General features: G+C 46.9%; 6 protein-coding genes and 1 non-coding gene across 25 annotated transcripts; 5 read left to right on the plus strand and 2 right to left on the minus strand.

Annotated features, from left to right (window-relative positions):
- Positions 1–844: 844 nt before the first annotated feature.
- Positions 845–18,763, plus strand: DDR1 (discoidin domain receptor tyrosine kinase 1). Of its 16 annotated transcripts, none has more exons than XM_063096297.1 (20): positions 853–935; positions 1,064–1,202; positions 1,846–1,901; positions 4,881–5,013; positions 5,106–5,208; positions 5,435–5,663; positions 9,879–10,026; positions 10,283–10,382; positions 10,902–11,088; positions 11,198–11,444; positions 11,981–12,076; positions 12,192–12,343; positions 13,120–13,285; positions 13,983–14,093; positions 15,190–15,434; positions 15,591–15,718; positions 15,918–16,136; positions 16,637–16,871; positions 17,463–17,612; positions 17,754–18,763. In XM_063096297.1, exons 4-20 carry the CDS (start codon positions 4,923–4,925, stop codon positions 17,892–17,894), a joined length of 2,748 nt encoding a protein of 915 aa, XP_062952367.1. In that variant the 5' UTR covers positions 853–935; positions 1,064–1,202; positions 1,846–1,901; positions 4,881–4,922; the 3' UTR covers positions 17,895–18,763. The 16 variants fall into 16 exon arrangements, with proteins under 16 accessions (XP_062952368.1, XP_062952366.1, XP_062952376.1 ...); XM_063096295.1 differs by having other exon boundaries at positions 910–935; positions 1,097–1,202; XM_063096296.1 differs by lacking the exon at positions 1,064–1,202 and having other exon boundaries at positions 849–935.
- LOC134379328 (U6 spliceosomal RNA) lies at positions 8,443–8,549 on the minus strand. Its single transcript, XR_010023732.1, has one exon. It is a non-coding gene; the product is annotated as a U6 spliceosomal RNA (small nuclear RNA).
- Positions 18,764–23,284: 4,521 nt separating the features above from the next.
- On the plus strand, positions 23,285–28,992 carry GTF2H4 (general transcription factor IIH subunit 4). Of its 2 annotated transcripts, none has more exons than XM_063096814.1 (14): positions 23,285–23,481; positions 24,112–24,254; positions 24,526–24,630; positions 24,982–25,113; positions 25,373–25,469; positions 25,562–25,650; positions 25,867–25,978; positions 26,141–26,209; positions 26,393–26,476; positions 26,721–26,853; positions 27,058–27,188; positions 27,888–27,935; positions 28,096–28,174; positions 28,673–28,992. In XM_063096814.1, the coding sequence occupies exons 2-14, from the start codon at positions 24,115–24,117 to the stop codon at positions 28,843–28,845; spliced, it is 1,392 nt and encodes a 463-aa protein (XP_062952884.1). In that variant the 5' UTR covers positions 23,285–23,481; positions 24,112–24,114; the 3' UTR covers positions 28,846–28,992. The 2 variants fall into 2 exon arrangements, with proteins under 2 accessions (XP_062952884.1, XP_062952885.1); XM_063096815.1 differs by having other exon boundaries at positions 23,285–23,457.
- A 175-nt stretch (positions 28,993–29,167) lies between these two features.
- On the plus strand, positions 29,168–41,019 carry VARS2 (valyl-tRNA synthetase 2, mitochondrial). Of its 3 annotated transcripts, none has more exons than XM_063096812.1 (30): positions 29,168–29,248; positions 29,736–29,963; positions 30,093–30,174; positions 30,290–30,390; positions 30,664–30,785; positions 30,899–30,965; positions 31,058–31,155; positions 31,770–31,851; positions 32,016–32,135; positions 32,590–32,701; positions 33,386–33,474; positions 33,972–34,062; positions 34,290–34,417; positions 34,535–34,638; positions 34,869–34,950; positions 35,266–35,342; positions 35,416–35,491; positions 36,174–36,279; positions 36,503–36,573; positions 36,699–36,824; positions 37,048–37,152; positions 37,290–37,358; positions 37,481–37,559; positions 37,667–37,794; positions 37,926–38,078; positions 38,687–38,893; positions 39,891–40,002; positions 40,147–40,322; positions 40,461–40,589; positions 40,691–40,888. In XM_063096812.1, exons 2-30 carry the CDS (start codon positions 29,763–29,765, stop codon positions 40,790–40,792), a joined length of 3,195 nt encoding a protein of 1,064 aa, XP_062952882.1. In that variant the 5' UTR covers positions 29,168–29,248; positions 29,736–29,762; the 3' UTR covers positions 40,793–40,888. The 3 variants fall into 3 exon arrangements, with proteins under 3 accessions (XP_062952882.1, XP_062952881.1, XP_062952883.1); XM_063096811.1 differs by lacking the exon at positions 29,168–29,248 and adding an exon at positions 29,269–29,461; XM_063096813.1 differs by lacking the exons at positions 29,168–29,248; positions 40,147–40,322 and adding an exon at positions 29,269–29,461 and having other exon boundaries at positions 40,691–41,019.
- A 3,605-nt stretch (positions 41,020–44,624) lies between these two features.
- On the minus strand, positions 44,625–45,265 carry SFTA2 (surfactant associated 2). The gene is made up of 3 exons (XM_063098264.1): positions 45,205–45,265; positions 44,850–44,938; positions 44,625–44,711 (listed from the first exon to the last, which is right to left on the minus strand). Exons 1-3 carry the CDS (start codon positions 45,263–45,265, stop codon positions 44,625–44,627), a joined length of 237 nt encoding a protein of 78 aa, XP_062954334.1.
- Positions 45,266–53,335: 8,070 nt separating this feature from the next.
- On the plus strand, positions 53,336–61,644 carry MUCL3 (mucin like 3). The gene is made up of 4 exons (XM_063098265.1): positions 53,336–53,474; positions 59,294–59,374; positions 59,909–60,987; positions 61,498–61,644. The coding sequence occupies exons 1-4, from the start codon at positions 53,336–53,338 to the stop codon at positions 61,642–61,644; spliced, it is 1,446 nt and encodes a 481-aa protein (XP_062954335.1).
- Positions 61,645–68,028: 6,384 nt separating this feature from the next.
- On the plus strand, positions 68,029–80,631 carry MUC21 (mucin 21, cell surface associated). The gene is made up of 3 exons (XM_063098267.1): positions 68,029–68,512; positions 79,388–80,121; positions 80,452–80,631. The coding sequence occupies exons 1-3, from the start codon at positions 68,029–68,031 to the stop codon at positions 80,629–80,631; spliced, it is 1,398 nt and encodes a 465-aa protein (XP_062954337.1).
- Positions 80,632–141,005: the final 60,374 nt, after the last annotated feature.

Raw genomic sequence — 141,005 nt, forward strand, 5'->3', positions numbered from 1 at the left:
GAAGGAGTGGTAGAGAGATGAAGGGGCTAGGAGAGAGGCGGCCGGCCATCAGGCTCTGGGGCCATCTAGGTTGGGCTGCTGGGGACAGGAGCCCAGAGGGTGCCAGAGAGAAGCTAAGGTTGGTGGGGTGAAAAGAGCGAGTCTGGCTGGACAGGTGAGCCCTGCTCCCTTCCCCCATCCGAGCTCCCGCTGCAGGGCTCGGCGCCGGGCCTGTGGGAACCTGCTCCTTCCTCTGTGTCCTGGGGCTGCTCCTAGTTGCCTCTCTCTCCAGGAACCGAGCCCAGAAGTAGGGAGGGGGCCATCCCCTCGTGGGGCCTGCTGGTGGGGGAGGTCCTGAGCGGCGCTGCAGCCGGACCCGGGGCCTGGGTTTTGGTGGTTCTCATTTGTGGGGAACACAGGAGTGGGCTGTGAGTGGGGGGTTGGGCCCGGAGCGGGCAGGGCGCGGCGAGCTGGGCTTCCCGGGAGAGTGCGCGGCGCGCGGAGGGGACCGCGGCTGGTTACCTGGGGGAGGCCGGGCGCGCGGGGGAATGCGGTGGGCGTGGCGGGGCGGAGGGGAGCGCGGCCGGAGGGCGGCGCTGGGCGTGGGAGCCGCGGGGACCGCTCGGCCCGGGAGGGGGAAGGGAGGGCAGCGAGCCCGAACGCGCGACGCGCGGCTGGAAGGCAGAAGGAGGGAGCGAGGGGCGGGAGGAGGCCGGAGGGGAGCCGAGGCGCGGGGGAGGCGGCGCCTGGGCCCGAGCCGCCCCAGCCCTGCTCCTCTCCCCGGAACAGGCCCCCGACAGCTGCTCGCGGGAGCCGCCTCCCGACACCCGAGCCCCGCCGGCGCCTCCCGCTCCCGGCTCCTGGCTCCCTGCGCCTCGCCCCTCCCCTCGCCCAGCCGCCGCGGAGGCCCCACTCCGGGGTCGGACGCCTGGGTCTGCCGGGAAGAGCCAGGAGAGGTAGGGCGAGCGGCGGGAGCTCCCCTCGGGGCGGGGGGCGAGGGCGGAGGCCCGGGGCTGCAGGGGAGCGGGAGGGTCGGCGGAGGAGGCAGGACGGCCCTGTGCCGGGGCTGTACTTGTTTGTCCAGCTCGTCTAGGTCGGTCCCGTCCCACCTCCCCAGTGTTCTGGCTTACTGTCTGAAAACGGAGGGAGCCCCTGACATGCTCCAGCACTGAGGAAGGACCCTCCTTTACTCAGCGTGGAGGAACGGAGCCCCAGGAGGACAGGTGCTCTTAGGTCGCGCGCTGAATCATCTTATCCGCCCCCTGGAGAACCGGGCCTGCCCTCCACCTGGCCAGTCCCTGAGGGCGTCTACTAACTGTTAAGCCTCCACCCAGCCGACCCCCAGTTGGTCAGCCTGGCCGCAGCCGGGCAGAGAGAGGGACAGACACTCTACCCTACCAGTGAGGGCCGCTCATCCACGCTGGAGGGTCAGTCAGTTGGTTCTGTCATGAGATAACGTCGCTGCCCGGGGAGCATCACCGATCCGGTCCCACCCCCAACGCCCCCAGGCCTTCACTGCACAGGTCCCCTGCCGGCTGCACATTCCTCTCCAGCATCTCTGCCCTCAGCCAGAGCCCGGCGCTGGGACTCACTGTTGTTGAGGGGATGTAGGTGTGCCCAGAATTGAGGGTACAGTGGAGACAGGTGAAAGTAGAGTGTGGGAAAATGGAGAAATGGCTCTTGTTCTTATTGCCAGTCTTTCCACCAGACGTCTACCCGTTCCTCAGTCCCTTGACCTCGCTCTGGCTTGGTATTAGGGGGTGGGCCCCAGTTCTCTTGGGATCCTGTGCCTGAGGGCTCGAGTGTGTGTCTCATACTGTCTTCTGATGACAGGAGCATGTAGTGTGTGTCGTTTCGTGTCCACAGGTGTCTGAAGATGGCTATTCCCTTCGCGATGGGACTGGACTTTTAAGAATGCCAAGGTGTGGATGGAGTTGATGTGTACATGAGCATCTGTGCCTGCCTTGTCCCTGAAAGTCTGTGAGGGCTTGTCTGTGAGACACTGAGAGGTGTGTGTGCATACTACATTTAGCCCAAGTGTTTACAGCCAGCTCAGTAAGTTCCCATGTCTGACCACGTGTGTGTGTGTGTGTGTGTGTGTGTGTGTGTGTGTGTGTGTGTGTGTGTGTGTGTGTGTGTGTGTGTGTGTGTGTGCGTCTGTGTGTATATACAGAGCTGTGTGGGTGTTGTTGTCTAGGGTGGGAGGTGGTGATTGGGGTGGGAGGAGAGTGAACCTGAGTCAGGGTGTCCTGGCCCTTGGCTTGTAATTGGTTGTAATGGGGTGGGGTGGGGCAGAGTGGGATTGGAGTAGGTCTTCTGGGCCTGTCACTGTGTATCTGGCTGTGTGTGGGGTCAAGATCCAGTGGAGAGAGATGGGGTGACTGGAGACGTTAGAGAATGGATTGCCTAGAAGTCTCTGTGCTCCTCTGTTTTTCAGCTTGGATCTATGCCTGTGTTTCTGAGCCTGCTCTATTTACCTCTTGCTTTGTGTTTCTCGCTCTGTCTCCCCCTGCCTCCTATCCTCTGCCTGTCTTTGTATCTCTGCCCCAGGCTCCTCTCAACTCTGTCTGGCTCTGATGATGACTCATCTGGGATAGGCATGAAGGTTACCCAGGGGAACAAGGGCCACGCTGTTCCCGAGAGAGGTGGGGGTGGAGAGTGGCACCCAGGAATTCCTGGCCAGTCTCCTGGGACTCTGGTGCTGTACCCCAAGGGAGCAGGCATGATGTCTTCTGGTTCAGTTTCTCCTTTGATAACTGAGTGCCCCCCGGAACTCAGTCATCTCCCTCAGCTGCTGCTTCAGAGCTGTGGGGTCTCAGCTGCCTCTTACATTCCTGCCCTAGAGCATTGTGGGAGCAGCTGGAGGAGGACAAAGGGATGGGGGAGTCTCCCCCCACTCCTCCTACCTCCTGGGGTGACCTGGCTTCCCTGTCTTTAGACCCGCCCTCATCTCCAAGGCAACTTAGCCTTTTCCTCAGCCGTGGCCTCTGCCTGCAGATGCAGCCACCTTCAGAAAGTGGGAAGGGATGTCTGGGCCTCAGAAAGGGAAGGCAGAGCAGGGAGAGCTGGGGACAGGATGCTTTGGACCTGATGTCAGGGTAAGGTAGGGTGTGAGAGATGGCAGTAGGATCCCTCAGTGCCGGAAGAATTCAGTGCAGGGTCTGGGATCGGCACAGGATAGCTTTTCCTGCAGCTGGGCAGGGGAGAATAGATACCTGGATTTGTAAGGAGATGCAGTTGGAATAGTTTTAGGTGGAGTAAGTTGCCTGGGTCCCATGAGGAACAGAATAGGGATTCTCACACTTTAAAGGGCATTGTGCATGGTATTAAAATGCAGATTCTGATTCAGCAGGTCTAGGATGGGGTCTGAGATTCTGCATTTCTCCCAAGCTCCCAAGTGTTGCCGAGGTTGTTGGTCTTCCAGGGACCACTCTGGGCCTAGAAGGCTATAGCGGACAGTAAGGTTGGAGGTGCTGGGGTCCCCCACTTCTGTTAGAATTCTGTGATCCTAGGTGGGAAGGACCAGGGTCAGCTGATCTAGGCTTCTCTGATGTTTAATCTATCAAATCCTCAGCAAGGAGTTGTCCAACCTTTTCTGGAACACCTTTCTTTTTTAAAAATCAAAATGATTTTTATATTCTTTTATACATCACATGATTTTACATAAATGTATAAATGTTACCATATGTTACAGGTTTTGGAAACATGATAGAACCAGCCAGTCTTTTCCCTTTTTGTTTGCTTTTCCCTCTGTTGCCTCATTCATGTTAACTTGTGTTTTATTCTATTACATATCCCCTCTCTTTAGACATATGTACAAGTACTTTATATATACAAATGCAGCAGTTGGTTTATTCTTTGTTTGCAAAAGGTGGATAATTCTTTATACTTCTGTATCTTGCTTTTCATATTCAACAGCTGCACAAGGAAATCATACCAAGTCAGAGGTTTATTGGTACTTGTTAGTTTTTCATAACCACATAGTAGTCCATGAGCCTTAATTTTTTTTTTTCCAGCCAGTCCCCTAAGGGCATTCGCATGGCTTACAGATTTGGGTGCTTACAAAGGTGCCATCATAAACATCTTGGCACATTGTTCTTTGTTCCTGGTGCTTTTCCACCTCTCTTTGGTTAGATCATCAGGAGGGGAAATGCTGGGTTGAAGGAGATGTGCATTTGCAAGTACAATAGATATTGCTAGATTGCTTTCCAAATAGGTGATAGCACTACACTTCTGCTGTTGAGCACAGTGGCTCCCTTTTTGTCACTCTCCACCACCTACAGATGTTATAGCCTTAAAAGCATTTTGTCAGTCTGATTTGTATTTCCCTGACTCTGGTGATTTTGACTATTTTAAAAAAAAGCTTGTTTGCAACTTGGCTTTGTTCTTCTGTGAAACAACTATCGAAATTCTTTGGCTATTTCTCTGTTGGGTTGTTTATATATATATTTTTCTTATCAATTTGTAAGAGTTCTTAGTTTATTATAATTATTAACCATTTTTCTGTTAAGTTCGTTATAAACATTTTTTGCAGATTTGGTTTTTGTTCAAAGCCATTGTTTATAAGGTATTTTGCCCTTTACACATTAGGGTATTGGGACTTTAGACAAGTTACTTAACTGATCTCTGCCCCAGTTTCTTCATGTGTTAAATGTGGATAGTAACAGTATCCACCTTATAAAGTGACTGTGAGATAAAATTATGGATTCTGCTTAAGGGTTTAGCTCAGTGGCACATGGGAAGCATTCTAAAAATATACCTGATGCTGTTAAACAATTACTGTTGTCATTTTATTGCTTTTATCCCCAAAGCAGCACATTCTCTCTCTCTTGTCTGTTGCTGTTGGCTGTGACTCAATCCCCCTGATTAACTTACCCCACTACCCACCTTGTCCCCTGCAGAGATGCTGCCCCCACCCCCTTAAACCTGAGTGATCAGGAGCTATGGGGCCAGGGGCCCTCTCATCTCTACTGCTGCTGCTGCTGCTCTTGGTGGCAAATGGAGATACTGACATGAAGGGCCATTTTGACCCTGGTGAGGAGAATGAATCTTGAGTCCCTAAGGGATGGGGCTTGGTGGGCAGAGAGCTAGGGGCCTTGACCCGTCACATGCCTGTGTTCATCCAGCCAAGTGCCGCTATGCCCTGGGCATGCAGGACCGGACCATCCCAGACAGTGACATCTCTGCCTCCAGCTCCTGGTCGGACTCTACTGCTGCCCACCACAGCAGGTACCTGACACACCTTGCACACCTAAGGCTGCCCCAGGGGGCTCCTGAGACCTCTACTTGCCCTTCCAACACCTCTGCCAAACCAAGAGTCTTTTGAGAGGGCCCATGCCGGTGAAACTCCTGCAGTCCAGGATGGGGGTGGTTAAATATCAGAGACAGAGGCAAACCTAGGGCTCTGTGACCTAGTGCTGTGTGATGTTCCCTGTGACCTCCTTCCCCCACCCAGGTTGGAGAGCAGTGATGGGGATGGGGCCTGGTGCCCTGCAGGGTCCGTGTTTCCCAAGGAGGAGGAGTACCTGCAGGTGGATCTACAGCGGCTGCACCTGGTGGCTCTGGTGGGCACCCAAGGGCGGCATGCCGGGGGCCTGGGCAAGGAGTTCTCCCGCAGCTACCGGCTGCGTTACTCCCGGGATGGCCAGCACTGGATGGACTGGAAGGACCGCTGGGGTCAGGAGGTGAGGCTGGCAGAGGAAGTGCCCAGGGGAGGTTGGCTCTCCACTCTCTTCCAGCTACACTTTTTTTAAAAAAAAGAATTTATTTTTTAATTGACACATATTGATTGTACATATAGATGGGGTACAGAGTAATATTTCAATACACGTATACATTTTGTGACAGGATAATTAGCATATTCATCGCTGCAAAACTTTGTAATTTCTTTGTGATAAAAAATTTGAGCTCCTCTCTCATAGCCATTTGAGAACACACAATAAATAATTGTTGATTATAGATGCCTAGGCGTACTGTAGACCACTAGAACTTTTTCCTATCTAGTCATAATTCTGTGTGCATTCACCAACCTCTCCTTATCCCCCCTCCCCTTCCCAGCTTCTAGTAACCACAATTCTACTCTTTACTTGTAAAAGTTAAACTTAATATTATTATTATTATTTTTTAGTTCCCACATATGAGTGAGAACATTTGGTATTCATCTCTCTGCACCTGACATTTCGCTTAACATAATGTCTTCTAGGCTCATCCATGTTGCCATAAATGACAGGATTTCATTCCTTCTCATGGCTGAGTAGCATTCCATAGTGTATGTATACCACAATGTGTTTATCCATTTATCTCTCCATGGACACGTAGGTTGATTCTGTATCCTGGGTATTATGAATAATGCTGCAATAAACATGGGGTGCAGATATCACTTCAGTATGTAAATTTTCTTTCCTTTGGATAAATATCCAGCAGTGGGATTGCTGGATCATATGGTAGTCCTATTTTTAGTTTTTTTTTTTTTTTTTTTTAATTAAAAAGATGACTGGTAAGGGGATCCCGACCCTTGACCTGGTGTTTTCAGCACCACACTCTCCCAAGTGAGCCACGGTCCATCCCCCTATTTTTAGTTTTTTAAGGAACCTCCATATTGTTTTCCATAATGGCTGTACTAATTTACATTCCAATTAACAGTGTATAAGAGTTCCCTTTTCTCTACATCCTCGCCAGCATTGTGATTTTTTGTCTTTTTGATAATAGCCATTCTTACTGGGGTAAGATGATATCTCATTGTGGTTTTGATTTGCATTTCCCTAATGATTAGTGATGTTGAGCATTTTTTCATATACCTGTTGGCCATTTGTATGTCTTCCTTTGAGAAATGTTTATTCAGGTCATTTGCCCATTTCTTAATCAGATTATTTGGGGTTTTTTGCTGTTGCACTGTTTAAGTTCTTTGTATATTTAGGATATTAATCCCTTGTTGGATGAATAGTTTGCAAATATTTTTTTCCCATTCTGATGGTTGTTTCTTTTGCTGTGCAGAAGCTTTTTAGTTTGTTGTACTTCCATATGTCTATTTTTGCCTTGGTTGCCTATGTTAGAAGTCTTCGCTATAATGTCTTGGAGTGTTTCCCCTATGTTTTCTTCTAGTAGTATCATAGTTTCGGGTCTTACACTTAAGTCTTTAATGCATTTTTAGTTGATTTTTGTATACGGTGAGAGATAGGGGTCTAGTTTCTTTCTTCTACATATGGATACCCAGTTTTCACATCACCATTTATTGAAAAGGCTGTCCTTTCCCCAATGTATGTTCTTGGTACCTTTGTCAAAAATCAGTTGGCTGTAGATGCATAGATTTATTTCTTGGTTCTCTATTATCTTCCATTGGTCCATGTGCCAGTACCATGTTCTTTTGATTACTATAGCTTTGTAGTATATTTTGAAGTCAGGTAATATAATGCCTCCAGCTTTGTTCTTTTTGCTCAGGACACACCTTTGACTGTTTGGAACCTTTTGTGGTTCCTTATAAATTTTAGGATTTTTTTTCTATTTCTATGGAGAATATCATTGGTATTTTGATTGGGATTGCATTGAATCTGTAGATTGCTTTGGACAGTATAGTCATTTTGACAATATTAATTCTTCCAATCCATGAACATGGAATGTCTGTCCACTTTTTTGTGTCCTCTTTAATTTCTTTCATCAATATTTTGTGGTTTTCATTGTAGAGATCTTTCACCTCCTTGGTTAAATTAATTCCTAGGGGCTGACTGGTTAGGTTATTTCAGTTGGTTAGAGTAGGTGTTATAATACCAAGGTCAAAGGTTTGGATCCCCTCACCAGCCAGCCACTGGAAAACAAACAAACAAAACCAAAAAACTTTAATCCTAGGCATTTTATTTTTTTGGTAGCTATTGTAAATGGGATTGCTTTCTTGATTTCTTTTCTGCTAGTTTGTTGGTATATAGAAATGCTACTGATTTTTATATGTTGATTTTTTACCCTGCAATTTTGCTGAATTTGTCTAGGAGTCCTCTGGTGGAGTCTTTAGGTTTTTCTATATATAAGATCATGTTGTGTATAAATAGGGACAGTTTAACTTCGTCTTTTCCAATTTGGATGCATTTTGTTTTTTTCTTTTGCCTGATTGCTCTGGTTAGAACTTCCAGTACTATGTTAAATAAAAGTGGTGAGCATATGGGCATCCTTGTCTTGTTCCTATTTGTAGAGGAAAAACTTTCAACTTTTCTCCGTACAGTGTGTTATTAGCTGTGGGTTTGTCATTTATGGCCTTTATTGTGTTGATATTGTTTTCTTCTGTACCTAATTTGTTGAGAGTTTTTATCATGAAGGGATGTTGAATTTTATTAAATGCTTTTTCTGCATCTATTGAGATGATCATATGGTTTTTGTCCTTCATTCTGTTGATGTGATGTATCACATTAATTGATTTGTATATGTTGAGCCATCCTTGCATCCCTGGGATAAATCCCACTTAATCATGGTGTATTAAAAAATATGGGACACTTCACAAATTTGCATGTCATTCTTACATAGGGGCCATGCTAATCTTCTCTGTATCATTCAAATTTTAGTATATGTGCTGCCAAAGTGAGTGCTTCCTCCTACACTTTAAACACCTCCTATACACTGATGACTCTCCAGTGAATATCTCCAGACCAAGCCTCCCTGCTGAGTTCCATCCAATATTGCAAACCTGACCACCTTCTGGACCTCTCCACCTAGATGTCTAATGGGCATCTCAAGCTTGCCATTAACCTCCCAAGCTGAACTCGATTTCCACGCCCACTCCAAACATGCTCCTCCCTCAGCATTCTCCAGCTCAGGAAATTGTACCACATTTTCCAGTTGCCCAGGCCATAAACTAAGATGATATCCCTGATTCCTCTTTTTCCCTCACCTTCTTCCAAAGCATCAGCAGGGCCAGTCTGTTCTACTTCACTGGCATTTCCTGAATCCGATCACTTCTCACCACTCCACCTCCACTGCTTAGGTCAAGTACATACCATCTCCAGCTTAGATGAATGCAGTGGTCTCCAAACTGTTCTCCCTGCTTCTGCCTGAAGTCAAATCTCCACCCAGGGGCTACATACAGTATATCTTAGAAAATGTAAATCATATATGTCACACCTAGCTCCCACCCCTCCAGTGGCTTTCCACTCTGCCAGAACAAAAGCTTGGCTCCTTAGCTGGGTGCAGATTGCTTAGCCTGTCCTGGCTGTTGCCTACATCTCTTGCTTCTTGCCCCACCTTGACTACACTGCTTTTCTTGCGGTTCCTGGAACAAGTCAGGGCTTATTTCCACAGCTTCAGACATTTTCACTTTCTGTTCTCTGTGTCTAGAAAGCTCCTCCCCCAGATGTCCACAGGCTCTCCATTCAGTTCTCCCCAAGATGTCACCTCTTCAGAGAGTCTTTTCTGATCTCCCCCACCCCCTGCCCCACTGCTCTGTCACCCTGCCTCTTGTTCTTCACAGCTGCTTCTCCTGCTGGAATCTCAGTCCTGTAAGGGGAGGGACTGATGTTTACCACTGAGAACACACCTGGCGCAGAGTGGGCACTGAGTCAACTTCTGCTGAATGAACAGAAGGGATGGGGTGAAACAAGAGGGGAAACTGAGACAGGGATGCAGGACTGTGAGGGACTGGGTAGAAACTGGGTGCAATGCAATGAGTGGCTTGGAGACAAATGTGTGGAGCCAGGCAAGGGGAGAGGAATTTGAGCATGGACCATCGGGTCCGAGAGAGGTGTCAGACCCTCTTTTCATAAATGCCTGGCTGTGCCCCACAGAGCTGTGTGGTGGGCACCACCCTTCAGAGGTCCCTGAGTGGCCACTGTGGGCTGAGCCAGGAAGCAGCTGGTAGTTGGGAAGTTAGGTGTGATCTGGAGCCCTTTCCAGCCATCCACCCTCAGTTTCCTGGCCCACAGGTGATCTCAGGTAATGAGGACCCTGAGGGAGTGGTGCTGAAGGACCTTGGTCCGCCTATGGTGGCCCGGCTGGTTCGCTTCTACCCCCGGGCTGACCGGGTCATGAGCGTCTGTCTGCGGGTGGAGCTCTATGGCTGCCTCTGGAGGGGTGAGTAGGTCAGCCCGTGAGAGTCTATTTCCTGTCCTGGGGACTGGGGGGTAGGGGATGTGGAGCAGGGCATCCAGGATCCTCTTTCTCCTCTTGGGAAGCTCCCACTCTGAGTGAGGAGAATACTGGCCAACATCACCTCCTCCATACTAGTGGAGGGATATGAGAAAGGGGCCTGAGACCCGTCCATGTCTGATGCAGGGCTGGGCGATGGAGGTGGCATGCCTCTAACACCCCTCCTCCCACCCTGCCCCAGATGGCCTCCTGTCTTACACAGCCCCTGTGGGGCAGACCATGTACTTATCTGAGGCCGTACACCTCAACGACTCCACCTACGATGGACATACTGTTGGCGGGTGAGAGGCGCGGGCCCTGCAGGGCGTAGAGTCTGGGATGGGAGGGAGGACAGTGTGTGTGAGGGCAATAAGTAGTCTGAGCAGTGAGATGGAAGGACTGGGGAAAGGGTTTGGTTAGGTGGGGCCTCAAGGGACAGGACCAGGAATGAAGGGTAGCAGGGCAATCACTAGCCCATATGACACTTAGCGTTTTAGAAAAAGCCACCCTTTGCTAAGACACATCTTTTGGAAATTGCCATGATAAATACACAGACAAATCCACACATCATAGATTGAATGGCACGCCTTAGAGGTGGTGCCTTTGTGCAGTATGTGTGTGACCTGCAAAGTACCTGTGATAGCTGGGGGATGTGGGGAGAAGAGAACAGAGAGCTGTGTGAGGTTGAGGTGGGATGGGGTGGGAATGGGACCTGTGGATGGGAGCCAGGCAGGCCAGGCCACTGCAGGGAGGGGCATAGAGTACCTGAATGGTCAATACCGTCTTCCTTTCCAACCTCCTCTTGGTCCCCTCCTCTCCAGGCTGCAGTATGGTGGTCTGGGCCAGCTGGCAGATGGCGTGGTAGGGCTGGATGATTTTAGGAAGAGCCAGGAGCTGCGGGTCTGGCCAGGCTATGACTATGTGGGATGGAGCAACCACAGCTTTCCCGGTGGCTATGTGGAGATGGAGTTTGAGTTTGACCGGCTGAGGGCTTTCCAGGCCATGCAGGTGAGTGAGCCTGGTTCTCAGGGAGGGCTCTGAAGCCAGGTGGTTGCTGCTGGGGTGCCCCTGGGGCTCTCCTAGCCTTAACCCTGTGACCCTCCTCCCTTCCCCCTAGATCCACTGTAACAACATGCACACTCTGGGAGCCCGCCTGCCTGGTGGGGTGGAATGTCGCTTCAAACGTGGCCCTGCCATGGCCTGGGAGGGGGAGCCTGTGCGCCATGCCCTGGGGGGCAGCCTGGGTGACCCCAGAGCCCGGGCTGTCTCAATGCCCCTGGGCGGCCGCGTGGGGCGCTTTCTGCAGTGCCGCTTCCTCTTTGCGGGGCCTTGGTTACTCTTCAGCGAAATCTCCTTCATCTCTGGTAAGCTCCTGGAGTACACCCAATCCCCAACTCCTAGGATTGCCAACTAATTTCATTCATAATCCTGCAGTGCCCCCAAAATATCCATTCCTGGCATCATACCTACCCACTACCCAGGACACTTCTTAAGCAGGGGTGCCCAAAATAATTGGAGTCCCTTTCCCCCTCCTATTCCCTGCATAGCTGTCTTTCTTTCATGAGCCCCTCACCATGACTGACAGTGAGCCTGCATGACAGTACTGATTGTTAAAACACTGACTACTTCTGTATGAGTTGAGAATAACCTGTTTTCTAAGTCTCCTGATACCCAGAACCCTCACCCTGGGCTGCCCCAGGAGCCCTCCACTTCCCGACAATCCAGCAGCTAAAGGTTTAATGTCCACCATAGCCAGGGACTTCCAGACCTCATCCTACCACCCCTCTGCCTGTTCTGCTCCTTTACCCAACAGCTCCATTCCCCAGGTCTCATGCACGCTGCCTCCCTTGGGTCTCCTCCTCCTCCTCATCTGACTCTCTCTTCTCTTCCATCTCCCCAGATGTGATCAATGACTCCTCTCCAGCTCTGGGGGGCACCTTCCCGCCAGCCCCCTGGTGGCCACCTGGCCCACCTCCCACCAACTTTAGCAGCTTGGGTGAGCAGCCCTGGGCCTCCTCCGGGCATGGGACCCTGTGCACCGTTCCTCCCCAGGCCTCCCCTCAGGTTGGGTGGGAAGCCTCCTGTGGTGCTGATCCTTCTGCCTCTGCCAGAGTTGGAGCCCAGGGGCCAGCAGCCCGTGGCCAAGGCTGAGGGGAGCCCAACCGCCATCCTCATTGGCTGCCTGGTAGCCATCATACTGCTGCTGCTGCTCATCATTGCCCTCATGCTCTGGCGCCTGCACTGGCGCAGGCTCCTAAGCAAGGTGGGCAGAGCTGGTGGGCTGTGCATGTGGAGAGGGAGGCCGGGCCAAGACCAGTGTGTGTCCAGATCCCTGAATAAGTCAGGTTGACAGACTCAGTCTAATGAGCATAATCAGAGGAGAGCTTTGTAAAAAGACCCTTTACACAAATGTGGGCAGGGTGTATGGGACTCACGGGGAGCAGGCAGTTCCCCATCCCTGGGCCTGCCAGGCAAGGGGAGGTGGCAGTTACCAGAACCCAGGAGGGGTGAGTCTGTGGACAGGGCACCTTGAGAGCAGCAGCTGGCCAGGGCCAACCCCTCAGGGAGGGGCTGGGAGAATAAACACCTGATCTCTCTTCCTGCCCTCCCCAATAACTCCTGCTGGGGCTCCTCTCTGGCTACCCCAAGCCATGCCTGTTGATGCAGTCCCCACTGCCAGCCTCTTGGGGTAGAAGCAGGGTGGAAAGGGTGGAGAGTGCAGCCTCAGGGACAAATGGAAGATGCCTGGCACAGCCCAGCCCATGTCTTCCAGCAAGGGTCCAGTGGTGGTGACACGCATCAAGCTTGCTAATTATGGGCTGGCCAGATGTGAGTTGGAATCCCACTGGGGGACATACAGGAAGTTGCATTAATGCTCTTGAGCTTCAGTTTTTTCACCTGTGAATGGAGCTTTAGTAGCTACAACTACAGGACTGTTGTGAGGACGAAAAGACAGAACATAAGTATGGTCCTCAACAAAGTGCCAGCAAGCGTGTTAAGCAGTGGCCACGGTTAACGTTTCCCATTCCCCACAACAAGGCTGAGCGGCGGGTATTAGAAGAGGAACTTACGGTTCACCTCTCTGTCCCTGGGGACACCATCCTCATCAACAACCGCCCGGGTCCTCGAGAGCCACCCCCTTACCAGGAGCCCCGGCCTCGTGGGAATCCGCCCCACTCTGCTCCCTGTGTCCCCAATGGCTCTGGTAAGACCTGCCTTGTTCCAGTCCCATTTCTGTCCTCTCTGCCTGTTTTCTTAATTTTATCCCTTTCCTTCTCCTTTCTCATTCTCTTCTTTTCCTGTCTTTCCCAGTTTCAACTCATTTTCTTATTTCTGTGTCCCTGGTCACCCTCTATATCACTCCATGTCCCTACCAATAATCTCCCTCAAGAATTTCCCATGTATTAGCCATAATGTCCAGTGGTCTCATCCTGTCTCTGTGTCACACATGTATCTCTCTCTCTTTGTTGTATCTTTTCATTGTGACTCCCTGGCCCCTCTTCTTTCTTCTAGACTTACCATGTTTGTTTCTTCCTTCCTTCCTTCCATCCATCCATCTTTATTCATATATACATTCATCCATCCATCACCCATTCATTTATCAAGATCCACCCACCCACCCATCCATCCATCCACGCATCCTCCCACCCATCATCCATCGATCCATCCAACCATCTGTTTCTCATCCATCCATCATCTATTCACCCATCCATCATTCACCTATCTGTGCATTCATTACCCATCCAGCTATTCATCACTCTCTAGGTCCTTGTTTTATCCCATCTCTGTCTCAGTACATTAATTCCCATCAAGCCCTGGTCTTGCCCTATTCCAGGTCTCCCTGTCTGTCTAGCCTGAGTCTCATCCCTTCCCCGTGTCTCCCCCTCTCCTTCTCCCGACAGCGTTGCTGCTCTCCAATCCAGCCTACCGCCTCCTTCTGGCCACTTACGCCCGTCCCCCTCGAGGCCCGGGCCCCCTCACACCCGCCTGGGCCAAACCCACCAACACCCAGGGTAAGCCCCTCTGCCCTGGGCTCTGCCAGGCTCCCCATACCTCTACTGGGGCAGGGAAAAGCCCTCACACCTTGCACTCCCTCCTCCTCACTGTGGCCTCTTTTGCTCTCCTGAGCTCCCAAGGAAGAAGCTCTTGTGCCCCTAGCTCACCTCTGCAGCTTCTTACTCCATAAGCCTCCCCCTTGAACTGAGGAGTAGCTTACTGGTTCTCAGCTCTCTCCCCCTCCTCCTCTTCCATCCCATCTCTTCAGCTCTCCCGAGCTAGAGAGGAGGTTGCTGTGGTGGCCCCAGGCTCTCCTGTAACTCCTCCTTTGTTCTCCCCTCTCTCTAGAGCTTCGAGGAGGAGGGCCTCCCCCCTGGGCGCTTGCCCTCTCCCCATGTGTCCTCTCTCTGCAGTCCCAGAGGTGAAGGCTCACGCCCCCACCCTTTCTGTCTGCTCCTCCTCTCCTTCGTGTGCCTTCTCATTGTGGCCCCCTCCCCAGGGCTAAGAGGAGACAGCTCTGCTTCCTCTCCTGTCTGTAGACAACCTGTTGTGGGGGCCATGAGAACCTGTTACCCTCTCCCCCTCTGTGTGCCCCTGTCTCTGCTTGTCTTTCAGCTTGGTATGTTGGATTGGGAAGGTTTGGGTAACAGTGGCACGGAGGAGCCAGGCTGACAGCAGGGGGAGAACAGCTAAGTGAAGGAGAGGGAGCTGGCAGTGAGCAGGACAAGGGTTTGGAAAGTGGAGGGTGACTGGATGGCTGGGACCATCCTTCTTCCATTGATAGTGGGTAGAGGAATTTCTCTTGCAGCCAAGATGTATCTCCTGGTCTGGGCTATGCTGGGAGACCCCTAGAGAGTAAGACTTTATGACAGGTTTTGCTCAGCCATTTCCACTGCCTTGAAAACTTTCTCTGAAACAGCTAAGTCTCACTCCAGGCCAGTGTCTTCTCTGGTTTGAGCTTGGTGGGTGGAGTATCAGGGAAGATACAGATAGCCCCAGTCTCTCATCCAACTGGGAGACATGGAGGCCTCTGGGAGGCTGGGGTGGAGACCCACGACTCTAGGGGGCTGTTCCTGATGACTCGTCTCGTCTTCTTTCCCCTCACCCTTCCAGCCTGCAGTGGGGACTACATGGAGCCTGAGAAGCCAGGTGCCCCACTGTTACCCCCACCTCCCCAGAACAGCGTCCCCCATTATGCCGAGGCTGACATTGTCACCCTGCAGGGTGTCACCGGGGGCAACACCTATGCTGTGCCTGCGCTGCCCCCAGGGGTGGCTGGGGATGGACCCCCCAGAGTGGATTTCCCTCGGTCACAGCTCCGCTTCAAGGAGAAGCTTGGCGAGGGCCAGTTTGGGGAGGTAAGGAGGTTGCCTGCCCAGCCATCAAATGTCTGACCTGAGCAGAGCTCTAATGTCATGCCTGCACATCCCCCTTGGCCAGGAACCTTAGTTGTCTGGGACTGTGTTGTCCCAATTGACCCTCTGACCTCCTAGAAAATGACCTTCTTTCCTCAGGTGCACCTGTGTGAGGTGGAGAGCCCTCAAGATCTAGTCAGTCTTGATTTTCCCCTTAATGTTCGCAAGGGACACCCCTTGCTGGTAGCTGTCAAGATCCTACGGCCAGATGCCACCAAGAATGCCAGGTGAGCACCAGGGTCAGCATAGGAGGAAGAGAGGGAGGCCATGGAGGGTGGGGAGCAGCCCAGAGAGAACCGTGGCAAGCAGAGACTGACAGAGGGCTGGTGTCTGTGCACTGGGGGTGGGGGTGCCTGGCCCACGTGAGCAGGAGGGAAGGTGCAGGCTGCCCCTCGGCATTCCGCCAGCTTTTCCCTGCTTGTCCAGGAATGATTTCCTGAAGGAAGTGAAAATCATGTCGAGGCTCAAGGACCCAAACATCATTCGGCTCCTGGGCGTGTGTGTGCAGGACGACCCCCTCTGCATGATTACTGATTACATGGAGAACGGCGACCTCAACCAGTTCCTCAGCGCCCACCAGCTGGAGGACAAGGCGGCTGAAGGGGCCCCTAGAGATGGGGAGGCTGTCCAGGGACCCACCATCAGGTACTCACTTACCCAGGTTGGGCCTTCCCTGAGAGCTCCCCAGGAGGGTCTCCTCTCCCCTTACTCCAGCCTAGAAGGAAAGAGGGGAGCCTGGGGTGGGGAGGCAAGTAGAGGTTCCAGGAGGGGGCCTGGGATGAGGCACATGTGACCACACTAATCCAGGAATTTGGACAGAAAGGCTGGAGACTACCCTAGTGAGGGTGATGAAGGGACTTGGACCCTGCCATGAATTCCCTTCTGCACTCTCTCATCCTCACTCTGCCTGAGGCCAGACTGGGGGTCATAATAAAAGAAGAGGTCCCTGGGGTTGGATGACCAGAGAAGTTGAGTGGGAACCTACCCCTGGCCTCCACATGGGCATTCTACCTCTGCACTGGGAGCAGCAGTGACCTGGTCCGGGGGAGTGGGCTCCCCTTCTTCTCCTGAATGGGAATCTGTGAAGCAGAGAGGCAGCTGGGGCTGCCCCCTAATGACTCTCTGCTCTTGGCTCCCTTACTCAGCTACCAGATGTTGTTACATGTGGCAGCCCAGATCGCTTCGGGCATGCGCTATCTGGCCACACTTAACTTTGTGCATCGGGACCTGGCCACACGGAACTGCCTGGTTGGGGAAAATTTCACCATCAAAATCGCCGACTTTGGCATGAGCCGGAACCTCTACGCTGGGGACTATTACCGCGTGCAGGGCCGGGCGGTGCTGCCCATCCGGTGGATGGCGTGGGAGTGCATCCTCATGGTGAGCAGCCCCAAGAGAGGCGGTAGAGGCTGGGCAGGTGGAGGAGAACGCTGGCTGCCACTCACAGCTCTGTGGTCTCAGTCACTCACTCTCTCTGGGTGTAGTTTTCCCATCTACAAAATGTGATTCCATTTGGCTCAAGGGACTGGAGAGAACAGGGAGCTGTGGTGTGATGGGAAAGGGATCTAGGAGCCAAGAGTGGGTATGGGGGATGGAGTCAGGTGGTGGAGAGAAGGAGAGGTAAGGGGAGGGAGGAAGCTGGAGATAAAAGGGGTTGGGTGGGAGACAGAAGGTCAGGTCCAGAAAATGGGGGGTGGGCAGAGAAGGATGAGTAAGTAGAAGGAACAGATAGGCCAGGGTCCAGGAGAGAGGACCAAAGCATGGAGAACGAAGGCAGAGCCCCTGGGAGGGAGAAGCAGCCTTGTTAGGAAAGGTAGGCTGGCTGGCTAAGGAGGCTGGAGAGCCTGAGCTGGGAGGGAGTCTGGCTGGGGTGTGGGCTGAGTGGCCGTGAGGGCAGCCGCCCCACAGGAGTGGGGAGGGTCTACATTGCCTGATGCCTTTTTCTACCTTTGTTCCTCTTCCATGTGCCAGGGGAAGTTCACAACAGCAAGTGATGTGTGGGCCTTCGGGGTTACCCTGTGGGAAGTGCTGATGCTCTGCAGGGCCCAGCCCTTTGGGCAGCTCACTGATGAGCAGGTCATCGAGAACGCAGGGGAGTTCTTCAGGGACCAGGGCCGGCAGGTCAGAGTGGAGGGGAGGGAAGATGGGTCCGAAGTTGGGGTGAGGGTGGGGGTGGGGGAGGAGCAGGAGGTGCAGAGCTCATCATCTTGCAGACTAAAGACTGTCTGCTCCCTGCCTCTCATCCATACTGCCATAACGCAGGTGTACCTGTCCCGGCCGCCTGCCTGCCCGCAGGGCCTGTATGAGCTGATGCTTCGGTGCTGGAGCCGGGAGCCTGAGCAGCGACCTCCCTTTTCCCAGCTGCATCGGTTCCTGGCAGAGGATGCGCTCAACACAGTGTGAATCACAACATCCAGATGCCCCCTCCCTCAGGGAGCGATGCAGGAGAAGCCAGAGACACTAAAACAAGAGGAGCCAACAATACCCCCACCCCCAACCCCTCCCAACTACCCAACACCTCTGAGAGAGGCAGTGGGAGCGCAGGTGGGCTGGGCCCACCAAGGAGCTGATGCCCCTTTCCGTGAACAAGCTTTATGTACCTTCCTGTTCCTCCTTCCATTTCCTCCCTAGAAGCCCCCACCACCCACCCAGCTGGTCCTGTGGATGGGATCCTCTCTGACCTCCTCTAGCCACCCCTTGGGAAAGGTGGGAGCAAATACAGGGCAGACACTGGACATGGCCCGTTGGAGCACCTGGGCCCCACTGGACAACACTGGTTCCTGGAGAGGTGGCTGTGCCCCCAGCCTCTCTCTCTTCCTGTCGTACACTGGACCCCACTGGCTGAGAATCTGTGGAGGTGAGGAGGGCAAGAAAGGGAGAAAGATGTTCCCTTTTGCCTATTTCTGGAATTGTCCTCAGCTTTGGCTTCTTCCTCCTCCACCACCTGAAACACTGGACCTGGGAGGTGGCCTCTGCCCCAACCCTCAGCCATCACCACTTCCCACCTACCATGTTGTAGCTAGAACTTCTCTAAGCCTGTATGTTTCTGTGGAATAAATATTGGGATTAGGGGGAAAGAGGGAGCAACGGCCCATGGCCCTGGGATTGGACATCTCTGTCGTAGCTGCCACATTGGTTTTTCTATAATCACTTGGGGTTTGTACATTTTTGGGGGGAGAGACACAGATTTTTACACTAATATATGGACCTAGCTTGAGGCAATTTTAATCCCCTGCACTAGGCAGGTAATAATAAAGGTTGAGTTTTCCACAGCTGTGAGTGGGTTTCTTGACGTTTTGGTAAAATGCTTCCTGCCCTCCTTCCCAGCCCATTTCCTTTCTTCCTTCTCTTTTCCCTCCCTCTCCCCATTCCATTTCCCACCACCTATTTTGCCCAGCAGAGTGTTCTTTTTCTGCATTCAGGCCTTTGCCTGTGGGACCTCAGGAGAATGCATGAATGTATGAACGTATAAACGTCAACTCAGAGGGATGCTCTGCAGTTGGCCTGGAGGGAGTTCCATCAGGCCAGGGGTTCTCAACTTTTTTTGGGCCATGGACCTCTTTGGCAGTCTGGAGAGGTCTACTGATTCCTCCTCAGAATTATGTTTTAAAACCCGTAAAGTACATAGGACTACAAAAGAAACCAAGGGAAACAGCTTGCCAAAATGTTAAAAAATTACAGTAACGTGTTTCTTTTTAATATATTTAATAACAAGTTCTAGTGGCAGGTGCAATAACTACTGACATTTTCCAAACAGCAGTGAGCATAAATGATAATTTGAGATTTCCACAACAACTGTAGTGGGATATAAAAATAGCTGTGGTGTCTATTCGTGACAAGCTACAGGTACTGCTAATACCACTGGGGATTTTGCCTACATTCATAACTGAAGAAAATGCTAATTTCAGTTAGATGTTAGTAAAAGTAAAGGTGTAATTTCTTTTTCTTGCCCAAATTTTAGGACTCCCCCGAGGGTCTGGGAGTCCCAGGTGGAGAATCCCTGGATTAGGCTGATCAAGTGTGCAAATAGCCCAGTGGGTGTGAACTGTTTGGATGGGAGCCAGAACCAAGGGCCTAAATAATCTCAGAGGCTTGGAAGGATGAGCCACAATCACCAAGAGAGCATTTAACAGAGCTCAAATTTGGTTAGAAAGGGAAAAAAAAAAAAAAAAAAAAAATCAGTTGCAAGTATTGAACAAGGCAGACCTGTCTAGATGGCAGTTCATGTGAAATAAAGACTCTGGGGTTTTGGTTGATGATATTCACAAAATAAGCCAACTGGAATAATGAGGATAACGATAAAGATAATTTAATCTGAGGTTGAACTAACAGGCCCTCGGGGCCCAGGTCATAGATCTAATAGACTACTTTGCACCATGATTTAAGATGGGCACTGACAGGTGAGAGTTTAGAGGTCAGAACCCAGAATAATGAGCAATGGAAGCTACAGCAGTGAGCTGACAACTTCTGAATCAGAGCCCAGAACTCTCTAAGCGCAAGGCCTATATAACCACTTGAAGCTCATTTGAACTTCAGCTTCTGCATGTCCAAACCTGCTCTTCCTGCATCCATGGTTCCCTGACTCAGCGAGTGACAGCAGCATCCAGTCAGCTGCACAAAGTGTCATCCATAACCTTGGCTGCCAAGTCCAGTCCAGCAGAAAAGCTCTGCTGATTTTGCCTCCCAAATCTCCCAGGAACTCATCATCTCTCTGTCTCCATCGCCCTCCTGGCACACAGTGCCTCCACCTTGCTTGACCACTACAGTAGTCTCCTAATTGGTCACCCCGGATCTGTTCCTGCTCCTGTCTGGTGTGTTTGCACCCCTGCAACCAGAGTGATCTTTAAAACATATAAATCTGACCTCACTTCTTTATTTCAAACCTTTAGTGGCTTCTCATTGATCTTAAAGAATAAAATCTTCCTGGCGAAGGTCGGCCCCCACATGCCTCTCCAGCATCCTCCCTCACCCTCTCCCTCCCCTCTACGTACTCCTGGCCTTTTTTCAGCTTCCGCCAGTGGGCCACTGTCCTTCCTGCCACATGGCCCTTGTAGCATACTGTCCCCCCTCCCCCCCGAAAATGTTCCCTATGGTCATTAGCTTATTAACTCCTGCATGCCCTTCAGTAGTCTTCCCTGACTTCCTCAACAAGCTGAAATCCGCTACTGATGCTCTCAGAGCACATGAAACTCTTCTCTGTAGCACTTCCTACAGGTGCGATTTTACATATATCTTTGCATGTATTTTTTTTTATACCTGCCTCTCCCACTAGACCACAAGCTACACAAGGGCAAATTCTGGAACATGGGGCTCAATAAAATTGGTTGAAAGAACTGTGTCAAATATCTGAAGGGCTAACATAAGAGATTCTGTGTAGTTACAGAACTAGAATTTGTAAGTAAAAGTTATAGAAAAATGATAATATTTTACTGAATACCCACTATATGCCAGGTATTATAGTTTATTACATATTATATCTTATTTAATACAACAATATATGAAGTAGTAAAAATTATTGCCATATCCCAGAGAAGAAAATGTCTCTGTTAGGTTAGGCGACTTGCCCAAGGTAGCAGAGCCAGTAAACAGTGAAGCTGGTGGGAAGTGGGCCTGTTGGCTCCTTCCTATCTGTTCTTTCCAGGATGCTACCAGAGGAGAGGAGGTGGTGACCTATCCAGTACAGGAATTCTCAAACACAGGCTAGAGAAAACTGTGCTTGACAGGACTGTGGAAAGAAGCTCTTTCCACAGTTTCAGCTCCAAGGACCCCTTCTTAGGCCCAGCTGGTTCATTAGGCTGATTTTCTTCCTTAAGGCCAGAACTCAGCCTGGCTCAGTTCCTGCCACCAGACATCCTGCCCTCACCCACTGCATCCCTCAGAGCAGGGCTCTCCAACAGCAAGGCTCTCCATGATGACCAAGATGGTATATATCTGCACTGTCCAATAGGTAGCCACTAGAAACTTATGGCTACTGAGAGCTTGAAATAGGGCTAGTGCAACTAGGAACTGAATTTTAAATTTTATTTTAGTTAATTTAAGTTTAAATAGCCACAGGTAGCTGGCGGCTACCAAACTGAATGGTGCAGTCTTAGCATGCAGGGAACCATGACAGGGTCTGGCCAGCTCCCCCTTGCCTGCTCCCTTCAGAATGAAGCATATGGCCTTTTTCAGTTTCACACATACATAAAAGCTTCTTACAAAGATGGCATTGGACTGTGTATGCTGTTTTGTAATTTGTTTTTCTCCCCCTAATGATGGGTCGTACATGGTTCCAGGCCAGAATGCACAGAATGACCTCTTCTCTAAGGGTTGCCCAGTATTCTACATTGCTGCAATGACTTACATTTTATCTAACCTACCTTCAATGATGGACATTTGGGCTGTTTCCATTGTTTTCAGAGAACAACAACAAACACACATCAATAAAAATCTTTGCAGGTATATCTCTGTACCCAAGTGGGAGAATTTCAGCATGACATATTCCTAAAGATGGAGTTGCTAGGTCAAAGGGCAGTTATATTAAAAGTGTTGATAGATACTGCCAAATTGACCTTTCAAAGGCATGCCGGTGTCAAACTTCAACAAGTGTATGATTATGCTCCTACACCCTGGCCGACATTGAGGCTGTCAACTAATTTCTTTTTTCTTTTTTGCTAATCTTTTATTGTTTCTTTAATTTCTGATATTTTAAAATGTTTCTTTAGCTTACTCTTCCTTAATTGCTAATGAGGTTGACAGTCTTTCGTCTCTTTAAAAGGAATTTGTATTTCTTCAGTTTATCGCCTGTTCCTTCTTTTGCCAATATATCTATTGTTTCCTTTTCTTATTGCTTTGTAAGAGCTTTCCTATTACTTGTCTATTTCATAAACCATTTCTTCCCAAACTGTAATTTGTCTTTTAACCTTACTTAACGTTTGCCATAAAGCAGCTCTGTCAGTTTTGTGTTGTTCTTTGAGGATTTTAAATATTGACTGCTAAAGAAACAGGGAACAGAACAAACATGGGTATCTACAAAAGCATAACATACTTACACAGTCCTTACCACTTTGGTCTCTGGTCTCTTGCAAATGTACTTCAAATCCCAGCTTGAACACTTTCTCACTGTCTGATTGTAGGCAACTTTTTAAATCTCTCTTGAGTTTCAAGTCTGTAAAGTGGGAATAATAGAATTTGCTTATAGGAATTTGGGGAAACGTATAGCTCTGGCCTTGGCTGAAGACCTTCCCTTGCCTTTTCCTGCAGAAGGTTCATAAATCAAATCAGAATAATTGGTTTCTTTTAAAAACTGTATTTATTAGGATCTTCTAACTAAACAGGTTAGAAGCATGGTGATTGCAGAAATTAAAATTTGAGTACTTACGTGCCAAGTAAGGCGCACTGGACCGTGTTGATCGTTAACTACCGATGACGCTCTGGCGTGTGCATTATCCCGATTTTACGGGAAGCAACCGAGCTCAAGGAACCCAGTTTGTGGCCTAAGGCCAAACGCCTCACCACCCAGCCGCTTCCGCGCGCCTCCGCCAGGAAGCCTTCGGGGCACTTCTACTCTCACGGCCAAGCGGGTTAGAAGTGCCATTGGCGGATTGGGTGGAAAAGACCGCGGAACTTACTAGCCCAGCTTCTCGTGTGTCCGGCGCTCACAATTAAAACCCAACTTCTCGCCTCTCGGCTTCCCTTTGGTGCCTTTCGGGATATGTAGTCAGACGCGCGTCAGCCGGCTCCGGAGGAAGCAGAACAAGACTCCCATTCCCAGTATGCCCCGCGGCGGGCGGGTGCAGCCCCTATTCTCATCCTCCGCACTTTTCCCCCCTCCTTCCCTTCTCTTCTGAATTCTCCACTCTGGGCTTCTGTGAAATCCTTTGTCGCTCTCCCCATCTTTTTCTCGCATTTTTCACCATTCTTCCCCCTATTTCCGGGAGCCAATGAGAGACGTTGGCTCCTATTAAGCGACTGCTCGAGACTCGGGGTGCGCGAGGAGGATCTATACAAAGTGAGGGGGCCCAGGAGGGCGGGGGTGGCGGAAGTATAAGAGTTGAGTGAGAGGCGTAGAGTGGCAGGAAAGTAGGGGAGAAGTTAGGAAATCAGATGTTGTGGGTCAGGGTGAATGGGGTGAAGTAGACTTGTGGGGAAGGGGAAAGAGGCGGATTTAGATCTGGGAAGCATGAAAAGGAGAGGTAGTTTATTGCCGTGACGAGCGGAAGAAGTGGGCTAAGAAATAGAAGATGCGAAGGACTGACAGATTTGGAGCTTATAGACTGACTTGATCAGGAGTGGTGGAAGAGAGAGAGCACTGGGCTCAAGTTTGTCATTACTCAGCTAAAGATGAGACAAGTAATTGAAATACAAAATGATTTTGTAAGTATAGGAAAACTAGTAATTCTGTCACTTAGAATTTGAGAGAAGACTGGAGTAGAGGGCAGAAGTGGGGCGAGGAGGCAGGAAAGGAGGGAGGTTGATCAGGTTTTGGAGAAACAGAGGAGATGAGTGGCATGGGAAAGGAAACCACAGAAAAGACGGTGTTATGGTGGGGGCTGATGGGTTTAGAATCAGAATAAGGAAGGTCAGAGGTGACACTGGTATGGATCGTGGAAATGTGCTTCTAAACACTTGCATCTTCCAGGTAATGGAGAGCACCCCTTCAAGGGGTGGACTGAACCGAGTACACCTGCAATGCAGGAATCTGCAGGAATTCTTAGGGGGCCTGAGCCCTGGAGTGTTGGACCGATTGTATGGGCACCCTGCCACTTGTCTGGCTGTCTTCAGGTGAGGAGCACCCTTCATGGGAGGGACCATCGTAAGGAAATATAAGGGGACCTGCAGACTGGAATAAGTTCTTAGGGGTAGAAGCTTAGCAACCCTGAGGGGCTTGGAGATTACTCCAAAGTGTGGCAGGCCAAAATAGAGTTTGTGGGGACAACAGGACTGGTAAAGGTGTGTGGGGAGGTGAGATGAGATGTTTCAGAGGCAGTTAAGGGCAGAGATACAGATAAAAGGCAGCTTCTGATATTAACATTTAACCTCTACCCACCTACAGGGAGCTCCCACCTTTAGCTAAGAACTGGGTGATGCGGATGCTCTTTCTGGAGCAGCCTTTGCCACAAGCTGCTGTAGCCCTGTGGGTGAAGAAGGAATTCAGCAAGTGAGTCTCTCTTGCATTCTCAACCATATACAAGTTTCTCAACAGCTAGATTTCCCAAACTGCTGTTCCTTGGGATACTTCCAGGAAATATTAATAGGGATACCACAAAACTTGTAATTAAGTAAGTTTGGGAAACTCTGATACTGTATTTTCCTTCTTGGAGAGTTATGATGTCTATAACAAGGCTCTGATAGGTGTTGCAATAAAGATATTTGTCTTAAGAAGACATTGATTTCACTCGGTGGCACAGTTTTCCAAGGACCACCAGTTTAGAAAATGAAGAAATGGAGGCCTTTATGGGCTCCTTCTTTTTGTTCTCCAGACACCCCATTCACGTCTCTCCTGTTCCAGGGCTCAGGAGGAAAGTACAGGACTGCTGAGCGGCCTCCGTATCTGGCACACCCAATTGCTCCCTGGTGGTCTCCAGGGCCTCATTCTCAACCCCATCTTCCGCCAGAACCTCCGCATTGCCCTTCTGGGTGGGTATGTCACTTACATCTCTTCCTAAGCTAAGCCAGGGGAACTAGTAATTTAACTGCTGGAGGGGAAGCTCCGGAGGGGCCTCCGAGAACCTTGTGGGCTCCCCTTTTGGAAGCTCCTTTAGGAATAAGTTGGACCAAATGTACTGCATGGTACAGAAAATGTCTCCCACTCATGGCCCATGGGGATAAAGGTGGAAAGAGGACAGGGGGGCAGCAGGGAACAGACAGGGTTCCTTACTCTTGGTCCATCCTGGCCATAGGGGGAAGGCCTGGTCTGATGACACAAGTCAGCTGGGACCAGACAAGCACGCTCGGGACGTTCCCTCACTTGACAAGTACGCTGAGGAGCGATGGGAGGTGAGGACTTGGGACTCTGCATATCTCTGGTGTGCTTCTGCTTCCCATAGCCCTTAGTGGCATTGGTCTCTCCATTCTCTTTTGTTCCCCAGGTGGTCTTGCACTTCATGGTGGGCTCCCCCAGTGCAGCTGTCAGCCAGGACTTGGCTCAGCTCCTCAGCCAGGCTGGGCTTATGAAGAGGTGAGGAAGCCAGACATGCCAACAGCTCTCTGCTTTGCCATCTCCTTGGGTCCCTGATAAACTGTGTGTCTGGGGTGAGTCAGGATTGGAGAGAGTTGACTGAAAAAGGACAGCTGAGTGGAGTACAGCCAGAGATACCAAGAAGAGCTGTGAGAGGACAAGTGGAGCTAGTCGCCTTTCTCTGCACATCTCCATCATTGCCCCCTCTGTCTCTAGCACTGAGCCTGGGGAGCCGCCCTGCATTACCTCTGCTGGCTTCCAGTTCCTGTTGCTGGATACCCCTGCCCAGCTCTGGTACTTTATGTTGCAGTATCTGCAGACAGCCCAGGTGAGGAGCTGGTGCCAGTTGCCAGCATGTTCTGCTCTCCTCAGGTCTGACTGAGTGACTGCCGCCTACAGACGCTGTTCCCAGATTTTCTCCTCTCTATCCCTCTCCTCCCATTTTCTCCCTTCCATCTCTCCTCTTTTGTCTTTGCCCCTTTCTCCCTAGAGCCGGGGCATGGACCTAGTGGAGATTCTTTCCTTCCTCTTCCAGCTCAGCTTCTCCACTCTGGGCAAGGTAAGCAGGGGGCTGGAGGGTATGGAGATGGGAAGGGGAAATCAGGCTGTGGGGCAACAGAGTGAGAAGATGAAAATGAACACATAGTGACCAGAAGTGGGGAAAGAGGGACTCAGTGTATGGGGTTGGGGGAGAGAGGATGAGATGTGTTTTGGACCCCAGCTGGCCACCTCTCTTCCTCAGGATTATTCTGTGGAAGGTATGAGTGATTCTCTATTGAACTTCCTGCAACATCTGCGTGAGTTTGGGCTTGTTTTCCAGAGGAAGGTATGAGCACTCAGATCCATGGCTTCCAGGGAAGAAGAAGGGTGGTGTGTTGCCTTGGCCTTTGAAAAGGAGTGGGGTCTTGGGGCAGCAAGAAGCAGTTGCCAGGATTGAATACTTGAGTCCCTTGGTGGAGATAAGGTGAAGGTTGAGGTTCTGTATACCGGGAGGGATCTGATGTCTGAGGCAGAAGGTGTGGGGCAGTGACACCTGAGAGATGACATTTGCTCTTCCCCGTCCTTTCCAGAGGAAATCTCGGCGTTACTACCCCACGCGCCTGGCCATCAATCTCTCCTCAGGGGTCTCTGGAGCTGGGGGCACTGTGCATCAGCCAGGCTTCATTGTTGTGGAAACCAATTACCGACTGTATGCCTACACAGGTGAGGCCGGACAGGGCCCCTGGGAGAGCAGGCTGCAAGAGGGAGCTGGAGGGGGAAGGAAGCAGGAGGGAACACCAGTTTTTGTTCTGTTTACCTGGCTGTTTATGGAGCTTTCTGACATTTCTCATCACACTTGAAGGAAGGGCTTGAGGGGGTCTGGGTATAGGGTAGCCTCTTCATCCTTTCTTCCTACCCCTGGGTCAGAGTCGGAGCTGCAGATCGCCCTCATTGCTCTCTTCTCTGAGATGCTCTATCGCTTCCCCAACATGGTGGTGGCTCAGGTGACTCGGGAGAGTGTGCAGCAGGCCATTGCCAGTGGCATCACAGCCCAACAGGTATTCCCATGGAGGGAAGTGGGGGTGGGAAGACGGGCTACACTTGGGCTGTGGGATTCAGGCTTGTCACATTACGGGAGACCAGTGCCTGTTACAGTAGGTGGTGGTGAGTTGTCTGTGTTTGAGCACCAGGCACATGAGGAGAAATCAGGGCTTTAGGTGTGGGAATAGGCAGGCCCTTGAAGCAAAAAACAAAACAAAACAAAACATGGGAGGGAGGAGATATAGCTCCATATTTTTGTCTTGGCACTACCACTTCTTAGCTGTGTAAACTGGGCCTAAACTGCATAAACTGTTGCTTCACCTCTGTGAGCCTCAGTTTCCTCTTGTGGTAAATGACAGTTCTCACCTCACAGGGTTGTTGGGAGGATTCAATGAGAGAACAAAAGTAAAGCATTTAGCTCAGAGCCTGCCATGCAGTAAGTACTCAAAAAATAGTAGCTGCTGCTATTTTTAAGAAAGAAAAACAAAACAAGACTATGGAAAGGGCAAATGTGCCAGAGAAAGAATAGCAGACATAACCAGTGGGAGCAGCAACCTGAGATAACAGCTGAATAGGGATGGGTTGAGTTGATGACAGAGACATGGCTATGAGTTTTTAAACAGTAAGTTGATGTTCCATTGACATTAGGTGACAGCTCAGATGGCTTTCCTGCTCTTTTGCTTGAGCCCTCATCCCATTCTTGTCTGTTTTCCTAGATAATCCATTTCCTAAGGACAAGGGCCCACCCAGTGATGCTCAAACAGGTACAGAGAGGCACCAAGATGCCAGAGGCTGGGAGCCCCTGGCACCTGGCCATGAAATGATGGAAAAGGAAAAGAGGCATCCAAATCTGGGGAATGAGTGGACGGTGGGTTGTCTGGGGCAGTATACTTGAATCCCTACAGTCAACCTTTGCCCCCGCAGACACCAGTGCTGCCCCCCACCATCACGGACCAGATTAGGTTGTGGGAGCTGGAAAGGGACAGACTCCGGTTCACTGAGGGTGAGTGGCTTCTGGTGGCCCATTCTTGGTCCTTGGCTGGAGGAAGGGTAGACAGTTGTCTTGAGCTGAAAAAGCTTTTCGTGTGTTTTACTTTTCGTTTACTGCATGGTCTGAGAGAAATGCTGGCAAGACACTTTATATTTTGGGGTGAGTCAGTAGCAATGAAAAATTGTCCTCAATCAGTGCAACTGGATTTAGGTAGGAGAGGGCAAGTGGGAGGGATAATCTGCAGTATTTTTCTGGTTTTGGTGAGCATTAATAGGTTTTCTTATTGTATCATGTTGCCTTTCTGAATATGGCTGGATCACATTGTGTTAAGATAAGCCCCTGAGCAGACAGGCACAGAGAATTGGTTTTTAAAACTGCGCTGGGGACAAGGCCAGACCACCGCTGAGGCTGCCACGAAGAGGCTGAGATCACTCCCGGGCGCGTGGAGCTCCGGCCTCACATTCTCTACATCTCTCCTCTCTCCCCGCGCCTCCCGTCCTGCCGCCCCAGGCGTGCTGTATAACCAGTTCCTGTCTCAAGTGGACTTTGAGCTACTGCTGGCCCACGCGCGGGAGCTGGGCGTGCTGGTGTTCGAGAACTCGGCCAAGCGGCTCATGGTTGTGACCCCGGCCGGACACAGCGACGTCAAGCGCTTCTGGAAGCGGCAGAAACACAGCTCCTGAGTGCGGGACGGGGGCTGGGACCGGACCGGGACCGGGGCGGGCGGGACCGGGCGAGGCGGCAGCGTGACGGCGGGCGCGGCTGCTGAACTCAGGTGTTTTTTACTTACACGTCGGGATTTTTCTTATTTAATAAAGTTATGGAAGTGAGTTCTGCAGCCCCGGGTGCCTTCCTATGAGGTTTCCAGCTCCACGGTGGACTCCCTCCTCTCCCTCTTGGCGTCGACAGCAATTGGGCCGGGCCGGGCCGGGCGGGGCGAGGCGAGGCCAGCTACTGCGCATGCGCCGCGCGGGCTCCACCTCCAGGCGCCGCGCGGGTGGTTGGTCAAGTTACCGGGTGGGCTTCGCAGGTGACCTTTCTTTCCTCCCGCCGCGGGGCGTCCTGGGACTGTGGCGGAGTCGCCGGGTGAGCGCGCGCCGGACGGCCTCCAGGAAGTGGGAGGCGCTGCGGGACCAGGGCCCACGCGCTGGGACGGGCGGGAAGGCCCGGCCGCGCAGGGCTAGCGGCACTGCGGGCGGCGTGTGGGCAGGCGGAGATCGCAGGGACCCTGAGGAACTGCTTGCTGGCTTTTAGGAGCGCGGGTGCGCAGCATCGTCCTCAGTCCTCGAGGCCTCTCCCGTACGTGTGTCACAGCCGTGTCGTAGATGCCTAGGCTGAGGGTCAGCGACTCCGACCCTGCTCCAGAAGAGCCCTGGTCTTTGTGGCTCCAGGGTTTCTTCCCCATTGACACCAAGCACTCCAGTCCTCAAGGAGGAAGGGTCGTGTGGGAAGGGATAGACCCTTAGACCAGTGATAGTAGGAGGCAGGGAATAAGGAATAAGGGGAGTGATTTTAGGGGGTGTGACTCTCCCCAATCCCCATATCCTCCTAATGTGCTCTCTGTCCGGAACAGATCTGGGTCCCTTTCCAAACACTCCTGATGCCTCATTTGCCTCTGGCCTCTTTTCGACCACCACTTTGGGGGCTGAGGCCCTCACGGGGCCTCCCCAGGTCCCATCCCCTTTCTACACAGCCAGAGCCCCATGGATCTCCCATCTCCCGGAGGAACCGAGAAGCCAAACAGAAGCGCCTGCGAGAGAAGCAGGCGGCGCTGGAAGCTGGGAGAGTCGGGAAGAGCAAGGTTAGGAGCCGGACAGCTTGTCTTTGGGTCTCTAAGGCTTGGGAGGGGGCTGGAGGAAACTCGGGCTGGAATCCAGATGGATGGGATATTCTATTAATTGCATCCCGTCCTCCTTCTCCCTCCTTGCAGTCCCTTGCAGAATCTAGTAAGGCCTGGAGTCCTAAGGAGATAATATTGTATGAAATCCCTACAGAACCTGGTGAAAAGAAAGGTAACTAGAGAACTTGAAGGCCTTTTCTGTCACATTTTTGTTGCCCATTTGGTTTGTGAAATGCAGCCTGGGAACAAAGTTTGGTAGTTAGTGGAGCTCTCTGCCATCTCCACAGATGTCTCTGGGCCCCTGCCTCCTGCATACAGCCCCCGATATGTTGAAGCTGCCTGGTACCCATGGTGGGTGCGAGAGGGTTTTTTCAAACCAGAATATCAGGTTAGTACCTGTCAGGGAGGGGTAAATGCTCTCCAGGACAGAGTGGTCCTTGAGCACAACTGAGCCTCAGAGTCGAGCTCACATTGCAGACCCTGTCTTCTTTTGGCCCCTGGAGTCTCCAAAGGTTTTTTTTGGCAGGTCCCCTCCCATCCCCTTCCTGTTATTTGCAGGACAGTTCTATCCTAGACTTCTTCCTGCCTTGGAGACACCAGAGGGTGCTATTCCCCCAGGTGACACCCAATCCTCTCTGCCCTTTGGCTTTTCTCCTTCTAGGCCCGGCTGCCCCAGTCCACAGGGAAGACCTTTTCCATGTGTATCCCACCGCCCAATGTCACTGGCTCCCTACACATCGGCCATGCACTCACGGTGGCCATACAGGACGCCCTTGTGCGCTGGTGAGAGGGGAATGGGGGCTGCTTGAGTTCTAGGAGGGGAAGTAGAAAGTGCGGGAATGAGGGAGAATAAACATGTAAGCCTAGGGGCTCAGGTAAGGGTATTTCTGTTACAGGCACCGGATGCGTGGGGATCAGGTGCTGTGGGTGCCTGGCACAGATCATGCAGGAATTGCTACACAAGTATGTCTTTTGTGACATTTTCCTTTTCTTGGGTGAAAGTGATTTCCCCCTGAGCAATCTGACTGTTCATTTGCGCCCTAATCCTACTGCAGGCTGTGGTGGAGAAACAGCTGTGGAAGGAGCAGGGGGTGAGGAGACACGAGCTGAGCCGGGAAGACTTCCTCAGGGAGGTGTGGCAGTGGAAGGAGGCGTGAGTATGACAGGCCAGGCTGGAGGGCCCGATGTGGCAGGTTTGGGTCCTTGCTTCCCACCACTTTCTCTCCTAACTTGTGGTCCTTGGCTCTTCCTAGTATGTCCCTCACTTCCTCAGAGATGTAAGCTGTGTAGCTCCTTAGAATTTGCTGGAGTCTTAAAGCTCTGTGTGTGTGTGTGTACTATATATACATTAAAATATACACATTAACGTGTGTGTGTATATATATTGTTTCCGTCTACTTATCCCATTTTTCTTTGTCTAGGTTTCATTACCTCTTCCGCTCTCACATACTGACCTTCCCATTCCCATGAAATTATCCTCATTTTCCCAGGTTTCTTACCACGTGCCATCTTCTCTGTGTAACTTCCTTGGATTTTCTACAAATTGGCTGCTCCTCTTGCTGTAGAACTTTATGCTTCTTTTAATTTCATAGAAAGCCCCATACTGGGTTTGTGAGCCTTTCTCCATTAGCTTCTAGAGGCTACATCAATGCTATACTCACTTTTTATTTTCCTCCAGCACTCGGCATTGCTGGGGACATCACTGGGCCTGGTACACATGGGAGGTGCTGGGGACATATTTACTGACAAGGATCTTTCTGGGCACAGGAAAGGTGGAGAGATCTGTGAGCAGCTGCGAGCTCTGGGTGCCTCCCTGGACTGGGATCGAGAACGTTTTACCATGGATGCTGTGAGTGTTCCGTGCCTTAGTCCCTGTGGGTGTTAGTGGGGGTGTTTAGGGCTCTGTGTGGGGAAGGGGGTTGTTGGGTCTGTTGGGGCAGGGAGGTGGGAATGCCTGGGTCCCTGACTGGGCTGGGAAGCGGCTGTTATATGTGGACACCCAGGTTGTTCTAGGGCTCTTCAGTGGCTGTGACCGAAGCCTTTGTGCGGCTCTACAAGGCGGGGTTGTTGTACCGGAGCCATCAGCTTGTCAACTGGTCATGTGCTTTAAGATCAGCCATCTCAGACATTGAGGTGAGGCAGAGGAAGAAGTGAGACCTCTGAGAAAGGGTAGTTGAGTGGTTAGAGGTCAGACCCTGGAGCCAGACTGCCTGGATTCAAGTCTGAGTCCTGCCACTAACAGCTGTGTGACTTTTGGCGGGCTATTTAGTCTTGTTTAACCTCCTCAATTTGTTAATTAGAGACGATGGAATGCCTGCATTAGGGGGTTGTTGTAAAAATTAAATAAGAACTCATGTAAGGTGCTCAGCACAACACCTGACCGTGGCTTGACTGCTTAATGAATATTTACTGTAATTGTGACTGCACAAAACTGAGTGAGGGGAGAGGGGGTGGCTCTCAAATCCTCTGAATGGCTTTTAGATGGATTGCAGGGAGGCTGGGGTGGACAGCTGAGTGGCGGTGGGAAGCCTGGATATGAGCTTTGCAGGAGGGCTGCTCTCTGACCCAGCTTCCTCAACACCTCCAGGTGGAGAGCCGGCCCCTGTCTGGCCGTACGGAGCTTCTATTGCCCGGCTGCCCCACCCCTGTGTCTTTTGGCTTCCTACTGTTTGTTGCCTTCCCCGTGGATGGAGAGCCTGGTGCGTGTAGTCCTCTGAAGGGTCGCCCACTTACCGGTTTCCCCGGTTTTCTTGTGCCTACGTTGGGCTGCTGGGAACTCACGTGAACCTTGGTAGTGTTCACATCATTGTGGGCACTTACCCAGGATATTCTGGGGATGTAAGAAAAGTGCATGTGGTCACTGCCCTTTGGGAGCTTGGTGTAATTCTGCAGGAATCTGCTACCCAAGGAAAGAGACAAAAGATCAGTTCTAAAGTGTGGTTTGTACAGTAAGTGTTCTAAAGAGTTCAGAGAAGGGGAAGATACATGAGCTGGAATAGCCAGAGGAAGTTGCTTATAGGAGGAGCTGATGCTAGCCCTGAAGAATGTGCAGCATTTGTGATTCGGACACTGAGAATCCCCACTGTCCGCTGGGCACCCAGCAAGGATTCTAGTTGTTTTTTTAGTGCTGTCCCCATTTCTCCCATGCAGTTATCGAGGAATTCCTTAGCACCAGACACCCTCTCGGGCTTCTGGTCATGAGCTTACAGGAAGTCCCAGGCTTCCATCAACACTGCTTCTTGTTCTCTAGTTATTCCTGGGGACCTGCTTCATGTCGACTGCTCCCTGCACCTGCCCTTTTCCAGTTCTATTGGCTTTAGCTATGTCGGGAGTGAGGAATGAGGGTGATGACCAGCTATTAGTGCTTGAATGTTTGTCTTCAGATGCAGAGGTCGTGGTAGGAACCACGAGGCCAGAGACGTTGCCTGGAGATGTGGCCGTGGCTGTTCATCCCGAGGACTCTCGATACACAGTAATATGCAGCGGCCCATTGCCTTCTCTTCCTGTCCTTTGAAGATGGTAGCTCCTTCCCTCCTACTTCTGCTTTCCTTTCCTAAGTCGTCTTGTCTCATCTCAGCTCTGCAATGGCTCAGATTCTACTCCCTTCTCTTCTTGATGTTAAACTTTTTCTGTAGCACAAAGGTTGACAAATCGACCTGTGGACCAAAGCCAGCCTGCTTCCTATTTTTGTATGAGCCACACTCTGTCATTTGTGCATTGTCTGTAGCTGCCATTATATATATTATCTAATTCAGCTACAGTGTCAGAGCAGAGTAATTGTACAGAGACTTAACTTGCCTCTTGGCCCCAAAACCTAAAGTATATACACTCTGGTCCCTTAAGAAAACGTGTGCTGACCTTGCTCCAGCTCTTTACCTTCTGGTTTCCACCCTCTGATTCCTGGGGTTCAGCCCAGTCCTTTCCACCCCACCCTCATGCCTGTCCCTGATCTCTGTCCCTTCCCTTCAGCATCTACACGGGCATTGGCTTCGTCACCCCTTGACAGGGCAGCTTCTCCCCCTCATCACAGACTCTGCTGTTCAGCCGCATGTGGGCACAGGTGAGTGGAGATCAGGGGAGGGAGAGAGAGTTGAGGGTTCTGGGGAGAGGGGAGGGAGCCAGGAGGAGGAGGAGGATCATGGGGCAGAGAGTATAGGGTCGTCTGAATGGGTAGTGGGGAACAAAAAGGCATAGACAGAGAAGAAGAGGGGCGGGGTGAGCGATGATAATACAGCTGGAGAAGAAGCCAAGGTGAGGTTCTTGCTCACTGTAGTTGTGCTCCCCCAGGGGCAGTGAAGGTGACTCCAGCTCACAGTCCTGCCGATGCTGAGATGGGGGCCCGACATGGCTTGAGCCCCCTGAGTGTCATTGCAGAGGATGGGACCATGACCTCTCTCTGTGGGGACTGGCTGCAGGTGATACCAGACTCAGTGTTACCTCATCCTTTGGGGGCACCCTCCTCCTCTCCTTCCCCCTCTCACTTTCTTGTTTCTCTAGAGGCTTCTCATTTTCACCATTGCCATTTTCCCCAGGGTCTTCACCGATTTGTGGCCCGGGAAAAGATTATGTCTGCGCTGAGGGAGCGGGGCCTGTTCCGGGGCCTCCGGGAGCACCCCATGGTGCTGCGCCTGTGCAGGTAATCCCATCTTAAATCCTTTATCAAGGGCCACCCCCAAGGGAACAGATGAGGCTTATGTGCAATGACAGGCTGGGTTCCACCCTCCCTGCAGTAGAATACAAGTTCTGTGTTGATATATTCGCTGCTGTCTCCTCAGTGCTGAGGGCCTGGCTTGTAGTAGGATCCTGTGTCCCTGGGAGAAGGCACAGGGCCTGAGGACCAGTGGACTCACCCTGTCTCCCTTTCAGCCGTTCTGGGGATGTGGTAGAATACCTACTGAGGAGCCAGTGGTTTGTCCGCTGCCGGGAAATGGGGGACCGAGCTGCCAAGGTGAGGCTGTCCTGCAAGGAAGGACTGGGCTGTGGGTGGGGGAGCTCCCTGAGAATTGGGATGGAGAAACAGTAGGCTGGAGAACCTCCTGCCCTGAAGACCTCTCTAGCTGCGGTAATTGGGAGGAGGGTAGTGTGGGATGGAGGCAAGGTGGCCCAGAGAGGGCTGGCTCGAACCCTCACTCAAGCCCGGAATCTTTGCAGGAGGCCAGGAAGTCCTTTCTGAGTTTTAAAACCACCTCAGAGGCCACTTGTCCCATCCGGGAGGCACACGTGCAGGAAGGGAAGCCTTGTCTAAAGCCCCTTTTCCCTCCAGGCTGTGGAGTCGGGGGCCCTGGAGCTGAGCCCCTCCTTCCACCAGAAGAACTGGCAGCACTGGTTTTCCCACATTGGGTAAGGGGAGCTTTCATGGAGGTGGGGAGAGTCCCCTGGTTATGCTGAGGTGTCACTGCTGATCTCTTGGCAGGGACTGGTGTATCTCCCGGCAACTGTGGTGGGGCCATCAGATTCCAGCCTACCTGGTCACGGAGGGGCATGCAAAGGTTGGTAGGAGGAAGCTGAGGGGAGGCCTGGGAGTGGCAGGAAGAGGGTAGCTGAGGAGTCAGGGCTGCCAGTGCCAGTCCCGGCTGTTGCCTGCTACTGTGCGTGTGGTCTCAGTCATGTGACCTACTGCACAATGGAAGCTCCTGGGTCTGGGCCGGAGTTCCTTCCCCTCTCCCCCAGAGTGGGCCAGCCACTCTCAGACCACACAAGAGGGCATGAAACTCAGTGATGTTTACACCTGTATTAGTCCGTTTGTGTTGCTATAACAGATATACCTGAGACTGGGTAATTTATAAAGAACAGAGATTTATTTGGCTCACCATTCTGGGACATCTGCATCTGGCACGGGCCTCAGGCTATTTCTACTAATGGTGGAAAGTGGCAGGCAGCCAGCGGGTACAAGCAGATCACATGGTGAGAGGAAGCAAGTGGGGAGGAGATGCCAGGGTCTTTAAACAACCAGCTCTCATGAGAACTCACTCATTAATCCCCCCTCACCTAGGGAGAGCACTGATCCTTTCATGAGGGATCCGCCCCCATGGCTCAATCAATTTCCAACACTGCCACATTGGGGATCAGATTTCCACATGAGTTTTGGCGGGGACAACACATCCAAACTCTATCAACACCTGTCAGTTGTTACTCTTCTCCCCCCTCCCCCACACCTTACTCTTTTTGCAGGGCGACAGGGAGGAGTGTTGGGTGGTCGGGCGGTCAGAGGCTGAAGCCAGGGAGGTAGCAGCAGAACTGACAGGGAGACCAGAGGCGGAGCTGGCCCTGGACAGGGGTGAGTGTTTGAGTGGGCAGGGGAGGGGAGGGGACAGGGCGTCTGAGTCTACAAGGGAGCAGGACTGAGATGGAGAAGGTAGGGCTAGGGAAGCTGAGAGTGAAGCCAGAGGTGAGGGCCCTGGTTTTGGGGGTGGGGGTTGGCCTGGAAGGGTGGGCAGCAGCGGTCTGAGGTCCTAGAAGCCAAGGTTCCAGTTGTCCCCATTCCCTGTTCTGTTTTGCAGACCCAGATGTCCTGGACACATGGTTCTCTTCGGCTCTTTTCCCCTTTTCTGCCCTGGGCTGGCCCCAAAAGGTGAGACGGGTTGAGAGGGAGAGTGAAAGTGGTGGGATGATGAAGAAGGAGGACAGCTGGCCCTGCAGTCTCCAGATAGCCGCAGGCCGGAGCTTGGGCCTCTCACTGTTGTCTTTTCCTCTTAGACCCCAGATCTTGCTCGTTTCTACCCCCTGTCACTTTTGGAGACGGGCAACGACCTTCTGCTGTTCTGGGTGGGCCGCATGGTTATGCTGGGCACACAGCTCACGGGGCAGCTCCCCTTCAGCAAGGTAACAGCCCTTCGGTGCCCTGCCCCTTTCTGTGACTCCCCAGTTTCCCCCAAACCTGTCTTCCTTTCTTCTGTTCCCTAATGTGTTTTCCATGTTTCCAATTCCTTTTTACTGGTTCACTTCCCACCCTAACCCCTAAAGTACGGAGGCCAAGAGATCCCAGGAGACTCTCCAGGGAAAAGTTGTCCAAGACCCCCTCTGTTGACTCCCTCCGTGCCCCTAGGTGCTCCTTCATTCCATGGTTCGGGACAGGCAGGGCCGGAAGATGAGCAAGTCCTTGGGGAATGTGCTGGACCCCCGGGACATCATCAGTGGGGTGGAGCTGCAGGTGAGGATGAAGAGCTGGCTCTAGGCAGGGGGGTTGTGGGAGGGAGGAGGGGAGGGACGTGGTGTGAGGGACAGTGGGTGTGACCCTTGTAGAGGTGGGCTTTCGACCTAGACCTGTGAATTACTCCCTCTCCCCAGGAGCTGCAGGCAAAGCTGAGAGATGGCAGCTTGGACCCCACAGAGCTGGCCATTGCAGCTGCAGCACAGGCGAGTTGTGCATTTGCCCCCTCCCAACCTCTAGCTGGGGCCACTGGTTTCCTCCAAAACCCAGGCCTCTGGCCCTGTAGCCTCATAGGCATTTGCCACCTTTCTTCTTTCTCTGGTTGCAGAAAAAGGACTTTCCTCATGGCATCCCCGAGTGTGGGACAGATGCGTTGAGATTCACGCTGTGCTCCCATGGAGTTCTGGGTGAGGTGGGGTGAGAGGTGTTGGGGTGAGCAGAGGGCAGTGGGCGGGATCGAGGACTTCTGTGCCTCTGCCACCCCAGCAGACTCCCTCCATTCTCTTCCCTCGAGGGGGTGACTTGCACCTGTCTGTCTCGGAGGTCCTGAGCTGCCGGCATTTCTGCAACAAGATCTGGAATGCCCTGCGCTTTATCCTCAAAGTCCTAGGGGAGAAATTTGTACCTCAGCCTGCAGAGGAGGTGAGAGAAAGCAGAGGTGCTTGGGAGTGGGGGAGTTAGCTGTCTGAGGGCTGAAGGCAGCATCTGGAGGGAAAGGAGGCAAGGGTGTGGGAGCTGAGCTGGCCTGGTCCTGAAGTCCCCGCTGCCCACAGCTGTCTCCCTCCTGCCCCATGGATGCCTGGATCCTGAGCCGCCTTGCCCTTGCTGCCTGGGAGTGCGAGCGGGGCTTCCTCACCCGGGAGCTCTCACTGGTCACCCACGCGCTGCACCACTTCTGGCTCCACAGCCTCTGTGACGTCTACCTGGTGAGCAAGGCCACTCCTGCAGGCCTGCTTCAGGTTCCCCTTGAGTCGGGTTCCATGGCAGAGCTTCTGATTGTCCCCTCAGTAGGAAAAGACTCACATGCTGGGCTCTGAGAGAGAGTGGTGGCTTTTAGGCTGAGGGTTCTCACGCTGGGCCCCAGAGGGCTCACTGACCACGGCTTGCCCAGCCAACTGCAGAGTGGCTCCTTCAGAAGGTTGGGGTGGGGCGTCGAGCATGTTCATTTCTTGTCCAAGGTGATGCTGATGCTGCTGACTCCGGACCACTGCCCTAGTTCACTGCCCTTATCCCCTTAACCTCTGTCCCTTCTCATAAGCAAATACTCCATGATTTTTCCTAAACTATGCATGTCTCCCTGCAAGTCTTACTCTCACCACCTCTGAGAATCACTGCCCTGGATTTCCCCTCTTCACATGCTCCAGAGTGTCCTGGGACAGCTGATGGTGTCAGAGATGCTAAGTGCTTCTGCCTGTCCCTGCCTCCCAGGAACTGCCACTGTTTACCCACAGCATTCCCACTGGTAGTTAGGGCAGACTGTGGAGGATGGACGAGGCTGTGGGCCTGGCCTCTGAACCCCTGGCTTCCTCCCTAGGAGGCCGTGAAGCCGGTGCTGTCGCGCTCACCCTGCCCTTCAGAGCCCTCTCAGGTCCTGTTCTCCTGCGCTGACCTTGGGCTCCGGCTCCTTGCCCCGCTAATGCCCTTCCTGGCTGAAGAGCTCTGGCAGAGGCTGCCCCAAAGGCCTGGCTGCCCCGCTGCCCCCAGCATCACTATTGCCCCCTACCCCAGTGCCCACAGCTTGGTGAGTCATGGGTACCTGGTCTCTTGGAGCAGACTACTGGTGAAGGGCTGGGGAGCAGCCTTCTAAAAGGCTTTGCTGCTGTGGGGTCATTTATAGTAGTGGTTTATACTGTACTGTGGAGCCTTTGGGAGGATGGATTGTTCCTGCAGTGTTGCTGGGATAGCTCTAGGGTCTTAGGGGGCAGTATTGGCATAGTGGTCAAGAGCAAGACTCTGTTGCTAGACTGGTACTTATTAGCTGTGTGACTGTGCTTCAGTTTCCCCCATCTTTAAACTGAGGACAGTGATAGTACATGTCATGGTTGTGATAAGGATTAGATGAGTTAGTAACAGGGTGTCCCTAAAATCTCAGTGTGATTTAATAACTTCAAGAGGATAAATGCTACAAACTCACCCCAAATTTATTTATTTATTTATTTTTGGTGGCTGGCTGGTACTAGGAACTGAACCCATGACCTTGGGGTTATAAGTCTGTGCTCTAACCAACTGAGCTAACCAGCCAGCCCTCACCCCAAATTTAAACTATTTGAATTTATTTTATCCTTAGTTGGTTTTGTGAACTTTGAATGATACATTCAAATTTTTATTTATTATTTAAGTTTTATCATTACACATGTAAACGTTTTTTGTGGCCCTTTACCAATTTCTCTTTACCCCTGCTGCCTGTCCCCCTTTTGCCACCTCTTGTGTCCTCAGTTCCATTCTCTCCTTTTGAAAGTTCAAGGAATTATCATATACTTAAATTCTTATTTATATTTGGCTGTTTGCCATCTTCAATCAGAGCAACTAAACAGACATCAATCACTGATCATTTAAAAGCTTCTTAGATGACTTCCCACTTTTTGCCGTGTTCCTTGATATGGTGAATTTTGTGTATGGTGTTGAGGACAGATCCTGTTTCCCTCAGAAGGTGAGGGTGGGTGTGTTGAGGATAGATCCAGGAGAGTTGATAGAGTCTCCCAGGAGCCCCTTTGCCAACTTGTATACCCCCTTGCCAGGAGCACTGGCGCCAGCCCGAGCTGGAGCAGCGCTTCTCCCGGGTCCAGGAGGCTGCACAGGCACTGAGGGCTCTCCGAGCCACGTACCAGCTCACCACAGCCCGGCCCCGAGGTGAGGTGGGTCCTGAGCTCCTGATCTCTGCAGGAAGAAAAGGCAGATGAGGAAAAAGGGAAAGCTTGAGGGCAGACCAAAGAGTTAGGAGGTTCAGGATGGGAGCTGATGTCTTGACCCTGACAATGTCCCGCTCTTCACCAGTGCTGCTGCAGAGCCCTGAGCCTGGGGAGCAGGGCCTCTTCCAGTCCTTCCTGGAGCCCCTGGGCACCCTGGGCCACTGTGGGGCCGTGGGCTTCTTACCCCCAGGTACAGCAGCTCCCACCGGCTGGGCCCAGGCTGCACTAAGTGGCACACTTCAGGTCTACATGGAGCTGCAGGTGACTGGTGGGGATCGGAGGGGGAAGGGAGGAATTTGGAAGAATGTTGGGAGGAAAGGAAGGGCCCTTAGAATGGAGAAGATGGAGGCCTTGAGCAGGCTGCAGAGGCCCGAGCCTTCTCTTCCCGTGCTACCCCAGGGTTTAGTGGACCCGCAGACACATCTTCCTCTGCTAGCTGCCCGAAGGCACAAGTTGCAGAAGCAGCTGGACAGCCTCCTAGCCCAGGCCCCATTGGAAGGGGTGGCAGAGACTCAGATGCAGCAACGGGTGAGGCTGGGCAGGCCCCCCAGGAGGCCTGGCTCCCTGGGGGGGTGTGGGCTGGGAGGGATATGCCCTGCACCGACCCTCCCTCTTCTTTCCTCATCCAGCTCTCTTCCCTACAATTGGAACTGTCGAAACTGGACAGGGCAGCCTCGCACCTCCAGCAGCTGATGGAGGAGTCTCCTGGCCCCGGGGAGCTCAAGCCGTAACTCCCCATCCCTGTCTGTTTTCCTCCCTCTCAGACCCATCTTTGGGGACAAACAGATTTGTCAGCCGTTTTGGTGCGATTGGACTATGTGGCCCACTGCTCTCATTTTGTAAATGAGGAAACACTGTCTTGGTCATGGTGACCGTGGTGTCCTCAAGAAGCTCACCTCACTGCCAGGCCTCCCTCCCGTGCAGCCCCACCTGGAAGTTTGGGAAGGAGGAGATTCAGATAAACACTTTTAAAATCCTAAACATGTCTGTGTGTGGTCCTTTTATCCCCCTTTCCCCTAGTGGTGACTTTCTTGCCTCTCAGTTCCCTGAGAGCTTGGTCTGGGGAAAGAGGAGGTCTGCATCACTGGAGGAAGGAGGAACTTTCTAGTAATGGGGTAGGGCGTGGGCACAGTGTCCCTGGTTCCACCTGCTTCCTGGACTTACTGACAATGCCTCGGCTTCTGCAGACCCTTCCTCTTGCATGCCTCACCAAATGGAAGATTCCCTGCTCCTTGGCCCTATCCCCAGAGGTGCTGAGAGAAGTAGGGACTTCCTTCAGGCTTGAGGGTCTGCTGGGTGTGCTGGAGATTGTGTGCCCCTGTCCCTTCTGTGCACCTGAGACTCTAGCACAGAGACACATTGCCCAGTCCCTGAGTGAGTTACGCACTCAAAGGTGCACCCACTCTGAGCACCTCATCTCATCTCAGTGGAATCCAGGGGCCTGGCCCTTCCACACCCAAGTTCTGCTCTATCCAGCAGCTCCGAGTAGCTCTTTATGGAAAGCCTATCCCAGGCTGGGTCTTCCAAGGCACTGGATGCGCAATGCCATTTAATCCTCCCAAGATCCTCATGAGGCGGGTGTTGGCTGCATTGTGTGTGAAGAAACGTGCTCAGAGAAAAAGTAACTCTTCTACGGTATCAGCTGGGATTTAACCCAGTAAGTTAGGTGCAGGTTCTTTCTGACTGCTGTAACCAAACTTCAGATATAAGGGTGGTGTGAACAGGATGGGTGTTTTTTCTGCTGGGGGTAAGCAGTGCAGAGCTGTGCAATAATGGGGGCCCACACCCTTTTCATCTTTTTCCTAACATTCTGATACACTTTCCAACGCCGGGTCCAAGGTCTGCTCCAGCTCCCACCAACATGTCTGCATTTCTCCCCAGAGGGAAGAGAGAAGGGGGTAGGCAGTTTCCTTTTTCTTTTCCCCTGGTTCAACAAGTATTTATTGAGCCCCTACTATATGCTGGGCCCTATACTGGGTTCTTGGATTCATCAGTGAATGAAACAAAGATCTCTGTACTCTGCTCTGGTAGTATTTTTATTCTAGCAAGGACAGTCGGGAATAAACAACACGTGCAAATAAGTAAACTATATAGTATGTCTGAACATCATAAACACTATGGGGGAAGAGGTAGAATAGAGTAAGAGGACTTGGGTGTGTGTGTGTTGGGGGGGACAGGTTGTAGTATTAAATAGGGGGTCTCTATAATGGTGACGTTTAAGCAAAGGCTTGCAGGAGGTGTAGGAATTAGCCAAGTGAATGTCTGGGAGAAGAGTGCTCCAGAAAGGGAAGAGCCAAAGCAAAACATAGATGGGAGCACACCTGCAGTGCTCAGAGCAGCAAGGAGGCCAATGTGGGGGGCAGAGCAAGTTGGGGGATGGGTTGGGGGAGCAGGGAAGGCCCAAGGTGGATCACCTAGGGCTGTGCTGTCCAAAATGGTAACCAGTTGATTATTAAAATTAGATAAAATTTATTTAAATTTAACTAAATTAAAATTAAATAAAATTAGACATTCAGTTCGTCAGTCACACTGGCCACATTTCAAGTGTTTGATAGCCATATGTGGCTAGTGGCTACCACATTGGTCAGCACGGTAGTAAAACATTTCCCATCATCTCAGGAAGTATTGCCAGGACTTTGTTTTTTTTCCCTCTGCAATGGAAGCTCCTTTCCTTTCAAGGATGTGACCAGGAAGTTGCACATTTCCTTCCCATTTGCATCCTGTTGGACAGAACCTAACCATGTGGCTACACTGAGCTTCAAGGGAGGCTGGGAAATGTGAAGTAATGCACCATATGCTCCGCTGAAATTCACACGACTCTCCAAAGGAGGAGGACTACGCTTAGAGGGCGGGTCAGCAGTTGCTGCCAGCCCCAGGTCTGGTGGACCCCAAAGCACTCTCTTCACTGCACTCCTCTGTCTTGAGTCTTAGAAGACAATTCTTTGAGAAAAGAATCTGGGAACCACAACCTGGTGATCCCAGGCCCTGAGATCTAGGAACCAGGTTGAGGAGCAGTCAGCTGTCTGCTGCTCCAGCTTCTTGGGGATCCAGACAACCTGTCCCCCAACTTGTTTGGGGAACTACACAGCTGACCCATAGGTGTCCCCTTCCCACTGGGGCAGGCTAGGGGCAAGTCATGAAATTCTGTTCTCCTTTGGGGCTCCCAGCTACCTTTTCTCAGGGCTAATTGTATTAGGACAGATGTAAAGGAAAGTAGAGGAATTTTGTTAGTTTTTGCTTCCACTCTCCTCATCTTCAGGGATGCTCCCTACTGAACTGTCTTCTCCAACCCCCTCCCCGGGAGTCAGTCTCTAATTTCCTGTGGTGGTGATGGAGGGCAGGGTGGGTACTGTGGAGGACAGAAAGCAATCATCTCAGCACCCCCAAATGGTCACAGCTGGGCTGCATGCTTGTGTTCTGTAAGCTGGTGAAAGTCAAGATAATCCGAGGAGGGGAGTCAGGTGAGTGCCTGCCTCCAGAAGTCAGGAAAAGAAGGACCTTGGGCCCCCCCAGGGGACTTGGACTTATGTGCTGAGACTGAGTTTCCACCCTAACAATACCTATCGCCCATGCCACTTCCTAGGTGACAGGCTCTGTGGTATGTCCCTAGGCAGCTTATCTGAGCAATCCTCACAATAGTCCTAGGGTGCAGGTCCTTATCACTGACCCCATTTGCAGATGAAAAAATGGAAGCTCCAGGAGAATAAGGAACTCCTGCAGGATTCAAGTGTGGGGCCCCTGTGACTACACGCTCACATGGTCAGCGGAACAAGCTCAGCTGACACGCATCCTTCCTCCCCACCACTTGTGCCAGGCCGGCTCTCTCTCACAAGGGGAACCCTCATCTCTCACCTGAGTTGCCTCCCACCCCACCTCCCACCCTGACTGACCTGTGTGGATCACTTGGTTCTGGGCATGTTCTATCCACACCCCTGTCTGGGGTTCCGGAGCCCCCAGCCCCAAATCATAAACAAAGGAAGACGAAATTAAAATCTTGCTTAATCTAAGGCATCTGTCTGGTGCCCAACCTCTCCATTGCTATTGGACCTCAGGAGAGTGACTTACCCTCTCTAAGCTTCGATTTCCTCATCTGTGAAATAGGATAAGATAATGATACCTAGTACGCTACATTCAAGATTGCTATAAGCATGGAAATGGGAAAGCATCATGCCTGGAACACAGCAGGAATTCAATAGACGTTGCTTTCCCTTCTTCCAAGGTGTTCTGGAGATCCCAACTCAAAGCCTGTGTTCACCCTCATGCGGATGTGTGGTGCGTGTGTCCCCAAACAATTCCCCAGATTCCTCCAAGCCTTTGACTCTGGTGTTGAGGGAGAGAGTGTCCATCCTGGAACCCTCTGCTCAGCAACTCGTAGAGTCAGAGACTGGGGTGTCCATTTCCCTTTTCCTGCCAGCCTCTGTTCATGGACCCACAAAGTCAAGTCACTGAATTCAGCATATTTATTGCCACTCAGCAGGGGAGGGCCCACTGGAAGACAGGGTTAGGGCACACCCCCTGAGCCCCAGGGGCCAAATGCTCTGACCATGAGGGGCACAACTGCTCTCAGACTTTGCATGTGATGCGGTGTGGGGGTCCTGCATGATGGAGCGTGATGTTGGTCCCAGATGGGAGATGGAGGAGGAGGCAGAGCTGGGGACATAAAGGGTTGGAAGGTGAGGTGCAAGATGTCTGCTCACTCCCACCCTTGAGACAGCCAGACCCCAGCGGAGAGGTCAAAGTAATTCACAGAATCACACGGCCTCATCCTTTCCCCTCCCAAAGAACTACCTTTGCAAGCAATTCCGGGAAGGTGGAATCATAGGAAGAATTCACCAGAAAAGACTCCTTCAGCTTCAGTTGCAAAGTCATACTTGGCCCTGGGGATCCAAAAGTACAGCGGAGGGCCCAGCAGTCAGGCCTATCCCCTCAGAGACACAGGCCCCTCCTGCCCCTCGCTCCCCCCCAGTTCCTCTTCCCTGACTATGCTCTTCCAGAGCCTCCCAGATGCAGGGGTTCAGTCTTGAATCCTTGCAAGCTCAGGAGTGGGGTGTCTCCATCTCCCTCAGGGACCATGGAGTCTCACTGCCCTCCTCTGGCCTCTGCCTGCCTTGAGTGTCCAGGTGTCCAGCCCTCCAGCCCTCACCTGTTCCACGTGAACTGCCCAGGAGGGTCAGGAGGAGGAAGAGGAGTAGCTCAGACCCCATCGTGGCCACCTCTGGGATGGAAGAAATGTCTGAAGTTCTGGGTGCCTCCCCTCAACAGGCCTGCCTTTCTGCACCCTGCTCAGTCCTTAGCACTGGTGTTTGGGGGGAAATAGGAGGGAGAATCCAGGCAACTAGATCTTCCAGTTCTTCCAGTATGGCTTTGAGGACCCAGAAGAGGGCCATTCACTGAGCTCTTAGGGAAAAGAGAGGGTGGCCCCTTTCCTCAGGTCTGTGCCCCAGCCCCTCCCCATGTCTCCAGGCTTGTGGGGTGGGTGCCCTGGTCCTAGAGAGAGAGAACAGAGAGGGAAGCAGAGACCAGGAAGGTGTCCCTCCTGCAGGTGACTGGGCTCCACCCAAGCCTGGCCCTCTCATGGCTCTTTAGGGATTAATTATTAACTGCAGTTAATTCTCATCATTCTTGCCACCAAAGGGCTCAGGAATGTGGGCCAAACAGGGAGGGGTAGATTAAGCTACGATTCTTCGCAAGTGTCCTGCTCCCCAGCCTCAGCGGCTTCCTAGGTGAGAAATCTGAGTAGTGGGGACCTTCATCTTTGAATGTTCTGTTCTAGTTGCTCTAACACATCCTGGATACTCAGGTGGAAATGTGAGTTTCACTAAATATCCCCCCACCCCCTCCTTGTGCACCATGTAAAGGGGATACCCACATACCCGCAACCAAGACCTAAACACGCAGGAGCTGAGAAAGGCAAGCACAGGACAGATGTTTAGAGGGAGTTTGGGGCCCATCTAGCTTACTACCCTTCTTTAAAGCCAGGTAACAAAGGCCCACAGAGGGTAAATGACTTGCTAAGGACACCTAGCAAGTCAGCAGCAGAGATATTAAAACCCATCTTCATTATTCCAGACACACGGGGGACCTGCTCAACAGGCTGACACACCAGTCACATAAACCCCCTTGAACACACAGGCAGGCTCTTCGTCTTCCTACCTGCCTCTTCTCTAAGCACACCCTCCCCCTCCCCTGAAACCAGTGGGAGGGAGCTCAGGGGGATGGCAGCTGAGCAACACTGGGCAGAGTCAGGAAGAAAAGCCAAAAGCAAAACCAGAGAAATGGAGAGACAGAGACACTCTCTTTGCCATAAATGCAAAGCGAGACAACCACGGACTCGCAGACTCACAATGGAGAGTGGAAGACTGTGGTGGGAAGAACACGGGGACACAAAGAGCAGCAGACAAGGACGTGTGAGCAGGGGGAGCAAGGGGGACATGGAGAGATGCTCTGGGGCACCCGAATCTTCCTAAGAGGAGAGTGGGAGCACCCCCACCTCTTTCCTAGATGACGCCCCCCCCATAAAATCCCAGCTGCCTGGCTGTGTGCTAGGCTCATTACAAACGTTATTTCCTTTAATGCTCATGATGACCCTTTGAAGTAGGTACTAGATTACCCCCATTTTATGGTGAAGAAACTAAGACTTAGGTCTTGTGACTCGCCCAGGTTGCACAACTCGGCAGCAGTAGATTCCAGTGCAGTGGGCTCAGCCCTGGTGCTGAGCCGCCAGGGATTCAGGGCAATTTGGCTTCAGAGCTGGGTTCTGAACTTTCGCATGACACTGTCCTTGAACAAGACTGGTGTCTTCCCCGGTGTCCCTCTTCTCCCCTTGTACCTTTGCTGCCAGAGGAACGGGAAGCTTTGTGGACTGCAGCCGTATGCGAGAGATGGCTCAGGTGCTCACTCTCTTACCCCACACCAAGGTCTCATGAAGGTCAGATGTACAGTCCCCAGGTCCTGTCAGTCTCCCCACCAACCTGGCTCCCAAATCCTGCTTCCCTGAGGGACCCATATGTCCTGACCCCCAGTGGTTGTACTTTTTGGAGCAGGAGGAGGACCTTGGGATAGGACACTTGGGTCTTCCCGTTTCAAGGAGGGAAGTCTGGGCTGTAGATCAACTCAGGCTTGGGGGATAGATCCCTAGTCCGGGAAGAGCCCGAGGGCCAGGTGGGGAGTCCTCAGGATCTTACTCATTCTCCCCCTCACCCTGTGCTTCCTGGGATCATGCTGGGACAGGTTAATCCCCAGGGACAGCTTGGTGACCTCTCCCAGGGGATGAAGATCTTGGTGTTGATGGAGGCCTTGGCACACCTGGCTCTCCTGGAACTTGTAATAGGCCCCAGAGCCTTTAAAGAGCCAGGGAGCTTGGCCTGGCCAAGGCACATCAACTGGCACCATGAATGCTGTGCTGGTGCTGCTCCTGGGCCTGCAGGCCTTGGCTGGACACGGTGAGCACTGGGCCTGGACATGGGGTCTTGGAATGAGGATGTGGACTCTGGACCCAGGGAGATGGGCAACTCTTCTAACCCCACCCTATTGTTTTTCTTCTTTTTCCCACAGCTCAGCTGACTCCACCAGGGACCTCTGACACAGTATCTGGAGGTCTCCCCGCTGCCTCTGCAGGTCTCCCCACTGCCTCTGCAGGTCTCCCCACTGCCTCTGGGGATATCTCTGGAGGCCTCCCCACTGCCTCTGCAGCTCTCCCCACTGCCTCTGCAGGTCTCCCCGCTGCCTCTGCAGGTCTCCCCTCTGCCTCTGCAGGTCTCCCCGCTGCCTCTGCAGGTCTCCCCACTGCCTCTGCAGGTCTCCCCGCTGCCTCTGGGGATATCTCTGGAGGCCTCCCCACTGCCTCTGCAGCTCTCCCCACTGCCTCTGGGGATATCTCTGGAGGCCTCCCCACTGCCTCTGCAGCTCTCCCCACTGCCTCCGCAGGTCTCCCTGCTGCCTCTGGGGATATCTCTGGAGGCCTCCCCACTGCCTCTGCAGCTCTCCCCACTGCCTCCGCAGGTCTCCCTGCTGCCTCTGGGGATATCTCTGGAGGTCTCCCCACCGCATCTGCTGGTCTCCCCACAGTCCCTGCGAGTCTCCCCACTGTGTCTGCGAGTCTCACCACTGCATCAGCTGGTCTCCCCACAGTCTCTGCGAGTCTCCCCACTGTGTCTGCGAGTCTCCCCACTGCATCAGCTGGTCTCCCCACAGTCTCTGCGAGTCTCCCCACAGTCTCTGAGAGTCTCCCCACCGCCTCTGCGAGTCTCCCGACCGCATCTGCGAGTCTCCCCACCGCATCTGCGAGTCTCCCCACCGCATCAGCTGGTCTCTCCACAGTCTCTGCAAGTCTCCCCACGGCATCTGGGAGTTTCTCAACAGTTTCTTCAACCCCTGGGGGTTTTCCCAATAGTCCTCAGACTTTAGCTCCGACTGTCTCTGGGAGCACTTCGGGACCAGTGGCCACATCATCAGGTGCTCTTTCCGTTGCTCTGTCCATCTCTGGAGAACTGGCTGGCTCAGCCGCAGCTCTGGGATGGGAGCTCCCTGTGCTCTGAGCGCAAGTCCTGCAGTTTCCCAGAGCCTCGGTGGAAGCAGCTCCTTGCCTTTCTGAGTGTACAAGGGCCCCTCTTTCTGTTTTTCAAAATTTCAACCTTTTCTCTGTGGTTAGTGCCTTTGGTATCCCGCCTAAAACATTTTTTGCCTACTTTGAGATCATGAAAATATTCTCCTATGCCTTCTTCCAGAAACTTTATTATTTTAGCTTTCAAATTTAAGCCTATGATCCATCTCAAATTAATTTTTGTGTATGGAGTGAGGTGGTGGTCAAGGTTTTTTGTTTTTTGTTTTTTTCTTTTTATGGATATCCTGTTACCCCAGAACCATTTATTTCAAAGGGCCCCCACTGCCCGTTGAATTGTGTGAGCACCTTTATGGGAAGTCAGGTGGCTGTGCCTGTGGGTCTGTCTCTGCACTACACTCTGCTCTTCTGTGTCTGTTCTCACTCCACTGCCACAGCGCTCAGTGACCACAGCTTTGTAGCACGTCCTCAGATCCCCTATAGCATAAATACTACACTTTGGTTTTTCTTTAAGATTTTCTTGGCTATGCCATCAGTTCATCAATTTCTACCAAAAAGTTGCTAGGATTTTTAAAAATTTTATTTTTAATTCAAACATTGATTGTACATGTCTGTGGGCTACAGTGTTGAATATCAATACCTCTGTGCATTGGATGTGATTTCTGCTTTGCTCTTGCTTGGGTCTCAGTCAGTGAGGAGTTTGGGGGCCGACAGACACATCTATAGGCATTGGGAAAAAGGTGACTGGGGCTTAGACTCCCTTCCACTGAGATTCTGCTCCCAAGATGATAGGAGAGGACTCCACAGAGAGATGTGTTCTTAGGGTCACACAGACATTAGAGTCATAGAAAGAAAGATGTAAAGTCACGGGGGTAGTGGGGGTTGGGGGAGCTTGAGGGGCCAGATGCCTTGGTCATTGTCCCTCTCTTTGTACCTCAGTGCCGAAGCCTCAGGAAAAGGGCTCTGTCCCAGACTGGGCCATCGTGTTGATCACTCTCACTCTGGTGGCAGCAATCATTGGCTTAATGTATGGTATCAAGAAGGTGAGTGAAACTGTGGTCCAAATGTATGGGTCCCCAAGGCCAGTGGGGCTGGGACCTGGCGCCCCAGTACTCTGAGGAGAACTGGCTTCAGGGAGGAGATGACATTTTCTCGAGCTTGGGGGATGGAGGGGAAAAGGAACCTGAGTCTGAGTGGCTGAAAGGAAATGTTGGCCTGGCAGGGGTGGGGAGTTAGGGCACCGAAAGGTGGTGGGGGGGGGGTGCTGGAGGCTACTAAATTCAGCTCTGGGCAATGAAGAACCAGGTTTCTGGCTTTGCCATTATAGCTGTGTGACCTTGTGCAAGTTACTTAACTTCTCTGTGCTCCAAATTCTTCTTTAAAAACAATAACTAATATTTAAATAGCACTTATGTGCTGGGTGCTATACGTATTTTAGTTTACAGCCACCCTGTGATATAGGTAGTATTATTACCCCTCATTTTACAGACAAGGTCATTGAGTCCTGTATAAAATGAGAATGATAGCATCCATCTCCGAGGGCTGTTGGGAGAATCAAATGAGCTTACACATGTAAAAGCACTTAGCGGTTCTTGGCATATAGTAAGAGCTCAATATGTAGTCTTATTCATTACTATTAATGTTTTCCCTCCAAGAGGAGGGCTGAGAGCCTGGGGAGTGGGGGGAGGCAGCAGTCCATGCACAGAGCCGAGGGCTGGGTGGCAGGTTCCCAGCCCCTTGGTTGATCCATCCTATCCATCCCTCATCTCACAGGCCTGCCAGTTCCAGAGGGAGATGAATCTGGGGTGTGGCTGTGGCTCTGTGTCCCCTTATAGCTGCCACCCAGAGGCCACCAGCCAGCGCTACTCTGTCAAATGAAAGAGCGGGGCCAGGACAGCCGAGTGCCCTACCCCTTTGGCCTTCCTTCTTCCCCCTCCAAATAGACCATTCCCAGTCTCACCTGTGCCATTTACCCTCGCTGGGACCCTTTCCTGCAGGTGGGTTCCTGGGGTCACTGGCCCCCCGGACGCCTCCACCGACAGTGTAAGGGGAAGTCCACTGTCAGTCACCAAGTGGGAAACTGAGATTCCAGTCCCCACCCTGCTGTCAGCCCTGCGGTCTGGGGGGAGGCACTCAACCCCTCTGACTGCAGTTTTCGCATCTGTAGAAGGAAGGGCCAGGGCTAGGTGGTGTCCAGGGGCCTCCCAGCCCTCGTGGAGTCTGGGTCTGGGCACTTGGAACCTTTGCTCCTCATCCTTTCCTACCCCCCCGCCGCCTCAACTATCAGAGAAGCTCCTCAGCTGAGGACACTCCAGGGCACAGGAGCGAGGGGAGGGGTTCCTCTTCACACCTCCTTCCATAGGGAGCCCCCTCAGGCTGGCTCCTGACCCCATGAAACCCGCAGATTTTCTCCCCGCTCTGCGATGTCCCCTTAGACTGCTCCAGAAGGGTGGTGGATACAGTTCTTGCTAAATAAAATGGCATCCTGTCATCTTTGCAGTTTGATAGTTTTCTGAAGTGATAAAACATGAATTTTTTCTCTTCCTCATTTGCGGATCTGCTCTACCAGTGAGCTTCATTCTTTCATGTGTTTTCATGATGTTGGTTATCGTCCTTTCACTTCCAGATGGTGATGCAGATGCTAATTAGCCTGCATCGATCATCTCACAGTGTATACATGTAGCGAAATATTTATGAACCCCATAAATACGAACAATTATTGTGTCAATTAAAAAATAAATATAATAAATAAAAAGATTTCACTAACTATTTAAATATTCTAGAAAACCCCAGCATCTCCTACACTTGTCTCTCAGCCCCTGTGTATTTGCCCAAGTGCACAGGCTTTGTCATCGTATAGGAACGGGCCAAGGCTGGGCTCCGCTGCTTACCAGGTGTGTGACCTTGAGCAAGTCACTTCCCTGATCCGGGCTTGTTGCTGCTCATCTGTAAAATGAGGATGACATTGCCAGCCTCCCAGGACATGACTCATAGGTGGGGTGCTGAGTACATTCTTCAGTACACAGCAATACTCAAACATCAGTAGTCAGTAGGGCTGTATCATGACTGGCCCCTCAGCCTCCAGCTCAGACAAAACAGCCTCTACTTACAGTAAGAGATCATCCTGGGTCTCCACCTATTCCCAGGTTCCTTTACCCCAGATGCTTGAGTCCTCTGGGGGAAGTTGTGGCTAAAAGAGGAGGGAAGGAGATGTCCATTCACAAATAGTGACTAATGCTTATTCTAAAGTGGAGATTCCCAACCGCAGCACTATTGATGTACTGGGCTGGATCACTTTGGTGTAGAGGCTGTCCTGTGCATCACAGGATATTTAGCAGCATCTCTGGCCTCTACCCACTAGGTGCCTGTAGCACCCCTCAAAGTTGTGACAAGAATGTCTCCAAAAATAGCCAAATGTCACTTGGCAGTGGGCAAAATTGCCTCTCCCTGTAGAGAAGCACTGTCCTAGAGGCCTGGATCCCTGGGGAAAGGGTGGGATAGGGGACTAGTAGAAAGGGTGACTGTCAGTCACCCCTGAGTCCAGATGCAGTTGCAGAGTAAGGCCTGCCTCTGCCTCAGTTTTACCATCCTGCAGGATGCTTTGCTTGGGAGGCAGGCTGCCCATTCTGAGTAGTCAGTCTTTTTGGCCTGACTCCATGGAGCCTCATTAATCTCCTATTAATCAAACTAATGAGCAATTGTCCTCCTCTCTTCTTCCCACCCATTTCAGCCCTGCCTAGGGCTCAGGGACAAGTCACAGACAGTAACGAGAGGAACGCACGTGTTCGGCACTCCAGTTCTCTCCTGAGGCCAACTGTCCCAAGGCCCTGGCCCACTGCCCTCAGGGTCCCGGCCCTCTCCACTCCATGTCACTTGTCTGGGCAGATAAGTGACAGTCTCTGAGCTAATACTTGCCCCAGGCAGGGAAGATGGAGGAAGGGAAGGGGGAGCTCCTAGGAGCTCCTAGAATGAGATGTCAGCCCTTGCGTATGGGGGCAGACGGTGGTTTTGAGGCAGAGGGCCACTGGGCTGAGGGGGAGCAGTATAGCAGAGGCAGAAGCCCCTGTATGCCAGCATCCTTGGCAAAGACCTCGGTGCAATCCCTCTGGGTGGCCTGGCTTGTCTGTGTCCCTGGCGAGGTGCGCAATGTCGATCCCTGAGGTTCCATGTCTGTCTTGTCCGTCACTGCCTCCACGCTCTCCACATCTTGTTGTGTCATTGCTGGACATCTTGAAGCACCTTCTGCAGGGCCATGGGAGGGCTTTCCCCCTTCTTTGCTCTTTCACCTGATCCTCGTAGACAGCTCCACCCAGGGTGGAAAGAGTGAGCATGTGTGAGTAAGGGGTGGGGAGAGCTGGGCGAGAGGCAGGAGGGCGAGCTGGAACCTGGAGATGGTGAGAACATGGACTTTCTCCCAGAAGTCCCACCCTGTCCTACTGCAGCCAGAGCTCAGTCCTATAACCCAGCCAGCTGCTCCCCACCTCCCCGGGGCTCTGGAGGCCATCCCGCCCAAACCCCTTCCCTCCACTGGGGCTGGGTCAAGAGTCTGCCCCCACCTGGCTCTTTTCCCTGCCCCCAGCTCCCACACCTTCAGCAGGCACCCAGGTACCTGGCTCCATGACGCACCAGCTGCGGTCTCCAGTTATCAGGGCAGCCCATTGGGGTAGGGCGGCTCCATTTGTTTAAGGTTTAGTCCCAAGGGGCCAGAGTCTCCATGACGTCAAGTCTGGCCCCATATAAGGTGAGTGGTCCCCAGCCCTCAGTGCCCAAGCAGCTGCCCTGCTCTGACATGGCCCAGCCAGCCCACGGCCTCCAGTGCTGCCTCCTCTTCCTTCTAGCTTCTTGGGAGGCAGGTAAGATGCTCTTAGAGGAGAAGGAGTCACCATTTCACAGGGGATAGAAAATAGAGAGAGCTTGTTTCTTGGCATTCTTGGGGTTGGACGACAATCATAGAAATTAGTGAAGGGGGTGGGCATGGGGCTGCTGCATACAGTTGTCTAGGGTGTTCACTGTTGAAGTTTGTCACTAAGGGGTATGTAGATGAAATCTAGCCTATGTTCTCTCCTTAAGATGTGCCCTGCAGGGCTGCACCAACCTAGAGGGAGGCTTCTTCAAATTTGCATAAAGACAGTATGTGGGCTGGCAGCCCTGGGGAGCTGGGGGCAGGGAGTGGGGGTGGGGATGCTGACATTCACTGAGAATCTTCTACTTGCAAGGAAACTCACAGATGCTTGTGGCACTTCATCTCATTTTGTCTCCTCAACATCTCCTGAGGTGGTTAATAACATCCCATTTTATAGCTGAGCAGAGTGAGATTCAGAGAGGCAAAGGGGCTTGCCCCAAATCATGCAGCTTGAGGGGGGCAACAGGGGCTCAACCACCCCACACTGCCTGCCACCCTGGGGGTGAGGAGCCTGGGGCGAGCTTTTCTCCAGAGAGTCTGCTCTGTGCAGACCTGGGTTCTAGTCCTGACTCTGACCCGTCTGACTAGTCTGGATTTCCCCACCTCCTGTAAAATAAGAAGGATGCCACCTGGTCAATACCAACTGGTGATGCTTACTGAGCAATGACTATGCGCCATGCATTGTTCTAGGTGCTTCATCCATGTTTGCTTATTTAATCCTCATGGCAACTCAGCAAGGTGTGTGGAAAGGTTTTGTTCTCATCTAACAGTTGGAAAACATTCCAGGGTTTCGATGAGAAAATGAATATGGAAGAGTTTGACGAGCAAAACAGACCCTACAAGATAAGATGAGATTGCTAAATTAGTTCACTTAGTTAAGAAACAGTCCTGTGCCTGAACCCACAGAGCAGAGATGCCAAACACAGGGGCAGCTGGGAGGGGCCTGGACGACTGGAGGAGGGGCCTCACAAAGTGGACACACAACAATCCATGGTGATGGCATTGATGATCCCAAACCAGGCTGGGAAAGTCGTGAGTTTGGAACACTCTGGGCGGTACACAGGGCATAGCAGGCAGGCAGCGCCTTCTCCTTCCACCAGTGCTGACTGCGGGTGATATCAGAGAGAGGGCTCCTCCCCTGAGCTCAGTGTCACACTGGGGCCAGAGGCAATGAGGGTGAGTGGATAGTGGATGGCAGGGGCTGCCTCTGATAGGTCTGCTGTGCATTCTGCCTGTACCCTGACTTGATGCCCATCCCCCACTTCAGGGGTCTGGGGACAGGCACCAGAGTCTCCCTCAGCCTCCCTGTCCCTGATCTTGCTCGCCTTCTCTTCCCCTTCCTGGCAGGCAGATTGTCCACCTGATGCTCTCTACTGCTTCTGTCTTGTGGCAGCTCAGGGAAGAGGAACCTGCAAGGATGGAAGGGAATGAGTCATAAATCAGCTCCATACACATTCTCGCTGAGGGAGATTTCCTCTAGAGCAGAGGGCAGGTGGGCAGGATTGAAACCCAAATTCCTGAACAGGACAGTGATCCAGGCCTGGGCTCTGTGGGTGTGGTCTGGGATGGGTGGATAAAGAGAGGGGAGGGGAGGGCCAGAGGAGCTGGGTGCTTAGATTCTGCACAGAAGAGCCAGTGGGTGACAGGTGTGGAGGGCCTGAGGCTGTGGCTGGGTGGGATGGGGTCAGGGTGGGACTGGAGTGTGGGTCAGGCTGGCACGTGGCTGTGTCCAGCAGAGAGTGAGGCCAGAGGAAGGAGAGAAGAAGGATGACAGGCAGGGGTGAAGCGCATTAGTCCAGAATTCTGGGGCACCCCTGTCATTAGTCCACAGGACCAGTCAATATGCAGACTCAGATCTGTATCATGCAGTCACAGAACCACAGCTGCAGAGTCTCAGATCATCTCTGAGGGAAGCACAGGTGGGGCAGGAGACGGCACTTGAGGCTGAGGGCCTGGGGAGAATCTAAAGAGGACATTTTCCTACAACAAATGTTACTTGACTTAATTTCTATGACAAAAATAATGTATGCTCATTATAGAAACTGGAAAATAGAAAAAATAAGAAAGAAAAACAAAATCTCTCTGAATAACTCCCTACTCCCCAGACAATCATTTGTGCATATTTCCCTTCAGCCTTTTTTTTTTCTGTGTCTGTGTTTTAGATCCCTTATTGAGCTCATATTGTACAGACATTTTAACAAGCACTTACCCATATTACTGCAAAGGAAGTAAGCCATTTTTGGGAGACAGGACAACAAGCAATACTAAGAATGCTCTTTGTTTTTTTTTTTTTTTAAAGATGACTGGTAAGGGGATCTTAACCCTCGGCTTGGTGTTGTCAGCACCACGCTCAGCCAGTGAGCTAACCGGCCATCCCTATATAGGATCCGAACCCGCGGCCTTGGTGTTATCAGCACTGCACTCTCCCGTGTGAGCCACGGGCCGGCCCTCTAGGAATGCTCTTTGGGTGAGGCTGCTTTGACAGAGACCCCAAAGCATCAGTCGTTTAGCAGAATGTCCTCCTTTTCAAACAAGTGAATGAAGCAGATGGAAGAGAACTTTGGAATTGTACATAGTTTTTATTTGTTTGGTGGGATTTGTTTTGATTCTTTTATCAGGCTGGGCATCCACCTACAGTGTCTTGTGCTAACACCAGATTTTCCTCTCTGCACCCCCTGCCTATACTTCAGTGACCAAAACAGTTTTTTTCCAGGCCATTATTGTAGTAAGTGAAATGAATATCTCATGGTGAAAAACTCCCATGGAAATAAAGTTGCTAACAGTGGTAGATCTCCTGGGGAAGAAGAGATAGTCATCTCATCCTGTGGGTTTAATCACTAATTTGCCTCATGGCTGTGCTCAGGATCAAATAATTCCTCAAGTTTCAAGTCCAGACTTTACAATCTGTGATTCCACAACTGTTCAAAGCAGATGTGGAATTCTAAGATCTAGTTATGAGTCTAGTTATTGATTGCAGTCCTGTGGTTAAATGACAACCAGCATTCTAGAACTGGTGGTCCAGAGACCTTCTCTTTTTCTTTCTTTCCCTTTTTTTTTGGGGGGGGGGGTGGCTGGCCAGTACAGAGATCAAACCCTGGACCTTGGTGTTATCAGCATCACACTGTAACCAACTAAGCTAAACAGCCAGTCCCAGAGACCTTCTTTCAACATCTTTTCATCTCAGGGCCTTAGTCACTTAATAAAGCAGAAATTACCTCCTGGTCTTCCAATATTTGAAGGTCACAAGTATGTTTATTTTTTACTTAATGTGCATACTAAAAGCTTGTTGGCAAGGCTTTTAAAGAGTTTTGGTCTTAAAGTATTCTTTCATTCACCCATTCAATAAATATTTATGAAGTGCCTCCTATGGGCCAGACACTGTTCCAGGCTGGAGATACAACAATGAGCAAAACATATATAAATACCTGCCATTGTGGAGATTAAATTGTGTTTATTATATGTTAGAAAGTGATGAGTGCTGTGTTGATAAAACACTGCAGGGAAGTGGCCCAGGAATGCAAGGGGCTGCCGTTTTGAAGAGGATGGTCAAGGTAGGACTCAGGAGTGAATGGAGCAGGCGGGAGGGCAGGGCCACAGGCTCAGGCTTCCCTGACTACCAGGAGAAGACCTGGGCAAAGCATGAGTCTGTTTCAAAGACCACAATTCAGATTCAACAAACACTTTAAAAACTTTCATGCTCCAGAGTCTTCTATGCTCCATACTTTCTTTAATCACTGGTGCAGTTGATATCTTTGTTACTTACAGTTGAGGACACAGGGCTTCAGAGCATTTAAGTGACCTGAGCAAGGATGCAGAGCTGGTGAGGGACAGAGCCTGGACTCCAATCTTGTCTTCTGATTCTTTGAGGCTGGTGGAGTTGGCCACTGTGCTGTGGCCTGCACATTTCTTCACTCTGTGGATATTTATTCATCCCTCAGCATGTTTAAAAGCATCTGGGGTGTAGTGAAAAGCCTGACTTTGCCAATTACTTAAGCTCTTTGAATTTCTTTTATCCACTATAAAGCAGTAAGATCGTAACTCTCACTTCACAGGTTTGTGGTAAAGATTAAATAAACACATTTGCCAATAGCATTCTTCAGGGGATCCACAAATGTCAGGTCCTTTCTTCCCCAAGAGACTGGGCTGACCTAAGGGCTGTGTACTGTGGTCTTAACCAGTGAGAGTCTGGGCCTGGAAGCCCATAATGTATGTTCAAATTCTGTCTCAACTTATTACTTGCTGGGTGTAACTGAGAAGATTACTTAACCACTCTGAACCTTGTTTCCTCATCTACAGAGTTGAACGAATAGTAAGTAATTCTTAACCTCAAAGGGAAAAGTAAATGAGTTAATATATGTTCTCACTTATAGGACCTGCCTGTCTCCTAGTAAGTGGCCAAAAAAAGTTGATGGTGGCTATTGCTGAGGGACTGTGTCCATGTCACTTTTCTTCCATGAAATTAAAGTTTCTCAGCTGTAAAATATCGAAGGTTGACAGTTTCTAAGGAAACTTGTGGGGAGTTGGGAGATGAATCACTGCAGAATAGAATCCAGAAAGAGAATATCTGTGAGGTGACTGGCCAAGTGTCTGGCCCGAAGAAGGCACCCACCTAAGCGATGGTTGTGACCGCTGTTGCTGCCATGGGAACAGAGACTGGAGCTGCAGAGTACAGTGGGCCCTGATCATTCCGCCTTCCTCTCTCTCCCCAACCTTGACTCCCCTCAGGCACTTGGGTTTCTCTATTACTCTCACCCCCTTCTTGTCCTACCCATATTTCTTTCAAGAACTCAGTGCCCCAGCCCCGATTCTCCTTGCTGGCAGGGCGGTGGGTGGATTGCGGTTTGCCATGATAGGGAACAGGCCCAGGTTCTGGTGGCCGCCTTGAGCTAACAGTGACTGGAAATCTCAGTTAGGAAACACCACACTCTCTCTCTCACTCTTTGGTGATCTCTTGGCTCTCACACTCCTGGCTAGAAACCAGAGACATCTCCTCTGTCTCCATTGGCTGTCTTTACATGGAATTACGGCCCATATCTGTCCATTGATAGGGGTGTTTTCCCTCACACCCTGTCCTCAAACATAGTCAGTTACTCCCAGAATCCAAGCTGACTCGTCCACTCCTGTCAAGACCCCCAAGCAGACATCTCTTCCTTTCATGGGGGGCCACCTTCATCTATTCCCAGATGGCTTTAAGTGTGTGAAGAAGGGGACCCAGTGGGAGGTCCACAAGGGTTGAGTCATCTCATCTCATCCCCTCATGCAGACCAAACTTCATCACTGAGATGAAAGTTTCCCATCTCCCTCCTCTACCGTGCTCCACCCCTCTTCCTACACTTATTTCACTTACAGCCTATTTCTACTGGCAAATCCCCATGGGAGGTTCTTTTTTTTTTTTTTTTTTTTTTAAAGATGACCAGTAAGGGGATCTTAACCCTTGACTTGGTGTTGTCAGCACCACTCTCTCCCAAGTGAGCTAACTGGCCATCCCTGTATAGGGATCCGAACCCGTGGCCTTGGTGTTATCAGCACCACACTCTCCCAAGTGAGCCATGGGTTGGCCCCACCATGGGAAGTTCTGCTAGAGGGCTTACCCCAGTCTCTCAGACTGTTACATTTCGGATGGAGCCAGAATGTTAGGAAAAGATGGAGATTCTGATATTCCCTTTTCTCTCAGCTTGGCCATGTAAAGGGGATTCTGTTCCATATCTATATAAACCCTAAAGGAAGCTCTCCGGGGGAAGTTTCTTATTTGCCTCTCTTCCTCCACAGGTGCTACTACGTACCAGGAACTTCAGAAAACTGGTGAATACCCAACATCTGATCATTTAATTTCCCCCACTTCAGACCTTGGTTATACTACTACTCCCTCTGACTACACTGCTCTGCATTCAGGACAAAGACCTTCAGACCTCCCTAAATCTGCAGAAACCCATACGCTAAAACGCCACTGCCGTTCCAGGCCAACTCAAAAACCTACAGACAACTTCAAAACTACAAACCACCGAAGCTCTACAGGTGATCATGAAGCTTCTTCCATTTCTAAACAAACACACAGCAATACAGAAAAAGAGCCAAACAGACGAAACGAACGCTCTGTTAATCCTGTTGACTCCACTACAACACATAAAACACTGTCTGATACAAAATATCAAACCTCAGCAACCAAGAGCAGAACAACTTGCCGTAAGTCCACAGTAAGCAAACGAACAACAGCATCTGGCAGTGAGAAGACCTCAACAAGCTCAGTAATGCCTACAGAACAGGAAGAAAAAAAGACCTCGACCCATGAGAGTATCACGCTAATAGCAGTAAATCCTACAGAACATGAAGAAAAGACCACTTCAGCCAGTGAAAAGACCACAACAATCCCAATCAATCCTACAGAAGAGGAGGTAAAGACGACCTTGGCCAGTGAGAAGACCACACTAATCCTAGTAAAACCTACAGAATATGAAGAAAAGACCACCTCAGACAGTGAGAAGACTTCACCAAGCTCACTGAGGCCTACAGAACAAGGAGTAAATATCACCTCAGCCAGTGAGAAGTCCACAATAATCCCAGTAAATCCTACAGAACAGGAAGAACAGACCACCTTGGCCAGTAAGAAGACCACACCAATCTCAGTAAATCATACATTAGAAAGAGTAAAGACCACCTCAGCTAGTGAGACGATCAAACCAAGCCCTACAGATCATGAAAAAAAGACCACCTCAACCAGTGTGAGGGCCACCCCTACCCCTGTAAGGCCTACAGTACATGAAGATAAGACTACCTCAGACAGTCAGAAGACCATACCTATTGTAGTAAGGACTACAGAACACGGAGTTAAGACCACATCAGGCAATGGGAAGACCACAAAAGCCTCAACAGAGCCTAGAGAACATGAAGAAAACACCACATCCTTCTATGAGAAAATAACACAAGTTCCAGCAAAGTCCACAGAACACCCAGAAGAGACCACAGGGACCACAGAAAAAACCACCAGAGCTCCAGAAAAGCCTACGGCACACCCAGAAAAGACCATGTGCACCAAAGGGAAAAGCACACTAGTCCCAGTAAAGCTTACAGAAAACCCAGAAAAGACCACACTGGCCATTGAGACCATAAGAGCACCAATAAAGTCTTCAGAAAACCCAGGAAAAACAGCGGCAGTCACAAAGACTACAAGAGCTCCAGTCAAGGTCACAGGAGACAAATCAATCACTACAACCTCTGCTCACCAAAGTAAAACTCAGGTCACCCATCAGGTGCCCATTGGTTCTTTTACACTCACCACATCTAGAACGGAGTTGAGTTCCACGGAGTCAGAACCTCCAGGCAACAACAGCCATAACGATGGCTCACAGGGAGGTATCCACGCTGGACAAATGGCAGAGAATGATTCCTTCCCCGTGTGGGCTATAGTTATTGTGATCCTGGTGGCCGTGATTCTCCTCCTGGTTTTTCTTGGCCTGGTATACTTGGTAAGGGACAGGAGCGCTCCGGGGCATTGAACCCATAGGGTAGGAAGTTGAGGAGAGGTTAAGGGTCAGAATTAGAATAATGAGTCTAGGAAAAGACATGGCAGGGGTGGGGTGGGGAACGGTAATAGAGGGGTGGAGGTGGTAAAAACTTAGGAGAAAGACAATAAGTACATAAGATGTGAAAAGGTGGAATTGGGGAGAAGGCTATGGACTGAGAAAAAAGGGTGCAAAAGAGAAATTTAGGGGGTGAAGATAGAATCTGGGGTGTGAGAATAGGGATATAAAGACAAGGAGAATAGGATGGCGGGGGAATTGGAGCTGGAGTCTGGGACTCAGTGTATTTAATCTGGGGCTGGAATAAGGATCAGGGTTTGGATAGAATCTTGGGAAAAGAGCAAACCAAAGGTCTGAGGTCGGAGGGATAGAACGAGGGGCCTGGGGTGTGGGTGCTGAGGAAAGCGTGCGGCGTTGCTGGCGGTTCTCATCCGTCCTTTCTCATCCCACCCACAGGTCTTCTGTATGACTCGAACACGCCGTGCACTGACCCAGAACACCCAGGACAACGACCCAGAGGATGATGGGGGTCCCAATTCCTACCCAGTCTACCTGATGGAGCAGCAGACTCTTGGCACGAGCCAGATCCCCTCCCCGCCATGATCTTCTAGAAGGTGCCCACCCCAGCTCTTCCATGGTCTACCTCTTTCCTGGATGAGGAATTAGACTCACAATTTCTATGTCCTGGACTCCAGGAAGGGCAGAGCGTCTTGACAGCTAACAGCATTAACCATCCACCTGTTCTTGATGGAAACTGGTTGGAGGATGTGGTGATAAGCAAGAAGGATGTAAGTTTGGGGGACAGAGAAGAAAGAATGAATAATACAAGCAAGTGTTCTCTGTAGAAGATGAGGGCCTGAGAATGAAAAGGTGTTCGATGGAATGTGGGGTGGGGACCAATACAGGACACAGTATCTTGGTAGGGGCATGGCTAAGGGAAGTACAGGAGCTTAGAGTACCCAGCCTGCCTTGTGAGCGGGGCTATGGGAAGTGGGGAGAATGAGGACAGAGCCTCTGGGTTGTTTCCATCTCAGGCTTGTCTCTGAGTTTCCAGGACCCTTTCCCCACTTTTTATTTTAATGAAAAGATAGGATGTTAGAAGAAAAGAGGGTTTATTTCCTTCTCCACCTTCTCTATTCCCTGGAGCAAGGAAAATTCCAGAAAAGATCATAAATACCTCTTACCCAGATGGTTTCCCCCTCCTCCTCCCGAATCCCATAGTTTCTCTGAATGTCTACAGTGGGCATCCTGAAGGTTTGGCTCGCTTGGTTGTGGCGGGCACACAGGGAGGGGACTTTTGTTTGGCCTGAATTCTCATCCACCGATCCCCATCCCAGACCTTCCCTGATGGTGTTCCCCACTCAGCATTTATTTTCCTGTCTTTTCCAGCAAAAGCCAGTCCTGGCTTTATCTTGGAGGAGTCACCCATCTTTTTACTGCCCCCATCCTCTCTCCTCGAATCTTCACCAGATTATGGTTTTCCTCCTTGTGGGCACTTCTTCTGTGTGTACTTTCCAGATTTTCTCTCCAACTTATTGCAGCCCCTTCACCTATCACTGATTGGGCAGAGAGGAAAAAGGAGAGTGGACAGATGACAGATAGTTTCCTTCTATCTACTGGTCTTTTTATAATAAAGCGTAACATATTTATAACATTGGATATCACATAGTTATTGGACTATCAGTTAAGAGAAAGTCCTGACTGGTGTTTCTGACTGTGACCTTATGGGTGACCCTGAGCAGAAGGGGCTGGAGGACAGGGCTAGAGTTCTTTGGAGGGTCACAGAAGGGGAAGCTGAATTCTATTGCTTCTAAAATGGCTCATTTCTGGGTTTAGATAGGAGCTTCAGTTCATGCTGGGTTTATTTGCATGGTGGCAAAATAAGGAGAAAAATCTGTCAACTAATAAGCAAGTATTCTTAAGCACCCATTATGTACTCTGGCGAGAATATAGAGAAGTGTAAGACATAGTTCCCACCTGGACACAAATATGAGTACGAGAGAATTAAAATGAAATAATTCAACAAGAGTTGGCACAAGGCAGCACTATAGGGCCGAGCCCGTGGCGCACTCGGGAGAGTGCGGCGCTGGGAGCGCGGGGACGCTCCCACCGCGGGTTCGGATCCTATATAGGACTGGCTGGTGCACTCACTGGCTGAGTGCTGGTCACGAAAAAAAAGACAAGGCAGCACTATACAAAATAAAACAACACCCTAGTTAATTAAACCCAATATTTAGGAATATCTACCATGCTCCATATTTAGGTTAGGAAACCAGCCCTGCTCCAAAACCATTCCATGCCCAAGTGTCCTCCCAACAGAACTTGCGGGTCATCCATGTGGCCTTGGCTCTAGCTCTTAGCTGGGCCCAGCTCTGGGCTGGGAGGTCCTTCAGGTCGGAGGGTCGCTCTGAATCTCCCACCAGAGACTGGCTCTGCTAAGGGCAGAATTGAAGCTTGGGTCCCAGAAGAGACATACCAGGTACAGAGGGACCCCAGAATTAGGTCTCTGGAGAAAGCGTGAGGCACACCTGAAGGACACTTGGATTCTGGAAGACTGCTGCTGGGGAGCCTGAGAGAAAAGGAGGAAGATGCATGGTTTTTAGTTGTCTGGGCAACCGCCTTAGCAACTGCCAGGACAGGAGTGTCTCTCGCTTTGGGAAGGTTGCAGAGACCCCCTAATCCCAGCCTTTAACCATCGAATTTCTCGATCTGGACCCTAATTAACAAAACAAAACAAAAACAGCTCTGTTCCTAGAGTCCTAAACATCTAACCCGACCGACCCCTCCCCTGCCAAGGCACCAAAACGGAGCGCTGGGAGCCAAAGGGTTGTGGGGGCAGATGGTGAGGTTCTTCATCTCACAGACGGGCCCTGGAACACGGCGGTCGATTGTCACCCTTCCCACTTCTCTCCCCCCCACCCCCCTTCTCCAGTAATTATCCCAGAAATCTAGGGGAAAATCCTTTGACAAGCTCCGGGACTGGGCCCTCATTAGGCATAATTACTTCATGAGTAGACGGGTGGGAATCGGCTCCCTCTCCCACGCGTATCTGCCCCGTCCCCCGGAGAGGTCACCTCTGGGGAGCAAGTGCCCCAAACCCCGAGGGCAGGGGCGGGCTGGGCTCTGGGGAGAGGTCGTGACTGGCGATGTCGCGGCGGACAGAGCCGAGCATCGATCCGCGCCCCGCGGGAGCAGCTCCGCCCCGGCAGCGCCCGGTCCCCGGGTCCCCGCCCGCCGAGCGCGGGCCTGGGCGTCCCTGCCACTCCCACGCCACCCACAGTAAAACCGTGCAACTAGCGCGCGCTGGTGCCGTGCCTCGCCTACTCGCACCCGTGAGGGCACCCCGCGAGTTCTTTCTTATTAGGCCGGTTGCACAGTGAAAAGCCGAGGTTCAGGGTCGTGCCTTGCTCAAATCCACGAGGCTCCTGTGCACCGGAGGTGTTTCTGGTCTCCAGGTCTCGATTTCACGTTGTTCCTTAGTGGAGCTGGCTTCATGAGACCCACGCAGCCTGACTCGGTTGGGTGGGATGTTACAGGGACCACCTAAGGACCAAAGTGTAACGGAGGTTTGTGCCAGACAGTGTCCCGCCCCTTCTTCCAGAGTCCAGGTCTCCACTTTCATCCCCTTGAATTTCCAGAGTCTTGTTCTTCCAGCATCACAGTCTGTATCCTGGACCAGTGTCTCTCCTGCAAGCCTCTGGGGCCTTCTGAGACCCCTTCGCTGGCCTCACAGTCATGGGCTCTCCATCCACACCTCACGATGTCCTGTCCCCCCTTGCAGCTGCCCCTGAGAGAGAGCGCACAGTAGGAAGAAGACCCAATGATTTGGGACCCAGTCACCTCTATTTTTCTCCCCTCCACCTCCTACAAAGGCCTCCATCCCAGAAATGAGACATCCCAAGAGAAAACAGGTTTCTGCTGACCTCTGCCTCCCAGGGTGGGTGTTTTCTCCTCCTCCCTTCTCCTCCCCACATATTGTCAGGGACCATGGCTTCAGAGATGCCCCTCCCTGGAAAGGGAGAGCCCAGAAGTTATGCCTCCCTTGCCCTGCAGCAACTATAAATGCCGTACCTATAGCCAAGTAAGAAAAGAAATTAAGCCATACATATTGTGGGAGCAACCTGTGGAACGCAAGAGTCAGCCGTCCCAGTGCCCAGCTCCCTACCACCTAGCTCAACTGATTTTGCTCCTCCCAGGACCCTGCTCCTGGCAAGCTTTTAATTCCTCCCTCAGCTTTATGTCCTATTGAGACCCCAGGTATCCACTCCCCCTCTGCAGCCCCTCTCAGCTCCAGAACCCAGGCATGCTAGTTAGCAACTTCCCATGTGGGTTACTTCAAGATAAGGACAGGGAAAGTATCTCCTGCCTCCTGCTATGGAATCCTGGGACCTGGTAAGTGAATTATCCATCAATCAGAGAGGACATGGAGGCCACAAAAAGTCTGAAGAAGACAAGGGTCCCTGTCCCAGGCCCTCTGCTTGCATATTCTCATTCTTTTTCTGAAAATGAAGATGATAAACTTCTTTTTTGTCCATTTCTGTGAAAGTTAGTACTGACCCTAGCCCCTCTGACCACAATTCTGACCCCTACCTTCACCTTGCAGCAAACCCACCTTTATCCTCTTCCTCCAACTCTCAGCTACAAGCAAGAACACAAACAGCAGCTGTGCTTTATTTCTCTTAGAATCCCAGGGTGTGCTGGCTGCTTGATAAATGCTAGGCATCTAACTTGAACTTCCTAGTTTTAATATCATCTCAATCCCACATTAAAGCCAGGCTCCAAGTCTAAAGCCAAATCAAATGAAAATATCCCTTCCAGAAATGCTGCCTAAATTTAAATCCTCAGTCAGCTCTCTTAATCCCTGGATAGAGACACAGGTAGAGGGACTGCCAAGTCCCCAGGGCTGTGGGAGCTGTGAATGACATCAGCCTGTGGAGAAGTAAAGTCTGAGCTTCTATGTTCCTAGTCATTTCACCTGACTTTTCTACTTGGTCTCTTCAGAATTTCAAGTTTCTCTTCTTAATGACTGAAACCCAATGTCAGGCAACTTTTTATAAGTTTCCCTTTCACTTCCACTGTAGGATGGAATGCCACAGAAAGGGAGTGCAGAGGGTAGGCGCGGATTAGACAGGAACAGGCCTAGGAGGAATGAACAGGAGGCTGTTTGGTGATCTTTTTCTTTCCCCTTTGATGCCTGTTTCTTATGTCCTCTCTCTGCTCTCTCCAGCGACGATGTCCTACATTCCGTTCTCTTCCTCCTCCCTGGCCCAACAGCCTGTGCATTTTAAATTGGTTCAACTGCTCTTCCAGACTCATCTCTAGCCTGTCTTTGCTCTGCAATCCAGCCATATATCTCCAAGTTTTTTTCAATAACATTTTCACTTGCATGTCACGTCATATTGAGTGTGATATTCATGTGTTTATTCTGCAAACATTTTTTGAGCATCCAGTCTGTGCTAGGTCTGAGGATATATCAGTGAACAAAGCAGCGACAAGCCCTGCCTTCAGGGAGCTCACAGCCTCCTGGGAATGGCAGACATCACACAAAGAAGAACATAATAAAAAAGAGTCACAACTGTGCACAAATGCCAGCGGGCTCCATCTTATCTCCCCGTCATCAGGTCTAAAAAGCCACTCTGGTCAGCATCTGTTCTCCTGCCTCACACTCTGGGCTCTGGTTCTCATCCCACCCCTCCTGCCTTTTCGGTGGGCTTCCCCTCCCCCTCCCACACTTCTTACTTTTCCCTCTGCAGGGTCCTTCCCAGCAACAGTCAAACAAGCTCTAAACAGTGTGCACTGGAAGCACTTGGATTGAGATTATTTTTAAAATGTGGGTAACTGGGCCCTGCCCCTCGGGATTCCTGAATCCGTAAGTTTGGAGTGGGAGCTAGGATCTGCATTAAAAAAAAATTTATGATTGACACATGATAATTGCACGTATTTATGGGGTACAATGTGATATTTCAATTCATGTATACATTGTGTAATGATCAAATCAGGGTAATTAGCACATCCATCATCTTAAACGTTTATCATTTCTTTGTGATGAGAACATTTAAAGACCTCCCTTCCAGCTATTTTGAAATATACAATAGAATATTGTTAATTCTAGTAAACATGGGGCATAAACCACTTCTATCTTTAGTATGAAGACTAAAAGACAGAATTATTAAAAATAATAACTATCAAATCGCCAAGAGATAGGCAATATAAAAATATGTAAAGTGGGAGAGACATCAAAAATCCCAGATGCGGGGGAGGGAGGATGATAAAATCTGTGCCCACTGCAGCCTCAGAAAGCGTCAGAGGCGCTGCGATCCTCAGGTCGTCCAGCACAGCATCTGTGCTCACTGCAGCCTCAGCTCTGATCTCTGACTCCACCATGGCCTCCACCACAGTCTCTGAGGCAGACACACCCTCCTCAATAAGGTCTGTGCCCACCACAGCCTCCACCACGGGCTCTAGGAACACAACATCTTCTGAGACCACCTTGGTCTTCACCACCAACTCCGAGACCAGGAAAGTTGCCTCCACAGCCTCTGACACCACTGCAGACTCTACTAAAACCTCTGTGACAACTGCAGAGTCTGTGTGCGCCACAGCCTCCAGAGTACCACAGAGTACCACAGAGTACCTGGAGAGTACCACACGCTCCAGGATAACATCTATGACCACGATAGTCTTCTCCACGGCCTCTGAGATCACCATAGCTTCCACCACAACCTCAGGGACCTCTGCAGAGTCTGTGACCACACTTGCCTTCATCAAAGATTCTGAGATCACCACAGCCTTGACAGTAACTTCTGTGCCCACTGTGGTCTCCACATCAACCTCTGAAACCACCATGTCCTCTTTTAAAATGTCTGTGTCCACCACAGCCTCTGAGACCCCCACCACCTCCACAACAGTGTCTGTGCCCACAAGAGAGAGCACTGCAGGGTCAGCCTCTGGGACCCCACAGCCCCCACAACAAGATCTGAGGCCAGCATGGCCTATAGCATAGCCTCTGAGGTCACTTCACAGTCTGCTAGTGGCATGTCTTCCACCACAGGCCCTGACACCACCACGTCCTCCACAGCCTCCTCCTCAGCCTCTCAGCTCATCACAGACTTGTCCACTTTCACTGCGTCCTCCACAGCCAGCACCTCAGCTCCCGAGACCCTGCCTGTCTCAGACACAGCCTCCGAGAGCTCCCTGGGCTCCACTCCAGCAGCTGTGCCCACCGTGTTCCCCTCCACAGCCTCTGGGGACACCGAAGCTTCCACCTCACCTTCTGGACCCACCACAGCCTCTGAGGTCACCACCACCTTTGCTTTGTCCTCATCGCCCATCTCAGCCTCTGCCACCGCCTCTGGGGCCCCTGAAGTCTCCACCAGTGTCTCTGGACCTCTCACCGTCTCGGCCACCACCTTGATGCCCACCCAAGCCACCGACATTTCTGCTCAGCCCATCACCAGCACAGTTGTGTCAGGTACCAGCCACCATGTGTTCTCTGCGCGCACACATTCTAACTCCAGTGACAGCCACCACTTTTTCACTGTTCCTAGCTCCTCTGTCCTAGACTCCAGTCAAGCCCTGCACCAGGTAGACATAATGCTCTTCCCTCTTCTTGAAACCCACTTACTTCTACTCTGGTCTCACCTGCTTTGTTTGGTGTCCACCACTTCCCTTCCAATCAGAAACACATATTTGCCAATATCACCCCCTCGCACAACACAAGTTAGTTATATTCTGTCCCTTCTGCCTCCAGCAAACCCACCTCAACTCTATTGACAACCATGCCAGTGGTCAGAGGCGCTCACTTCTATGCCAGGTACAATCAGCTGTATTCAGCCCACCCTGTGACATTACGACCTCACATCAATATACTGGCCCCTAGTCCAGGGGTTGGCAGCCTTGCTTCATGGGTCAAGTCTCATGGGTTATCTGTTTTTGTAAATAAAGTTTTATTGGAACACAGCTACACTCATTCATTTATATATTGTCTCCAGCTGCTTTCTAGCTCCTCTGTGTAGCTGCAACAGAGACTGTATGGCCATATGACCGTATGACTCCCTGACCCCTGCTACCGGCAATACCGTACCTGGAATAGCCCCAAATACCTCTGGTCTGGCACATCCACTGTTGAAGCACTATCTGTGCCCTCGGTCCCAGGTATTGGGACCACCACGGGATCTATCCATGTACCCACCACCACCCCTGGGACCAGCACCACCTGCCCTGAGCCATCCTGCTATAGGGAACGACATGGGAGCCTGAGTGATACCCCCTGTTCTGCAGGCTACAAGGGGGTCCCACGTGTGTGGTACAGCTCCATGGAAGTTCTTGTTTGTTCACCTTTGGTTGCTTGATGAGGCTTCCCAGAATTAACAGCCTAACCTTTTGGCTTAGTATGGCTTTGGGAAATTCCCTAGAGTTTCTCAAAGGACATGTTAAAATACATCAAAATTAACTGGTTTATTTAAAGGGCATTGTCAGTACTAAAGGTGTTTCTGAGGCATGTTCCCGGTATGGGTTGGCTCCATTTAATTTTGTCATTAATCTTCCTTGTTAGTGATGTGTGCATGGACCCATTGTGGCTGTGGTCATGCTCTTGCACGTGTGGAATGAAGTTATCTTCCCGCACGTGTGGAATGAAGATTTCTATCCACATCCCCCAGGGAGGTGGTGGGTCCGAGTGCAGTGGTGCTTACAAATAATTGATCATCAACCAGTTACAGATTTCTTTGTTCCTCCCACTCCCACAGTGTCACCTGATTTACCAAGAACATGTTCTTTCCTTAGTAATAATAAGAATGATATGGTGTGTTTTTGTTAGTTTGAGTAGGATCATTTAACTTTTCACTTTGTCCCCTGTGCTGTTCCCAGAGGAAATAAATGGTATAAACATTGTGATTTTGATTATAAATTAAAATGATCAATATAGAGTGTAAGCAATATTAAATTGTTAACCATAACTAACCAACGTTATTAAAATCAAGTATAGTAAGTATAAGTAAGATTTAAAAAGGGTTAAATTGTAAGTTAAGAAGGTTAAAAATTATAGTTTAAACTAAAAGTCTGATGCTCTTTAAAGCCAAGCATGCTGCTATTGTATAGTTTCCTGGCCACGAGCCACAGGCTTTGGGGTGAACTACTGATGCGTGAGTAGATGTTTTTGTCACAGCATGAGTGCCTTGGAATGTTTTGACCTTTCTTTTTCAATAAAAACAAAATAAAAAATGTTTTGATTAAAAGATAAATCAATGTGTAAAAGATTAGGTAATAACATAAATAAAGCAAGATTTTTGTGGTCGTGGCCCACACTTGCACTAGACATCTGTGGTCCGTCTCTCTTTCCTCGCCGACGCCACACCACCTATTCAGATCCAACGAATCCTGCGGAGCTGGTCTCCGGCAACCACCTGCTATAAAACAGGGCTGGTGTTCATGGCCACAAACACAGCGTGAGCCACACACCAACAAATGTGATTGAACTAAGTGGATACTTACAGCCCTGGGGACATCATCCTCATTTCTCTGGCTGCAGTCATGGTTGGTGTTGGATACTTAGTAGGACTCTGCTTTTGCTTGGTGAGTGACTGTGTGTGGAAATGGGTGGAGTTTTCCTGAGAAGATAGATCATGAGGAGGAATAGAATGGATGGATATTCAGAATAAGAGAGAGAGAGGGGTGCAGGGAGCCGCTTGTATCCTAGCCCAATCAACCTAAGAGCTCAGGAACAAACCTCACAAAGTCAGGTTTATTGGCTGTTGCAACAAGGGAGACCTACACAGGTGGGACAATGGAACTTCTCCCGGAACAAAAGAAAGAAGCTTTATAGTACTGGGGGAAAGGTTGTTTTTTGGTGAAATTTAATTGAAGCAGAGTTTTAATCTGTTCTAAACAAAACGAGACTGTGTATAAAGAAGTCAAACAGCAGCACTAGACCATGAAGTAGACCCAGTTTTCTTGGAAACTACAAAGTTACAAGAAACATGGAATGTTGTATTCAGGAACTCCTTATCTGTCACTGGGGTGTAAATAGAATCTGCTTCTCTGTTTCAAAGTACCTTGGATTCTGCACACAAGAATGGGGTATTTCCTTCTTACTGATTTAATTCCAAACTGCAAATTTACGATAGCGTACCATTTTAGAGAACTAAATTTTTCATTGACTGAATTACTCATAGTGAGAAAGTCATTCAAAGAAGGGGGCTGCTATGATGCTCGTGAGCTGCAGCGTGTCCTTGGGGAAAATACTCCCTCCAGTGAACTTGACTTTATTCATGTTGTTATCCCGGCCTGAGGGGTGGCAGGCAGATTGTTACTTTCTCAGTCCAATGTTTACTTTCTCATGTAGCGTAATATAAAGACTTGGGAGAAGAAGAAAGACAAAAAATATAAATGACAGAGCGGGGGAGGGAGGAGGGTTTTGGTGATGGGGAACAATAATCAGCCACAATGTATATTGACAAAATAAAATTAAAAAAAATATATATATATAAATGACAGACGTAGCAAGAAGTAGGGAAAAAGAGAAGGAAGACGAAGTGGGGGCCCCAGTGAGAGGGACGTGTGTGATGGGAACAGAGGAGAGAGGACATATAGTGGGAAGCATGTCTTGTAGAGTAGCCGGCAGCTACAGCACTAGGAGAAGGATCTTTAGAAAGTGATGAACATTTACACCCCCAACAGGATTTTCACTCTCGTGATAGAAACAACCACATCCAACTTCGGGGGGTGCACGTGGGACAAAGTGAAAGAAATTCACTTTTTGATACCTGTTAGCACAGCTCAAACTGACTGGACATTTCAAAACACTTCACTAAATCCTAGGGGAAGATAGCAAGCAAATACCCTTCATGAGAACAGAAATCGGAGATAGGCTCGCCCTCGCCGAGCGGAGGGTTTGGACGCTCCGCTCCGCTAGCTGAGGCCCAGCCCTGTGCAGTGCTCCGTGCTGGGTGCGACAGCCATGTGCCGGCAGCAGAGGGCGTGTCTGCATTCTATGTTGCCTTCCTGGTCTGGGTCTTCTATTTTTCTTGTTCAATTTTTAAAAAATATATTTATATTTCCCCGTTTTGGCTGTATGTATATGCCTGTAAGTGGTCTTCAGAATTTTCAGGACGAGCCAGAGTGAAATCACAATAAATCAATGAAAAATGTACACCTAGCAATGAACAGCTGGCATATTTTATAATCTACTTACCTGAGTTTCTCATTTCCAAGTCCTAGATCCCTCCCTATGGGGAGAACAAAATGTGACTCACCAGCCATGAAGCAAACCTCTAAATATTTAAGATAAAGGTGTAGTTATAATGACTGGCATTTTATTGACTGTCTACTAGGTGGGAGGTCCAGCGCAAAGCGTGCTTATAAAGCATTGTCTCTCTTTGCTCTGCTTAACCATTCTTAGGGAATGTAGTCTTATTATCCCATTTTACAGATTAGGAAGCCAGAGTCAGACAAAAGTTAACTTGCTAAAGATCACAGGACAAGGTGGTGGCAGAGCTGGGCTCTAAACCCAGTCTGCCCAGGAGAGCCTGTGCTCACGGTCACAGGATTTCATAGGCAGTTCTCCAATCTTTAGCTCTTTAGGAGCTCTCCCTTATCTTTTTCTTAAGCATTTTTAATTTAATTTATTTTATTATTATTATTACTTTTTTGGTGGCTGGTTACTCTGGGTATCTGAACCCTTGATCTTGGTGTTATCAGCACCACATTCTCCCAAGTGAGCTAATTGGCCAGCTCTTTTTCTTAAAAATTGAACTATAATTCTCACCACTAAAAAAAGATAAGTGAAGAATATGTTAATTAGCTTGATCTGGAATGTTCCACAGCCTGGAAAATGCACTGGTTCACTTGGGATTGGACCTAGAGGAGCACATGGCTTTGGACATGGAGTGGGCCCTGTACTGAGCCATGGCCGTGGAGGTGGCTATGGAATGAATCATGGCAGGAGTTATGGGCATGGAGGAGGCCATACCAGGGGTTGTGAAATGAGTCACAGAGAAAGTCACCGAGGAGGCTACAGAGGAAAAGGACATTATGAACACAGACAGGATAAGGTAAGATGTTGCAAAAAAGAAAATCTTGGGGAAGAAGGGGATCATGGAGGAGAAGTTGGTGACCATAAAAGGGGTCAGGATAGCCTTCCCCAAGGTCTCCAGGGAATTGGCTATAGACATCGTCATAATCAAGGTCAAGAAATGAGCCATAAAGGTTCACAGAGAGTTTGGCTAACAGGACAGCCAGAAAAACAGAGAGTGGTTCTGGAGGAGACCTGGAGACTCATCAGGTTTGGATGCAAGCTCAGGTAAAAACATTCCCTGAGCCTAACCATGGTTCAGAACCTCTTGAGGAGAGTCATGGTGACCAGCCTCAGAACAACTTCTCCTTGATTCCCCAGTGTACAATCATAACCCTGTAGGCTTTGGAGTTCTATCATTTCTTCAGGATGCAACATGACCAGGAAGAAGAAGAATGATATTATTACAGCTTTAAATAAATGAAAAAAAAAATCAAAATTTCGAATACTATGGCTGCAGATCTGATTATATCTGTTATAAATGATCTCTCATAGTATTTGTGGTAGCAGGATGACATGCTTGCTTGTTCATCTGTTTGGGCATTCTTTTCTCTCCTTTTTCTCTTTGTTATTGAGTGCTAACTATGTGCTAAGTGTTGTACTATGTGACTTTAAGTATGCTTTAGTACCATTTCGTGATCAAAATAATCCTTTGAGAACTTTTAATTTTCTGGCAATATAGTGGACAAGGTACATTAGCCACTCCTTTCACTGAAAGCAATAAATGTTTCTGGATAAAATACTGAAAAAAAAATCATTACAACTGCATCAGTTAGTGGGATAGATAGATAATATTTAGATAAATGACTGAGATAAGACAGAGACTTAAAGAGGCTTAAGGAGAGCTCTGAATCAGCTTTGTATGGAGGGAATTTGGTGAACTCAAAGCCAAATCTGGTGAACTCAAGATTGTCTTCTCACAGCTTCTCGGTGCTTAGAGTACAGGAGAAAAAGTCCAGGACATGCACAAGGGTGGAATCTAACAGGAGACCCTAAATAAATATGAGATCTAAACTGGCTAAACCCTCGGTGTATAGTTAAACTATAAAACTGAGTGGCCTACCATGCAAACTGGGGACGGTTAGGAAAGTGTCTGTCTCTGAACTTGGCACTGAGCAGGGCGGGGTGGAGCAGTGAAAAATCTTCCTTGGGAATTTGTAATTACATGACATTCTTAATTTGGGTCTGTAGCCTCAAATTCTACAAACTGAGTAGATTAGAAAGCCATCTTAGACCTACTCAGTGCCCTCCAGGTCTCCTTCATCTTTGGGAAGATTCTTCCTTCCTACTTCTTTGTCTCTTCCAAATGCTATGTGACAAGTAAGGAGAAACTCACTGGGACAGTGCTACAAATTAAAATTTCAAAATATACTTGGCATCTATGTGTTTATGTCTTTATGTTCTTGTTTTTGTTTTTTATCCTTTGTCTTTTATTATTCCATGCTTATTAAGCACCAATCACTATGCTAGAGCCTTTAAGTACTCCAGCATTTACTTCTCAAAATAATCCAGTGAGAACTTAAATATATGGCTATATAATAGGCTAGATGCCCTGACTGAAAATACCCTGAAAACCTGAAAATTATGGACTAAAAAAATCATCGTTAAAAAAATCAACAAGTTGGCAGGAAAGTAAGAAATGCTAAAATTAAAGACTGAGTTAGAGTAGGAACCCCAGGGGGTAAGGAGAGTATTGAAGCCAACTTTTGCCAAACCCGGTGAGCTTAAGCTTTAGGTATCACAGCCTCAGTATGACCAGCCCAAAGTGAGTAATCCTGTAGTAGACTCTCACATAACTCTGGAACCTTCAGTGAGAGTGCAAACTAAAAATAAACCCGTCCCTCCTCTAAGGAAATGCAAGCAAAATTGTCTCTAAACTTGGTGCAAGGGAAGGGTGGGACAAATGTCCCTTGAGAAATAAATTGTAGCCACAACAACACCTTACATGGTTTGCAGCCCCAAATCATGCAATCTAGGTAATTCAAAAGACTTCAATTCTATAATTTAATTTAAAATAATCCTCTAATTGTAATGCCTCCATGTGCTTGACAAAAACATACCAATTCTCTGTGGAGGATCACACTTTCATCTTAGGCTTAAAAGATCTTCTACAGATAACAGCCCAAGAAAAATAAATTCATAGTCCTAAATCTCAAATCACAAATGAAAAGAGACACTGTGAGTGAAAGCAAGCAAGGAAACAAAAGGAAACAAAAAGCAGGCAGCAGGATCACATCCACAAAGACTGTAGGCATTAGAATTATTAAATACAGAAGATGAAGTAAGTAGCTTTAAATGTGTGATGTAGCTTTATGGTTGTCCACTAATATCCATTCTCTCCCTTCAGCAATAGAACTCTCAAGATTTGGCTGAGCACATGTCCACCAGGTAGAGGTTGTATTTCCCAGTCTCCCTGCAGCTTAATGTAGCTGTGTGACTGTGTTTGGGCTGATGGTGTGTAAGCAGACAACAATCTTCCATGAAGATAGAATTAAAATACTTGGTGACATTAAGGTATGAGTTGAGAGATGGATAATAAGAATTAAAGTGTTCTGAGGTTCTTGTATTATTTTGAAGGAGAGTAAATATATTAATTACATTTAAACTTTGATCAGTATGCATGTTGCAATTTTTAGGGTAGCCTCAAAAAGGTGGAATCTGGACTTAGATCCAGGATCTTTTCCCTAGATGGGACGGTGGAAAAACAAAAAAACAAAAAAAACACATCTCTTACTTAGAGCACTGTTGGGTTTGCAGCTACAGAATAGGATTGCTGGGAGTCCAGGCCTGTCACTGATGGTACCCTCACACCACAGCCTCAGCAATGGCCCATCACAGCCACTAGGCAGATCTACTTCTGAGCCTTTCCCAGCACAACCCCACCCCTTCCTGCCTCCCAGACTCACTCATTCCGAACTCCTTCATGTCTTCAGCCACCTCCTGCTTGCCAGCTTCCTTCTAACAGGTCTTGCATGTCGGGAAGGCTCTTTCCCCTACACATAAACTGCCTGAGATGTTGCCTCTTCCGTGTAGCTTCTCCTCACTGATAGGGGAATGGAGACAGCCCACTGTGGTCATACACACTGGTCAGTGGAACTCCCCTCATGCTGGTCACAAGATGCCCTCACTATGAACTCCCCAAACCCTCTGCTCACTTGGGTCTGTTCAGTCACACTCATTTGGCTGACTGTGCATCCTTTCTGCTGGCCACATCCAAATGTCCAGACCAAACTCAAAGCTCCTAGAGGACTCGGGTATATAGCTCCCTCCTCCCATCAGACTTGAAGTCTCTTAATGTGGTGCCTGTACCTTGCCCTGTGGCATACACTATTGAGAGATGTTTCATTAAGACTGCTGAGAAGGCACATCTGAAGGATCCCAGGTGGAAAAGCTTCTATGGAGCCCTGTGAAAACAAAAACAAAAAAGAAGGGAACTGCTATAGCTGAGAGCCAGAAGAGGGCCCCGCACCCCTGCACCTTCTATGGGTCTGACAGGTGGCTCGTTCCTGCATGTTCAGCACTCTCCCATGTCCTCAGCCCCCATGCCCCAGAGACCCCAAAGATGGCTTCACTACCTGTAGATCTCTCTTCCCCTGTTCATTCAACATGCATTGTTGAGCACCTGCTGCATACCCAGCAATGTTCTATCTGTCTTCTGCTGGTAACCCAGAGCCCAGATCCCTAGTTACTGTTCTCTTTTGAGCTGCAAATTTGTTTGCTTCAGAGACGTGGGGTCCTGCCTTCTTAGCTCATTTCCTTAGGGCTGTTCCATGCCAAAGCAGGTCCATAGGACTTCCTGACCAGGAAACAAAGTCTTGAGCTAGAACAGGTTTCTAACCCCATCCCTGCCTCAGAGGGTGGGTCCTTTCTGCTCTGACAACCTTGATCTCCTGCTGCAACCCAGCCCAGTGTCCTGCCTAGAGTGATCATGTCATCCTCCTTTCTCACCTTCCTCTTGACCCCTGGTCTATTCCTTCCCAGGCTCAGTATCGTTTTGTCACCGGTTCATAGTTGGCAGACTGTCAGGTCAGCTGCCCAACCCCTCCCCAGCCCAAAGGAAGCTATAAAGGGCCCTACATCTCTTCCACAATAGAGAAGAGGTGACAAGATCCCATGGAGGAAGCTTAAGGAGCCCAGCATCCCACTGGCCACCGTTCAAGTTCCAGGTTCTTCCCAAGAACACACACTTAGGAGACTCAAGCTCCTGGAAGCTCCAGGCTTTGTCTTTTTACCTTCAACTCTACTTTCTCAAGAATCCTCTGTTCTTTGCCCCCTACATTTTGGCCACATCTGGGATCCAGGTATCTTCCTTTCCAGCCACAAAGAGGCAGATGAAGATGCAGAAAGGAAACATTCTCTTTACTTACTGCTTGCTGTGGCATCTCCTATTTTTAGGAACTGGTGAGTGATTTTATTTAAAAGTGGGAGGTCTGAGAACCTTTGAGGAGCTGTGGGAGATGTGACCACTACTAGGACTAGCTCTGCTTCTCCTCCATAAAGTGAGGATCCTTGTTCCCCTCTAATCACTTTAGTCTAACAGTGTATGTCCTGGGAGGCAGACAGAGCACAATGGCGAAAGCTGTGTGCTCTGGTCTCAGGTTGCTTACATCTGAATCATGGCTCCATCTATCAACTGTGTGCTTTGGGTGAGTTGCCTCTCTGTCTCAGTTTCCGCATCTGTGAAATGGTAATAAACTGTGCAGTATGGTTGGAGATTTAAATATTAAGAACAAGAAGGATTGGCTGTTTCTAAAATACCACTCTTCTACATTCTACAAAATCAGTTTCTCTCCTGTCCGTAACCCTGATTGCACATCAGCCTAAGTCAGCCTTGGACCACGGAGAATAGTATTTAAGAATTAAAACAGACTCACACCCCATTTCCACAGCTCCAGCACTTTAAGTACTGCATGGACCATCTCATATTGCACAAATGGAAAGCATGACTTCTTAGAGAATTCAACATTTTGAACCTTGTCCTCCAAAACTTTTTAGATCAAATCCATTCTCTCTTTCATGTGTCACCTCTATTCTTGGTCATCCCAATTTCTTATTTAGTTTTACTCTTGATTCTGACCTTAATACCAATTTGTACCACGTTGCAGATTTTTTGGTACCTTGCCAAAACAGAGCTAAGTGCTTTTCCTATGTTAGTTCAAATAAGACTGAGGGAAAATATACACATGCAGAGTGAGGTGCGAGGCATCCAGGTCTCAGCTAGCAGTAAAATGAGCCACAAATGAGATGAAAAAATACAAGCTGGGGAGGCTGAGTGTCCTTGTCCTTCAGGGTAGGAAGGGGCAAAAAACAGGCACAACCTTAACTCCAGCTGAGCTCCTAAGGAGTTGAAAACCTTCCTTATACCTGTAGACCTTGGTTTACAGCCCTTAATCCTGGGAGAGTTTGCATATTTGAGCTACATATAACTTGTTCTTCTCCAGCCATTGCCATAGTGGTCAGGAGCCCTTGGAACTCTAATGCACGTAGAATCACTGGGCCCCTTGCTGAAGATGCAGATACTCGGGCCCCATCTCAAACTGATTAATTTGATCTAAAGTGATTTGCCTAAGAATCTTTATTTCCAACAAGCTTTCGTAAGTGATTCTGATGTAGGTGTTTTCTGAATAATGAGAAATATTTCCTAAGAAGGGAGCAATACTATTTTTAAAATGACTTAATCAATATACACAAGTTTGGGGCCGGCCCGTGGTTCACTCGGGAGAGTGCGGTGCTGATAACACCAAGGCCCCGGGTTCGGATCCTATATAGGGGTGGCTGGTTTGCTCACTGGCTGAGCGTGGTGCTGACAACACCAAGTCAAGGGTTGAGATCCCCTTACCGGTCATCTTTAAAAAATATATATATATATATATATACACAAGTTTCACCCTGTCATATAATTCCTTTATGATAGTTTTTATCTGTATTGGATTTTGTATAGCAGAATATGGAACAAGCTTATCTACTAGCAAACCTAGTATTGTAACTCTGGCCATGGGGGTGGGTGGGAGGGTTCCTCAGCTTAGTACCTAGAAGTGCACATTCGATATTTTGGGTTCAATTGCCTGGTCCACTACTTACTAACTGTATAAATTAGGAGAAGCATTAACATTTCTAAGCTTGGTTTCTTCTTCTTGCTGGTGATAATAATAGTATCTATGTTATAGGGCTATAGTGAACATTAAATAGAATTACCATGTAATAAATTTAACCAAGCATTGAGCAGAAAGTACATATACTCAATATATATTTATGATTATTTATGATTATCTTCAGGAATAACCTCCAGTGAGACCACAACAGCCAATGCTGGACCCAACACGACCTCCACTGCCTCTGGCATGTCTACCCCCACTGCAACCAGCCCAACTTCTGGTGAGACCATCACAACAGCCAATGCTGGATCCAGTACAACCTCCATTGCCTCTGGCATGTCTACCCCCACTGCAACCAGCCCAACTTCTGGTGAGACCATCACAACAGCCAATGCTGGATCCAGCACAACCTCCATTGCCTCTGGCATGTCTACCCCTACTGCAACCAGCCCAACTTCTGGTGAGACCATCACAACAGCCAATGCTGGATCCAGTACAACCTCCATGGCCTCTGGCATATCTACCTCCACTGCAACCAACCAAGCTTCCAGTGAGACCACCACAACAGCCAATGCTGGATCCAGTGTGGCATCCAGTGGGAACAACACAGTCACCAACAGTGCATCCAGCACAACCCCCAGTGGGAGCAGCACAGCCACCAATACTACATCTAGTGTGACCTCTGGTGGGACTAGCACAACCTCCAGCTCTGGATCCAATGCAACCTCTGGAGGCTCTGCGACACCTGCTCCAACTGGAGTGCTTACAACTTCCAATAGAATTAGCACAAGCGTTGCTAGTCCAGTGAGTGAGATGAAGCCTGCTGGGTCCCTGAAGCCATGGGAAATCTTCCTCATCACCCTGGTCTCGGTTGTAGTGGCTGTGGGGCTCTTTGTTGGGCTCTTCTTCTGTGTGGTGAGTGCCTAACATGTAGGAAGATACCTGGAGGAAAAAGCAGTAGGAACAAAAAGAAATGGGGTGTGAATAGTAGGGGTGGTAGGGAAGAAAGGGAGATCAGGATGTAGTTACAAAGAGAAATAGCAAGTTGGAACCAGAGGAGCCAATCTATGTGTGGAGGAAACTACTGACCTGTGGGAAACAGAGGCTGAAGAAGGAATAAAGACTGGAAAGAGGAGCTCTAGGTGAGGGAGATGCTTGTAAGAGAGGAAATTCTAGAAGAAGTTCATGGCGAAGGCTTGGGAGAAGGGGATACAATTCTAAAACTGTTGACTTCTGTTTTTCCAGAGGAACAGCCTGTCCCTGAGAAATGTTTTTGACACAGCCGTCTACTCTCCCCATGGCCCCAACCTTGGCCCAGGAACTCCAGGGAATCATGGAGCCCACCCCAGGAGCTCTAACTGGTTCTGGAGGAGACCAGTATCCTCAATAGCCATGGAGATGAGCGGGCGAAACAACGGGCCCTGAGTGGCCCCTGATGTGCCTCATTCGTCAGGGAGGAAGCAGACCTGGGGGACCAGAGACCTGAGTTTCTTTTTATTCCTCTCAAGAGGCCCCTCCAAGCTTTGCTGGTGTCCCTGACAGCCTCGGGGAAGACATTTTCTCCCCTACCTTGCCTTTACCAGACACTGAAAAGAAGATAATATATTGGTCATTTAGCTAAGAAATAAACATACAACATGTATGATGGAGAGAACCTGTGTGTGCACATGAGTGGGTGTCTATAGCTCTGAGTTGAATTTCTCATTATATGAGACAGCCCCATACTGGAATCTATTTGGCATTCAAAATCTCCACAGCACTATCCAGGGACCTCACTCAAATCTGTGTGTTCCCATTTTCTCATCCTTCTTGCCCCAGGAAGGACCTTCGTATCCCTGAGACTCACCCAGGTTGGCAGGAGAACGGAACTGGGAGGGATGAGAAAGGAGGGTAGGTGCCAGGATTCTGCAGGTTCAGTGATTAGGCCTGTGGCACACAGAGATTAGGTTGCGGTGCACAGAGAACAGAGAGCATGACCAGGTGCAGCAGGCAGATTTAGGTGCATTGCGGGGAGGGAGGGGAGGGAGGAAGGTTCATTCAGAATCACAGTCCCCAGGGCCTTTACATGTGATCTGGACCTGCACCACCTGTCAGGGTGAAGGTGTAACTTGACACTTGTCTTTCTCAGAGCACTTCCTTGGGAAGCAGAGAGAAAGTGCTTCCTATTTTCCCAAGGGAAAGAGTTTCTGGCAGGCTCAGGTCTAACCTTTGAAGAGTCTCTAGGCAGAGACACCTGGGATGAAGCCTGAGATTCTCGTGCATCCCCTCCCAGAAGGGCTGCATGTATCCCTTACATGGGTCCTGGGGAGAGGGCTGCCTGATCCTCCAGGTCTTGGAGGCTAAGTTGCTCTGAGTCCACAAGGTAGTAGGAGGGCTTCTTCCTGGGATAGAGCCCTTAGAAGAGAATTAGTAGTGTGCTGGTGGGCTCACCCCAAATCACAGCAGTGAAAACTGCTCTGCCATCCACCACTCATTAGCCTTCTCCAGTGTCAGCTAACCAGATGGTTGGATCTTACCAATAAAACTATGGTGAGCCATATGCAAGCAGTCATCATCATCATCATCATCATCATCATCTCATTTAAAGGGTTTCAGCAACCAGAAGGGAAGCTAAGCTGAACACCCTAAAAATATGCCTCCTACTGGAGGGAACTGTGGAGAGCATTATGTGAAAAATGTGAAAATAAATAAGATCAGGCAAGGGAATCCAATTACATCATTAAAAAATGTAAAACTTTCATCTTCAAGTTTAAAATCTTCATAGACAAATTGAAAGAGGATGGCCACTATTGAGAATGATATTAGTAATCTGAAAGAGCAAGTGGGAAAAATAGCTCAAATTAGACACAACAATACAGGGATGAAAATCATCCAGAAAATATAAGACACTTGGAAGATAGATCTGGTGTCTTAGTCCATTTTGTGTTGCTATAACAGAATACCACAGACTGGGTAATTTATAAAGAAAGGAAACTTATTTGACTCATGGTTCTGGAGGCTGGGAAATCCAAGAGCATGGTACCAGAATCTGGGGAGGGCCTATATGCTGTGTCAACCCATGGTGGAAAGTGGAAGGGCAAGACAGGGCAAGAGCAAGAGAGCAAGAGGGGGTAGAACTCGCTTTATAACATAACCACTCCCACAATACCTTCATGACCTAATCTCTTATTAGGTCCCACCTCCCAACACTGTTGCACTGGGGATTAAGTTTTCCAACACATGAACTTTGGGGGGAACATTCAAACCATAGCATTCTGCCCTGACCCCCCGAATTCATGTCCTTCTTACAATTAAAACTACATTTATTTCATCCCAATAGCCCCAAAAATCTTAACTTGTTCCAGCATCAACTAAAAAGTCTCAAGTCCAGAGTCTCTAAATCAGACATGGGTGAGATGCAAGGTACGATTCATCCTGAGGCAAATTCCCTTAGCTGTGAGCCTGTGAAATCAAAACAAATTATATACTTCCAAAACATAATGGTGGCATTGGATAGACATTCCCATTCCAAAAGGGAGAAATAGGCAAGTAAGAGGAGTAAGTGGTCCCAAGTAATTCCAAAACCCAACAAGGAAAATAACATTAGGACTTAAAGCTGGAGAATAATCTTTTACTCCATGTTCTGCATCCCTAGCATGCTTGGGTAGGGGTTGGACCCCCCAGGCCTCAGGCAGCCCCACCCCTATGGCTTTGCTGGGCTCAGACCACCCAGCAATTCCCATGGGTTGGAGTCTGTGCCTGCAGCTTATTGAGGCTGGAGATGCATGCTGTTAGCTTTACAGTTCTGGGGTCTTGGCAGTGGCCCCACTCCCATGGCTTCACCAGGCATTGCCCTGGTGTGAACTCTGTGCAGGGGCTCTGCCACTGTGGCAGGTTTCTGCCTGGGCCCCCAGGGTCTGCAACATCTTTTGAAATCTAGGTGAAGGTTGCCATGGTCCCACAGCTTTTGCATGCTTGCAGAATTAGTGTCACATGGATGCCACCAAGGTTTATGGCTTGCACCTTCTGGACAGCAGGTCAAGATTTACCTGGGCCTGTTTAAGCCGCAGGTGGGCAGCTGAGGGGTGTTGTGCTGGTTCTAGCTTACCTTGAAAATCGCTAAAATGCCTTTTATAAAAAAATCACAACCGTGGTAAGACCCATTTATGAGAGCAGAGCCCTCATGACCTAGTCAATTCCTTAGGCCCCATCTCCCAACACTGTTTCATTGGAGGTTACGTTTACAATACATGAACTTGGGGGACACATTCAAACCGTAGCAACTAGGAGGACTAACATGCAAGTAATAAGGCTCAAAATGGAGAAAAAAAGAAGAGATGGAAGAGGAAGTAAAAGAACAATAGAGAAGAAAGATTTGAGTGTGTAGATTACAAGATTCACCAGGTACAACTCTAAATGTACTAAAAACCATTGATTTATACACTTTAAACAGTTGAACTACATGGCATGTAAATTATATCTCATAAAGCTGTTAAAATACTACCAAGCATATTGTGTAAAGAAACTTTTTGATTTTCCATGATCAATAACTAATGACTCGAAGGAATGGGCACTTGGAGACGGAGGGAGGTGAAAAGAAAGAAATCCACAGTGAGCAATTTAGCATTTGATTGATTTGCATGATTGTGCTGTGAATATGTCATTACTTCCAGCAACTGGAGCGTGTATGTAGAGTTTGAAAGCATCAGTACCCAGCTTTCATCATGGATACAACTACTCCTGTAGTCTGACAAAGCCCCAGCCCACCAAGCATATTTGGTCCAAGAAAAAGTCCAGGAAGTGGACAGAGATAACGTGCTGCCCCATCTAGACTTTGTGCCTTTGCACTGATGGCTCAGCTCAAGGATCTTCAGATGGCATTTGTGCTCCACACTCTTGGAGGTACATGAGAACTTTCTAAAGAACATTATGCAGATATGTGTTGCCCTATGGAAATCACTTTCCAGATTTTTTTTGTAATATATTTTATTTTTATAGCAGTTTTAGGTCTACAGAGAAATTGAGCATAAAGTACAGATCCCGTGCCCCCCCCACATACACAGTTTCTCTTATTATTAACATGTTACATTAGTGTAGTGCATTTGTTACAATTATGAACCTATATTGATATATTATTATTAACTTGATTTTTACATTATACATTTGTGTTGTATAGTTCTATGGGATGTCACGTATTCACCATTACAGTGTCATACAGAGTAGTTTCACTGCCCTAAACATTCTCTTTGCTCAACCTATTCATTCCTCCCTCCCTCTGTCATCTTTCCCTAAATCTCTAGAAACCATGGATCTTTTTTTTCATTACCTCAAACATTTATCATTTCTTCGTGTTGGGAATATACAAAATCTTCTCTTCTAGCTAACTGAAATTATAAAATAAACTGTTGATAATTATAGTCACCCAATTTTCCAAAGCTTCAACTTCCATACATACTTTTTGCCTAAAACTAATCTATCTGAAAGGACCTCTGTGGTCAGGGCATCAAGCTAGCAATACTTTTCAGATTCCCCTTTTACAATCACCCAACTTTTACTCTTTAGCTCCTATATTATTATGGTGCATTTCCCCAGGGTGCAGAAATTCCAGGGTGTCAAATAAAGGGACACCTCAAAAATCTCTTCTACTTTAGTCTTCATATACCCAGAGTAGGGCTTCTTGTTTTTCCCGGCTGCATAAATTCCTGGTAGAGGCTAAACTGAGTGTAACAAACTAGTAATTTTGGTATGTGTTAAGATGCTATTTATTCAGATGTACTGTAGAGTGAGGTAGCAGGAGTAATAAAAATTTCTGTTTAACAATCTCTTCTCTTCCATCCACTGTCAAAGAAGGTATCCCTGCCGAGGGCTTGTCCAGCGAGATTACAGCAAAGGAGGGATCAGTAAGAAATCATAAAGGCGTCAACGTGCCTTGCTCAACCGAAGTGAAAACCTTGTGTCAAGCCAACCTTCCATATCATCTGTCTGCCTATTTTATAATATCCAAGATGTCTAAAAACTTGCTGGACACAGCAGTGTGCTATGAAGCACACTTCTCTGAGTTGTATGCCCTTCTCTGTAAGGAGAAAGAGCTTCTAATTCACCAGTCTCTCGGTCTAGGTCACAGCTGTATATTTCGTATTATTACAAGGAGAAAGATATTGCAAGTTCCACATTTACTTGCAAATGATTCATGTTACATCTTAAGATGAAAAGAAATAGAGAGGCCATTCAGCGTGTCAGCTTGCAGCACAGATTGTGGAACTAGAATTTCGGGTTTCAAATCCAAGCTTCGTGTGACCTTGCACAAATTCCTTAACTCTTCTGGGTCCCAGTTTCCTTATTTGGAAAAATGAAGGTGATAATAATACCCACTTTGTGGGGTTGTTGTGAAGCTCATAGAATAGTCCTGCATTTTGATAAGTGCTCTAGAAATTTTGTTATTTTTTTTTATATTGGGTAAGTTAATGGTTTGTATTTTTTTGAAAATATGAAAAAACATTTAATAGGAAAAATATTTTCATTTACTTTTCACCAAAAAATTTGTTAGGGTATAAATTTAACACCTAAGTCTTACAAATCACAGGAAAAATTTTTAAAGTTTATAGACATATCTTTTGGTGCAGAGAAGCATGATAGGATGATCAATAAGCTTTCTAGCAAAAAAATATTACAGACTATCTGATATTATGGAAAAGGCAAAATTATGTCTATGGAGACAGTAAAAGGATCAGTGGTTGCCAGGGGTTACGGGGATAGGAAACAAACAGGCGGAGCACAGAGGGTTCTTCGGGCAGAGAAACTATTCTGTGTGATACTACAATGGTGCATCCATGTCATTAAACATTTGCCAAAACCCACAGAATATATAATATATATTGTCGCCCTAATGTAAACTTTTGGTGACAATGATGTGTCATTATAGTTTCATCAGTTGTAACAAATGTGTCACGCTGGTGTGGGATGCTGATAGTCAGGAAGGCTGTGCACGGGTGGGGACAGGGGGTATTTGGGAACGCACTGTGCTTTCCACTCAATTTTGCTGTGAACCTAAAACTTCCCTAAAATATACAGTTTATTAATTTTAAATGTATTATAACCATGTGTATATATTACAATAGAATAATGTGGGGAAAGTGAAATGAACTATAAGTTTACAAAGTGGCGAGAACAATGCAAAAATCCAGACTGTTGGGGAAGAGTTCGCCTATTTTACTAAAAAGGATAATGCTGGGTATTGAGATGCTACAGTGTTTAGAGTCCAATGGAAGCACTTTAAAGAGTAGTAAAACTGTTTTATTATTGCAATATCTTTATTTTCAATATGGTAGAAATTACATTATTTGCAATTATTAAATTTATGATAAAAATTTAGATTAAAAATAAGCAGATGAAGGAATACATAATTTAAAAAAATTCTTTTTGAAAATATATGAGCAGAGACAATTTGAACACTGCTGCTTAAGCACAGAAGGATGTTTCTACATGAATGGTGATTGCAGATATTTGGTGAAGTCTAAGCAGCCTCATGAAAGATCTTCACCTCCAAATCCAAGGATGGCTACCTCCATCAGGGGGCCAGCTTGCAGGAAGATGGACCACTGACATAGATCATTTTGACTTTTTTTCACAAAAAACCTTGTCTCTTTTTGTTTCAGTTATTTTCTGATCAACCATATGTCATATGGGAAGGTACCTTTGAGATTTCTTGTAATGAGGAGAGCTCTGCTTGAGTTGGGAATAAACTAAAATTAGAAAGACAATTATCCAGTTGGCTGAAGAAGTTCTGAGCCAGGACATGGTGAGGTGGGGAGACATGGCCGTGAGAATCTGGAACTCAGGCATTTCCTAAATAGGACTTTCAGCACAGGCTGTACAATAATGAATTTCAAATCTATTCCGTGTGTTTACAAATTGTCTGCTTTATGTCAGTGTTTGGACCCTGGAGTTCCTTACACTGTGAGAAAATAATCTCTGAGTACTCTCTAAAACAAATGCAAGTTCCGAGCCCTCAAGTCTTGCTGCTCTTTGCTTTACAGTTGTCAGAAATGACTCTCCACACAGGCACTCAAAAAATGATCTCTGGCCAGTCAGCTTCACTCGGGCAACCAGATCCTAACTCATTGATTCTTCTGACCCTTTCCTTCTGATGACTCTTCCATCTTTTTTTCAAACTCTACATGGCTGGGTCTCCTCGGCATCTGTAGTTTTCTATACTAGGTATTTTCCAACAGTGACAGCTCCAGAATTTCTACATAGGACGAGGTTGGGAGCATGCAATCTGGTTGGAGGAAGATAGGTAGGGGCCAGACTTGAAGCCCAGTTTGCATATGACACACTTGCTTTATCATGCTTAAGAGCGCAGGCTCTGAAGCAGGACTGATGGTTTAATTCCTGACTCTATTACTTATTAGCTTTGTGAGTTTGGCCAAGTTGCTTGGCTTCTTCTCCATGACTTAGTTTTCTCATTTGCAAAATGGACACAACAGTCGCCCTGTGTCTTAGGGTTGTTGGACACCAGCACAGGCTCCCAGGGACCAGATGGGATGAGTCAAACTCAGGAGAGACCAGCGGGAAGGACCAGAGTCGTTCTCCACAGCACCAGTAAGAGGCATGAATCCCCCTCAGTGGGCGTGTGGGAAAGAGGAGGTGGAGGGGAGACCCCTCGACAGGGGAAAAACAGCCCTGAGAGGAGGCATTGGACTTCACAGGGCCTGAACATTTACCTAAAAAAGACTAAAAGTTCTTATTTTTTGTTGTTTTTAATCCTCTCCAGCTTTAGTGAGGTATAATTGACAAATGAAAATTGTATATATTCAAGGTATACATTGTGATGATTTGATATAAGTATACATTGTGCAATGATTATTACCACAATCAGACTAATTGACACAACTCTCAGCACACATATTTACCATTTTTTTCCCCTCTGTGTGTTTGGGGGGACGGGGGTAGAGGACACTTAAGATCTACTCTCTTAGCAAACTTCAAGTAAACAATACAGTATTATTAATTATAGTCACCAAGCTGTACATTAGATCCCCAGAACTTATTCATCTTATAACCTAAATTTTGTGCCCTTTGACTGTTGTTTTTAATTTTAAAATTGAGGCTTAAAATATATGCAGTAACATGTGCAAAGTGTACACATTGTAAGTGTTCAAATTGTGGAATTTTAACATGCATCCACTCACCTCCCCTGCACCCGGATCAAGATGTGCACTTTCCCATCACCCCAGAAGTCTCCCCCACCCTCTCCCCATCAAAAGCACTCCAGAGGTAGCCACTGTTTTGACTTCAATCATCACAGATGACTTTTCCCTACACTTGACTTTCATAGAAATGAAACTACACAGTACGCACTCCAAAAGAGCCCCTTTTAAAAGGAAATGAAATTGAATCACCAATATTTGGCAAGCTTACCTCTGTATCCTCATCCCTTACCACAGCCCCCCTGCCATTAATGGGAACAAGAACCCAAGAACTAAGTCAGATCAGTGACAGCAAATTGAGTTACATTTACTTCCTTGCACATCTGAGTAATGGTGTAAATTTCAACCCACTGCTAGCTGTGAAGATTGGAAATAGGGACCCAGGTGAGTTAGGCACCCCGGCCCATGCTGAAGACCCATTGTCAAAGATGGACCCAGGGAACTTGGTAACTATGTGCCCACCCCCTTCCCACTCACCTCCACTTGACACTGGAAGCGAGACTCACTTAGTGTCCACCTTCCTCACCCTTGGAGAGTCCACGATGAGTGGAGCACATCACTCACACAACCACGTGCTGCTCTGTGTCTAGAAGGAGCACTCTGGAGAAAACCTCGCGTGTGTCTGGTAACTCTGCACACCCTCCTAATCCCCAGCTTCCTCCAATTAGATACCTACTGACCTTTAGCACCCATTTGCTTCCTTTTCTTCCCTCCTCTTTCTTCTACAAAGGCCTCCTGCTTTGGAAATGAGGCATACCCAAGGAAAACAGGTCTCTGGCTCAAGGGTGGGTCCCTTCCATGCTGTCAGATCTGATTCCTTCCCTCCCTTCTCCTTTTGTCTGTGCCCTCTGATCATGTCGCCCTCTCTTCCGCCTTGATTCCTGCAGGGCACCTCTCTGCACACAGCCCTGAACAGCAGAAAGCCTAGCTGGTGCACAGACACCCCTCCCTGGGGAGGGAGGGCCTGAAGCTCTGACCTCCTGCACCCAATAGGAGCTATAAATGCCATAGATATGCCCACAAGAAGAAAAGAAGAAAAATAGGAAGTCAAGCTGTGGAGCTCCCTCCAACCCCCCACCCCAAGGCTCACCCTGGCACTGGCTGGACTTCAGTTCTTTTCGTGCAATCTCATTTTCTGTCAAGGCCCTTCCTTCCTCTGGAACCCAGGTGTTCTAGATGACAACTTCCCATGTGGATCATTTCAAGATGAAAAGAGGAAAAATCTCTCCTGCTTTCTGGTTCCTGTTTCTGCTTCTCTTTGTAGTCCTGGGACACAGTGAGTGACTTATCAGTTAATGAGGGAGAGGGTTATGGAGATCTCATAGAGTCTGAAGGAGACAGGGGTTCCCTGCCCAGGCACGATCTTCTTCAGAAACAAAGATGATTCACTCTTTTGCCTATTTCTGCAAAAGCCAGTACTGACCCCAATTCCATTGACCATGACTCTGATGCTACCTTAGTAGCAAAGCTCCATTCGTCTCCCCCAGCTCTGTGGCATGAGCACAAGCAGTGGGGACATGAAGGGGGTAGGGTGGGCTTTGTCTCACTTTTCTTTGTATCTTGGATAAATGTTTTGTTTTTAACTGGAAAATTCTCGTTCCAATAGCATTCTTAATTCCAAATTAGAACTAGTTTCTGAGTCTAAAGTCAAGTAAAAATACTCCTTCCTCAAGTGCTGCCTGATTTCAAATCCATGTTCCATACCCTCAGAATTCCCGATAGAAACAAACTGGAGGGTGGCCAGTGGGGAGCCAGGGCTCTGGCAACTGTTTTGGTGGTGGTGGGAAAGGTAATAGCCTGAGGGACAAGTGAATCAGGGCTCCCTTGTGATTCCTACTGTCTGAACCGGTTCCATTGACATCTGCCTGTGATTTCTTACAATATCAATGCTTTTTCCTTAATTATGAGAGACCAGGTTAATCATCTTACCTATTTCCTTTGCCTTTACTATAGGATAGCGCATCAAGAAGAGGGAGGTACAGTGTTGAAAGGAAAGGTCTAGGTTGAATGATTTGGAGGATTTTGGGGTGATTTTCTCCTTTCTTCCACAGTATACACCTGTTTCTCGCATCCTATTCTGGACTCGCTTCCTTGCTCTGCTCCAGCGATCCCTCCTTCAGTGTTCTCTCTTTTTCTTCCCCTTTCCTGTGGCTTTCATCCCGAGTGTTTCAGCTGTTGTCTACCTACCAATGACTTCCAAATCTACCTCTCGCCTATCCCAATCCCTAATTCCTGTTCTAGTCATCTGATTTTAAACAATAATCTCTTTACTTCAGATGGATCATTCATGTAGTCATTCAACAAACCGTTACAGAGCTCCTGCTCTGGGCCAGGCACTCCTGCATGATAAGCCATGGTGAGGGGTCGTGCACGAAAAGCCAGCCCCTGCCCTCGGGGAACTCCCGGACTACTGCAAAAGACAGACACAAATAATATTTTATTCTAAAAGAGAGCAAGTGTGCAGGGTGCTGACAGACACCTCCCCATTTGCCCACCGCCAGATTTATAAAGTGACCCACCATCTCCCCTGTAAGCCCATCACAGTGGGTTAGCAAGGATCAACCACTCATGTGGGTGCTGGGCCCTCCCCCCTCCTGCCGTCTCAGGGGCCTTGCTCAGTGTGTTTCTCCTTCTCCTCCCATCTTCTTTCCACTCTGCATTTCCTAGATCCTTTCCAACAGCATCCAAACAAGCTTGAGTCCAGTGCGCATGAGTGTCTCCCAGGGAGATCATGAAAACCCAGGTTTCCAGGCACTTGCCCCCGCCGAGATCCTGACTCCATAAGCTTGGTGGGCTGGGGTGGGCTGAGCAACCCCTCAGGCGTGTGATCACAGAGGTCCCTGGACTGAGCGCTGTTTGAATAACATCCACCCCAAGGCCCCCCCACGTCACTCCCCTGCCACAGCCTCTCCCTTGCTCTCCTTCGTCACCCCCTTCCTGAGAGTGCGCCCCGCATTTGCTGCTTCCACTTCTCACCTCCCTTCACTTGCTTAGTTTATTTTATTAGGTACGGTAAATAGTTCTGAAAAAGCAATAGTCCTACAAGCCTTCTAATAAAACTTCAGTCCCTGACGCCCTTTCTCTGACTGCTTCTCACCCTCGAGTCCTGCTCCCAGAGTTTCTTCTGGCATTTACCTTTGCATTTCTAAATAACAATCTTACACTGATATTACTTGCTTTTTGGTTGAGCTGTTTTTCTTGCTTCAGGCATGATTTATTGACTATTAGAAATGAAAAGGAATATTTAGTTTGGACCCTCCCCCTGCACATCTCATATTCCATCTCACATTCTCCCCAATGAGTGTATCACATTTTGGTGTTAAATTAGTATTTAGTGTTTACATTATGATAACTATACAAGTAACATTTATAGTTGGTCCATATATTGTGTTATAATGACTTCCCTTTCCTGTGCATTTTTGTTTTTCTAGGTATTAATAATAGCCTTCCTTGGTTTTCTTCATATATATCATTAATTCATCCTGAAACCTCCACTAGAAGTATCAATTTCTTCTCCATACACATGAGGCAGTCTATCAATTTAACTTTTTTCCCTGAGAAATCCCATTTGGAAGCATCTGGCTAATCAATACTGTTTCTCTCTAGGCCTGCTGCCCAGCTATTGCCTTACAATTTGCCATCACCAACATTCTAGAAATTCCCTTTTCCCTCTTGTGGATTCCTATATTCTTCTTTCTTGCTTTATTTTGGAGCACCACTGCCTCTAGAAGCTTCCTGAGAGAAGGTTCATGAGAGAAAATTGTTTTAAAACTTTATGCACTATTAGGGTAGTGCTAAGTTGTTATAACAAAGAGATCCCAAAAGTGACTTTGAAAAATAAACAAGTTAAAAAATAAAATGAAAAAAATATATCTCTCTCCCTTGTAACAGTCCCAAGGTGAGTATTGTAGGGTGATGGGGGCTCTGCCATCTTCAACATGTGGATTTCAATGTCATCATCATTTAGGCCCCCACAAAGGGTAAAAGAGGAGTGTTTTGTATTATTCTATGATATGGCCAGTCAAGGTGCAGCCACAAGAGAAGAGGCTCAAGAAAAAACAAAGTTTATTATACTCACCCATCCTAGAGACAGGGGGCACAGCGTGCCATGCAGGGCCACATGAGAAAGACACCAAGGTAGTCAGGAAGCAGAAGACAGAAGCAAGGAGAAGGTTTAGACCATTTCTTTCATTGGGGTTTCTGCAGGAAAGGCAAGGCAGGGCAGGATGAACAGCTGAGGATTGACTAGTTTGAATAATTTCTGCAGGCTTTGGGTTATAGGGGGTGGTCCTTAGTTGCCTGGTACCTGGTCCTGGTATTATTAAGGCAGAGGAATATTGTTTCTTGGAGTGTATGGGCCAGATAGAGGAGGTAGGGTTCTGGATTTTAAAGACATGCTCCTGGCTGGGTCTTTTGCTATCTCTACAAATTGGCTAGCCCTGGAAAGGCAGTCTCTCCCTCGCCAGAAAAGTGTGTTGAGATGTCAGAACATCACATTGTGTACAGGTATTGAAAATCACACTGCACCCCATAAATATGTACCCCATAAATTATTATGTACCCATAAATTATTATGTCAATTAAAAATAAATTAACTTTTAAAAAGATGTCAAAACATTGTAATACACAGAAAATAAATATATATATATATAGAGAATATAAGCAATATAAATCAAGGAATAGGGATTTCCTCTTAAGCTAATGAAGTGTAAATTATATATATTCCTTCCCTTCACAATCCTCTGACCAGGGCTGAGACATGTAGCCACACCGGGCTACAAGAGAGGTTGGGAACCATTCAAAATTTGTACCCTACAAAAATGTCCAATTAAAAAAATCATTTGACTAAATTAAAAATTAATAGTTGATTAATTTAAAAAATAATTAACTTAAAATGAATTAATTTAAAAATTATTTGTTTATTTATTTATTTATTTTAAAAAGAGAGGCTGGGAAATGTAACCTATCCATGTACCCAGGAGGAAGAGGAAAATGGATCTAGTAGTCTGTAGACCTTATATGTTTGGAAATATCTTTATTCCATCTTCTCATTTGATTCATAGTTTAGGTGGTTATAGAATTCTAGGTTGGCTACCATTTTTCCTCAGAAAAAAAGGCATTGATCCACTGTTTCCAGATTCTAGATTGTGAAGTCTGATATCATTTTGATCACTTATCCCTTTTAAAAAGACCCATTTCTTTCTCTGGAAGATTTAGGATTTTTAATAACTGGTGTTCTACAATCTTATGATGTGGAGCTATAATGTGAATTCTTTTTTCACTGTTAGGAATCTTTAGAGTTGAAGGTCATGTCAGTCTGTTCTGGGAAATTTTGTTGCATTTTTTTCTTTGATAATTGCCTCCCATTCATTTTCTCTGTTCTGCCTTTCTGAAAATCTTATTATTTGGATGTTTAGCCTCCTGGGCTGACACTCTAATTATTATTATTATTAATATTATTATTTGTATTTCTTTTTCTGTCTCTGTCATTTTATTTTTCCTTTGGGGACATTTCCTTAGCCTCTAAGGTCCTCTATTCATTTTAGTGAATTTTGAAAATTTGGTGGGTTTTTTCTTTTAAATTTCAAAGAGATCTCTTTGGTTTTTTTATGCATGCTATATTTTCACTTACCTTGCTGAAGACATTTGAAGTTGTTTTTGCTCTCTGTATTGTCTTAGTTGTCTCTGAATTTGCTCATAAGGATGTGTTTCTTTCAGTCTTTGTATTTCAAGTTAGGGATGTTCATCAATTATCTGGTGATCCCAGAACGTCCTTCGCATTTGAGAATGAGGCATTAAGATGATGGCTGGAAGCTCTGTGTGCAGGGGTGGGGCCAGTTAGCTGGTGGGCTTAGCTCTAGGGGAACTTGGCAGACACATGGCAGCTTTCATTGGGAAGACCCACAAAATGTCATGATCTGTGGGTCTTTTCTAGCATGGGCTAATTTCTTTCCAAAAGAGGAATTCTCTAGATTCCTGCCTAGAGGGCATAAGCATAGCTACCGATGGTCTGGAAGTTGAGTAAGGGAAGAGGCAATGTGGGTTTTAGAGTTCAGGGTGAAAGCATTCACTTAATTGTATAGTTTTAGTACAGCTCCTCAATCCTACCCTCAGCAGCACCTGGTATCCCTGGTCCAGAGCTTCTTTGGTTTCAATATCTCTAGAGATAAAACCCCTAGCTCATGTGAGGGAGAGAGGTGTACTCACCTAACAACTCCTACTCAAGTAGAAGAAGGGACCTGGGGCCGAGGTACCTACTGCATTTAGCCACATAGCACACACGTATCTTCAGAGGAGCCTATCCAGGATTCCGCAGAATAAATAACTCACCAGTGGTTGACTCATCCTCTCTTCCGATGCGGGCCTGTGTGGTGTAGCTTTCTCTGTTGGAGAGTTACGCTCATCCACCTTCTGTCTATTATCTTAAAAAAAAATTATATCTACTCTGCTATTGTCATCTTTCCATTTTCTTTGTCCTTATATAGCTGTGTCTTTTGTTATTTCTCCACTTTTGATGCTTCTGTGAAATCCTTAAGCCTCCACGCACACTCATCCATTCTTTTGCTCACTCCAGCTGGAGTGTACTCCTCACGTAAATCTGTTCTCAATAAAGTAAATACCTCCATATTGTCCCCCATCCCAATGGATCCTCCTCAGGCCCCTTCTTATTTGATCTCTCTGCAAAAGTCAACTCCTCCAGCTTCCATATTTTTCTAGAGCTTCTCTATTCTCTTGGCTTCCTTGATTCACCATTTAGAGTTTTCTTCCTACTTTACTGGCTGCTCCTTCTCGGTCTCATTTATCAGTTTCTCCTCCTCCACCTGACATCTGAGTAATGCAGTACCTGGGGCTTTCTCCAGCTATGCTCTCTCCTGCAAATGATCTGGCAGCCTCGTGGCTTTAAATACAATCTGTATTTCGATGACTCCCAACTTTGTGTCTATCATTCTGACCTCTCTCCTGAGATCTAAGCTCAGGCATCTAACTGCCTACAGATAGTATCCTGAATATCTAATAGGCACATAAAGTTCAAAATCTCTAATATTTCCAACTTCCACTTCACCCTTATCCATTCAAGTAAGTAGAACCACTATCCAACTCTTTGCTTAAGGCCCAAAGCTAGGAGTTGTGCTTGACTTCTCCCTTTTCCTGTCATCTACCACATACAGTCTTTCAATGCATCCTGTTGATTCTGCTTTTCTAATTTCAAGACATAGCTTGAAGGTCAAGGGTTCGGATCCCTGTACTGGCCACCTGACAAAAAAATTTTTAAAAAACATAGCTTACAGTTATCCACTTAATTTTATCTCCCCTGCTTCCACCCTAGTCCAGTTTTTAAACCAATTTTCTGCTTCCACTCCTGCTCTTCTATGGTCCATTTTTCCCACAGCAGACTGAGTATAAGCTTTTTAAAACATAAATCAGTTTGTCTTTTCCTTTTTCTTTCCTTCCTGAACAATTAAGTCCTAAAGTCATTAGGTGGGACAGAGCAAAGCAGGTATCAATGGTGGAGAGAAAAGGAAACAGCAGTGGCACAGAACAGGATAAAGAAACTAAACTAGGTGAGGAGGGTGTCCCCATGGAGTGGCAGCCTGGCATGTGGTGTCAAAGCCTTATGAGGGTGAGAAGGGTATTCACACAGTGGGGTGCAGGGAGCATAGCTCAGCATGGGGAGCTGAAAAAATTAACAGAATGTAGGTGATTTGTGGGGCAATATCACGTGTCTACCATAGATGCAATTAAAGTTCCAGAAAAGGAGTGTACAAAAAAAATGTTTGAAGAAATAATGGCTGAAAAAATTTCAAATTTAATGAAAATTATACACTCAAGAACTCAATGAATCTCGAGCAAAATAAATTATACTAAGGCACAATTTAGTCAAATTGCTAAAAATCAGTGATAAATAGGAAATCTTAAAAATAGGTGGAGAACGGCTGGCACATTAACTCAGTTGGTTAGAATGTGGTGCTGATAACACCAAGATCCAGGGTTTGCCTCCTACACTGTTGGTGGGACTGTCAAGTAGTGCAGCCATTATGAAAAACAGTATGGAGTTTCCTCAGAAAACTACAGATAGATCTACCATACAATCCAGCAATCCTGCTGCTGGGCATATACCCAAAGAAACAGAAATCATCATGTTGAAGGGACACGTGCACTCCCATGTTTATCGCAGCTCTATTTACAGTAGCCGAGAGTTGGAACCAACCTAAATGTCTATTGACAGACAACTGGATAAGGAAAATGTGGTATATATACTTAATGGCATATTATTCAGCTGTTCTATAAAAAAGAATAAAATTCTGTCATTCAGAGCAACATGGAAGAACTTAGAGAAAATTATGTTAAGTGAAATAAGCCAGGCACAGAAAGAAAAATACTGCATGTCCTCACTCACAAGTGGGAGAAAGAAAGAAAGAAACAACAATCAACAATATGTTGAACTTTCAAAAAAAAGGGGAAAGGAACTGTGATTATTAGAGATTAGAAAGGGGAAGGAGGGGGCTTAGTGAGAAATTGGTTAAGGGTCACATTTTGTAAACATGGGCATACTGATTATCCTGATTTGATCACCACATATTGTATACAGGTATTGATATTCAAATCTGTACCCAACAAATACGTATAGTCAAAAAAAAAAGTTCATGGAAAAACAGATGGAGAAGAAAAATCACATTATATAGAGAGGAACAAAGACAAAAATGATAGCAGATTTCTTGTAAGAAACCATGCAAACCAGAAGATAATGAAGGAACATTGTGTAGATATTGAAATAAAATAGATCCCTGTCAACCTAGAATTATACAGAGTAAAAATATCTTTCCAAAAGGAAGGTGAAATAAAACCTTTTTTCAAACAAAAGCTGAAAGACTTTATCTCCTGACGATCTACTCTACAATAAAAGTAGAAGAAAGTTCTCTAGGAAAAAGAAATTTGGATCTATGTATAGGAATAAAGTATGATGGAAATGGTAATTATATGGGTAAAAATAGAAGATGTTTTTCTCATTTAAAATCTTCTAAAAGGAAAATATACTGTTAGAAAATAAAATGAATTGTGGCGCTTATAATGTATGCAGACAAAATTTACCACTATTCTTACACTCTAAGTGAAGAAGTATAATATTACTTGGAGGCAGACTTTAATAAAGTAAAGATGTGTATTGTAAACTTTATAGTAATAACATACACATAAAAAAACAATAAGGATATCTAATAAACTGCTAATGAAAAATAAAATTAGATCATAAAAAATACTCAATCCAAAAGAAAGCAGGAAAAGGAACAAAAAACAGATGGTACAAATAGAAAATAAACATCAAGATGATAGATTTAGACCTGACCATAGTGATAATTACACTAAATGTAAACAGCCCAACACACTCCAATTAAAAGGTAAAGATTGTCATATTGGTTAAAAAAGCAAGCCCCAATTAAATGCTGTCCATGGAAACTGATTTTAATCATAACTATACAAATAGGCTAAAAAGAAAGAGAAGAAAAGTATGGCCATACTATATTTTGGTCAGGCTAACGCCAATCAAAAAAGATTGAGTGGCTGTTTTAATATCGTACAAAATAGATTTAAGGTCAAGTTATATTACTAGGAACAAAGAGGCTATTTCACAATTGTAAAGTTGTCAATTCCAGCAAAATATGTATTAACTGCAAAGGGAGAGAAACAAGCCTGGCTATATCACCTTAATCAGATAATCCAAGGGAGCATCATCAATGATTGGACCCATTGATATTATCTGCCACCTGATAGTAAGCAAAGAGAAGACTACGTTATTACTTCAGTGGTGTTCCTGACAAAGATAAATAATATAAAGCTAATCATGAGGAAACATCACACAGACTTAATTTGAAGGATATCCTATAAAATAACTGGCCTGTAATCTTCAAAAGTGTCAAGGCCATGAAGGTCAAGGGAAGACTGAAGAACTGCACCAAACCTAACAAGACTGAAGAGTCATGACAAGTAAAAGTAGCACATAATTCTGAACTGGGTCAGTTTGCTATAAAACAAAATTATTGGGACAACTGATAAAACTTGAAAGGGATCTGAAGATTAAGTGACAGTAATATATTAGTGTGAATTTCCTGATTTTGATGGTTGTATATGAGAATATATAAGGTACGAAATGATGATGAAAAACCAGGTAACCAAATAAATGCCAAATGATTTCAGGGGAAAAGTTCCTTGCACTATACTTGTTACAAAAGGATTTGTGATTTTTTATTTCAAAAGAAACAAATTAAGAAAAATTAATCAGATTATATCATTCCAATGTTTCTTCATTGTATTTGAAATGGAATTTAACCTGTTTCCCATGGTCTACAAGTCCCTCTCTAACCTCATTTCTTAAAAATGTTCTCCTTCAGTAACTACCTTAAGGCCACCCTGGTCTCCTATCTATTTTGGGATCACATCAAGCTCATTAACAACTCAGGGATTTGTACTTACACCATTGGTATGTGACATCCTTCCCCTAGCTTTTCAAGTGGTTGCCTTTTTATCCTCCAGATCTCAGTTCATTTGTCAGCTCCTCACAGAAGACCTTTCCTGACTGTAATATCTAAAGCAGGACCACCGTTTTCCTTAACATCGCATAACCCAATGTGTATTTATATTCTTTACACATTTTATTTCTCTTCTTTACTAGAATAAAAGGCCATCACTCTTGCTCACAGGGATGTGCTCAGAGTTTGGCAAAATACCAGGTAATATTAAGTACTCAATATCTGAATCAATGAATGAGTATGTAGCACTGAGTATATATGAAAGTGTCACTGTACTACACCTGCAGACTCATCCCTAATCCGTTCCTACCACCTCCTTTGGCCTAGTAGATTATTTCTGGAAACTAGAAACCCTGAAAAACCTTCAGCTCATCCAATGCCGCCATTTATCCTAAACATATTTTATATCTCCAGAGAATAATATTCTTCTATATGTTTCACCTCCATTCAAGATCTCCTATTAAATCCCTAGAAAATCAACAATAATTCTACTACTTAAAAAAGCCCTCCAAAATGTGGCCATACATAAACTATAGAACCTAAGGGCTCGATGTTCCTGTAATAGGATTTGTAGGATTTACCTATTTCAGACAGTCTACTTCATGTCTCTAAAAAGTGACTCACTACCAATTGTGAGTCTTAGCTAAAGCTGTTTACACATCCGACTTTAATTCCAAGTAATTGAAAATACCCAATTGTGGTAATCTTGAGCAGGTGCCATTATCTCTGTGAAGTCCCTAGTAACCAACATTTCTTTATCCTATGAACACCAACTACCCATAACAAAGAAAAACAATGTGTCATATTTAAATGATTTTTCTGTTGTCTTATCATGAATAATTTGAAAAATTAAGGTATAATTTCTATATGATAACATTTGTATTTTTGACAAATGCTGTCATGCAACCACTACTATCATCAAGATTCAGAACATTTCCATCATCCCCCAAAGCATCTCCCTCATTTCCCTATGTTGTTAGCCCCTCCCTTCACTCCATCTCCTGGAAACCACAGATTTGTTTCCTGTCCTGATTGTTTCGCCTTCTCTAGAATGTTGTGTACATGGAATCCTACAATAGGTAGCCTTTTGAGTTTGGCTTCTTTCACAGCAAAACGCATTTGAATCATCCATGTTATTGCATGTATCAGTAGCTCCTTCTCGGTGCTGAGTATTCTTCCATTGTATGGACATACCACAGTGTGCACAACCATTTACCCGTTAAAGGACAATTGGGTGGTTTCCAGGTTTTGAATAAAACCTCTAAAAACATTTACACGCAGGTTTTTGTGTTGGATTACATTTTAAGATTTGACAAGAGTAAGATTAGGCCAAAACAAAGCATTGTTCTGGGAGTAAAATGGAGAATCAAAGGCAGTGTGATTACTGGAGTAACTAAAAAAAATAACTTTTACAAGTTGGAAAGAAAACACAGAGTCACAGATGAGAGGGAGAAATATAAAGAAGGAGCACTTGTATTTTAATAATAAGCCATCCAGGACTACGTGAAAGTATCGGGCTTGTGTAATAGAAAAGAAGGAATAATGTTGATTTTAAAATTCACAGTCACCCTGTCAGCTGAGGCCACCACAGTGTCTGTGCCCACCACACCCTCCATGATAACATCTGTGCCCGCCACAGTCTCTGAGATCCCCTGGCTTTCCACCGCAGAGACTGTTACTACAACAGCCTTCACCACAGCTTCTGAGGTCACCAAAGCCTCAATGACAGCTTCTGTTCCCACAAGGTCTTCTGCCTCAGTCTCTAAAACTGCCAAAGCCTCTACCAAAGGCTCAGAGGTTACTGCAGACTCTACGACAAACAGAGCTTCTACCACGGACTCTGAGATGCTTGTATTCCCCACCACAAGGTCTGTGCCAACCACAGTCGCCAGCAGAGCCTCTGAGACCACTTCTTCTTCTGAGTCTATAGCGGCCTTAACCATGATCTCTCAGACCACAATGTCCTTGAAAATAACATCAATCCCCACCACAATCTTCACCTTAGGCTCTAAGAACATAGTCTATGAGTCTCCCAAGGCTTCCACCACCAACTCTGAGAGCACTCTGGCATCTGCGACATCCTCTGAGACCACTACAGTCTCCTCTAAAGTCTCTGTGACATCTAAGGAGTCTGTGCCCTCCACAACCACCTCGACGCCTGCTGTAACCACCACAGTATCGGTACCCATGACGCCCTCCACCATAACATCTGTGCTAACTACAGTCTTCATCGTGACCTCTGAAACCACCACAGGCTCTAAGATCACTGCAGATTCCACAACCGCCTCAGGGACTACAGCAGAGTCTGGGTCCACTGTGGGCTCCACCACAGCATCTGTGCTCATCAAAGCCTCCAGTATAGTCTCTGATATCATCACGCCCTATAGGACAATGTCTGTGCACACCCTGAACTCTACTACAGCCTCTGAGGCCACCCCAGGCTCTGAATCCACCACAGCCTTCACTGCAACATCTGAGAACACCTTGCTGTCTACCACAGCATCTGTGCCCACCACAGCCTCCACAATAACATCTGCACCCATCACAGCCTCCACGATAACATCTGCATCCACCACACACTCCACGATAACACCTGTGCCCACCACAGCCTCCGTGATAACATCTGCGCCCGCCACACCCTCCATGATAATATCTGTGCCCACCAGAGCCTTCACCATGGCCTCTGAAACCATCACAGGCTCTGAGTTCACCAATGCTTCCAGCACAGTCTCTGAGAACACCATTCACACTGAAAAAACCACAGAGTCCCCCACAGTTTCTGAGACCGTCAGGTCCTCCACTGCAGGATCTGTGCCTGCTGTGGCCTCTACCTCAGCCTCTGAAACCACGACAGTCTCCACTAAAGCCTCTGCGACTAATTCAGGGTCAGTGCCTTCCACAGTTACCACAACACCTAATAAGATAATCACAGCCTCCACAATAGTCTCTGAGACCACCACACCATTCATGACAATGTCTGTGCCAACCACAAACTCCACCACAACCTCTGAGACCACCTTAGCCTCCAGCTCAAACTCTGAGTTCTCCACCATAGCATCGCTGACTATGACGGTCACTACTCCAGTCTCTGAGTCCACCTTGGCCTCTACCGTAATCTCTGAGACCACCTCATTCTCCACTATAACTTCTGTGCCCACCACAGCCTCTACCTCAGGCTCTAAGAACACAACAGCCTCTGAGACTGGCAAGGCTTCCACCATTACCACTGAGACCACTACGATTTCCACCCAAGCCTCGGACACCACTCTGGCCTCTACCTGTGAGACCATTACAGACTCCACTAAAGCCTCTGTAACACCTGGAGGGCCTGTGCCCTCCACAGACACGGCAACTCCTGCTGTAGGCATAACATCTGTGCCCACCACAGTCTTCACCATAGCCTCTGACACCACTGTAGGCTATGAGACCACTACAGCTTCCAGCACAGCTTCAGAGACAACAGCAGAGTCTATGTCCACCGTGACCCCCACCATAGGCTCTGAGAGTAACACAGTCTCCACCACAGCGTCTGTGCCCACAATGACCTCTATCACAGGCTCTGAGAGTAACACAGTCTCCACCATAGCGTCTGTGCCCACCGTGACCCCCACCACAGGCTCTGAGAGTGACACAGTCTCCACCACAGCGTCTGTGCCCACCGTGACCCCCACCACAGGCTCTGAGAGTAACACAGTCTCCACCACAGCATCTGTGCCCACAATGACCTCTATCACAGGCTCTGAGAGTGACACTGTCTCCACCACAGCATCTGTGCCCACAATGACCTCTATCACAGGCTTTGAGAGTAACACAGTCTCCACCACAGCATCTGTGCCCACGGTGACCTCTATCTCTGCCTCTGAAACTGAGGTCTTTGCCACAGCCTCTGAAAGCACCATAACCTCCACTATGGCCTCTGAGACTGCCACAGCCTCTGAGACCTCCATGGCTTCCACCACAGCCTCTGAGACCCCCACCACCTCCACAATAGTGTCTGTGCCCACAAGAGAGAACACTGCAGGGTCAGCCTCTGGGACCCCACAGCCCCCACAACAAGATCTGAGGCCAGCATGGCCTCTAGCACAGCCTCTGAGGTCACTTCACAGTCTGCTAGTGGCATGGCTTCCACCACAGGCCCTGACACCACCACGTCCTCCACAGCCTCCTCCTCAGCCTCTCAGCTCATCGCAGACTTGTCCACTTTCACTGCGTCCTCCACAGCCAGCACCTCAGCTCCCGAGACCCTGCCTGTCTCAGACACAGCCTCCGAGAGCTCCCCGGGCTCCACTCCAGCAGCTGTGCCCACCGTGTTCCCCTCCACAGCCTCTGGGGACACCGAAGCTTCCACCTCACCTTCTGGACCCACCACAGCCTCTGAGGTCACCACCACCTTTGCTTTGTCCTCATCACCCATCTCGGCCTCTGCCACCGCCTCTGGGGCCCCTGAAGTCTCCACCAGTGTCTCTGGACCTCTCACCGTCTCGGCCACCACCTTGATGCCCACCCAAGCCACCGACATTTCTGCTCAGCCCATCACCAGCACAGTTGTGTCAGGTACCAGCCACCACATGTTCTCTGAGCGCACACATTCTAACTCCAGTGACAGCCACCACCTTTTCACTGTTCCTAGCTCCTCTGTCCTAGACTCCAGTCAAGCCCTGCACCAGGTAGACATAATTCTCTTCCCTCTTCTTGAAACCCACTCACCTGCTTTGTTTGGTGTCCACCACTTCCCTTCCAATCAGAAACACATATTTGCCAATATCACCCCCTCGCACAACACAAGTTAGTTAATTCTGTCCCTTCTGCCTCCAGCAAACCCACCTCAACTCTGTTGCCAACCATCCCAGTGGTCAGAGGCGCTCTCTTCTGTGCCAGGTACAATCAGCTGTATTCAGCCCACCCTGTGACACCACGACCTCACGTCAATATACTGGCCCCTAGTCCAGGGGTTGGCAGCCATGCTTCATGGGTCAAGTCTCACGGGTTATCTGTTTTTGTAAATAAAGTTTTATTGGAACACAGCTACACTCATTCATTTACCTATTGTCTCCAGCTGCTTTCTAGCTCCTCTGTGTAGCTGCAACAGAGACTGTATGACCCAAATGGCATAAAATATTTACCATCTGACCCTTTACAGAGAAAGTTTGCCAACCCTCGCCCCAGTTGAAGACCAAACGAGTTTTTCATACTCTGGCTCTTGCTCTGAATAAGACCAGCTCCGCTCTTGCCATCAGCACTCGGGTTGGATCTGATACTGTCCCCTCTGTTCTGAGCTCACTCACCTCTATTCCAGTGACTGGCACTATTCATGGAGACTTTAGTCCCTTCTGATCTAGGCACAACTGTTGCTACCTAAGGCAGCACCACCACTGTCCCCGCTGTATCAGATCCTATCACCTTGTCTGAGTCCACCCTCTCCTGTCCCTGTGACCGGCCTCCTCCTCGGGGGTCAGGTGCTTCTGCATCAGTTCCAAGCACACTCACCTGGACTTTGTTGACCACCACAGTGGTGCTAGACCATGTCACTTGTGTTCCCAGCCACAGCCAGGAGTGAATCTGATTCCATCATCTCCTCCTCCAGCACCTTCCTCACACCCAGTGATCACAATCCCAAGATGACCAGAACCCACCACCTTTTATCCCAGCCCACCCGCTTCTATTTGGGCGGCCACTTCTAAAGTGGAATAGATCTTCCACTTCTGCGTTAATCATGGTCACATTTCCTCAGCCTTCTGCCTCCACCATCACCAACACAAGCAGTGGACTTGTCTCTCTTCCTCCTCTCCTCTAAGACCCCCACCTCTATTCTTGGCACCATGGCCACAGGCAAATCACTTTCTACCATCTCTCCTCCCCCCACAACCCCTCTCCTGATCCCCCACCACCATAGGGGTGTTAGAGTTAGTCCCCTGTGTTCTAAAGACCCCTGCCTCCCCTTTAGTTATCTCCACTGCAAATGCACCATCTTGTCTGACCTGTTTCCTAGGCACCAGGATCACTAGAACCAGATCAACCATCCCCATCTCTATTACCATGTCCCCTGGAATGGACTCCACGTCCCCTGCTACCGGCAATACCATGTCTGGAATAGCCCCGAATACTTCTGGCCCAGGCACATTGACTATTGGAACACAGTCTATGCCCTCGGTCCCAGGCACTGGGACCACCACGGGATCTCTCCATGAGCCCACCACCACCCCTGGGACCAGCACCACCTCCCATAAAACAGGCCTGGTATCCACGGGCACAAACACAGTTAGTGTGAGTGACACCCCCAACAAACGTGATCCAATCAAGCGGGTACTTACAGCCCTGGGGCATCATCCTCATTGCTCTGGCTGCAGTCGTGGTTGGCGTTGGAACCTTAGCAGGACTCTGCTTTTGCTTGTGAGTGTCTAGGGTGGGTTATTAGGGGAGCCTGGGGGGAGGGCAGATCATGAATGAGAGAGGAAATCATATAAACAGCGCTCTTAGGATATCCAGAATGAGGGAATAAGCTGGTGTGCTGGGAAGAAAAGAATCACACCGCATGATATGAGGACTGGAGAGAATTCAGTGAGTCTGATCAAGTGAGAAGTAAAGTAGAAAGAGGAGGAAAAAGATGAAGTTGGGGCCAAAGTGAAAGGAGATTGTGTGAACAGGGAATAAGACAAAGAAGACATTTAAAGAAAATCATGTTTGTTAACAAAACAAAATCTGGAATTTAGAATATTTTAGCACTGGAGTAAGAATCTCCAGCACGTGAGGACTCTTTACCCCTTTGCTGTATTTACTCATTTCCATTACAAATTTCAGCGCTTGCTCTGCAGGGCACATCTCTTTCCTTCTGATGCTTTCACATATGTAGAGGTGAACACTCTTTCCTTGATTCTCCTTGGGGCAGATGATTGGAAATGTCCAACACTTCCCTAGATACTGAGAGAAAACAAAAGGGAAAGAAATACAAGGAAAGCAAGAAACATGAAAACGTTCAACCACCCGAAGTGCAGGCTTCTGGTAGTCTTCATCTGACAAATGTCTGCTGCCTGCAGCAGCTGCAGTTCCTTGTTCTATTTGTGAGAGCTACTCTGACCTCCCATCGCACCTCTACTCTCTGGTCTGGATCTTTGAATACAAATTTTTCCAGCACTGATTTTACATTTACTTATGTTGTCCCCGTTTTCTTATGATCAGTGGTGTGCTGGCGCTAGGTCATGCAGGCTCACAAGGGATTGTGCTTCCCTTCCCAATTCCGTGTGTAGTGATGTGACACTGGTAACTTAAAATATGCTGTGGTGGAAGTATTTACACTACAGAAATTGGCAAGCATGACAAATAAACACTTTTTGCCTCTGGAAAGCAAGTTATTAAATGTCGAACAACATACCACTGGTAAAAATGGACAAACAGATGAAAAAATTCACTGCAGCCACAAAGGGTAGGCTTAATATGGTCAATTTATCAATGTTCTGTATTTTGGAGATCTCAGCCTCCCTCCACAGGTAGGCTACAAAATAAAGACCCATCACCTAGGGATGACTTCCTAAATTACTTTATAATTTTATTCGTAAGATCAAGAGATTATAATTAAAATGAACACTGAGTTTTTACTAAGTGCTAGGTTCAGGGCTGAATGTTTAAAACACATCATGTCATTTAGTCTGCTCTACAATCCCATGGGGATATTATATTCATCTTAAAAGTGAGGGAGCTGGAGCTATCTGCCCCAGCACATGCGGTAAGTGGCAGGTCTAGGAATCTGACCCAGGTTCATGATTCTGGAGCTCACGCCTGGACAGCTTTCTGGGGGCTCTTAATTCCACATACCTGTCTTCTCTTCCTTAGCTGACTAACAAAGTGAAAGGCTCTGTCTTTCAGGTGAGTCTGTGCCTTTCACATTGGGATGCGGATTTACCTTTGTCTTGAAAGTCCAATGACACATAACCTTACGATGCTGCAGAGTAAGGGCCCGAGTATTCATATAAAGAGGATGTGTTAATAAGGTAACAGGGAAGCTTGTTTTCTCAGAGAGAAAAAGAGTAAAATAACAAGGAGAGAGGGACGCACAGTAAGGATAGTGGTAAAGAGAAGAGAAAACTGGCAATTTTTATTATTATTATGATGATGATGATGATTTTTGGTGGCTGGCCAGTACAGGGATTGAACCCTGGACACTGATGTTATCAGCACCATGCTCTAACCAACTCAACTAACTGGCCAATCCCTAAAATTGGCAGTTTTGAAAAGTGAAAATCTGACATTGGTGAAACAGGCATGTCTAGTGATAAGGGAGAAGAGACTTAATTTTTATAATATTATTATTTGTTTCTTTTAGAGGGACTTTTCCTTCCCCATGAGAAATAGTGGTACTTACTATCCTCATGAGCACAACCTTGGCCTTGCTCTGGACCTGGGTTTTGGAATGTTCCACAGCCTGGGAAATTCACTTGTTTATGGAGAGGGACTTGGGATTGGATCTGGAGCAGCACATGGCTTTGAACATGGAGTGGGCCCTGGATTGAGCTACAGCCATGGAGGAGGTTACGGAATGAATCACGGTCGGAGTCATGGGCGTGGAGGAGGCCATAGCAACAGCTATGAAATGGACCACAGAGGAGGCCGTGGCAGGACAGAACGGCTGTGGCCGTAGACTGGATACTGGAAAATATTGTTGGGAAAACAAGCTTGGTGTGGGAGGAGTCATGGAGGAGAATAGAATGATCATGGAATGATTAAAATGGAGCATAAAAAGGCTTCCAGGAGTGAACCACAGAAACGGGCATGGCCTAGGTCAAGAGAAAAATCAGCAAAAGGATTACTGAGACCCTGACCAACACTGGAAAAGATCAAGCAGAGACTAGCTCTGAAGGAGATACTCAGCTTTGCCAGGCTCGAAGTTGATGTGAATCCACAGCTCCCGTGAGTTCTACCCAAATCTCAGACTCTGTTGTAAGGCATCCTGGCCATCACCCGCAGGACATCTTCCCTCCCACCTCCCACCATCCAAGCCACGTCAATGTTTCTCATCTCTCTGTTTCTTCAGGATGCTGTAAACGTTACCATGACATCTCTAAGAAACAAACACGCATAATGAATGTATTATCAGTACCACCTGCTTGTTTGTTTTCCTATTTCTTCTTTCAGTTTTTAAAAATTTTGTGCATGGGGTAGGGTGCAGTGGGTGGGAAGGGTTCTGTCTGAGTGCTTACTATGTGCCAAGCACTGTCCCAGGAGTCTTCAAATACATCATTATCTAATCCTCAAAAAAATCCTGTGAGGAATGTATCTTTATGACCTTGAGGTAGGCAAAGATATTTAAGCAAGACGCAAAATGCACTAATTGTAAGAGAAGAGTTTGATGATTTAGACTCCATTAAAGTCTAGTATTAGAATATACCTTTAAGAGAGTGAAAAAGAAAGGCAAAGACAGGAGGAGATGCTGCAATACATACACCTGACAAAAGACTCCTATTCATAATGTAGGAAGAACTACAAATCGATAAGAAAAAGACAATGCAATTTAAAAATGGGCAAATAGAACTACCATATGATCCAGCAATCCCACTACTAGGTATTTACCCATAATTAGGCACTGCTGAGTGCCTAAACTGCTAACAGCAGAGACCATAATTACAATAATTCATTGTATGTTTTTAAATGGCCAGAAGAGAAGAGCTCAAATGCTCTCATCACAAAGAAATAATAAATTTTTGCAGTGATGGATACGCTAATTACCCTGATCTGATCATCACACATTGTATATATGTATTGAAATATAACTCTGTACCCATAAACATTGTGTCAATTAAAATAAATAAATTAATTAAATTGGCAAAAGATTTAATAAGTAATTAATAAAAGAGGGTATCAAAATGATCAGTGAGCATTTGAAAAGGTGTCCAATATCATTGCTTATCAGAGAAATTGAAATTAAAACTGCACTGAGGTACCACTACACACACACTGTAATGACTAGAATTTAAATAACTGATAAAAACAAGTATTGGAAAGGATGTTGAACAACTGGAACTCTCATTCATTGTTAATGGGAGAGTAAATTGATGCAATTATTTTGGGAAAATGCTTGGTAACATTAAAATTAAATGCACATGTCCCATATGATCCAGCAATCCCACTCCTGAGTATATATATTCAACAGTAATGAATGCCATGTCCACCAAAAGACACGTATGCTAGAAGCTCTGTTCATAAGAGTGCCAAGCTGGAAATTACCCCTAAAGTCTACTAATATTAAGAATGGGTAAGTAGTGCTTGTAAAATTATGGTCAAAGCTTCGGATCCCCTTACCAGCCAACTGCAAAAAAAAAAAAAAAAAAACGAAACAAAAAGAATGGGTAAGTAAATTGACATATTCATATAATGGAATGCTAGCCAATAGTGAAAAATGAATAAACTACTGAATCATGCAATAACATTAACAAATCTCATAGATAATACTGAGTAAATGAAAACAAAAGAGTGCCTACTGTATAATTTCATTCCCGTGAAGTTCGAGAACATGTGGAATTAATCTGTTGTGGAAAAGGTCAAAGTTGTGGATGTCTTTAGGGAAAACACTACCTGGAAGAAGGCGTGAGGGAGCCTTCTGGGAGGAGTGGTGAGAAAGTAAATTTCTCTGTTTTGTCTGGTGCTGATTATATGGGTGTATACATACTTAAAACTTCATTGAAATGTGCACATAGCTGTGTGTACTTCATTGTATGTAAGTTATACCTCAATTTAAAAGATAAAATATTGTATCTTCTGAGACCTTTTTCTTGCAGAATTATGATTTCCTAGGTCAGAGGATGTGGTTGGGGACATGTGATGATAAACGCAACATTCAGCAAGCCCAATGACAGTGGTACTGGTGGAAGTATTGCGTGCAAGGAAAGCCAGTACCTGTTTCAGTGAGGACAAATCACCTCTTCCTCCAGATTAGAAGAGGTCCAATGGAATCCATCTGCCATTCTCTCTGAAGAAGGGTGCCATGTGGTGAGGTCAACACTGGTCTCTGCTGTTAACAGGTTAGGCATTCAGCAGTGAAAGTATTTGTCCAGATCAGGAGGGGGAAAGACTATCTTACTGAGCCATGCATACCCTCCATCCCTGCCGCCATCTCTGCTTTATCCATAAGCCTATGGAGCAAGCACTAGAGGAGCTGGAAAATGAGGTTGACTGACATCCACAGAATGGGTCACTGTGTCAACCCAATAACTGAAGACCACCTCTGCAATGAATGCCCACTGGTGAATGCTCACATGGGACACAAATACTCTCATTGTCTGTGCCCTTCCTGAAAGACTCATCCACATTCCTCTTTCCCAGATTTTCTTGTCATCAATTCACCAGTCACAGTCTTTCCACATCCTGACTTATCCAGCCTAACTGCTAGCCACTGCCTATTGATCAGGGTAAACTGTAACTCTGGCTATCTCTTTGCCCAGGCAAAGTGAAAAAACAGATGTATTGTTCAAAGTTCTGCTCACAGGAAGGATTTCTCTTCCCCACTGTCCTTCAGGGCTACCCTGAGAGGAGCTGGAGTGCTACGGCAGCCCACTTTCTGGTGGTGCTATTATATCATGCAGAACCATCTGCAAACCATATGAAATCAAATCTTCCTTTTCTTGGTCATAGGAAACTGTCCATGTGACTGTGGTTATGGAGAGAGTGGTTGGAGTAGATGCCATTGAAGTTTGAGCCGCCTGCTCATGCCTCTTATGCCTTGAGGACTCAAAGCTGGAGCCCAAATTTATATACACCACTCTCACTCAATGGGACTAGTACTGTTAAGTGTGCCCAATCTTGTAGTTTGGTGGTGAAGACAACACCCAGTTCACAAAGGGCAGCTCACATTTCATGAACTCTTACATAGCGAGGATCCAATATCAAGTCAAATGCTAATTATTCAAAAGAGGAAGGCATGTCTTTGCTCCAAAGCTTTGGGGGATCTGTGCTGTGCTTCTTCTGTTAGAGCTACCCAGTCTCCATTACAGCATCCTAATTTATCAAGATGTTTTGAGCCACGTTTGATCTATTCAACAATTAGTCTCAAATGTCCTCATGACTTTGCTTTAGTTCCCACTTAAAAGTGGGGAATATCCACAGGTGGTGCCTAGAGATGAACTCGGGGCAAGACTCTATTTTCTAACCTCCATAAGCCCCACTCTGACTTGTAGGTCACAGTGGTGTTTTAGATATTCAGATATTAGCGTTAGCCCAGCCAGGGTCTGGTAATGTCTTAAAGATTTGGGCATCTCCCTTCTCCCGTTGCACTGTCAAGATGATGAATGGCTGAGGTCCCTTTTGAAAGCTAGGAGGATGATTCATGGCACATACTTGTGGTAGTGTTGTTGGTCTTTCTGCCTTCCCTTCATTTCTAGGTCTTTGAACAAGGCCAGGCCTGGGAATTAAGTGAGAGTCTGAGACTCTCCACTCTCATAACTCAAATCAGCTCTCTTTTTAACCAACAGATGAAGTGAGATTTTTAGTAGGCTATGTATTCATTCCTAGTAACAACAAAATTAGTTAGCAGTGGCCAAGGACCCCTGATTACGGCTCTGGCTGTGCTGCCCACATTGGTAACCATGCCCACCTTGCCTCTGGAGGAAAAGCCCTACCACCTGGCCATTGTCTCCTGAGGATTCTGCCATGCCCACTGAAATCAGAGAGTCCATTTCAAAGGTCAGATAGTCCACTATTGTATCTGGCAAAGAGCTCCTACAGAGCTTTTGGGGGATGTCGGTGCTCTCTTCTCTAACACCTTGATGAAGAAAGTATCATTTAAACCATCTGGGAGGGCATAATGAAGGAGTGGGTGAGTGAGTTGCACATGTTAAATCCATTCCAACATGACTCTCTTCCTAAGTCTTTGGACTTTTTCTTCTAAATATACCAATGAAATACCGGGATCTCAAGTTCATTTAATGTAGGTCACCAGTGAGTCCGTATTTTAGTCAACCAAGAAAACTGTTCAGATGACTCCTAGCTACTTGAGCTAATATATTGAATCTATGTGAAAAGTTCACCCATGTATTCATTTTCTATTGGTGCATAACAACTTAAAACAATGCCCAATTATCAGCTCGCAGTTCTGTGAGTCAGAAGCCTGGGCAAGGCCTGACTGGGTCCTTTGCTCGGGCCTCACAAGGTTAAAATCAAGGTGTTGGCTGTGCTGCGTCCTCATCTGGAGCCTGGTGTCCTCTTTCAAGTTCATGTGGTTATGGCAAAATTCAGTTCCTGTGCTCGTAGAATTGAGGTCCCTGTTTCCTTGCTGGATATCAGCTGGAGTTGCTCTCAGCTCCTAGATCTGACCCTATTTATAATAAGGAGCCTGAGAAAGAGGCTTCGTCACACGGGGGAGGAGAGACTACTTCTACTGGTAAGAAAATCTCGGTGGGATTTGGAGGTACGAGTTTCTTAGACTCATCTAAATCTACCCAAGTGTCTCCACCCCAATTCTGGGCTTCCATTTAACAATACCCTAAAGGTCCCAAAGAGACTGGCAAGGATATAAATGCAAGCTGAATATAATTCTTCAATCTGTGGAATCAAACTTTGGGTCTGTTTTTCTCGTATATAGTCCCCATGGCTTTAGGAGAGGAGCATGTCTTTTGGAGTGCTCAGAGAAAGCTCTTGCGTTCCCTGACACTGCTTGGACTGAGGATGTGGCACCCTGGATCCTTTTCTTTCTGTCATCTCTCCAGCGCAATCACCCTCAGCCCCTTCAGCCATCACTCCCACCATCACGGTCCGTCACTGCGACCAACTGAGCTCCCAGACTTTCCCTTTAACAATCACTTTATTCCAGGCATAACCACAGGTGATAAGCAACTTTTGCTACCTTTTGCTAATGGAATACAAATACCCCATATTATACTAGTGTGAAGTCGTCCCTGCCCTCAAGCCTAAATTGGCCAGATAACCAATCCCAGATTCCCATTTTTGAAGGTCAATTTTCTGAAATCTCTTGTTATAACAAATAGTAACAGTCAGGGTTCACTTATGAAAACAGAAACCACTCTGGGTATTTCAAGCATGAAGGATTTAGTACAAGAAGTAGGTGCTCATAAAACTACTTGAAAAGCTGGAAGAGTGAAAGGATGACAGTGAGTAGCTTTTACGTTCACTGCCACAGAGAGCAGAGATCTGCTGTCACCAGAGGCAAGGACATACAGGCAACTGCTGCGGCTCCTCCACAGCCCTCAGGGTGCAAAACGCCGGGAAATGCAACGACCACTGAACTCCTTCCCGGAAGCCCGCGCATGCGCCCAGCTATTGCCGCCGCTGAACTGAGTCTCTTGAAAGTTCATCTCACTGGAGGAACGTAAAATGAGTGCGAACCTGCTGGCAAAGAAGCCTAGAAAATATAATTCCCAGGCTCGAGGTCCCTGCCACCCAGGGGAGAGCACGGAAGGATGTTAAGAGGTTCCAAGTGCTGATAAACAATTACTGGCATAGATCCACTGTGTGTGGGGAGCTGCGGTGGAACTGGAGATGGGGAATTAAAACTAGACAGAGAAAGCCGACTTCTTGTCTAGACATCCGAAGGCAATCTGAATTAGGACATACTAAAATTAAAGGACAAGAAAGAGAGAATCTGGAATTCAGGCAATTCCTAAAAGGATTTTTTGGGGGGCCTAGGATGGACAAAACAACATTCCAAAGATATACTGTGTCACTGTAATTTTTATTGGTAAGCAATTGTTTGCATCCTAAAACTTCTAATATCAGAGTCATTAATCTGTTGTTCCATAAACAAGACAAAGGTTCTGAGCTCTCAGCCTCTGCACCCTTGTCTGCTCATGGTTGTCAGAAGTGACTCAAAACAGGCATCCAAACATGATCTCTTTCCAGTCTGCTTTGCTTGGGCAACCTGCTTCTAACTTATTGATTCTAATGACATGTTTCTTCAGACAAATATTGTATCTATTTTTGTTTCAAACTTAACCTTGCTGAACCTCTGCAGCTTCTGTGGAATTTCTGTGGGGGAGGAGTTTAGGTACATATGATTTAGTTTAAAGGGGGAAGCTGGGACCATTCATTCTGGAAGCACTGTTTGCCACTGATGTTTTCTTTCTATAACATTTAAGAACATGGTACAGGAGCCCGACTGCCTGGGTTTGAATCCTGACTCTACCACTTGTTAGCTTTGTGAACCCGAGCAATGTAAACTGAGGCATCTCTGTGTCTCAGTTTCCTCATTTATAAAATGGGGATGACTGTGGCACCTAAAGCATAAAGTAGCTATGAATACTAAATTAGGTAATAGCTGTGAAGCCCTTTGAATAATATCTGGCACATGGAATACTCAATAAATATTAACTACTAATAGCTGTCATAAGATCGTTTATTTGTGAATATCTTATGGAGGAAGGGAGAAAGTACTCTTAGGGAGCTTTTGTAAAAGCTGTTTTTTACCATATTGTTTTTAATTAAGTTTTATGTTTATTCAGAGTGGCTTTGAAGGAGGACAGATGGAGTTGGGGGTGGGACAAAAACCTCCTTTACCCCACCTTGCTGCTGCTGCCCCGTTCCAAAGACGTTGCATCAGGGCCATTTAAAGACATTTCTATACACAGGTGATGAGGATCATACTGTTAGAACGTATTCCAATATACTTTTCCTTCCAGGTAATTTGACTTTTGTCCTCTGCAGCTTTTCCAATTTCATACTTAGCCAAAGGCTGGAGACGAAAGAGTTGATGCTCACATCCCTAAAGAAGTCCCCTCCAGATAGGATGGGAAACAGAAGTCCCTTCTTACTAAAAAAGGAGGAAGAGGGGAGTGGGAAGGAGCTAAGAGGGCATAAATGACAGATGGGCATTGGATTCCCAGCCTCTCAAAGTTAAGCCCCAAAGGGTATTGCTAGAAACAACCAGAGAACTTTAGAAAGTCCCAGAGCAGGAAGTTTTGCTTCACTTCCAGAATGTGCCCCAGGACATTCTCCAACTTCTTAGAGGAACTCCACATCAGCATGGTGCCTGTGCTGAAGCAAAAGCACACTACCCACGTTGTAGATTAGAAACAACTGGGAAAGGCATCAGCTGAATAGGCCAGAGGACAGACTTGCAGGGCTCTACCCTCCCCATTGTGGGTGAAGAAAGCAGTCAAGAGGTCCCAACAAGTCAAGCAGATGCTGAGAGAACCAGTGAACCTGGCCTGTGGTTGTGGCAGAGAGGCAGCAGAGTTTGGGACCCAACATTGGAGGCCACAGCGGGAATTCTGGCCATCACCACCCCACACAGACCATGTGGAATCTTTGGCTGACCCGGTGCAGGATGCCCAATGATCCAATGGTGTGAAAGGCGTTTTTCACACCATCGTGGTCTAAAGATAGCTTGTGGGCCTAGAGTTCTTTTCCCACCATCACAGGGAGACATAAACTCCCTCTTTTAGCAGGAGACCTTCTTGGGAATGAGAAGTAGAAGGAAGAGCCCTTGAAACTTTATACACATTTAAAATAAATATTCAGAATAGTTAGAATATTTAAATATTTAAATATTCAGAATATAGACCCAAAGAAGAATGTTTCAAGACTGGAATAAAATAATTTTGATCATCGAGCAGCTTAGGTCCTTCTCCTTACATCTCTCCCTTATTACACCCTCAGTCCCTAAGAATGGGGCTCCAGAGTCAGATGGTATCAATTACATCAAGTAATGTTATATATTTTTCTTGTATATGTAGGTTGCACCATGTAAATTTTGACTATTCTGATGTATGTTTGGACTTTGAGTTAGGACCTTTGCTCCCTACTCAAAAAGTCTCCACCAAGAGTATGGCTGGGGAGACCAGTAGTACCCCAACCTACAGCAAGTAAGAACCCAGTGTTCTTCTGTTGGTGATGTGTTGGTATATAATGACCACCTCTTCACAGGGAAAAAACCCTGATATGTAGCATGTTCTGATTTCTGTGGTGTAAATATTCCCAGAATGGCCCATTTCAAGCTATCAGCATGATGTCCCTGAGAAGGGATTTGTGAAGAGCAAACCAATATATAGTAAAAACTGGTATATGGTAACATACAGTTTAAAAAATTAGGAAGTGATGAGTTTTGATTATTTATTACTTCGTTTTTAATATAATTTACTTAATTAAAAGTTTATATAATTTAATTTTTAAAAAGTCTTTTTTAGAGCTGTTTTAGGTTCACAGCAAAATTGAGTGGGAAGTGAGTAAAAAAAAAATCAAAAGGAACTAAGAGAATATCCTGAGACAAAAAAAAAAAAAAAAAAAAACAACCACACACACAACATATCAAAACTTATGGGATACAGCAGAAGTAGTGCTAAGACGGAAGTTTATAGCAGTAAATACCTACATTAAAAAAGAAAAATCTCAAATAAACAACCTAATGTTACATGTCAAGGAACTAGAAAAAGATGAACAAACTAAGCCCAAAGTTAGCAGAGGAAGGAAATGATAAAAATAAGAGCAAAAATAAATGAAACAGAGTACAGAAAAAAATCAATGAAACTAAGAATTGGTATTTTGAAAAGATAAGCAAAACAGACAAACTCTTAGACTAACTAAGAAAAAAAGACAGAAGATGTAAATAAATAAAATCAGAAATGAAAGAGGAGACATTGTATCTGATACCACAGAAATAAAACTATATTATAAGGGACTACTATGAACAATTTTATACCAACAAATTGGACAATATAGAAGAAATGTATAAATTCCTAGAAACGTACAAATTATCAAGACTGAATCTACACCAAAAGACTATGAACGATAAATGCTGGCGAGGCTGCGGAGAAAAAGGAACTCTCATACATTGTTGGTGGGACTGCAAAATGGTGCAGCCTCTATGGAAAATGGTATGGAGGTTCCTTAAACAATTGCAAATAGATCTACCATACGACCCAGCCATCCCACTGTTGGGAATATACCCAGAGGAATGGAAATCATCAAGTCGAAGGTATACCTGTTCCCCAATGTTCATCGCAGCACTCTTTACAATAGCCAAGAGTTGGAACCAGCCCAAATGCCCATCATCAGATGAGTGGATACGGAAAATGTGGTACATCTACACAATGGAATACTACTCAGCTATAAAAACGAATGAAATACTGCCATTTGCAACAACGTGGATGGACCTCGAGAGAATTATATTAAGTGAAACAAGTCAGGCACAGAAAGAGAAATACCACATGTTCTCACTTATTGGTGGGAGCTAAAAATTAATATATAAATTCACACACACACATACACACATACACACACAAACCGGGGGGGGGGGAAGAAGATATAACAACCACAATTATTTGAAGTTGATACAACAAACAAACAGAAAGGACATGGTTGGGGGGGAGGGGGGGAGGGAGAAGGGAGGGAGGTTTTGGTGATGGGGAGCATTAATCAGCTACAATGTATATCGACAAAATAAAATTAAAAAAAAAAAAAAAAAGAATTGGGAAGAGTGAAAAAAAATAAAATAAAATAAAAATAAACATATGCAATTAGTTGTTCAAAATATAATGGAATAGGACTCCTATAACTAGACAGATTTTGTAAAATCTCAAATATAAGGTAATTCATTTTATTTGCGTGAAATAATTTTTTGGGAAAAATATATTCGTGTACTTAGTACTTAGGCATATCTGTACAAAATACAAAGCATGGGTGTAACTTAAATATGTAATGTTACTACTGTACTTTTCCTCGTTTCCCACTATGGAGGTGGTCAATAATGACTAAGGTAGAATTTTCCTGGGGGCGCAGATTCTGATTAACTATGATTCACAGAAATAAAGTGTCATTTATTATACAACCAAAAAAAAAAAAAAAAAAGACTGAATCTACAGATACAGCTACCATATGATCCAGCTGGCTATATACCCAATGGAATGGAAATCATCATGTTGAAGGGACACCTGCACACCCATGTTCATTGCGGCTCTATTTACAATAGCCAAAATATGGAATCAACCTAACTGTCCATCAACGGACAACTAGGTAAAGAAAATGAGGTATATATACACAATGGAATACTACTCAGCCATAAAAAAGAATTAAATTCTACCATTTTTCAGCAACATGGATGAGTTTGGAGAGAATTATGTTAAGTGAAATAAGCCTGACAAAGAAACAGAAATACCGCATGTTCTCACTCGTAACTGGCTGCTAGGAAGGAATGAAGGGGAAGAAGGAAGGAATGATGGAAAGAAAGAAAAGCCCACAACAATACATCGAGCTTTCAGAAGGAGAGAACAAACCTAAGGATTCTAGAGATAGGGGAGAAGGAGTGATGGGATTTGGAAAGTGATAGGTCAGGAAAAGGGCATAAAGAGATATCACAGTTTGTAAGAATGAATATGCTAATAATAAATAAAAATTTTTTAAAAGAAAAAGATTATAACAACAAAAACAAAAAAGACTGAATCCAAAAGAAATAGAAAACGTGAATAAACCAATAACAAAGAATTGGTAATCAAAAACCTAACAGCAAAGACAAGCTCAGGACCAGAATGCTTCACAGGTGTAGGCTACCAAACATTTAAAGAAGAATTAATACCAATACTTCCTGATCTCTTCCAAAAAGTAGAACAGTGAAAACATCTGAGCTCTCTTTTTGAGGCCAGCATCACCCTGATGCCAAAGCCAGACAAAGACACCACAAGAAATGAAAAACTACAGGCCAATATCCCAGATGAACATGGATGCAAAAATCCTCAACAAAATATTGGCCAGCCAAATTCAACAGCACATTAGAAGGATCATATACCACCACCAAGTGGGACTTATCCCTGGGATTATTCAAGGACGAGTCAATGTGACACACCACATTTACAGAATGAAGGACAACAATCACATGATCATCTCAATAGAAGCAGAAAAAACAGTTGACAAAATTCAACACACTTTCATGATAAAAACTCAACAAACTAGGTATAGAGAAATTTACCTTGATACAATAAAAGCCATATATGAAAAGCCCACAGCTAACATAACACAATTGTGAAAAACTGAAAGCTTTTTCTCTAAGATATGGAACAAGACAAGGATGCCCACTTCTATTCAACATAGTACTGGAAGTCTTAGCCAGAGCAACGAGACAGGAAAAAGAAGTAACAGGCATCCAAATCACAAAGGAAGATTTAGAATTATCTCTTTCCAGATGACATGATCTCACACATGGAAAACCCTAAAAACTTTACAAAAAACTGTTAGAACTAACAAATTCAGCAAAGTTGCAGGATACAAAATAGATATAAAAAATCAGCTGTGTTTCTATACACTAACAATGCATTATCTGAAAAGAAAACAATCCCATTTACAATAGTATCAAAAAGAATAAAATACTTAGGAATAAACTTAACCAAAGAGATAAAAGACTTGTACACTGGAAGCTATAAACACTGATAAAAGAAACTGAAGACACATCCACTTACTGGCCAGCTACCAAAAAAAATGGAAAGAAAGAAATTGAAGACACAAATAAATGGAAACACATCTTATATTCATGAGCTGGAATAATTAATATTACTGATATGTTTAAACTACCCAAAGTGATCTACAGATTTAATGAAATCCCTATCAAAAAATACCTATTTCAATGGCATTTTTAATAGAAATAGAAAAAAAAAATTCTAAAATTTGTATAGAACCACAAAAGACACTGAAAAGCCAAAGCAATTTTGCACAAGAACAAAGCTGGAGGCATCACACTTCCCGATTCAGAATATATTACAAAGCTATAGTAATCAGAACAGTATAGTACTGGCATAAAAACAGATATATAGACCAGTGGAACAGAATAGAGCACTCAGAAATAAACCCACACATATACAGTCCATTTATTTTTGTCAAAGACACCAAGAATACACAATGAATAAAGAATAGTCACTTCAACAAATAGTCCTGGGAAAACTGGATATCCACATGCAAAAGCATGAATTTGGACCTTTATTTCATACCATACACAAAAGTCAACTCAAAATGGATTAAAGACTTAAATGTAATACCTGAAACCATAAAACTCTTAGAAGAAAACATAGGGGAAAAGCTTCTTGATACTGGCCTCGGTGATGATTTCTTGGATACAACACTGAAAGCACAGGAAACACAAGCAAAAATAGACAAGTAGACATACGTCAAACTAAAAAGCTTCTACACAGCAAAGGAAACAATCAGTAGAGTAAAAAGTCAGCCTACATAATGGGAGAAAATATTTGCAAACCGTCCATCTGATAAAGAGTTAATATCCAAAATATATAAGGAACTTCTTCAACTCAATAGCAAAAGAACAAAACAAATAACCCAATTAAAAAATGGCAAAGAGCCTGAATAAACATTTCTCTAAAGAATACATACAAATGGCCAACAGGTATATGAAAAGGTGTTCAACATCGTTAACCATCAGTGAAAAGAAATCAAAACCACAGTGTGATACCACCTCATACCTGTTAGGGTGGCTTAAAAAAGAGAAAGGTAACAAGTGTTGGTGCAGATGTAGAGAAAAGGGAACACTTGCACACTGTTGGAGGGAATGTAAATTGATGCAGCCACTATGGAAAATAGTGGCTGTTTTTAATTTTTAAAAAATTAAAAATAGAACTACCATATGATTCAGCAGTGCCACTACTGGGTATATATCCAAAGGAATTGAAATCAGTATGTCAAAGAGATATCTGCACTGCCATTTTCATTGCAGCTATTCACCGTAGCCAAGATCTGGAAACAAAGTAAATGACCCTCGACAGATGCATGGATAGAGAAAATATGGTATATACAAACATAATGGAATACTATTCAGCCTTTAAAGAAGGAAATTCTTCCATTCACAACATCATGGCTGAACCTGGAGGACATCAGGCTAACTGAAACAAGCTCATCACCAAAGGACAGATACTACGTGCAGGAACAAGCACAGCCTCTTTTACCCAGGAAACAACCATCACTGGATTGGGCACGTCTATCCTTATCCCAGGCACCATTATCATGAGGAAAGGAACCACAACCTCTGCACAATCCTCAGGGATCCCCCACCATCAAAAAAGAAACATAAACCTAAGTCTGGTACAACTAAAATTGAAGCAAGCACACCCCTAAGCCTAGGTCCAACCATCACAGGAAAATGCACAACTCCCTCCACCTCAGTCACCTCTGGCTCTGGGACCACTTCTGTTTCAGGAAATACCAGCCCTGGAAGGTGAACAATCCTATGTGGCCAAGCCCAGCCCCCTGGGTATACATGTGAGGTAAGAGGTACCTTAAACAACATGTGGAAGGTGGCAGGGTATAGATGATGAAGCCCACTCTCTAGCCATAAAGGGTTCCATTACTTTTAAACTCTAAAATGTCCTCCATTTGGAGAGCATCACACAGAGATCACATCTACTAGTTTTCTCCTAAGCATGTTGGCTCTCTTTTATTCAAGATCAACAGACAGTAGCAATAATAATGATAGATAATATTAATTAAGCGCTTGTTTTGTGCCAGGTACAGTGAACATATTTTACATGTGCTATTTCATTGTATCCTCCCAACAACAACCCTATGGGAAAAGTTTTACTATTATCTCCATTTCATATACAAGGACACTGGAGGCATAGAGAGGTTAAGTAACTTACTCCAGGGCACACAACAGAGTTAGAAGTCAGCCCAGGATTTTTTTAATTCAGGAATTCATGCTCTTAACTACAAGTCTGTACAATAATAGACTTCAGAACTGTGGCTCATCCAGAGATGTTACTCCTGGTCTCACACACAAACATTTCCTTAGTTAATATAGTGACTAATCCCTGTCCTTTGGTGGTAATCCATCCCCTGAACACTGAGATGTTGATTTAGTTTTGTTTTGCAAATTCCACCATATTATATTGGTACAGCATGTCAATGAGAATACACAAGCACTGAAGATCATTATTTCATTTGATTTTTGCTTGTTTTGCTGTTTTCTCAGAGAGAGATATAAGATATGAAGAAAGACACAGAGAAAGTAGGGAGATTAGAAAGATATTTTTTAAAGTGGTCTTTTCTAAAAAGTGAAAGTCTATGACTTTAGTCAACCAGGAAGGTTGTGAAATGGGAGAGAAGGATGGATCTCTTAAAATATCACCACTTTTCTCTTTCAGAAGGATATCCTTCTGTCCCTGAGAAACACTGGCAAGTATTATATCCATGACCTAGGCCTGGGTCCATTGTCCTGCAGCTCAACAATGGACTGAGCCATGGAGGGGCCCATGGCCTTGGCTGTAGGAAGCTATAATATGGGCTATGAACAAAGTCACAGTCCCGAAGGTGACTGTGGAATGAGTCAAGGTGTCTGCTGAGGAGGTCATGGTGGAAGCTGTGGAAGAGACCATTGAAGAGGCCGTGTCAGTGATGGCCACAAGGAAGACCTCGAGGAGACAGTGGAGGGGGCCATGGCCACAGCCACTGGGTAATGGGAAACATTCTACGGAAGGGAACCTTGGGGGAAGAGCAGGTCATGGAGAAGCAGAAGACAAAGAGCCATGCAGGGGGGGTGACCAAAAGTGTTCTCAGGGAATGGCCATAGTGCATGGCCTAGATCAAGGACAGGACCAAGGAGTCCGACTAACAAGGCTAGGTCAAGCAGAGAGTGGTTATGAAAAAAGCCCTCAGCCTCATTAGACCTGGAAATGATCTCAAGTAAGTGCATTCCCAAGGCTTTCCCCATAACTCAGAAACTCAGGATCAAGGAGGTTCCTGGCCCTTGATGGGGCGGAGATGGACACAGTGACTGCAGACAAGCCAGCTTCTTTCTCATTCTCCCTCTACCCAGGTCATTCCTGTGCCCTTCAGCATTTGACTTTGTCTTTGGAAAGAGTCTTCCGGGCCGGCCCCGTGGCTCTCTCGGGAGAGTGAAGCACTGGTAGCACTGATGCGGGGTTTCGGATCCTATATAGGGATGGCCGGTGTGCTCACTGGCTGAGCGTGGTGCGAACGACACCATGCTAAGGGTTGTGATCCCCTTACCAGTCAAAAAAAAAAAAAAAAAGAAAGAGTCTTCCTCCTTCCTTCTGTGTCTCCTCCTGATGTTGTGTGACTGTCTCAGTCCATTTTGTGCTGCTATAACAGAGTACCACAGGCTGGGTGATTTATAAAGAAGAGTAATTTATTTCTCATGGTGCTGGAAGCTGGGAAGTCCAAGATCAAGGTACCAACATCTAGTATCTGGGGAGAGTCTTCTTGCTGTGTGATCCCATGGTGGAAGATGGAAGGGCAAGGAGGAGATAAATGTGTCCTCACGTGGCAGAAAAGTGAAAAAAGAAAAAGAGTGAACCTACTCCCACCTGACATTTTTATGATGCATTAATCCATTTATGAGGGCAGAGCCCTCATGGCTTAAACATCTCCATTAGTCCCCACCTCCTAACACTGTTGCATTGGGGTTTAGTTTCCAACACATGAATTCTGGGGGACACATTCAAACTACAGCAGTGACTGGGAAGAAAGTTACTCGACAGTTTAAGAAATAAAGACATTCTAAGAAATCAAAGTTCATTAATGTATATGGTATACACATGAAATGCTTATCATTTTTTAAACTTTGTGTCTGTTTTGCTACTGTCTTTTGTTCTGAATGATTTCTATGTGCCAAGCACTGTGCTGGGAGCTTTTATATACACCATCACTTAGTCCTCATAATAATCCTACGAAGTTCAGATAATAGTCCCCATGAAGTAGATGAGAAACCTGCAATTCAAAAAAAATAGCTAATACGTGAGTAAGCCCGTACAACTTCTCTAACTCCAGTTGGTTCTAGAGAAAAAAGTGTCTTTCTACTTAGAAATGTTATTAGGATTTTTACCCTAACTACAGGGGGCTAAGATCCCGGCACCAACTGGTTACTGACCACAGCCCTCATCCATCCCCACATTGAACTTCCCATCACAGGCAGATCAATTTCCAAGCCCCTTCCCAGGGCACTCTAGAATCTTCATTCCTTCCGCCTTGCCACCCAACACTTCATTTGCCACCTTAGCCCGTTCTCTTCCTGCATCTAGTGTTCATTCACAGTTCTTTCATATTTTAGAATGTAAGCTCCAAAAGAACACAATTCATCTGTCTTGTTCACTGGAGCACAATGTCCAGCCCATAGTTAGCACTCATTAAATATTTCAGGATGAATCTCCAGTCATCACCTGCTTGTCAGGTTCCTTCCATCAAGCCTCATATGCCGTGAGCATTCTTTCATCCAAACATCTAAGAGATCTGAAATGGTTCCTCTGCCAGATTTCTGGAGGGTTGGAGACAACTTATTTTGATCACACATAGAATAAAATTAAATCTCCCGTAGAGTCTAGGCCCAACTCTTTGCCATGAACTATGGATGAAGGAACTGCCAACCCTCTTACACCATTGCAGTCTTTGCTGTGTCCTGCTTATTCGGCTATCCTCATGTCATCTCTGCTGGCCTCAATCAGTGTCTAAGCAAGATTGGACTGTGAGCTCTCAGCTCTGCGCAGACTGGGAGTATCCCAAGGGTAGGGACTTCCCTGACCTCTCAGCTTGTCTGGCACACAGCACTGATGAGAAGAACCAGCTGAAGCCCCCACAGTGGAAGAGTTGATACAAACTCTTCAAAAACGAAGGAGGGGCACCCATCAAGAAGGGTTGGAAGCAGGAATATTCTTCCCCAGTTGTCATTACTCTCCTTAGGCCCACTCTAGTGTGTGCTGGTGGGTGTTTAATGACCTGTCTTCCTGGTGCAAATGCTCCCACCATGGCTGATTTCATGCTACCAACATGAATCACTGGACGTGGAGTTGAAGAGACAGACAGCACACCATTCTCTACCATTTCCACCGGCCAGATTACGATAGGCGTACATAACTTCATGGGCATACATAATAGTAAAATGCAGTAACGTAATTAGGAAGTGCTGAGTTCAGGTACTTTTACCTTTGTGTTTAATATAATTAAGTTCATTGTAAGTTAATACAATTTAATTTTTAATGACGGCCATGTTGCAAAAAATCCTAAAGATTTCACAATGGGCTCTTGCCAACAGATGTGCATTGACACTGGCACAGCCTTGGTCCCTGCCTCCTCAGCAGCCCACACCCCACTCTCCCACCCCCAGCCCCATGCCCCAGAGACCCCAGAGTTTATTTCCCTACTCCTGGGCTTCTTTTCCCCTACTCATTCAAGATGGCTTTGTGTGCCTCCTATATACTCAGCAACACCCAGATGTCTGGTCTCCATTTCCCATTCGCATGGAATCTCACTTTATGAGTCCTGGCCCCTTAGTTCTGTTCATTGAGGCTTCCTTCTCACACCCCTCCCCACGCCCAGCTGTCCCAGGCACTCAGGACTTCTTGTCCAGGTAACGAGGTTTCCAGCTAGCACAGGTTTCAGCCCCATTTCTGCCTCAGAGGGTGGGTCCCCTCCACTCTGACAGTCTCGATCCCCTTGAATGGTCCCAGTTCCTGCTCCTCCCCAGGCCCTGCCTGAGGGGACCAAGCCATGTTCCATCCTCACGTACCTCCTGCTGCCTGTACCCCTCCTGTCTGAGTCCAGGGATTCTGTCACTGCTCACAGCTGGAAAAACAACAGTCTACGTGTCCAGTCCCTGCCGACCCCAGATGATGCTATAAAGACCTTCTCTGAAAGAAAAAGAAAGAGGTGACATTCTGCAGAGGGAGCCTAAGGGAGCAGACACAAGCCTCCTCACCCTGCAGCCCAAGGTCCCCCTGCTGCTGCTTTTCATCAGGTTGAGGATGCATTCTCTGGAGACCAAGACTCTAGTGCTCCAGCCCTCACATCTCCACCTCGATGCTCTAATCTCATTTTTCTCCTTTTCTTCTAGTCCTCAATCACATCTGGGACCCAGGAGCCTGCCCTTCCAGCCCTATGCAGGCAAGTGATCTCAAGATGAAGAGAAAATCATTTTTCCTTACATGCTGGCTGTTTCACCTTCTTCTACTTTTAGGACACGGTGAGTGTTCATGTTTAAAAAAGGATAATCTTAAAGTTTGAATAGAGTTTGGGGAAAATGTTGAAACTTCTGGGATGCATATTCTGTCCTCTTAACTTATGTTCTCATCAAAGGGGTCAGGATCATTATTTTTCTCTATTTTCTCCAATCCAACCCAGCATCTGTCCTCCATTCTGTTCCCGGTAACAACTCTTCTGTCCTGAAGTCTGACCTATTTCCTCTATAACAAATCAGTCCCAAATATAGATGCATTGGAGTCGGAAGGGATCTTAAATTTAATGTTTAAACACCCATGGGAGGCAGGGATCCATTCCCAACATCTCTGACAGGCGCCACCTAGGCTCTAGTTAAACATTTCATGAGGCATGCTGTTCCACATTCACACAGCTTTAATTCTTTCTAGAATTTGCCCCACCAGGGTTTGACTTATGTTCTACGCGCCTGAACAACACACAACAAATCTATTCCCTATCCACAGACCAGGTTTTCATCTCAACTTCTCACTTAGTTTCTCTCTTGACTCTGATCCTAACCCTAATCATAGGCATCAACATGAGGTTTTGGGATTCTTCCCCCAAATTTAAATTTGCATTCCAGACAATACTTAGGAAAAAACACATGCCAAGGGTGAGGGGCAGAACACTTATATCCCAGGAGAAGATAGAACCCTCCGTGAAGTGAGGTGTATAAGCAGCTGTGAAGCCAAGCACTTGGTCATTATTGGGTTGGAAAATCAGATCAGGGGAGAAAATAGGTGTGAGACAGAGGGAAAGAAGCCCTGTCCCACCTTAGTTCTAACTGACCAATACAGGAGGTGAGCTCCTTCCCTGAATCCTGGAAGACCTTTTCTCTTCAAGCTACATGTGACTGGTTCTTTGCTAGACTATGTGTCAAGGCCATCTAGGGGCCCTTAAACCAGTGACCCCCAAACTTTTGTGTGCATAAGAATTACTTGATAGTAGTAAAAATGCACATTACTGTCCCCTCTCAAACTAATTCTCCTTGATTATCTTTCCCCTAGAAGAAGGGCACAATTCTATTTGGAGAGTAGCTTGATATGTACACTTGGGCCATCAACTTTCTGTCTTATATTCATTAGCTGGAGAGTATCATGAATAGTTGGAGAAGGAATAATACCATCTCCCTGTGACCCCAGGTCTTGTGACTCCCCCACAGTTGGGATGTGGAATAGTACATGGATTAAGGTCTAGTGCTGGGGTCAGACTGCTTTGGTTTAAATGCCTTGTTTCACTTCAGGAAATAGGACTGGACACAGACTTCATGAATACGACCCCAAAAGCACGGGCAACCAAAGGAAAAATAAACAAATGGGATTATATCAAACTAAAAAGCTTCTGCACAGCAAAAGAAACAATTAACAGAGTTAAAAGACAACCAACAGAGTGTGAGAAAATATTTGCAAAATATACATCTGACAAAGGATTAATATCCAGAATATATAAGGAACTCAAACAACTTTACAAGAAGAAAACAAGCAACCCAATTAAAAAATGGGCAAAAGAGCTAAGTAGGCATTTCTCTAAGGAAGACATACAAATGGCCAACAGACATATGAAAAAATGCTCAACATCACTCAGCATCCGGGAAATGCAAATCAAAACCACACTGAGATACCATCTCACCCCAGTTAGGATGGCTAAGATCCAAAAGACTCTGAACGATAAATGCTGGCGAGGTTGCGGAGAAAAAGGAACTCTCATACATTGTTGGTGGGACTGCAAAATGGTGCAGCCTCTATGGGAAATGGTATGGAGGTTCCTCAAACAACTGCAGATAGATCTGCCATATGACCCAGCTATCCCACTGCTGGGAATATACCCAGAGGAATGGAAATCATCAAGTCGAAGGTATACCTGTTCCCCAATGTTCATCGCAGCACTCTTTACAATAGCCAAGAGTTGGAACCAGCCCAAATGTCCATCATCAGATGAGTGGATACGGAAAATGTGGTACATCTACACAATGGAATACTACTCAGCTATAAAAACGAATGAAATACTGCCATTTGCAACAACCTGGATGGACCTTGAGAGAATTATATTAAGTGAAACAAGTCAGGCACAGAAAGAGAAATACCACATGTTCTCACTTATTGGAGGGAGCTAAAAATTAATATATAAATTCACACACACACACACACACACACACACACACACACACACACACAAAACCGGGGGGCGGGGGGGAAGAAGATATAACAACCACAATTACTTGAAGTTGATACAACGAGCAAACAGAAAGGACATTGTTGGGGGGGAGGGGGGGAGGGAGGTTTTGGTGATGGGGAGCAATAATCAGCCACAATGTATATCGACAAAATAAAATTAAAAAAAAATAAAAAATAAATAAATAAATGCCTTGTTTCACTACCTGTTGTCTGACCTGGGACCAGTTGCTTAACTTTCTAAACCTCAATTCTCTATCTATGAAATGGAGTTAATAAAAGTTCCTATTGGAGATATAGTGAAGAGTTGAAGTACTAATTCATACATGGCACTTAGCACAATGCCTGGAGCATAGTAAGTACCCAGTGAATGACAGCTGTATTATAAACATTATTATTAGTAGTAGTAGTAGTAATAGTTGCAAAAGCAAACCAAATTTCCAGTGGAACTAACCAGCCATCCTGTCTTAATCAGCATTAGCTTCCGATGGTCACGCCACAACCACCGTGCCCACATCACCCACACCTTCCACCGCTCTCCTCCCTGGACCAACCACAACCATATTCTCTGGACCCACCGCACCTTCCAGTGGAACTAATACAACAGTGTCAGCCCCAGCCTCCAGTGGAACTAAGACAACAGCCACAATTTCCAATGTCACCAGCACAAGTACTGCCCCTCCAAGGGATGAGAAAAGACATAACAGGCACCTGAGGCCGTGGGAAGTCGTCCTAATCACGCTGGCCTCTGTTGCAATGGCTGTGATCCTCTTCACTGGCTCCTCTTCTATTGTGTGGGTGCCTGATGTGTAGGAAACCCTTTTTCTGAGGGAGATAGTGCAGGAAAGTGAGGAAGAAAGGAAGGTAGAGAAAGCAGGGTCATGTAGGGTAATAGGGAATGAGAAATCAGGAGATTGTTACAATACAAGACATAGAACCAGCAAGACAGAGGGTCAAGAAAGCCAGTGCATGTTCAGAGGAAACAATGAGGGGAAGAAGGGGGCAAAAGAAGTACTGAGGAGGAGAGCACCAGCTGGTGGGGGGGACACCTGGGACTGGAGACCCCCGGAAGAGGAGGCATAACTCTGAAATGGTTCGTTCTTTTGTTGTTTAGAGAAACTCTCTGTGCCTAAGAAACCTCTTCAACACAGATCTCCACCAGCCCCATGGCTCCAACCTTGGTCCATACCCTCAAGGCTATTATGGAGATCAAAATGGATCGAGTACAACTGATTCCAGAGACCAGTGTCCTCCTGTAGCCATGGAGATGACTGGGAGACAGTGTCTAGCCTCGCGGTCCTCAGGGTGAGGCAGGGAGCTGACCTGGGGGAGCAGGGACCTCAGTTCCCCACACTCACCCCAGGGCTGCTCCTCCCAGCTCTGCTTCAGCCCCTGACAGTCCTCCCTCCCACTGGTTTTCCCAGACTGGAAAAAGAAGGCGACAGCTGCAACTGAATTATTAAATAAGTGAATCTAATATATGTGGGAGCCAGGCTGTGTGGGTGTGATTCCACATCGTTGTGAAGAGAGGTTCCTAGAGACCCCCCTTCCTTGGGTTATCCCGGTTCTCAAATTCCTAGAGTGAAATCCAGAGACTTTACATCTGTCCTACTTTCTTTTTTTCTTTTCTTTTCTTTTTTAAAAGATGAGTGGTAAGGGGATCTTAACCCTTGACTTGGTGTTGTCAGCACCACGCTCTCCCAAGTGAGCTAATCAGCCATCCCTATATAGGGATCCGAACCCGTGGCCTTGGTGTTATCAGCACCACACTCTCCCCAGTGAGCCACGGGCTGGCCCTCTGTCCCATTTTCTTATCCCCTCCCCCGAGGCCTCTGAGAATGAAATCAGGAAAGATGGGGAAGGCAGGTGCTGGACTTTACAGATTTGTTTTGCATGATGGAAAAATGGTCTCTGCGTGAGCTTAGAACATAAAGAGGGGAAAGTGCTCATGTGTGTTGTGAGGTAGAGAAGGACTTGCTAATGGGGCCACTCCTGTCTGCTCCAGGCTTGAGCTCTTCACAGGGAGGGCAGGTATGAGTTGCCACCTTTCTGTCCTGTGGGCTCCCAGCCCCAGAGGCCGGCCTGGGCAGGGAGAACATGCTCCCAGTTTCTGCAAGGTCAGGTCCGGCTCACCCTGCTAGGAATGAGATTCTCAGCAGCCCCTGCAAAACCAGGCCTCAGACAGGGACACAACGTCTGTGTGTCAGCACCACGCTCTTGCTGAAGGCCCGGCCCTGTCAAGGCCTCAGCGCACTTCGCTCCTCCTACACACACTCCACTGACTCTTTCTCGCTGCGAATGAATCACTGGCCTCTGTGTTGTCAGCTTAACCCTGCTAAGTCTCTTCAGTTTCTGGGGTTCTTAGCCTTGGTCTTTGCAAGAGTCTTAACAGGACCAAAGTGGTTTCTGTATATACACTTTAAAGTACTGTTAACAAAATTGTTTTTAACAGCTGTGTAGAAGCCAGATACAAGAGAGTACCTACTTATGATTCCATCTGTATGAAATTCAAGAATAGTCAATATTAATCCATAGTGACAGAGATCAGATCACTGATCTCCTATGAGGGTGAGGATATTTAGGAAGGGGCACTTTTGGGGCAATAGATATGTTGACTGTGCTGTTGGGTACACACTTAAATACATTTGTCAGAATTCATTTAACTGCATACTTAAGATCTGTGCACTTCACTGTTTGTAAATTTTCCCTCACTAAAAACAAAAACTGTATAGTAGTTTTTAAAAAACAATATCTTTGAAGGTAGTAACTAATCTTCAGCTTTAATAGCACCCAGTCATTTATCCTAAAATAATTACCATCTTCTTCATTCATTTCTTCACTCATTCATTCACCACATTTACTGAGCACCTGGTTGGCACAGAGTCCCGAAAAGCTGGGGAGTCAAGGATGGACATGTAGGTCACAGTTTGATGAAGGAGACAGACTTGTAGACAGATAAATTACAGGCCAATGCATCAAGTACTGTAAATTAACGTACCCCAGGAGGAAAAACACAACTTGACCAGAGGGAGGAGGGGCTGACTCACATAAAGATGACACTTGGATTATGAAGATTTAACAAGTTTTAATGAGGAGGAGAAGGGGAAATGCCAGGCAAGTGTCCAGCTTGTGCAAGACCAGGTGTGGCATGGCCGGTGAAAGGCCAGAGACTTGTAGGACTGGATCGCCCAGCAGAGGGAGATAAGGTCAAGGGGTTAACTGTGTGGCTTCAAATGCCACACCAAGGTTCATCCTATAACAACAAAAATCCAACAGATCAAGTTAAGGTGTAGTGAAAATTTTTCTTTCAAGCAAGTAGATTCTGATCACCTGATTGAGTAGAAAACAGAAGCTGGAATCCAGTAAAGAAGCTGTTGTAATATCCCAGTAAAGAACGAAACAAACAAATCCAAGACCACAAACCATGGAAAGGGGAATCAAGAGGGAAAGTGGATTTCCAGAGATTTCTGACTAGCACTTTTTAAAAATCTCCATCTGTAGAATTCACGGTGACTTTTATTAAAAGTCCCATGTTAGGGAGGTCTTCATTTAACAGCTCTAGGCAATTTTCTTAAAACTAATTCACCAAATGACTAATTCTTTGAATTTTCTTATTTCCTTTTTTTTTTCTTCAATCCTGCTCCTTCTGAATCTTGTTTCCTTTAAATAATATTCAACATGTCTCTCTCTTTCTGCAGCTGGAGACTGAGGGATAGACAGAAGGGAGACAGGGAATGTTTTTTTGATTATGGCATGCTTTATAGCCAAGAACATACTCAAGGAAAATATGTTTGTTTATTAAAAATTTTCATATGAGACTATATTCAAGAACATATGCAAGAGAAATTGTTTATTCTTGACTCTGAGAGTAATTGCAAATATTATTCCTATAAATAATATATAAATTATAGTCAAAACAATAAGACTACAAAGTATATGAGTCCATTCATATGACATTCCGGAAATGGCAAAATTATAGGAATATAAGCCAGATATATTCTGCCAGGGTTTGGGTGGGAGAAGGGTTGACTATAAAGGGACAGCATAGGGGGAGCTGGGGGACCCCAAGTGATTTAGTGTGGTGAGTACATGACTTCCTCATTTACCAAAATCCGTAGAACTGTACACTAACAAAGAGTGAATTTTACCATATGAAAATTTAGCAAATTAACTAGGTTGTGGGGGGGGGAAGGTAGAAGGAAGACTGGCGAATGAACCAGATAACACCCTGGAGGGGATGGGAAAGAAGGAGCTGACCTAAGTAACCTTGAGCAACAGTGTTTTGACTGTAAGGCTAAAGACAAAAAAACTGCACGCAAACACTGTACTCTAGCTGGTAAATTTGTTTCTCACATGGGTATGAATTAGCAATTCTGAAACCACTATTTGTTTGCTAGGGTCCAACAGCTAAGTAAAAATATTGTAGCTGTACAGATCCATGTAACAGAAAGAAGTTACAGATCAGTAAAGGGGAGAGGCTGGAACCAACCCTGTGTTGCTGGTTGGAACTGGAGCAAATGTGCTCAAGCTCATGTGTAATACGTGTGCAGATAGATAATTACAGAAATAAATTTAGATAGGTGTTTATGTGAGTTAGTATACATGTGTATATTTCCTGGCTCTAACTTCTGTGAGGGACATGAAGCAGTGACACCCATTAGCAATGAGTACACCTAGATCCCAGATTTTGGTTTCTAAATACTATTCTCTAATAAAAAAAAGAGGAGCCAGAGCTCTGTGGAGAAATGGTTGATTCCAGGAACTGGGCAGAGAAAATATAAAATGAGCATGAAGCTTCTTGTGATGCTAGAACACAAGAAAGTGCTTTTTAAAAAGGATGGAGGATGTTAAAAAGGCACTGGTGCCAACCTAAATGGTCACCCAAGGGCCAAAGTTTGAGCAACAAAATAAATAGTGATAGTATTGGATCATAACTCACAGAACAAAATACATACCTATGAGTCCATGCTGACATAAACAGCTGAATAAATAAATTGGAGGAGCTGGCCGGTTAGCTCAGTTGATTAGAGAGCAGCCAGCCTTGTAACACCAAGGTCAAGGGTTCAGATCCCCATATAAACCAGCCAACAAAAAAGAAAAAAAAGAAAAATTGGAGAGAAGGCACTCCTTTCAGAAGAATTTCAATTAATAAATCTGGAGGGAATAAGGGACACCTTTAGAACCCCACAGTGACAGCTGCTGCAGGAAAGATGCACCAATGGATGCTGATATTAGCAAGTAAAAATTTAGGCAAAACAGGATATTTGCATAGTCTCAAATATCTCCCCCCAAATGTTTAGTAATTACAAAGGAAAAAACAGTATCTTTACAGTGGAGACTCCTGCCTAACATCATCTTAACCAAGTAACCAGGGTGAACATCACAGTAACACGTCGTGTTGATCTCAGGTGCTCCCTGATATGCCGCACTGGGAAGGGTACATCGCCTCTATGGTATCCTCCCCAGTAATTCACAACCTCCACTCAGTCAGAAGAAAATAGGCCATTCTGTAAAATATCGGGCCAGGACTCTTCAGAAGTGTCCACATCGTGAAAGACAAAGACAGAGGAACTGTCGCAGACAGCAGGAGCCTAAAGAGACCTGAAGCGTACATGCCAGGTGGTATCCCAGATTGGATCCTAGAACAGAAAAAGGGCATTAACGGAAAAACATGTGAAATCTGGATAAATCCTGGAGTTTACTTAATAGTATTGTACCAATGATAATATCTTAGTTTCTATAAATATAATTGTACTATATAATACGTTGACATGAGGAAAAGCTGGGGAAGGAATATATGAGAAGTCTCTATACTATTTTTGCAACTCTTCTGTAAGTTTAAAATTGTCTCAAAAGGAAGTTTTAAAAGTTTTAAAACAAAACAGAAAAACATCAGGGACCTCTACATGAAAAAGGGTGAATTTCACTATATGCAAATTATACCTCTTGACACACACAAAAAGTATATATATACAAATACTTTTTGAATGTGTCTAAATTATATTCTTAAAAACATTTAATACATTTAAATAACATTAGTAGTTGAAACAATCAATTAAATTTGGTAAGCTGGCCATTCATTAAATTGACTTTCAGGAAATCAGCAGCTGTCTAATAGGGGAACAAGCTCCTGACCTTCCTGTGATTCTCAAGCTCCTATTTTATTTTTTAATTTTTATTTTTATTTATTTTACTTCTCAGTATCCATTGTAGTTGATTTTCATACCCCTTTACCCATTCCTCTCCACTCCACTCCCCCCAACATATCTGTTCACTTGACTTAAAGAATTCAAGGAATTTTTTCTGGTTATTCTGTCTTCTTCCCCCTGACCCTTGATTTGTTTGTATATTTATTTATTATTTATTTATTTATTTTTAGCTCCCACAAATAAGTGAGAACATGTAGTATTTCTCTTTCTGTGCCTGAGTTGTTTCACTTAATATAATTTTCTCTAAGTCCATCCATGTTGTGCGAAGGGTAGTATTTTGTTCTTTTTTATAGCTGAGTAGTATTCCATTGTGTAGATGTACCACAGTTTCCTTATCCACTCATCAGATGATGGACATTATGGGCTGGTTCCAGCTCTTGGCTACTGTAAATAGAGCTGCAATACACGTTGGAGTACGGGTATCCCTTCAGCATGATGATTTCCAGTTAGGAGGACACTGGGAAGGAGAGAGACCCTGCAAGTGGCAGGAAATGCCCCTGAAGGAAAACGAGACCAACTTTGATTTTCTGGACAGTGTTGAATGAGGCAGGGATGAGGGTCAAAGAAGGAAGTAAGAGATATGGGCATTGTCATTCAGGCATGACAGGACCTTTGGATGTGAGCTCATTTTGTCTAGTAATTGAAGAGAGCTCATTGGGATAAAGGTACTCATGTGACGGGTGCAAAGAGGGGATCTGTGGGCTGGAGAGAAACCAGTGCAAAGCGTCTGGTGCATGACTGAGAGAAGAGGTCAATTTTCAGAGGGAGAGATGGGTGTTCCAGGCCCCCCATGAATGCTACTCCCTCTCTGTTAAGGACCGAGGTGGCCTGCACCCTCTGACATCTAGCCCGCCTCTCGCCACGTGCTGTTCCCCCAGGCAGGCCTGGCCCATACCCTCTGTGGTCACCCTGGCCTTACCACCCCACCTGTGGAAAGGAAACCCAAGGCCCTCTCTGAGCACTGAGACATCGAATGGAGGACAGTCTTCATCTAGGGATCTGCTTCTGAAGGTGATGCCACCCACGCTGGCAAGCCCGATCCCTGCTACTGCTCAGCTCTGGACTCTGGTCCCATGCCAAGAGCCCCTTCGTGCCCCTGTGACATCTCCCTTCTGCCATGCCCTGCCGTGCCACTCTTCTGTATCAGATGCTTCTTTCCTTGAGTGACAGAGAGTAATGGTGCAGGCTGCTCCTCCCTCAGGATGGAAGACCCAGGAGCCCTGGAATCCCACAACCACAGAGGGCCGAAGGAGAAGGAAAGATTGAAAAATAAATTGAGAAGAGGAGGGAGGAGGAGGTGTCCTGGCTCCCAGTTTTGTGAATTCTCTTAAGATGAAAAGAGGAAAATGCCCCAGCACATCCCTCCTCCTGCCACCGCTGCTTCTGCTCAGGTACTCAGAACTGGGTGAGTGATTAGTTTGGGAGACGTGGACTCAAAGGTTCCCCAGGGCCTGGAGAAATGGGGTGGGATCCCTGGAAGAGGAACCCCTTGGACCCAGGCAGGGCCAGTCCTCAGCAAAGGCAGGTGGGTGAAGCCTGGCAGCTCCGGACCCTGCTGTCGCCCCCAACTCGCTGCCTCTGGGAAGCAGGTTCCCAGCGTCCTGCTCCTTCTCATCCTCACATCCCCTTTTAGGGAAATGCTCTGTTTTTGATTATTTATACTTTGAATTTCTGCATTTTAACTATCTTTGAGAAATGAAAGATTTAAGCCCTATTAGAGGGATTTGGGGAGCCAGCAGCTGATAGAGAGGAATTGTTTGGGGCAGAAGGACCCAAAACTCCAAAATTTATACCATATATGCTGCATTTATCCCTAAGAATAAATATTCCCAGTTCTGAATCCTGCCGATGGTGGTGAGTGGATGAAGATGGAGGGGACTCATCTTTTCTTTCTTTCTTTCTTTTTTTTTTTTTTTTTGTGGCATCTGGTCAGTAAGGGACCCTTGACCTTGGTGTTATAACATCTTCTTTCTACTGTCCAGCACAGTGCTGCTGTCAACTCCAACTGGACCATACCCACCACCACTTATGACTACTCTCCTGCTGCTGCCCCCAAACCATGCTGAATCCATCTGCCTCCACTCTTGCCACTTCAATCCAAGGTCTGACCCAGGAGTTGTCTCATTCCAAATCATATACCAAGCCATGACCTGAATTTAATTTCTCATATGAATCATCACTTCTGCCTCATTTGTTTGCCAGAACCCCAGGCATAAGTGAGTGAGAGGAGACGCAGACGAACACAGAGTCAGAACACCTCAGTTTCTGAAACACCAATACAGAGGGGAGTGAGGCAGAGGAAGTCAGGTTTACCGCTCCATGGGAAGAGACCAGGTCTGGAAAAGACAGAATCAAAGGCTGGGGAAGCAGCCTTCTAAGGACATGGCTTACCTCTAGATAACCCATATTGTAGTGCAAGAGGATTCTTTGTGGAATATGTCCTATCAGAGTTAAATTAAAAATATCAGATAATCCTTAACTCAAATAAATCCAACCACAGGACCCAAGGAGATGTGTCATTTGCATGGGAGGACAGTTATGACAAAAACCAAGCAGAGAAGATGAGGATAGGCCATCGACAATCCACCTTAAATAAGATTACTTTTGCATAGGAACAAGCCGAAATATTTCCCCTAAGGGCCCAGACCAGCCCTGAAGACTTGAGAACAGTAGAAAATTATATTACTGCAGACTCAAGGACAACTGAGAGCTCTATCACGGTAGAGCTGGAGACCACTGAGGACTATGTCACCACAGATCCGGGGACCACTGAGGACTATTGCTGCAGACTAAGAGACCACTGAGTACTATGTCACTGAAGAACCTGGGACCACTAAGGACAATGTAATGGAAGCACCATGTCAGCAAAGAAACTGGGACCACTGAGGACTATATCACTGAAGACCCAGAGACCACTGAGGACTATGTCACTGAAAACCCGGGGATCACAGAAGAGTATATCACTAAGCATCCTGAATAAGTTCAGTCACAGCAGTGAAACCCACCGAGCTCCTGACCCCCATGGGAATTATCCTTATACCCCTGGGTGTAAGCACAGTCACTGTTGTTCTCTTTGTTGAACTTTGCTTCATTGTGGTATTTGGCCCAGGAAAGTGAAGGACATTATGGGAATGAGGGCACCTGAGGAAAAGGAGGTGGGAATGGGGCGTTGATGTATAAAGGTGGGAGAAATTGTCAGGCATGAGGAAACCCATATAGATAGAGCTTTGCAAAAACACAGGGAGAGGGCCGAGCCCGTGGCGCACTCGGGAGAGGGCGACGCTCCCGCCGCGGGTTCGGATCCTATATAGGAATGGCCGGCGCACTCCCTGGCTGAGTGCCGGTCACGAAAAAGACAAAAAAAACAAAAACAAAAACAAAAACCAAAAACACAGAGAGAGATGGTGGTGGAGAGAAGGGAAGGAGCAGCTAGCATAAAAGATGAAGGAAGAACTGGGGGAGAGAGGAAGTTCTCAGAGACAGAGGGAAGAGGAAGGGTACAGAGAGAGACAAAGTAAACAGAAAAAAACATAAAAACACAAATATAATAAGACATAGTGAGAGCTAGAGCAAGCATAAACCACTAGGTAGAGATTGATGTAAAAGACTGGAAATTTTCATAGGAAGACAAGAAATTACAGGGTCAGAGGAGTGGAGGAAATGGAAACATTTTGGATGGCCCACTCATGTCAGAAATGATATATTTTTACACCAAGGTCAAAGGTTCAGATCCCCGTACCAGCCAGCCACCAAAAAAAGAAAGAAGCTATATATTTTTGTGTTAATTACTACCCACTCTGGAGTTCTGCAAAAGATTTTCTTAAAACCAGGATTGGATGGGTTTTTGGGAGCACGACTGCTCTATACTGGAAGCATCATTTGTAACAGCTCTCAAAGGGGAGCTCCAGGCATTTTTCTGTTGCTGAGGGGCCCATTGTTTCCGCAAGAGGAGATAAAAGGATTCCGTGCCAGGCCTGTGGCTTCCTCTTGCTCAGTTTTGGTCTAAAACCCAAGCCTTCCACTTCTGGCCTGCTACTTGATGAGGAAGGGCTGGTCCTTTTGAGCCATCCTGACCTAAGGATTAAGTGCACGCTGGAATGTTAACAAGTGGCGGCTTACATGATGAGCCAGCTCATGTGGGTCATTAAAGTCTCATTCATCCTCATCCGTCATTGATGCATTGTGCGCTGACCTCTGCCCAAGAGGTGAAAGAGGCAAACCCACAGCTCTGGGTCAGTTTGCAAGTGTGAGTAAAGCCGAAAGTCATGAGTTATACAGTTGAGGTGTTCACATTTAATTCCACCAAAATGACACCATGAAACTAGAGCATGGTGAAGGACACTGACAAGAGGGGACTGGAATGAAAACTTCCACCTGTACTTGACTCACGCGTGAATCACATTCACTCTTCGCCAGCAGAGGGAGGACCTTCTGGACTTCACTGTTGTCACAAACAAGTGAATTTCTGGTTATGTGGATTACAGAGAAAAACCAGACACTCTTGCTCTAGGTTGAGGATACTTTCCTCCCTCCAAACCAGTCTCCTAAGCACCAGCACAGAGTGCTCTTTAGCTTTCACACCCTCTTAACCTCTTGCAGGGACAAAAAACAAGAGATGGTTCAAAAGGCTCAAGGTACAGAAAGTAAAAGGAGACTTTGCATTCTCAAGCTTACCTTGCTAAATTTTTAACTTTTAAAACTTTTAACCAAAAAAGTTTAAAAAATAAGAATTATCTCTGTTTCCACCTCTCCCACCAATGCCATTTATCTAAATGATATATTTTTTTTTTCCTACATGACTTCAACATTTTGGAAATTATATATCTGTAGTGGTGTCAGGATCTGAAGAAACTGATGACATAGGAAAAAGTCAGAGTTGATGAGATGGGCTGCACAGAGCTTGATAAAACACAAGCCACCAGGGTTAAGAGAGGAAAAGAGTTTTAAAAACAAACTGCTTTCTTTCTCCCTAGAAAAAGAGTTTCCTGCATCCATTAAGTCCATCCACCAGGGTGATTTATCATCCACATGCCATGAACTGGAATGCACCATAAAGTGAACCCCAGCAGGGACTACAGCTGGTTCTAGAAAAGCAGACCCTCGTCAGCCTCAGCAGGACCGTGAAGCATAATGGTTTCTCAGGCTTCCGCTCCCCTCCCCCAGTCTGGAGGCTTGGGACCAGCAGATAAGGAAGGTAGCTGGCCCTGGGCAGAAGCATGTCAAGGACACTCAGAAGGATACTCGTCTGTCCTATCTCCTTATTCTGTCTGGCTGTGGTTATTTCCTTGGGAAAATTGCCTTTACCTATCTACCAGGTTTTGTCATGAAAACTACATGGGGGAGATACACACAACTCAGAGATGAGAGGTATTTATTAGGTCTGATCAAATCAATAATGCAAACACTTGTCTGTTTTTGTCTGGGTCACATCTCTACATTCATTTATTTAACAAAATAGTTACTAAGTGCCGAACATGGACCAGACACTCTATGCCTTTCAGTCTGTCCATCTGAGTCTATGCTTGAGCTGAAAGACATGACTTTCTGGTCTCTCAGGAGGACTATGCCCAATCCCTCCCAACACCCAGGCCAAAGAATTACATCTGCAGGATGCAGCCAACCAGTCATTCAACAAGTATGTATGGAGCAGCTATCATGGGACAGGCTACCATAGCAAGCAACCGAGTCTCATCTTCACCATGGTGTGAAATGAGGAACAGAAGTCCAGACCTGACCTCTGACTGAGAGCGCGCCTCTGCCTCTATGAGTCACAGAGGCATTTCTTTCACAGCAAAGGCCTGTAAATGATGCTTAAGATGGCTAAGACCACAGACAAGGCCAGGGTATTGAATGCAACAGCTTCATGAGGTGTTCAGGACAAAAAGCAAAGAAGCAAAGACGTTTGAAGATTATTTGCTCACCTGCCACTATTATCTGCATCACTATAAATTATGGAACTTTAGTGTTAAATAATGGAATTGAATTGTTAAATAATGGAATTTTATTATTATGGTACAGAATCAGAAACTCAGAATAATAAATTAAAATATATATTAGAATCCAGCTTAAGTCTGTGTTTCCAGGATTTATACAGCACCTATTATCATTCAGGCATTGTGGCTAAGATTGGATAGGTTTCAAATTGCTTACCAGATAGTGCTCAAGACAGATGGGTGCACTAATCATCTTATATGGTATGACAAGTGACGTGATCCTCCCACAAGTGCACTGGGGCACCTAGAAACTAAAAAGACTAGACAGATTCATCCTCAGCTAGCCAGGTGCCCTCAGAGCAAGTCCCTTAACTTCTCAGAACCTCTTTTCCAATCTTCGAAATGAAAGCATTGGATTGATTAAATAAGTATCAAACTTCAAACTGGAGTTTCTCAAAATTATGTGATAAACCCTTTTAAAGAAAAGAGGTTTTTTTGAGAACTCCTAGTGTTGGCTTAAATTATTTTTATTATATTACTTAAATATATATAAAACAGAAAATGAAGTATAACTTCCTTAAGCTTATAGCTCTACTGTTCCAGTGAAGTTAGAAATAACAGCAATTTAATGTGACGCATGATTTTTGGGGGTTTTTGCTGGAGAATTCTTTGCTCCCAGCGCTAATATGGTACTGATTGCTACAGCGTAGTTATGCAAAGCTCCTTTGTCACATGATGTCTTCCTTCTTTCATGGATTTCCCCTGTACAAACTCTCTCAAGACCTTCAGTCTCAGTCAGCTCTGAGATTATCAGAACTTCACCTAATGCAAACACACCATTTAAATTTTAAGTCCTTGTTCTGCT

This window comes from Cynocephalus volans, chromosome 5 (genome assembly GCF_027409185.1).
Source record: "Cynocephalus volans isolate mCynVol1 chromosome 5, mCynVol1.pri, whole genome shotgun sequence".
Lineage (NCBI taxonomy): Eukaryota > Metazoa > Chordata > Mammalia > Dermoptera > Cynocephalidae > Cynocephalus > Cynocephalus volans.

Excerpts from the sequence above, each read along its gene's own strand:
- SFTA2 (XM_063098264.1), bottom strand. The coding sequence starts at position 45,265 with ATGGGGTCTGAGCTACTCCTCTTCCTCCTCCTGACCCTCCTGGGCAGT. Across the intron at positions 44,939-45,204 it reads GGGCAGTTCACGTGGAACAG|GGCCAAGTATGACTTTGCAA; the intron begins GTGAGGGCTGGA and ends TTGGATCCCCAG. Across the intron at positions 44,712-44,849 it reads TCCCGGAATTGCTTGCAAAG|CTCTGCCTCCTCCTCCATCT; the intron begins GTAGTTCTTTGG and ends TTATGTCCCCAG.
- GTF2H4 (XM_063096814.1), top strand. The coding sequence starts at position 24,115 with ATGGAGAGCACCCCTTCAAGGGGTGGACTGAACCGAGTACACCTGCAA. Across the intron at positions 25,979-26,140 it reads AGTATCTGCAGACAGCCCAG|AGCCGGGGCATGGACCTAGT; the intron begins GTGAGGAGCTGG and ends CTTTCTCCCTAG. Across the intron at positions 26,854-27,057 it reads CCGACTGTATGCCTACACAG|AGTCGGAGCTGCAGATCGCC; the intron begins GTGAGGCCGGAC and ends CCCCTGGGTCAG.
- MUC21 (XM_063098267.1), top strand. The coding sequence starts at position 68,029 with ATGGCCTATAGCATAGCCTCTGAGGTCACTTCACAGTCTGCTAGTGGC. Across the intron at positions 68,513-79,387 it reads CACCAGCACAGTTGTGTCAG|GAATAACCTCCAGTGAGACC; the intron begins GTACCAGCCACC and ends GATTATCTTCAG. Across the intron at positions 80,122-80,451 it reads TTGGGCTCTTCTTCTGTGTG|AGGAACAGCCTGTCCCTGAG; the intron begins GTGAGTGCCTAA and ends CTGTTTTTCCAG.
- MUCL3 (XM_063098265.1), top strand. The coding sequence starts at position 53,336 with ATGACGTCAAGTCTGGCCCCATATAAGGTGAGTGGTCCCCAGCCCTCA. Across the intron at positions 53,475-59,293 it reads TCTAGCTTCTTGGGAGGCAG|GTGCTACTACGTACCAGGAA; the intron begins GTAAGATGCTCT and ends CTTCCTCCACAG. Across the intron at positions 60,988-61,497 it reads TTCTTGGCCTGGTATACTTG|GTCTTCTGTATGACTCGAAC; the intron begins GTAAGGGACAGG and ends TCCCACCCACAG.
- VARS2 (XM_063096812.1), top strand. The coding sequence starts at position 29,763 with ATGCCTCATTTGCCTCTGGCCTCTTTTCGACCACCACTTTGGGGGCTG. Across the intron at positions 31,852-32,015 it reads AACGTTTTACCATGGATGCT|GGCTCTTCAGTGGCTGTGAC; the intron begins GTGAGTGTTCCG and ends AGGTTGTTCTAG. Across the intron at positions 40,003-40,146 it reads CACCACAGCCCGGCCCCGAG|TGCTGCTGCAGAGCCCTGAG; the intron begins GTGAGGTGGGTC and ends GCTCTTCACCAG.
- DDR1 (XM_063096298.1), top strand. The coding sequence starts at position 4,923 with ATGGGGCCAGGGGCCCTCTCATCTCTACTGCTGCTGCTGCTGCTCTTG. Across the intron at positions 10,027-10,282 it reads CTATGGCTGCCTCTGGAGGG|ATGGCCTCCTGTCTTACACA; the intron begins GTGAGTAGGTCA and ends ACCCTGCCCCAG. Across the intron at positions 10,383-10,901 it reads GATGGACATACTGTTGGCGG|GCTGCAGTATGGTGGTCTGG; the intron begins GTGAGAGGCGCG and ends CCTCCTCTCCAG.